The sequence below is a fragment of the Mytilus edulis genome, chromosome 3 (genome assembly GCF_963676685.1).
Source record: "Mytilus edulis chromosome 3, xbMytEdul2.2, whole genome shotgun sequence".
Taxonomy (NCBI): domain Eukaryota; kingdom Metazoa; phylum Mollusca; class Bivalvia; order Mytilida; family Mytilidae; genus Mytilus; species Mytilus edulis.
The window spans coordinates 48015633-48159811 of NC_092346.1; the positions used below are offsets into that span (position 1 = coordinate 48015633).

General features: G+C 31.8%; 5 protein-coding genes across 10 annotated transcripts; 1 reads left to right on the forward strand and 4 right to left on the reverse strand.

Moving 5' to 3' along the window:
* Nucleotides 1-5164: 5164 nt before the first annotated feature.
* On the reverse strand, nt 5165-5599 carry LOC139515284 (E3 ubiquitin-protein ligase TRIM45-like). The gene has a single exon (XM_071304851.1). The coding sequence runs from the start codon at nt 5597-5599 to the stop codon at nt 5165-5167; it is 435 nt and encodes a 144-aa protein (XP_071160952.1).
* A 7361-nt stretch (nt 5600-12960) lies between these two features.
* LOC139515285 (E3 ubiquitin-protein ligase TRIM45-like) lies at nt 12961-14121 on the reverse strand. Its single transcript, XM_071304852.1, has one exon. The coding sequence runs from the start codon at nt 14119-14121 to the stop codon at nt 12961-12963; it is 1161 nt and encodes a 386-aa protein (XP_071160953.1).
* A 7939-nt stretch (nt 14122-22060) lies between these two features.
* LOC139516687 (ras-related protein Rab6) lies at nt 22061-45576 on the reverse strand. 4 transcript variants are annotated; one of them, XM_071306922.1, is made up of 8 exons: nt 45359-45561; nt 41368-41426; nt 39400-39453; nt 38308-38413; nt 33510-33621; nt 31876-31969; nt 31423-31486; nt 22061-22153 (listed from the first exon to the last, which is right to left on the reverse strand). In XM_071306922.1, exons 1-8 carry the CDS (start codon nt 45426-45428, stop codon nt 22086-22088), a joined length of 627 nt encoding a protein of 208 aa, XP_071163023.1. In that variant the 5' UTR covers nt 45429-45561; the 3' UTR covers nt 22061-22085. The 4 variants fall into 4 exon arrangements, with proteins under 4 accessions (XP_071163023.1, XP_071163021.1, XP_071163022.1 ...); XM_071306920.1 differs by lacking the exon at nt 45359-45561 and adding an exon at nt 44794-44960; XM_071306921.1 differs by lacking the exon at nt 22061-22153 and adding an exon at nt 27141-30156 and having other exon boundaries at nt 45359-45576.
* A 5032-nt stretch (nt 45577-50608) lies between these two features.
* Nucleotides 50609-70272, reverse strand: LOC139516688 (uncharacterized protein C11orf24 homolog). 3 transcript variants are annotated; one of them, XM_071306924.1, is made up of 12 exons: nt 70098-70272; nt 64290-64407; nt 63581-63717; nt 62120-62207; nt 58811-58938; nt 56907-56997; nt 55856-56016; nt 54758-54898; nt 53678-53860; nt 52811-52981; nt 52143-52358; nt 50609-50771 (listed from the first exon to the last, which is right to left on the reverse strand). In XM_071306924.1, the coding sequence occupies exons 1-12, from the start codon at nt 70132-70134 to the stop codon at nt 50707-50709; spliced, it is 1536 nt and encodes a 511-aa protein (XP_071163025.1). In that variant the 5' UTR covers nt 70135-70272; the 3' UTR covers nt 50609-50706. The 3 variants fall into 3 exon arrangements, with proteins under 3 accessions (XP_071163025.1, XP_071163026.1, XP_071163027.1); XM_071306925.1 differs by lacking the exon at nt 52811-52981 and having other exon boundaries at nt 70098-70260; XM_071306926.1 differs by lacking the exon at nt 52143-52358 and having other exon boundaries at nt 70098-70260.
* Nucleotides 70273-118807: 48535 nt separating this feature from the next.
* On the forward strand, nt 118808-126945 carry LOC139516689 (uncharacterized). Its single transcript, XM_071306927.1, has 5 exons — nt 118808-118912; nt 119233-119302; nt 120514-120660; nt 121295-121537; nt 126126-126945. The coding sequence occupies exons 2-5, from the start codon at nt 119272-119274 to the stop codon at nt 126149-126151; spliced, it is 447 nt and encodes a 148-aa protein (XP_071163028.1). The 5' UTR covers nt 118808-118912; nt 119233-119271; the 3' UTR covers nt 126152-126945.
* The last annotated feature ends 17234 nt before the right edge of the window (nt 126946-144179 follow it).

Consider the following 144179-nt stretch of genomic DNA (forward strand, 5'->3'; position numbering starts at 1 on the left):
TATTGGGAATCAAAGCGACCTTCTTGTGAATTGGTTCCGATCCAAATGACATAAAACAGGAACATTTTTGTAAAGCAGCATTCACGTTGAATGACATCATTGCTGATGATCAGCATGGTTTTAAGTCGAACATACATAATGCATTTTTATTTGTATTGTAGTCCTGTAATATTTTGTTTTCATTTCAATGTTATATTTAACTGTGCCATTAAAGTGCGAGGTTTGGCATGCCTTAAAACCAGGTTCAACCCACCACTTTTATTCCCCTTTAAAAGTGTCCTGTACCAAGTCAGGAAGATGGCCATTGTTATAATATTGTTCGTTTCTGTGTGTGTGTTGCATTTTAACGTTGAGTCGTTTCTGTTTTCTCTTATTTTTGAGATAAGACGTGGCACGGTACTTGTCTATCCCATATTCATGTATTTTGTTTTGATGTTATATTTGTTATTCTCGTGGTGTATTGTCTGTTGCTTGGTCCGTTTCTGTGTGCTGTTGCGTTTCGGTGTTGTGTCGTTGTTCTCCTCTTATATTTAATGCGTTTCCCTCGGTTTTGGTTTGTTGCCCCGATTTTGTTTTTTGTCCATGGATTTATGAGTTTTGAACAGCGGTATACTACTGTTGCCTTTATTTATACAAATAGTTATACATGAGTCATGATCACAGGAGACCCAGAGAAACATTACATATTACTTCTGATGGTTAGGAAGGACAACATGCATTAACCCACGATAAAAGCTAAACATGGACAGCACATTATAGAACAACATAAAATTCTATCATATTAGTCTTAAATCATTGTACTAGGGTAAATTAATAATACGCGTAAAATGATTCATTGATTGACCTACATCAGAAATGTTCATATCCGAATATTTGAAACTGAAGGATGTAGAACCGAAACAGTTCAAAAGCTATAACCAAATGAATTTCAGACAAGAATTACCTGAGGGAATTATACCTTTTTCTTCTGAATAATTTTAAGATTTAATACTTACAATTTACGAAAGGCTAGTTGTTAATCATGTCAGAACCGAAGTACTGATAACTAAGCTTTTGATACCATTGGGGACTGATCGACCCCTAGCAAATTTGTCGTCCAAGGGCCAAACATGTATAAATAATGAAAACAACTATACACCTTTTTTAAGAGGCAAGCTGAATCCCAACTCCTAGTGTTTGATTTTCTAGATGTGTTGAAGACCCATTTGTGGCTGTTTTCTGTACATAAGTTGGGTTATTATATCTTTGACACATTTCCATTCTCAATTTTAAAGCTTTTGAAATAAATAAACTAATGACTTACTATCAGTAACTGCGAATACTCTCAGTTCTGTACGCTGTGTTTTATGTTAGGGATGTATAAATACCCGGTCTGAGGTTTTCTAAAATGTTTTTCTGCTTTAAAAACAATCTAATTTAAGCCTTTTTCAACTGAAATGAAAAGTGTGTTCATATGTTATACTGTTACACCACTGTCCCAGGTTAAGGGGAGTTTGGCGCCTTCAAATAGTTATTAAAGGTACAGGGATTATATTTTAGTACGCCAGACTCGCGTTCCGTCTACATAAGACTCATCAGTGACGCTCATATCAAAAGATTTATAACGTCAAGCAAGTTAAAAGTTGAAGAGCATTAAGGTTCAAAAATATCTAAAAGGTTTTACCCTGCAACATTGTCTACATGCCTGTCCACGTCCACACGCCTATACTTCAGTGGTTGTCGTTTGTTCATGTCTGTCATATTTGTTTTTCGTAAATTGTTATATTACAAATTAGTCTATTAGTTTCCTAAATAGAGTTGTTTTATATTTTCTCACAATTAAGCTTCCTACCAAGAGTCGCTATTTTGTTGATCGCTATGGAATTTCTGTTTTATAGATAATAATTGCATTCCCTTTTCCCCGAATGTGAATTATTACCGGGCTTGTACTTACATGAGCAACTCGACGTATGTGACATGTAGAGCAGGATTTGCTGACCCCTCTGGAGCACATTAAATCACCCCAGATTTTGGCGGGATTCATATAGCTCCGACTATATTTTTTTGTTTTCTTTATTGTTGTTTGTTTGCCTTTTTCTTTTTTAGCCATGGGGAGATTAGGTTATTTTCGACTTATAAATTTGAATGTTTCTCGGATATCTTTTGCCTATCTTTTTCGTGTCGGGGTCTTTAAAAATTGATTGCTATGCGATATGTTTTTTTCCGCATTTTTGAAGGCAGTACCATTGCTTATTATTGCATTTGACATGAAATTTAATGGATATAATGATATAATTTTTTTCTCATTGTAGATACGATTGCCTTGTATTTCTCACATATACTTCATATGAACATTGACACTCATACCACATCTGTTTATATCTATTTCGAAGATACCTCGCATTGGCAATCAGAAAAAACCTCTTTATTGAATATTTCTTGTTGTGGTTTTATTTCATGTACTTATGATTTTTTGTGATTAAACCTATTCCAATAACATGAATGTATAATTAAAATAAAAAATCATTTTATTTATTTAAGAAGTTTAAAATCAATTATTTCGTTTTAACTGTACTAATCTATCACTTTTACATCACGCAATACGCGATAGGTGTATATCTGAAACACATTCATTAACATTCTGCAATATATACTAGTATCATATACTAAGTCTTTCGTTTTCTATGTTGTATGTTCTGTAATATTGCCTGTTTGTCTTTTTATTTAGCCATGGCGTTCTCAGTTTATTTTCAATTTATGAGTTTTACTGTCCCTCTGGTATCTTTTGTTCCTCTTTCAATTTATTTAACAATTCATTTTCTCTGATTGTTAAGTTTTCTGCCCTGTAATACAATTGTTTACCCCAAACTTTACAAAATCTATTTTAGAACAGTTATCATTAACTATGGTTTTCCAACAGAAATTTTAAATAAGTTTCAAAATGTAAAAGATATTAGAAACAAAATCATTTCATGATAGTAATTTTTTTTAACATTTTAGGTCGATCATTTGTTTTTCAGAGGTAGTGCAACATATTCGTTTAATAAATATTAGATTTAAAATCAAAACGTAGGCTGGTCAGGCAAGTGCGTCCTTTAACCCAATACAGGACGAAAATGATTAGTTGTCCATCATGTCAAATAAAATGCACAACTGTGTATAAAATCGAAAATATAATTTGTCTGCAGGAGATAAATAATTATTTTCTAAGTTATTTCTGTAACTAGCATCAATTTTATTTTAAAAATGTATACAAAATAAATGCAAAATCAAAGACCACGTGGCTATTGGCTATTAAAAGTTTAAATCGTTTGTAGATGTGTGAAGAAAACCAGTAAAATCAATGATTTCATACATTTTGATAACTTTTGCTTGTGACCCTAAATATCCATATCAGTTATTAAAATAGAAAAGATTCAAGATAAAGATAACCAGATTATTATATAATCACTCCTATCATGCACCTAGGTTTTGAAAAAAAGTTTGTCTTTTTCATTTTAAGCCAGGTTGTTGTCAGTTTATTTTTCGATTTATGAATTTGACTGTCACTTTGGTTTATTTTGTCCCTCTTTGAAAACAAACTATGTCTGCAAATCTGCATTAATTTATTAATTCTTTAAAAGTTTACTGAACAATTTGCCGTAATGTTCATTCTTCAACCGATTATTCGTGCTAAATATTTATAAGTAGAATTAGTCAACTACATCATTGTAAAACTAGATGGATTTACAAAAACAAAATGCATGAGAGCGTGAGATATATTTAAAAAAAAATATTGCATTTTTTACTACCTTAAAAGAAAATTGTCAAAAAGATTAACGATAAAGTTATTCAATACTAAATAAGAAAAAAAAACCAACAATATTAATGAGCGTCCTTCAGTCAGGTTATTTCAAATCAGAAAAAAATGTACACTAATTGTAGTTATGCATTGTTTTAACTATATCAACATTTTCAAATTAAAAAACATTATAAAAACTACCAAAGTGTGTACAAGGCGCACCCATTATCTTCACACAAAAGTAACACTTTTTTCTCTTTATTGTAGTGCAATGAACGTGGAATGTCTAAACCATCAGTTGTTGAAAGTAATGTTCCACTTGAGCTCCCGTCATGTTGTATTACTATCAGCGAATTCGATTCTGGATCAATAACAAATACATTTTGATGTTCATCCACAGCGATGCCCCATGGGTTAGATAAGGATTTTTCTTTACGTACTTATATCTCATCACATAACATGGAGATACAATGTACAGCGTTATCGAAGGTGAAATAAAATATATCTTTGGCAGTTTCTATGTATGACCCACAATGAACGGTTAACGTTTTAAGTACTTTTCCTTCAACGTCACTTATTTTAATGCCATCTTGTGTAATAATTATAATTGTGTTGTCCGTGTATAATATTCCATAGCTATCTTCTTCTGATTCAAATTTGTCCTCAATCGTATTGTGTTTCTTTAAAATCTTTATACACCGATCTTGATATGTAACAGCAATACGATCACTGTCTATTACTAATAAATCAAATGGACATCCAAAGCATGGTATGTCACGAATACATTTACCGTCTTCGCTGTACTCCATTAAGACATTCTTATCGACAGGAGCAGCTATTAACACATTTCCGTTTGGTAACATGGTACATCCAGTCAGACCTTTGTGTTCGACACTTAATCTCTATTTCAACTGGAGTCGAATGCTATTAATGCTTTTTGTATCTTGCACTCGAAGATGTAGCTGGGCTTGATCTACATTTATTTCCTTGAACGGTAGACTGACGGTTGTATTTTTAACTAATAAGTTCCCGAGCTGATCTTCTCCATTAATCAACGCCATAATAGAAGGATTTAACTGTAAGTGAACTTCATAGTTCTGTACAGATTTTATTCCATCTTTGATTATTTGTACTTTTTCGAATAATGTTTTTTTTATCTGACGCGTTCCCAGGAAAAGCTGAATATCGGATGCGAATGATTTCAGTTGTGATGTTTGCTCAATCAGACAATTGAAATCTCGTTTTTGCATTTTTAGATTGCTCCAGAAGCATGTGCACTTCTAATTTACAATTTTCATGTTGCTTTTCTAATTCATGAAGTAATGTGTGCTCAAAGTCATCTAACTTTTTCAGTATTTTGGCTCGTGTTTCATTGATTGTATTATTGATGGTTTGCTTATTATCTTAAAAATTTGTCAACGCTGACTCACGATCGGTAATGATTTGTTCAAGATTTTGTAATGTTCCTGTTGATGTGTCCTCCAAATCAGCCAGTGCAGTTGAATGTTTTGCATTTTCAGCAGCTTTATCTAAAGGAATGACGTCAGAGCATGTCCTATGACGAGATGGAACGCACCCTAAACAAACAGCAACATCATGTGTTTTACAGAACAGTTCAAGTCGCTTGTCATGGTCTTTACAGGTAATGCTGATGGAAATATTTTGTATCTGCCGGAAGTCTTCTATGGATATCAGCCAGTGATTTCGTGATATTTTGATAGATTTATGAACCTTCTCGCAATCTGCGCATAATCCCTTTTCAAAAATTGTACACCTTTTTTCTGCGTTTTTATCATTTCCTGCATAACAACAAGGACCACAAAGAATCTTTTCAGCCATGTTGTAATGCCTATTGAAAAATATTTGTTAAAGAAATTATTATGAAAATAATGTAAAATAGTTTTTTTTAAAATTTCACTTTACTTTCATGTCTGCCATTTATTTTTAGGATAGGAAACCGGTTTCCCGGAAAGAACCACCGACTATTGGATTTAAACATGGCAATCCAAGACAAATAAGATTCCTTATCCTATAATAGTGATAGTAGAATAAAAATATTGTCACATAGGTACTCAGCCACGTCCCGTCAGGATGAAGGATGATTAATCCTTGTACTTAATTTAGCCTTGTTTGACTAGATTGACTAGAGGGTCACTGGTGAGTCTATGTAGACGAAACCCGGATCTGGCGTACACAATGTAATCTATGTATATATGATGAACTACCTTTTAATTTCATTTAATACTGAACATGTATGAAACATTTGACACTGGACATTAAGCGAATAACAATCAGTCAATTAAAAATGGAGTTTAACACACGTGCCACATGCGGACTCTAACTGATAACCGTAGCGATACACTTGATGAACTCATTATACCACTCGGCTTTCGAGGCTCTCGTGTCTAATCGAAGTAGTGTAATGATTACATCTTATCAAATATGAATTATTTATATCATTTGCTTAACAATCAATGCTTATGTATTGACATTATCTATATCAAACATGTCTTAAATTGTCTGCTATTAATGAATTAAGAAAGTGATTTAACAAATTCCCCAGGCACAGCTGACGTTGGTTTTATGTGGCTGTTATTATTGGTTCGTTTTGGTTATATAGCTCTTCATGTGTTTCGGTACTAATAAAATCTTGACAATATTTTGGCTCTGAGCGTCCCTTTCAGTTGGATTTATGTGTCGGCCGCGTTAAAATTATAAAGTGAATTTTCATTTATTTTTTGGCTATGCATATTTTGATTAACTTTATGAATATTTTCATTGATGTGGCTATGCGTATTTTTTATTAATTTTTTGAGAAACATGCAATGAAAGGAACTGGAACTTGATACATTTTTTTCCAAGACCCTGAAGTGAAAATTGATATAAATAAAATAAAGCCGAACTAAACTAAAATAAGTATCAATCCTACAACTGGTATTTTTTCTAAACCAAAATCCTGAAACATTTTGTTTTTGTAGCATAGTCAGCGTCATCTGTTATGACATTTTCTCGTGTCGTTATTGTAAGAGTTTCCATGAAATCTCCCAACTTTCACTTATAATTTCTTCTGGTATAATGTCATATATGAGTCTCTAAGAAAACGTTTTGAAAAGCAACTTATTGTGTAGACTGTTCTTGCTAAGTTGCTGTCTTATTAACAATACCTTCATCTACCTTTATTAATAGAAATAAGCATTCAAGTCACAATTTGTAAACAAAGAAAACAATTAAATGTTAAAGTACGGCCTTTAAACGGAGACCTGGCTCACACTGAACAGCAAGATATAAAGAGACACTAAATGACTATTTGAACAAATTAAAAAAGGATAATCAACGGTGAAAAAAGTAAAATCACAAAAAAACTGAACTTAGAGGAAAATCAATTCGGAAAGTCCATAATCACATGGCAAAATCAAATTACAAAACGCATCAAAAACTAATTGACAAGAACTGTCATATTCCTTACTTGGTACAGGCATTTTCAAATGTAGAAAATGGTGGATAAAACCTGGTTCTATAGCGCGAACCCTCTCACTTTAATGACAGCATCATCAAATTCCGTTATATTTACATTGATGCATTAAATAAACAGACACAATAAATAAAATAGTCAAAATATGGGTACAATTTAATTTGCAATTTTAAAAGGAACAATTTATTAGAACACAAAAAATGTCTACTATCTACGAACACATTCATTGATTTAAGTGTCTGACGTCAGAAAATTGTATACGTCCCATTAATTTGTCGTTCAATGTGCATACAAACAATATGTTTAAAAAAATCAGAAACAATTATATACCACATCAACAATAAACAACCACTGAACAACAGCTTAAATGACTGACGTAGGACAGTTGCTAAAAAATGCAGCAGGGGGGGGAACATTTTAAAAGGTGCATATCAATCGAAAATCTTAACTTGACAAAAAAAGTCTTCTCAAACAAGTAAACATACACTGTACGAATAAATTTGATTTATGATATGATTAAAACAAAAAGGGGATGTAAAACAATGTCAAAAAGACATCTGAAACCTGGAAAAAATGAGATTTTGTTTGTTTGGTTAATTCCAGTTGCTGAAAGCAAATGCATATCATTTTGGGAAAAAATTGCAGTAAGATTTTTTTTTGGTTCAGGGTGAGAACAGTTTAATAAAATAGTACTTAAGTTAACAGATATTAAAAAGTGAATCGCAAAATTGAAGGACGCACAAAAACAAAGATATGTTGAGATGCAAAAAAAAAGCATCATATTTTAATAACCACCGACAATTAATGGTAAAATAGAGATGCTAGTTTCGAATCGGTAATGCAGCAACACCAAGACACAAACAAACACACAATGATATCTAGCGATCAGTTGTATTTTTATCTTATCTATCCTACTTTTTTTGTGGGAGTGTTGGTTGTAGGTGCAGGGTATTTGTTTGAAACGAACACGGCGTTCGTATTTGATATCGTTTGCTATTTAACATATGTTATCAAAACCGAATCAAAAGACAATATGATAAAAACTTTAACAAACAAAAATTCAAAATAAAACCAGGAAGAATATCATTCAATGAAATTCCCAGTGGTACTGTGAAAAAATTTAAACATACATCTCGATATACATGGATTTAAACGAATGACTTGTCCTAACCTATTAGCATAATATTTGCTATTCAAATTTATTTTGTTTAAATACCTTTGATATCTTCTGAGAATGGCATCAATTACGTCATTTTGTTGACAGTGATAAGTCACGTGATTACACACAAATTTCGACTTGGTACTTGAAGATCCTTGAACACAAAATGTACTTTAAAAAGCCGGAAATATCAAATGTATGAAAGAATTTAGTTATAAACGATCTATTTGAAGGGTTTTTCCGACCAACAATATATTTTATACAAATAGGCAAAACAAAACATAATACTATCTCAGAAGACATAAAGAAAAGCCTTATTTTGCTTAAAAGAAAATTTAAAAAAAGTACATAGAAATTCAATTCACAAAGGTGTTCAGTAATAACACAACAAAAAAGGAAAAGGATTTAGTGAGATGAGATACAAGACAGAGTTAAAATTGCAAAGATACAATCAGTAACAATCTCGTTTGAACTCATGGATACCTTCAAAAACTTTTTTCAGTTAGAACATTAAATATGATGACGAAAACAATAGTCTTTATTAAAACTATTCTAATCAACTATGTTTTCAAATGATATTGAGCTGAATGTTGATGTAATATTTAGTAACGATTGTTTTACTGCGTGATAATTATACACTCAAATGGATTACCATTTTAGTCTCCAAGGTATCACACTGTCACAAAGATAAATGTATTATAAAAAATAACCAGCGCCTAACCAGGACCTAAGTTTATCTATAAACTCACCATAATTATGCACGATTTTGTTAACGTTTTAGCGTGTTTTTAAGTGTGTAATTTCCTGTTCCAGATGCCTAAAAAATATAAACTTTTGTTAGTTTTCACTGTTATTAATATAAGTTAGATGAGTCATAAAAATCTAATCTTGAATTTCATCCAAATTCTCTTAATTTTCTGAACACGTTTTAGAAATTTATATTTGACGTCACTTTGGGCGTTGCAATGACTATGGCTAACAGGGCCGTGATTTTGTAATGTATTCGTTTTCTATTCTATAGCTAGTCACCACTTCAGTTTAATCATGTTTACCTATTATATAGTCATTTTATAAAATTAACTGTTTGCAAAACTATGTATTATTCTTGATAATGATGATGTTTTTGTCCTAGGCGGATAACCCTGGCCTCATAAACTTTTGGAACTTTTGGTCCCCGGCGATCTTCAACTTGGTATTTGTTATGGCTTTCAAACTTTTAACATCTGTCTGAGCATAGTTTTGTGTGGACGTAGTGTGCGTCTGGTGTATAAAAATATTGTTTAACCTGTTACCTTTGGATGGCTATTATTCGTTTGTTTATCTGTCCTATATTTTCTTCCATTTATCTGTTTATTTATTGTACACCTGTCGTGTAATATTGTCATTTTAATGTTATAACTAACACTGTCATTAAGCGAGAGGTTTGGCATACCACAAAACCAGGTTCAATCCACCATTTTTTCATACAATTCCCTGAACCATGTCAGGAAAATGGCCAATTTTACATTATAGTTCGTTTCTGAGTGTGTTACGTTTCGGTGTTGTGTCGTAGCTCTCTTATATTTGATACATTTCCCTTAGTTTCATTTTGTAACCCGGATTTTTTTTTTTTCTCTATCGATTTATGAATTTTGAACTGCGGTATACTACTGTTGCCTTTATTTGTTAAGCATTATTCACTTCAACAGACATCACAATTATTATTCATCAAGATGTGATTAGTGTTGATGCAAAGTCGAACACATAAATAGTAATAAAGAATGACAGGAGTTTCAGAGGAACATTACATATTAAAGCTGATGGTTTAGAAGGACATCATTTGCTTAATATCTACGACAAAGCAAGACGCTTCAAAAATTATACTCGTTTGATTATAAATATGCGTGATAAGATAATATTTTTCAGACTCAAGGTTTCTTTATTTATCCAGTAAATGTCCCCAAATATCCCGCTTAATACTTTGTCGGGTGTTTTTCAAACATATAACTAATAACATTAACGGTACCAATTTTTCTGCACCAGATGCGCATTTCGACAAATAATGTCTCTTCAGTGATGCTCGTGGCCAAAATATGTAAAATCCAAAGCTTATATAAAAGATGTAGAGCTATAATCCAAAAGTTCCAAAAAAGTATAGCCAAATCCGTGAAAGGAATGATACATATGTGCTGTACTGTAAAATTATAACAGAGACAATGTAATCATTGGCAAAATTACATTAATACTACATTGTTAAAATATCGTATCGACTGTTCTATCTATTTCTATCAACTTTTGACTTATACCAAAAACAAACTCATCATAGATGCCAGTATTTAAATTAATTCTCTGGAAACGTGCGTTTCGTTTGGTAAAACAATTTATCAGTGATGCTCGTATTAAACAAAGTGAAAAAAGAAAAAAAAGTACGAAGTAGAAGAAAGTAAAATAAAACAAAATACTGAACTCCGAGGATAGTACAAAACTGGAAAGTCCCTGATCAAATATCAAAATCAAAAGCTCAAACATATCAAAAGAATGAATAACAACTGTCATATTTTTGACTTGGTACAGGCATTTTTTTAAGTTGAAAATGATGGATAAAATCTGATTTTATAGCTAGCTAAACCTCTTGTATGACAGTTGCATAGAATTCCATTATAATGAAAACGATTGTGCAAATAACACAAACAGACAAAAAAAGTAAAAATGACAAAAAAATAGTGGTGCAGCGGTCAATATTGTGTTATAGAGATGTTAAACAACGTCAGTACCCAGAATCAATAGTTCAAATACATTTGTTGATACAGAATATTTACTTACAATGTCTTGGTACACATCTCTCGATCCTGGTATCGATGATGAGTTTATTTGGTACCTTCGATGAACTTGTTTTAAAAAAACAATCTTTAGAAGAGTATTGGGAACAATAGCACTTAAAGTTTTGTCATAGACAGCTAAGGTAATATATTCCTTGAACACAGGAGTAGTGTCTTTACATTATGTAGAATATTTCGATCGAGTTTGGCTTTCGTAAGCTCGGTTAATCATGATAGATTGATGTAGGATTATTGAGTTTTGAGGTCTGAATTTTGAATTTTTTACTATGAACAAGGAAACAATTACTGCAAGTACGTTGCGATCGGCACTGTGTGTCATTTGTCATTACGTTAGACTATCTATATTTTATGTCTTTTGTTTTACCATAAGTCAAGATTTTTTTTTCTCGCATGAATTGTTTATCATGTCGGTTAAGGACTTTCTTTATTATTTGAAGCAGCAATTATGATATGGATATACGTTTTGATATGTTCTAAATGAAATTTGAGAATTTGAGTCAAATCGGTTAGCATGAATTTGACAGCTAGTGCCGTAAAAAAAGTTTTAAAATTTTATGGATGCTAGAGACAAAACATTCCATGATGGTCATATGTTTTGATTGAGGGGACGACCATTTGCTTTTCAGAGAGAGGGCAATAGGGGTTTTATCAAATGAATACTAGATATAAAATTAAATAGTATGCTGGCCTTGTAATAACTAGAACTAAACAAAAATATAGGTTGAAAACAATTATTTGTTCCACAAAATGCACAACTGTGTACACAATCGAAAATGTTTTTCGTTCCATTTCTACAGGAAATACATAACCGTTTCTAGGAACATATTAAAATGAATATTCTCCTGCCTTCCCAAGGAATCTAAATGATTTTTTTCAACTAGCCAACATTTTCAAGTCCATATTTGGCTATTTCATTAAAACAATCATCATACATTGAATGAATTAATCCATGAAAGGATAGAATATGTCAGTCTTTACAAATAAACCCTAAATCATGATTTCCTATTTCTTAACTTAAAAGAATCAGCAGTGCTACCGACACTGGTATAGAAGAAATGATAGTACTTTGTAATTTGGTTCGTCCGAAGGGTTTTTAATTAATTTAAAAAAAATCATTAACCACAAAACAACAAGGTGTATAACACTCGTAGAGCTACATGAAGAAAAGAACATTAATTGTAGCTATGCGTTGATTTGACTATAGCAGAATTTTTAATTAAAAACTACAAAGACATTATAAAAATCATTCAAGTGCGTACAAGTAACACCCGTTATCATCACACAAAAGTAACACTTTTTTCTCGTTGTTGTAGTGCAATGAACGTGGATTGTCTAAACCATCAGTTTCAGATAGTAATGTTCTATTTGACTTCCCGTCATGTTGTATTACTATCATCGAATTCGAATCTGGATCAACAACAAATACATTTTGATGATCATCCACAGCGATGCCCCATGGGTTAATTAAGAATTCTACTTCACGTACCCATATCTCATCACCTGCCATAGAAATACAATGTACAGCGTCATCGACGGCGAAATAAATTCTATCTTTGGCAGTTTCTATGTATGACCCACAATGAACGTTAAACGTTTTGAGTACCTTTCCTCCAATATCAATTATGTCAATGCCATCTTGTGTAATAACTATAAGTGTGTTGTCTTGATATGATATTCCATAACAAATTTCTTTTAATTTAAATTCTTCCTCAATAGTATTGTTTTTTATATTTAAAATCTCAATGTACTATTATGTATTAATACCATATGTGACAGCAATACGGTCAGTGTCTATGACTGTTAAATCAAACTGGAATCCAGAGAATGGTATATCACGGATATATTTACCATCTTCACTGTACTCCAGGATGACATTCTTTTCAAGAGAAGAACTAGCTACTAACACTTTACCATTTGGTAACATGGTAGATCCATTCAAAATCGTTTTGTGACCTTCATGTTTCACACTAAATCTCTTTTTCAACTGGATACGAATGCTGATAATGCTTTTTGTATTTTGCACTCTTAGTTGTAATTGTGCTTCTCCTGCCTTTGCTTCCTTGAACGGTATACTAGTGGCGATCTTTCTAACTGTTAGGCTCCCGAGCTGCTCTTCTTCATCAAGTAACGATATGATAGTAGTATTTAACTGTAAATGAACTTCAAAGTTATGTACAGACTTGATTCCTTCCTTAACCGATTCTACTTTTTTGAAGACTGCTTCATTGATCTGACGCGTTCCCAGGAAAAGCTGAATTTTGGATGCGAATGATTTCAGCTGTGATGTTTGCTCTCTCAGACAATTAAAATCTCGTTTTGCATTTTTAGATTGGTTTAGAAGCGTGTTTGTTTCGGATTTACAATTGTCATGTATCGTGTCTAATTCATGAAGAAGTTTTTGTTCTAAGTCGTCTATCTTCTTCAGTATTATAGCTCGCGTATCAGTTATTGTATTTTTAATGGTTTGCTTCTGAGTTTCAAAATTGTCTAAAGCTGACTCACGATCGGATATGATATGTTGCAGATTTTGTATTGTTCTGGTTAAAGTGTTCTCTAAATCAGCCAGTGCAGTCGAATGTTTTGCATTTTCAGCAGCTTTGTCTAAAGGAATGACGTCAGAACATGTTATATGACGAGATGGAACGCACGCTAAACAAACTGCAACATCATGTGTTTTACAGTACAGTTCAAGTCGTTTGTCATGGTCTTTACAATTAAGGCTAATAGTAATATTTTGAATCTGCCGGAAGTCTTCAATGGATATCAGCCAGTGATTTCGTGATGTTTTGATAGATTTGTGAACCTTCTCGCAATCTGCACATAATCCCTCCTCACAAACTGTGCACCATTGTTCTGCGTTTTTATTATTTTCTGCATAACCACAAGGACCACAAAGAATCTTTTCAGACATGCTGTAATAACTGTTGAAGTATATTTGTTAAATAATGTATATGCATATTAATTATCAATTAAGAAACAATTCAGAAGCTAATGTAAGAAATTCCCCAGTCACAGTTGACGTTGGCTGAATTTGGCTATTATTCTTGGTCCCTTTAAACAATATAACTCCTTACGTGATTTTGATTACTAGACTAAGTATCAAACATCCTTGACAATGATTTGGCTTTATTCGTTCAGGATGAATATACGTGTTGGCCGCATAAAATTTATAGCGTTATTTTCATAACAAACTTTGAATTAACCCGATAAAGAGTAATTCTCTTTTGACAAAAACTATCTAAAAAATGCATATTTGACATATTTTAGCATGAATCAGAGCGTTTTTAATTACTTTATCAGTCAAAATCGTTCAGCATCGTTACGAAACAAAGACAATAAATTGTGAAATAGGGAACAAACTGATGCTGTTTATGCGTCATTGGTGCAGCAAGATAAAGATACGCAAAAACCTAGATATTCGGAAGTCAGTTATATGTTTGTTTGTATATTATCCAACTTGAATTTGAATTTTGTGTGGAAGTGTAGGTTTTTGGTGAAGGGCATTTGTTTGACATGCACACGGTATTCGTATTTGATTTCGTTTTTATTTTACATGTGTTATCAAACAAAATTGAATGACAATATAATGTATATTTCAACAAAAGATTTCTATAAAAATGATACCCGGAAGTATATCATACAATAAGATTGTCCGTGATATTGTGAAATACTTAAATATACATATATGTATTTAAAAGAATTACTTTTCTTTTTACTAGTAACAGTATCTTTGTTTTTTAAATCTAATTTTACTTAAATACCTTTGATATCGCTTAGAGTTACATCATCTACTTCATCGTGTTGTCAGTGGTAAGTCTTGTGATAAAACAACAAGGTAATTATAGGTATTTAAATAGTTTTGAATAGCGGGAAATTTCAAATCATTTAATGTATGCAGGAATTTACTTATATTTATATGTAGATTTCTCGACCATTAAAATATACTACAATAATACAAATAGTCGCACAGAATAACACAAATTTCTCAGCAGATATGTAAAAAGTGTATAGAAATTTAACATAAGGGACTGTTGTTTGATTTACTGTAAGTATAACGAGGTGTTCACCTTAGGTAAAAAAAAAAAGCGCTTAACTACAAAGAGCTTAACTACAACAATTAAGATGTTTAACTCCATGAAGTCATAAAATTACATATGTAGACGAAAGTCAATAAGTTAAAGGCACTTCCTAGCTTTATTAAAACTATTTAATATGTTTCCAATGAAATTAAGCTGCAGATTTATCTAATATGAAAAACACGCTAATTGTATAATCAAATTAATGTTAAAATTGAATTTTTAAAAAGGTATTATAAATCCGATGAAATAGAAATATTCGACCACTTCTGTTGATTTTGTAACGTCTTATTTGTAAAAAAAAAAGATTAATGTCTTATTAAAAGTCACCAGCACCTTACCTGGACCAATATGCACAGAGCTACGACCCAATATCAAAGTTGAAGTTCCAATTTAAACTGTACAAGTACACTATTTCATTGTAAATTTTGTATTCTTGTCTTTTAATTTTGTTAATGTGCTTTGTCTTTATGCTTTTTTGTGCTTCTTTTTTACACATTTTTATGTTTTATCATGATTAGGATTATAACACAATGTTGACTGTTGTACCCCTATTTGTGACATTTTTACCTATTATGTCTGTTGATTTTGTTCACACATCGTTGTCAATATATTGGAATTCGATGCAACTGCCATACAAGTAAGAGGTTTAGCTAGCTTTAAAACCAGGTATAATACACCATTTTCTACATAACAAAATGGCTGTTCCAAGTCAGGAGTATGACAGTTGTTATCAATTCGTTTGATAAGTTTGACCTGTTCGTTTTGTCATTTGATTAGTAATGAAACAAATCCAAAAATATGAGCATGTTCTTATCAGGTAATACATAATATTATAACTTTCATCGACGATGTTGATTTTTTTGTATGATAAGTAATAAGATACAAGAGCTAGATTTTGATCACATTTAATGCAAAAGTATGTACATACATTAATAAATTATATATATTATAGCTTCTCCTTAGCAAATGCATATATTTTGTAATTTTTAGATTATTTCATCGCACGTACGTACACTTTATACTTTAAAAAATAATGATATATAAGCATGTATATCATGCAAAATACAATTATTCTCATTACAAAAACTTCCATTAAAATTCAATGAAGCATGACAAATGTCCAATTACACAAAAACTATCGAAACAAAACATAAGATTCCTTTATTAAATAATTAAAGAACAAAGTTTTCTGACACAACAATCACGTACGAAATGATGATCTCTCTCCAATTTTCTTGTCTCTCATGTAAAAAGAATCACTATTTTACAATATTTATGTTCACAGTTGTTCTATAGAGTCAACATAATGAAAAGTCATCAAATCTGCTATCATCAAAATCTCCTACATATATATATATTTTAAATTTAATGTAAACAGGTGTGTGTATATTTTAGATTTTGGATTCAAATTATCGAATTAAATTTAAAAAAAAATCATTTCTGAAAAAGGATAGCATTATAGTTTCCAACATAGTTTACCAACATCATAATATTTTGTCTTGCAGATATGTTAAAATACTGGTCATAACATATATGCATATGGAGAGGTTAAGAAAAGCAATGCTTTTAGCTTGGTATTTTGAAATTGTTGTGCATACCTAAATGAAAAAATGCATATATAATATTGTGCAAAGTAAAATTATTTCATATGACATAAGGAGTATAATCGTGTATCATTTAACACTAATATTGTATTTAAAAGCTTCTACGGTAATTCAGTCATGGTTTTGAAATAATCGTCTTTTCAATGAAATCTTTCAGTTTGTGTTGTTATTGCATGAAATAACCAAGGTTCAATGAAATATTGACATAGAAAGTTTGTTATCCTTTCGAATAGTTCATATCACAATCACTGGGGTAAAGCTGATGACCGTAACTGCATTCACGGTCATCCCAAGATGTCGGATGAAAAATTAGGTCAGTATTGTTATTGTCTGTTAAGGTGTTTCTACATCATTTTCTTTACAAAGCATACTTTGATACGATGTAAATATATAAAAGATTCACACGGAAGTCACAAATCTCTACCGAGGAACGTGTATAAAACGGGAATTTGGATTTGAAAAATTCGCGAGGATGACCGTAAATCGAAATCGAGATGACCGTAACAGGATTAGCGATTCATAACAAGGCTGACCGTAATTGGTTAAAAGATGACCGTAAATTGTTAAGGATGACCGTAATTTATAAAGAATGACTAAATTTAAAAGGATGACCGTCAATTGAAAGAACTATCCATATTTGTATACATTGTTTTTTGTTGAGTTTGTCGCAATAGGGGCTCGGTTAATTCTTTTTAACTATTTGGCTTGTAGTTGGATGCTACATATGACGAACCATGTATTTGAAGCACGTCTTATTTTTGTCTACCTTTAGGATAATGTTCTCTTCAAAAATTACACCTTTGTTAAGCCAATTTAGTCTTACTCAAATGATAGATGAACCTATTCATTTTACTGAATCGTCGTCATCATTGTTAGACCTTTTTATAACAAATGATGCTCACATAATAAATTACTGTGGAGTCGGGGCACCTTTATTAGACCAAATACGTTTTCACTGTCCTATAATCAGTCTTTTGAAGTTTCCAAAATGTCGTCAAAAAACTTTTAAGCGGAAAATTTGGCTATATGATCGAGGAGACTATGACAGATATCGTAACATTTTATCTGAAAAAAATTGGGATTCCGTAATTAACTTAAATAACGTTGAACAATTTACAACCGAAATAACAAAAACTATCATAGAAGCTGCTGAAAAATGTATTCCAAATAAAATAATAACTGTTCGTAAAAATGAACCTCCATGGCTAACAAATGATGTTAAAAAAAAAGATAAGGAAAAAAAAATAGAATCCACAGAAAGGCTAAAAAATATAATAACCCATCGGAGTGGTCAAAATTTAAGAAAATACGAAATGAAGTTACTAGTTTAATAAGAAAATCGAAGGATGTTTATAACAACAATTTAATTAAAAAAATCATGAACAGTAACCCGTCCACTACTAACTGGTGGAAAACGGTTAAACAAATATCCGGATTAAAAACAAACGACGCAATTGTACCCCCATTAATGGTTAATAACAACTTAATATTTGATGAAATCGAAAAGGCAAATGAATTTAATCGATTTTTTTCTTCCCAGTCAAATATTGATGATCCAAGTGCTGTGTTACCTGAAGAACTTCATAATATTAGTGATGACACTAGTTATATAGAACTTACTGTTACTGAAGTTGAAGATATATTGAAAATTGTTAATCCCACAAAAGCTTCTGGCCCAGACCTCATTAGTCCCAAATTGTTAAAAGATCTTAAAAGAAGCATCTTCTGTTTTAAAGTATCTACTATGTAAACTATTTAACTTATCGTTAACATGGTTAAGTACGTCTACTTTTCCAGATGAATGGAAAAGAGCAAATGTTACCCCAGTTTATAAAAATAGTAAACCGAATGACGTTAAAAACTATAGACCTATTTCCTTGTTGAGTGTAATATCAAAGTGTATGGAACGATGTGTATATAAACATGTTTACAATCACTTTATGCGCAATAATATTTTAACGAAAAATCAGTCGGGCTTTACACGGGGGGATTCAGCAGTTAATCAATTAATTAACATTTCGAATGATTTTGGGAAGGCTATAGATAGCGGTAAAGAAATAAGGGTAGTATTCTGTGATATAAGTAAAGCGTTTGATCGAGTCTGGCATAAGGGACTGCTTTTTAAACTTCAACAAGCGGGCATACCGGGTTCTTTACTAAGGTGGTTTGAAAATTATCTTACAAATAGAGTCCAGCGGGTGGTTATTAACGGTTCAAGTTCCGAATGGTTACCTGTAAATGCAGGCGTCCCACAAGGGTCCATTCTAGGCCCTCTGTTTTTTTTATATTTATAAATGATATTGTAGAAGACATTCAAGCTCAAATTAAGCTATTCGCAGATGACACTTCATTATATATTATGGTTGACAATCCAACAGAAACAGCTAAAATTTTAATGACGATCTAGATAAGATTTGTCATAATATTGGTAAAAAAAATGGTTTGTTAATTTTAATGCCCAAAAAACTGAAAGTATGATAATTTCAAAAAAAATAAATAGACTCTTTCACCCTCCATTAAATATGAACACCCAAGAGCTACAAACAGTAAGTAAACACAAACATCTGGGTGTCTTTTTTTCTAACAACGGATCCTGGAACGACCATATTGAATATATAGTTTCTAAATCTTACAAAAGAATAAATATAATGAGAAAAATGAAAAATGTTCTTGATAGATTTTGACTTGAAAAAATTTACATATCATTTGTTCGCCCAATTCTTGAATATGCCGATGTCGTTTGGGACTCTCAAAATCAGATTTGATTGCTCAACTTGAAAGTATTCAGCTTGACGCAGCGCGTATCGTCACGGGGGTACTAAACTTACCAGTATAAACAATTTATATGTTGAAACTCGATGGGAAAAATTATCTGAAAGACGACGCAATCACAGACTAATTTTGAATAATAAAACTCCAGAGTATTTAAGAGACTTATTGCCCGATTCAGTAGGCAGTAGGCATGATCATAATACAAGACAGAGAAATAATATTTCACAAGTCAACACACGGACCCGTTTATATTCTGAATATTTCATCCCTGCAACAACAAAACTATGGAACACTCTTAACTTAAACATAAGAAAATGTGAATCTTTATCATTATTCAAAAAACAAATTAGTACACAAAATAGTAAGATCCCAGCGTATTATTATATAGGACATCGTTTTGGTCAAATTCTTCATGCTCGCTTAAGAGTGGATTCAAGCTCATTGAATTCTCACCTTTTCCTTCGTAACTTAGTAGACTCTCCAAATTGTCGTTGTGGTGATGTAGAAACAAATTCTCACTTCCTGTTATCTTGTCCTATATATACTAATTTAAACGGATAGTAGCTACGATTTTCGTTAAAATTACTTTTTTAATCTATATGCCGGATTTTGTACAAAAAGTAAAATAATTATGATTAAAACAATTACTGGTTACGTTCCATTAAGCATTTAGAAGTTTTTTAACGTTTTAACACCTACATTTATTTATTATCTATAGATAATAATTCGATGTTAAGCCCAACCCTTATTCATATGACCTTTACTCGTCAGTTCCCAATGCGCAATCGCACATTGTGCCTCGAAGGGATAATGGTCGAACAGGGGAATGTTATCGCGGAAATGGTACGCGAATTTACAGTTTCAGCGAGAAAAGAAACAAAAAAGAGGTGCAGACAAGTTAATTTAAATTAAAAATACAAAAACGTTGATGAGATCGGTCATTAAAATCACTCGAAACACCTGCAAAGGCAAAGTCAAACAAAAGTAGACGACGGTTTGCGTAATGTTTACATTTCTTAAATTTTCCAGATCACATGAAAAAAAAATCTCAACGTGTTCATAATTGTCAAAAATATGTTTATAAATTTACGGGCAGTAATCTCCCACCTAAGAAGTAATTAGAAATCAACTTCCTAAACTTAAGTATTATTCTTCAAGTGTATCCTTCATGGAGGCCCCGATTTAACACACAAACACGTGTATACATTATCGGCATTGTTTGGTCATACAAATGTAATAACAATTGTATAATATCGCCATTGTTGGAGAATCTTGGGTTGGAATAATATGCCGGTATTTGTTATATTTTTTATTTACATAATTTGATAAATGGCGTCAAATATGTACGTTTAATAAAGAGTAATTATCAAATATGTAAGAAAACAAAAAGCACGTGTTCGTATCTATATATATCTTGGTTAGCTCACTCGCTATGTCGGCAAAGTTCGGGAAGTAAACCCGATGCATAATTAATGAGATGAATAGGCACACAACACGATATGAATTATCAATTATTAACACTTCTGTAGTTTATGAAAACATTTTAGCGATCTTATTGCTTATATTTAGTACATATCTTTGATTTTAGCAGCTTTAAAACTTGTTCATAATTTTGTCAAAATCGTAGCTACTATCCCTTTAAGACAAGAACTATTGGATTCTGTTTCAGTTCTTCCTGTCCAAGTTAACACACAAACTTTGCTCTTTGGATCAACGGTACTCTCAGATGAGCAAAATAGTCTTTTATTTAGTTTGGTGCAGAAATATATTATTAAAAGTAAACGTTTTAACCCTTGATGTCAATGCTTCATCACTAATATTTTTGTAAAGGAGACAGATTTGTAAAAGCAAATTGCTTGTTTCTGAATCCTGAATATTATTTCCTTTGTATAATATCGTATCATGATGAATTATCTGAATAAATATTGTTTAAACTAATGTTGTCTTATAAATACGACTTACACCACCACGATTAATTATTTGATACAAAAAAGATAATACAAATACGGATATTTCTTAGAAATGACGGTTATACTATGAAAGGTACGGTCATCCTTTATAAATTACGGTCATCCTTTCGAAATTACGGTCAACATTTTACCAATCACGGTCATCCTTATTATATGTTACGGTCATCTTGAAAATATTTTAAAGATGATTTACGGTCATCTTAGCGAATTTTTCAAACCCAATTTCCCGTTCTATACATGTTCCTCGGTAGAGATTTGTGACTTCCGTGTGAATCTTTTATAAATTTACATCGTACCAATGTATGCTTTGTAAAGAAAATGATGTAGAAACAACTTAACAGACAATAAAAATACTGACCTAATTTTTCGTCCGACATCTTGGGATGACCGTGAATGCAGTTACGGTCATCAGCTTTACCCCAGTGACAATATTAGTAGACTTTGTTAACGTTAACATGAACAACCACTGTTTTCTTGTTCTGCAGAATCTAACACTTCTTTTGGTCGTAATTCAATATCTGTACAATTGTTAAGGAAAGTTCATACGAAGACACACAGCTATCTACAAAAGACAAAGCAAACCATGCTAAATTGAAAAGATAAGTCAAAAATTTAAATGGTTTGGCTTTCAAGAAATCAGCGATGCATATAAGATATCAAGCAATGTACCCATATTACAGTGAAAACCTAAAGATCCCATCCCTTACATTTCATTTTGTCTGAATTATATTACTATACCTTCATACTATACCGAGATGCAATCTTAAAAAGGAAACAATACGTTATGAAATGCATTCTCCGAAGCGCTTTTCTGGACTTACATTTATCAGGAACGATCAAACTCGGAGATTTGAAGCCAAGGATGTTTAAGCGGCGTTTTGCATTTGCACCGATCTGCATTTCATTTGCGCCGATTTTTTCTTTCGTTTGCGCCGATTTTTTTACAGGTAAATTACAAGTGAATAGATATAAAAAGATGTATGAGTGCCAATGAGACAATTTTCCATCCAAGTCATGTTATTTTTTATTTATCATTTTGACCTCTTCTGTTAGCTAGTTGTACAGAGGAGGGGTGGTGGAAGAAGGCATACCAGATACATCTTCAGAAATTTTCCTTGACCGTACCCACAGTTATTTAGCCTTTGTCTTTCGGCCATCGATCTGCCGCATGGTTATGCTCTTCAAGTCTGTGTTTTGACAATAGCCAGACCATCAGAATCCGTTGTGAGTCTGGCTTTACACGATATTATGGTACATCAGTGAGATAAGTTGTTATGTTTCATGACACTGATCTTCCGATATGTATGACCATCGATATTGAAGGAATAAGCAATTGACTCATCGGCTCATTTCAGTCCATGTCCAATTGTCCATTTTGTTACAACGAAGTTTAAGAACTATATCATATGAATCCAAATTAACTTAAACATAAGTGAACTACATTTATAACCAGATTTTACCAATGGTATAGTGGACAAGTATTAACTTACATGAAAATCTAATTAGGAGCAAATATAAAATCGGCGCAAATGAAAAAAATTAAATCGGCGCAAATGAAAGAATGAAAATTTTAAAAATCGGCGCAAATGACATACGCCCTCTATAAGAACCGAAACATAGCTTCAATAAAAAAAGTACACCAAATTTGTATAAAACCTGACAGGCCAACAAAGCTACTCGGTAAAAAAATAACTTCGGAGTAATGTCACTTTATAACATTAATGTATATAGGTGATTTTTTTTTTACAAAAATACTAAACTACAAAATGGAGTGCATATTATATTTATAATGAATAAAAAACAGACCTAGGACAAGTGCCTGTGAAAAAAAGAAGTGCTTGTACAGCAATTTTGAACTAGTAAATTTATCATTTTTGGAAAGTAAAAAATGTATATGTTAAATTGGACAATCTTAACATAGAGTGCGAACGTTGGCTTTTTATGAGACATGCAATGGCAAAATGTGAGTCTAAGGTATCGACATGCATAACAGTTAATAGAATAAGAAAGTAATGAATAAAGTAGAATAATGTTCAGTCTTATCCATTTTTTCACTGTAAAACATAAAATAATAAACAAAAAATCGAACTCCGAGGAAACTTCCATGATGAAAAATGGTACATTCAAATGCTCAAACATATCAAACAAATTGACAACAACTGTCATATCCTGACTTGGAAAAGCCATTTTCTTATGTAGAAAATGGTAGATTAATCCCTGTTGTGCAGCTAGATGAACCTTTCACTTTTATGACAGTCGAATAGATTTTAGTATATTGTCTTAGATTGACAACTAATTACTACCACTTATTGCTTTTACAAAACTATAGATACTTGATTTCGTGGTTTTGTACAAGTCTCCACACTAGTATATATATAAAATTTAACGCCGAAATAAATGGTTTCATCTTTTCTCAAGAAAATTAGCTCTCGACGAATAATAATAAATCAACACATGAATGCTTAGACTTCAAAGACACAATGTGTCAGAGGGTTCGTATAAATAGTACTAATCATTGTATTTTTTTTTTTATCACATTCCTATAAATAGATCAATGATATGATCCATTTTATCTTTACCTCAATTTCATCAAATTAATTCATAGTTCAATTATGAATTCTCTCGGTTAAAGTTGATCTTATACAATATAAAAAATCCAATGTATCCGAGATTCAAAATTCTTCAGGATACTAGTTTAATAAACATTTCTCATACAAACAACAATCTACAAATGTTGGTTCCTATCGTCATTAGCTGCAATACTATACAATTACTGTCTTTTGATGACAGTAATTGTTTTATTCCATATTCCGAGAAAAAGTATTCAATGACAAACATTTACCAAAACAAATTTAACAAAAATTGCATGTAAAAGCGTGTGACGTTTAGCGCGGTGAATAACACTTTCTCAGGTGAATATGCTTTTTTATTAAAAATATATTTATTCATATAGGGAAACCTACTAAAATAATACAAATATGTAATATACTGCATGTAAAAACCAGTTTTTATGTGTATTATGTGCAAATACATGAGAACCATAGGGAACTATATTTTAGTGTGAATACATTTAGTAACAGTAGGTAACCTGTCCTGTTGTTAGGGAGGGTGGTGCCTAAGTAAAGATTTAGAACAAGTTCTAATCTTTCCAAAAATAAAACTCAACAACCAAAAATGTACCTAATCACTGAAATACTGTACCGTCTGGATTATACATTTACCACTACAATTCTGATGTTTCAGTGTTGAAGACGCTGTAAAAATGACTTCTTAATTAAGTTTGCAATCATTTCTGAAAATATCATATGCAACGGGGAGACTGGGTATAGAAATATATTCATCCTTAGACTAGCCAGTCGTGAGGTAAAACACCTTACTTAATGGGGCTTCTGTTTGTCTGAGCAGGGCATTAGATATTTAACAATGTCCGGGCGGAATGGTGTTCTTTAATTTGATGACTTGAGTATATCGCTTCAAAATATATCTGGCAGGGGGTCTACAGGTGGCTTGTTGTAACGAAAAATCCCTGTCCCTACAAAAAACCACCACACGCTCAAATATATCGCCTGTTTTACACATTTACAAGTATCACATAGACTTAAAATTATCAATAATAGTTTGACACTTAGGTCGAGGTCAGATGAACAATGCCAACCAGACATGTACACCTAACAATCGGTCCATTATCCAAATATATTTGCCCTATTGCTTATAACATCTAATGTTTACAATCAGGAACAGTTTCAAAATATTGACCAAAGAACTATGAAATTGATGTCAAGGTCAGATGAACCCTATCAGACATGTGTCCCTTGCAACCTTTCCAAAAGCAGCAAGTGGCCCTCCACTTTTGAAAAATAAAACGCAAAAAATTATGAAAATATCCCCCCCCCCCATTTTTAACCCCCTTTTAGTAATTACCACCAAACTCAATCCCAGCTTTCCCTTTGTGGTATGGTACCTTGCAGTACAATTTCAAGTAATTGTCTTGAAACTAGAAAATGCTTCATTTTTTACACCTTTTAAGCCCTTAATTCCTGAACGTTTGGAGCAATTACCACCAAACTTGATGACCTCCCTTTATTGTATGATACGTTGTATTACAATTTCAGAGAGATCCTTACGCTTAAACACAAGTTATTGTCTGGAAACTAGAAAAATATGTTTTGCTCCTAATTCCTGAAGGTTTAGGGCAATTACCCCAAAACTAAATCCTCCAGAACACAAACAAAAAGTTTTGTCATAAACCTGTTAACTATGTAAAAGTTTCAGTCAATGAGCTATGATGAGGGGGTGGGGGCTATATAATCTCCATAGAAATGATACTTGCAAATGCCTTAAACTTGCAAAACAAATACCATTGACTTAACATTAGAAGTTCATCTTATACTGATCTAATCACAAACTTATACAGGTAAACTAAGCAAAAGATTTAAAGTCAACAGACCATGACTGGGGGTATGAGCCAAATACTCGCCATAGAAATGAGATGTGCTAATTCTAGTACAACTAAATACCAACATGCATTCTTTGAGTATGGCATGACATTACATAGTCCTCTACCAGTTAAAAATTCAATGTAATGGAACAAAATTCTAACTTGATCTATAACTTTTCCTGATGAAACTTCATAAAATTATTAACAAGCCTACCACTAAATTCTTCAATTAATATTCAATAGAAAAGGTAAAAAAAAAACAATTTTCATTTAGTTTAATATAATGTCTTTTACAAATCTTTTAAATGATGAGGTATTTCCATTTGAACAGAAATCTAGTAATAAATAAGTATTACATTAAAAATTTAATTCGAGGGAAAGGGCTTTAACTGAACAATGAGAAAAGATTAAATCAACAAAATCAACTTGTCATGATAAAACAATACACCAAATATCAAATCAATTTCTTGAAGCATGAAGAAGAAAAGTCTGGAAAACTGATTTGCCAGACTGACGAATGGATAGACAGACTGACAGAGTGCAAACCTAAAGTCCCCTTCGACTTTGTTGATAGAGGATTTACTAATATAAGCCTACCATTATTAGGGACGACATCAAAAGTTCAATGTAAGATAAAAAAACTTAATTCACATAGTTTTATCACTGACCCCCACACCCCCCTCTTAACTTAATTTGGGAAAAATTGATTTACCAATAGGGATATATGTAAAAATCGATTTTAGATATACAAAACTTGCAAAATTACCATGGAAGATACTGTAAACCAACTTATTTTCACTAGCTATTTATTTCCACAACTCGTTTCAGCGCTCCTACTTATGGTAATAGATATATTAACTAAGGTTAACATCAAAACCAAGATAAACTTGAAGGCAAACTTGAACAAAGTCACTGAACTATGAAATATGACTCCAATTTATAGATGTATACTGATATTTGGTTGTGAAGGACTATACACATGTCTATGGGTACACAGTGTAAAACACGTCTTGTGCAAAAGTTAAGGTAGAACTAGTATCCATTTTCACTACATATAAAAACAAAACTTAAATCTCAATTTGTTTTATTAATTTTTTTATATAAAACTTTTGTAATATTTCATAAATATATCATATTTTAACCAAACTGTATATAAATATTCCCACCTCTGCTTTAAAAAAACTGAATTTAAAACAGAGTTGCTTCCCCTATCTGTGCCATAAACAAATTAAACCTCACTAAATAAAAAAAAATATAGTATATATCCTTACAATGATAAATTCCTAGCACAGATCTTTGATTGTAGTAAATAATAACTAACAATATTTTCCTACATGCTCATTTATATAGCATTGATAAAATTCCAATTAATATTTATGGTAAAAATATTCAATAGGCACATCCCATATTTGTGTGGATGCAAATGCAAAAAAAAAGTTAAATTGCCAAATAATTCAACAAGAAAATATATTAAGGGCTCCTAAAAATGTTAGGTGTTATCATGAACATTTATGCATGTATGATCTATGAAAGCAAAGATGTGTCTTTCAGACATGGATGACAGCCATTAATAAAATTTCAAGTAAATGCTACTACTTTGGCTTTAAGGCAACTGTAGCCTGTCAAGCATACATGAACAATGTAGGTCATGATGATCTAAATGTTATAGAATAGTATTACATAAACTATAAAACATTGTAGAAATATGACACTATTATCAACTATGACACATATCTATATTAAGGACCTATTGTGGCACAAGAAAAGTCCCAAAAACAAAAGCTATTAAAATTGACTGGGTAAAGTCATAGATATTGGTACATCAGATATTTATAGCATACTGCAAATTATCTAATGATAATTTTATAATGAAATACTGTCATATGTATGGTATGCTCTGGCAGTTCGAACTTTGCTTTATGAAAATGAATATATATTTAATAAATTTGTTAACCTTGTGGACATAAATTGAACTACAGACAACCAAAATTTCAACAGGACTAAAGATATGTATTTGAATTGAATGTAACTTTAATAACAGCAGAGTGAAATTTTGTTGAAGAATTACTTTGGAGTTGAAATGGTTTGAGACAGTTATTTTTTTTATATATCTGATTGGTTCCAGGCAAATTGAAACTTTAAAACACCTCAAGTCTGAAACGCATGTCAAAATGACCCAGAAGTTGGTCAAGACGAATTCACTGTATAAGAGAAACATAGCCTTTCTATGAACCTTCATGTAAATCACAGAAATATAATCTCATAGACTTGTAAAGAATTATTACTACTTCTACAATGAAAAAAGTCATCTTTGGTGTATTGTAATTCCTATTTTCTTTCTTTCATTCATAATTTTGATTATTTAATTAGATCAGATAAAACAAAGACAATCTATAGCTCTTCAGACTATTTTGTTCAGACTTAATATGAATTTTAAGCTGTGTAATTTATTTTTACTAATTTGAATAACAAATACTTATTAGTAATGAAGATGTATCTCTCACCTATCTTTTTCTCAGAAAATCCATGAAAGAACTGCAAAAACATAGAAAAAATGTATGTAATAATAAATTTTTCATTTTCCTGATTATCAATATTACAGTTAATTTATTCAATGAGAAAATGAAACGTAGAGTTTAGGTAAATGAGTAAGCAAACCAGCGACACAATAAACCAATTGACACCTTCTTCAACAAAATTTATTTTCTTCACATAAAAACAAGTATGAAATTAGTCTAAGACATGGAAAATAGAATCATAAATTGTTGAACTAAATTAGGACTAAAAAAGCAAGTTGATATGATCAAGCAACCACAACTCATCTATATAGCTTCAAAAATTATTTCAAAATTATGATTGATGTCCTGGGATTTAAACAAAACCAAGCCATACAAATGTTTAATCAGTTTCTACATTCTCATTGTCAAATTTGGAGGGTGGGCTTTATTCTGGTATTATAACAAAGGATTTTCTATTTACATGTCATAACTTATGATTAAAAAAAGACTGAGCATGGTCTGGAAAAAATGAGAAAGTTATATATTTCACCTTTTTTTTGCTTTTTCTTTTGAAAAATTAAAGTCAACACTTATCACAAACATAAACAAAGCAATAAGCAACTGAATAACATAATATACAATTCAATTAAAGTTGCACCAATATGTGAATTGGTGTATAACACTAATTACAGAGTCACAGAATGATAAATTAACACTTGGTTCACCATATACAAAGCAACAAAAAAATATCAAAAATCAGATTTAAACAAAAATTTGTTTACATTCATTTTATAGTAAAATAATTTGCATATTTTATATGTTATTTTATTAAATGTTTATTATCTAAAATATTCAAACATTTTTTTGTTCATCAATGTAATTATATGGCTTATAGTTTAATAGCTGCAAAGGGTCATGTTCTTGTAAAATAATAAAATTCCTAAAAAAAAATCTAGATATGTATCTTTGTAATAGACCATGGAAAGAAGAGTAATTTTACCCCAAAATTGTTTTTGAAATTTGTTTTTCTTGCCCTTGTTCTCAATCTTAAATTTCGTAATATATGTTTCAGATATTTGACCAAACATCCAATAAGATAAGATTTCATATTAAAAACTTTTACTGTAATAGCAATGTATTTCAGTTATTTTGAAACCAAGTACATTACCAAATGAAAATGACAACAAACATAAAAATTTCTCCATTTCAAATAGTTCTTCATTTGAAATTGTACACATTTTGATTTTACATAGTAAATACACCATTTACAGAATAAAAACATTAAGTCTGGCAAATAAATAAAAGTAATACATGTTCACAATGCAACCAGCAACAAAAACACATGTAGCTGTCTTATGTCAATAATTGATGCATCCTAAAATTTCCCTTCTGGCATTTTCAATGTCTCATGCAGGAAATTGTAGGTATAAAATCCCAGGTTTTGGTGGTAAAATAATGCACATCGATCATGCAAAATGCAGTAGACAACACGAAAATAAAAAGAGACGGAGTTTGTATTAACATGCACAGCCTCCTTCTTTTGCTTCTGGCTCCGATGGTGTGTCTTTTAATCTAACCTCCGTCACTGAGAAAATAGTTAAGGAAAAAGAAACAAACAAAATTCAAATTTTACAACATTTAAAGCTTTTTTTGTACTAAAAGCAAACAAGTAAATGTAAATGAGTTATACAGATACTTTTACTTAATGGATTTCTGGTTGACAGTGAAAAATCATTTTTTAGATTTTGAATCAAATAATTGCATTTAGAAAAAATATTTTTGGTATTTTTCATTAAATCAAATTCAATAAGCTGAATTGTATTTTGATGCATTTTTAACTTTATGTATATTATTCTATTAAAAGTTAAAAGAAGTTAGGCTGCTGCTACAAGCATTATGTGCCAAAATGCATTTTCATCTAGAGGATTTAGTGTGGGAGTAATATGCCTCTACAACATGCTTCAAATCAGATTTATTTTTCAAAGGTGTTACAGCATGCAGATCAGCTTTTAAAAAAAACACTAAAATAACATTGACAATTTGGTTTTGTTTTTTAAACAATTAAGTGAAATAAATAGTTTACTATACATTTGTTTGAAAACTTTAAGCAACATAAAATAATGCACACGACTGCAGCTAAAAATGCAAATCAAGATACAAATCACTAATAAAATTGACTTTTTTACCTTCATTATCCTCTTCATTGCTAAAGGCCTGAAATTTCTGTTTCAAATATTTTGGGGAATTGTAAATGACAGTATAACATCCACATTGCTAATGGATCTTAGTAATGCACACTATAACTTTCGTAATAAATTATAAAGGTATCGTAATTAAGCATTAAGCTTCCTCCACTGTTTGACTGTTATATTAAATGAGAAACATTCCTTATATTGAGACAATCAGCCACAATAATCTGAGATGTACCTTTATCACTTTAGTACATGTACAGACACACTTACAATAATACTTATCACTCATATAACCTTACTTTTGAGGAACAAATTTGTCTATAAGTAGTGATTTCTAATGTCATTTTTTTCATGAAATTTTCCATGCAACCTGTATATTTTCAAAGAGTCGGCAAAAAAAAACTAATTTTATTTTGTAGACTTGTCTCTAATCTACATGTATATATCTGATGTTTAAGTTGGATAAAAGTGGAGATACACCTTTAACATGTTTAGAATTCTTCCATATACATGTATTGGATTTTTTTTATATCAACCTTTTTGGCAGAAATTTATATCAGTTGAAATTTATCCTTGAAATCTTCAGCTTGCAAAAAAATACCTAAATCCCCATAGATGCTCAACTTTGTATGCGTAAAATTTAAAAAACAAAAGGATACTCTCTCCTTTAGGTTTATCTGTTTGTTCCATTCCAGGTAATGCAGCAGCCACTCGTCTAAATAACTACAAATACAAATATACACAGATTACTTATGCTCAAATGAGTTGATAATTTTTTAAAGTGGACTGCTGATTCTTTGGTAAAACTTATTGAAAATTGAAAGATAAATGTTTGGGTCTTTTTTTGCTGAGAGCTTAGTGACAGTATCTAAGAACCAGAAATTTACATTCATGACATTATATGGCCTTAAAATTTCGTTTATTTGTTTGTTTCTCCCATGTTTGGAAAATATGTTTTTTGCCTGAAATAATTCATGCATGCATGTGTCTTTCAAATATACAACCAGTTAACAGTGAACATTCTTAAGTATTTCCTTCAATAACATCAGAAAAATGCAAACTTTCTCTGAAAAAAAAGCAAAACAAACCAAGATTATATAATGATTACTTACTTGTTTTACATTATAACCAGCTTTAGCACTAGTTTCTATAAACATCACATTTAATTCTTTAGCTTTCCTTTCACCCTCTTCTGATGTTACTTGTCTGTAAAATGCAAAACAAAACAATCAGATAAGGCCATTTAAGATTTTTCTCCAACCAACCAACCTATTTTTTTTTTTTTAGAAATTTACTTTAAACATGTTGAAAGATGAATAAAGCAACCCACTCTCTGAATCAATACTTTTTCAAAGTCCCCAAACTGGTAAGTTTATTAATGTTTAACTTTACATTAGTGAAAATGTTGGGTATTTTTCAGCCACTGAATCACCGTCTAAAACAAATTTGAGAAAGCTCATTAACACAGTAATATATTCCTGCTACATGTATTTCATATCTGTATGGCATTTTGGAAAATCTTTTTGGAAGGACAGACAGTGATAAAATTTTAAATTAGCTAATTTTGACAGACCACCATTTTTTGCTTTTCCCAATAAAACAAAAATAGCTGGAATCTATGTTTTAATTTGAACCTATATAGATCCATTTCAAAATTGATGAAATTTTAAAGGTAAAGACATTACAAATATGATGAAGTCTTAGGTATAATAGGCTTTATAAGAAATTACATCTAAAACGTAAGCTTGCAGTCCTTTGGCTAGTGTAAATGGTAAGTAAATTTGCACAGCATCATGTGACATTTCAAGTAGAGGAATTCAAAAGGACAAGATTTTACTCTTGTTTTTGTCTAAACTTTACAGTTGCATTGAAGTATGCCCCACATGCCCTTTTATTCATATTTTGGGAATTTACAGCTTTTAATGAATGTATTTGATTCATAAACATGATAGAACAGATTGTACTTAGTTATAGGTGGTTGCTTAAAGATTGTTGTTCTCCACTATTGCACATGCTCGATTAAGTAGAGTGGGGTGCTCATTTTCGCCACATCTTTCCATGTTTTCTACAGTTTATGTTCAGGTCTAAATGTTTTTGAAGTATACTGATATTTCTATATGAAGATCACTTCAAATGCAAAATATACTTAAGCTTGAAAACCGGTTTGTTATAAGAAAATCATCTGAAAAGTTAGATTAAAGGGTGTTTGAAATTTCCGGATGTTTTGTCAATGGGGGACACATATTCGCCGTTTTTACACATCTATTTAAAACCAAATAACCGCAGCTTTTAACAATTTTTATCAAATCAATTGCATGATAGATGAATAGCAGACATTCCAAAGGTATAAAGAATTCAAAATTAGGGCATTCAGTCAAATATTTACTTAGAAATACTTCTTTGAAATCGTGTTTTTTATTCAGGAAATTGTCCGAAAATCGTTGTCCGTTTTTCGGTCATTTTCGGTAGGAGACGCAATTTTGTCTCAGTTTAAAAAAATATTATATTTGTTATAAAAATATAATTTACGGGTACATTTCTTCCATTTCAGCCATCCTTTGAAGTTTTTACACCTCAAAATCCTTAAACGGCGAAATTGTGTCCACGGCGAAAATGAGCACCCCACTCTAGGTACCAATTTCTGATATGATGAAAATTTCTCTTCACGTTACTCTAGTGTGTATAAAAGGTATCAATAACCTTTACCCTTTTTTTTAGTAATCAACATACTTCAACACAAGCTTACCTTTTATCCGATAAATCTGTTTTATTTCCTACTAACATAATTATGACATCACTACCTCGTTCTGTTCGTACATCATCAATCCATTTAGATGTCTGTTGAAAAGAATTAGCATCTGAAAAAGATTGATTGCAATGCCAATGTTAAATATATTTACACTGTACTTAAATCGTGGGCCATAAAAAAGAATAGGTTTGTTTGCCCAAATGCTACCTACTCAGAAAAAAGCTGCCTACTCAAATTCTTTTATTGTCCTGATTTGAAGAAGTTTTTTTTTAATCAGATAGGCATGAAGACTAATAAACACCCGATACTTCAATTTCTCTTTTAAAAAAAAAAGAAAAGAAAATGCCTACCTACCTACCCACTATCTCAACCTTTGGGTAGGGTTTGGGCAAACCAAAATATTTTTAATTGTGGCCTTGTAACAAACATTTTACATATCTATTTGTGGTTTATTTTTATTGTTCACAGAAAGAAAATCCCAGAGCTCATTATTTATCTTCTTTGAAAAAAAGTTGAATTTGTCGCTATTTTCTCAAATTTTTGTTGTTGAATATTTTCCATCTCATACTCATAGAGACAATGAGAGAGGTACACAGATTGCCTTTTCTAGTTCAAGCAAAATGAGAATATTTAATGTCAGAAGCCTATATCATTGATGTTGGCCTAGAAAAATAGTGATGAACATTTATTAATAGAGGCTTTCAAACTTTTACATCCTCTCTTTCAAAGAACAACTTCTACTTCATTTTGTCTCTGAATGAATGTTGTCTCATTGGCAACCATACTGTATCTTCATTTTGTTTTTAATCAGTAATCTTTGAGTATTGCAGTATTAAAGGAATAATCTTACATTTTCGCGGACAATGTTTTATTTTGATACTTCCTTTTTCTCTTTGATTATTTGCTTAGTTATGATGTATGAAATAAATTGCATTAAATATATTCATTTATCCATCACATGAAAACTCAACTATATCATGTGTAAGGAAAGAATGTCAGTATAATATGGTAACATGATAGTTTATTCTTAGATGCATGATTTCTTTTATTAGTTATTAGTGGCTTTGAACTAGCTGTCGGATAACTGTGAGTACTCTCAGATCTGTTCCAAGTGTCTTTTTGTTGTCTGGATGTACAAGCACTGTGTCTAAACCACACCGGCAAAATTTGCTCGGACTCGATGGTATCTAACATCCGGCACAATGACGGAACACCAATAAACAAAAGAAAGGTAGGTTTCTCCTTATTTTTTTTTATTTTTTTATGATATCGAAGAATATATATACATATACAACTATTTTCTATTGTGAGATGCAATATTTTCTACAACCGTTCTATATTAACGGAAAAATAAGTCAAAATGCATGTCAAAATGACGAATTGAGTGAACCTTGTCTCGAAATTGTTTAATTTCTCGTTAAATTGTTCACATTGTACGGAAAGAAAGGTACGGGAAGATAGATATTGACACGGAGATTGCAAATTTAGTTATTATGAGCATTTCAATAATTGTATTTCTGTGTATGGAACGAAAGAAAAGGGTCATGTCAAATTAAAATAAACCGGTTTCGTCAATGTTGTTACTACACAATCACCCGGTTTCGTCTATATATATCACCCGTTTTTTTTGGGTTTTTTTAACAAACAATTTATGAAAAGAAACTTTGGCACGGATCTGAACATTGTCTTTCGAGAATTTAAATATATATTTATTGTAAAGTAAACTTGGCGTGTTAAAATCTATTTTAAACGGGCACTTTTGGACATAGTAAATTAAGATAATACACATTTTCCTAATGAAAGACGCATCCCTTATTTCACTTAACTTCAAACTAATTTTAAATGGAATATGAATACTGAATAGCAAACACTGGTATCTAATTATTTTGTAACATTATTATATTTTCTTTGTTTATAATAGTAGTATGTAAAGATGAAAAATAAAAGGATGTGTTTTGATTGTGCCATAATTTTAATTTACTATACTATATTATATACACTTACTTTACAATATTTACTATCAATTATTAATACATTTATGCATTCAATCATTGACGAACAGTCCCAAACCGACTATAGTCTATACTGTTCTGCACAAATTAATCATGCATGCAGTCCTGCCAGATTTTCTGGTACTACAAATGTATATATACTGTGTTACTTGCGCATTAAAGCGAGTTTTCACACTTAAGCATCCATAACATAGCAGTGAGATTTGTAACTTTCTCCCCGTTTCTGGTAGGCACATTTATTTTCATAGGCATGTTTTTCACATTATTTTTACAGTTCAAATTCATTTTTCGTACATTTCAAATTCAATTGAAACTTCAAGATAACTTTCGAAAACAATATCTGACAGTTTTGTATTTTCAATGTGAATAAAAGTTGGTTTGCAAAACATGACCGTCATTTATATCTAGGTCTTATTAAGAAGAAGTGACGGTAACCACTTATCCCATAAACATTGACAATGAGACAACTTTCTTTTAGACACAAAAATTATGTTGAATTAATTAAGTTTAGGTCAGTGTATGCCTTAAACAATGAGAAAAACACACAAACTGCATGAAAGCAAGCTATAACAGGGCCCTAAATTATAAATGTAAAACAATTCAAACAAGAAAACTACCTGCCTATTTTATGTTCAAAACGCATATGGTATAAAGCAACCAAAGACAACCATGGAAGCGTGTGATTCGGGAATGGACTGAGTCAAAGTGTTGTCGCTAACACAAACAGTACAACAAAAGTACAAATAATAAAAAATGATGAAAAAACCTTAACTCGTCCGATGACAGAGCCTGTATAGTAAATGCGCGATGTGTGCCAAAACTTGTATCATAGTTAAAATTATCCCTTAAATATAATAAATATACATGTATTCGCAGTTTACTATGAAGTCCACTATCACTGAACTAGTATAGATATTTATTAAGGGGCCAGCTAAAGGACGCCACCGGATGCGGGAGTTTCTCGCTTCATCGAAGACCCATTGTGGCCTTCGGCTGTTTTCTGCTCTATGGTCAGGTTGTTGTCGCTTGGAATTTGTATGAACTTTTCATGTTGATAGACATACGCTTGGCGGTATGTAAAAGTTGTTCGAATTACGTCCACTTTGAAATAAACTGAATCCGTCTTGTCAAAATATATAGACCAACGTCAGTGTACGATCATCATAACACAACGGCGACAGTACAGACTCTTTTTTTTTTTAGTAATGTTAACAAAATAATTATTATTGAATTTGTTGATGACCTGAGACTATTATACTAATTTGTACATAGCAGTATAGTTACAATAAGGGATAAAAAAAATATTTTAATGCATGGTAGTTGTAATCCTACATTCATTTTCTATGTCGATTATGCATGCATATACAGTTGTCTTATTATCAACGTTTATCCTTAAGAAGATTTATTTTTAACGATTGTAGAAAAGATTACGTACATAGAATGATTAGATTACTTATAAAGGTGTCCATCCTTTTGTGCGAGAAAATCACATATCAATTGTGTGTTTCGATTTTAAGACCGTAAACTTTAATTTCAAGTTTAAACATGTTCAACATATTTTCCCATAACTCATATAGAAAACGCATATTTAGAGAGCTTTAATCTCAATATGCTGTTAAAAAAAATTCGGAATGCAAAGTAAATTAAAATATTTGTGTTCTATAAGAGTAGGAATTCAAGTTTTTGCTTATTATTTATTTGAATCTGAGACTCATATAAATAATAAGCCGTTGTCCGGTGAACGAACTTGTTTACAACGACCCACAAAACTCCTTTTGAACACTGAAGTTAAATAATGTAATGCGATTATGATTTTTTTTATTTGACCAAACCGGGTTATGCATTTTGAAATCTATGACGAAACCGGGTTGTATACAGTGACGAAACCGGCCAGTTCCATTTTGACATGACCCATTTCTTTCGTTCCATACACAGAGGTACAATTATGGAGATGCTCATAATAACTAAATTTGCAATCTCCGTGTCAATATCTATCTTTCTGTACCTTTCTTTCCGTACAATGTGAACAATTTAACGAGAAATTAAACAATTTCGAGGCAAGGTTCACTCAATTCGTCATTTTGACATGCATTTTGACTTATTTCTCCGTTAATATAGAACGGTTGTAGAAAATATTGCATCTCACAATAGAAAATAGTTGTATATGTATATATATTCTTCGATATCATAAAAAAATAAAAAAAATAAGGAGAAACCTACCTTTCTTTTGTCTATTGGTGTTCCGTCATTGTGCCGGATGTTAGATACCATCGAGTCCGAGCAAATTTTGCCGGTGTGGTTTAGACACAGTGTGTACAAGTACCCGGCCACGTCCACTTGTATTTTTGTCTATCTGATGAGTTTAGCCTTTTCAACTGATTTTTATAGTTCGTTCTTATGTTGTACTGTTATACCACTTTCCCAGGTTAGGGGGAGTGTTGGGATCCCTCTAACATGTTTAACACAGCCACATTATTTATGAATGTGTCTGTCCCAAGTCAGGAGCCTGTAATTCAGTGGTTGTTGTTTGTTTATGTATTACATATTTGTTTTTCGTTCATTTTTTTATACAAACAAGGCCATTAGTTTTCTCTTTTGAATTGTTTTACATTGTCATATCGGTGCCTTTTATAGCTGCCTATGCAGTATGGGCTTTGCTCATTGTTAAAGGCCATATGGTGACCTATAGTTGATAATATCTATGTCATTTTGGTCTCTTGTGGACAGTTGTCTCATTGGCAATCATACTACATCTTTTTTATATATAACATGGGTAAACCTACTTGTTATATCATACACAACTACTGCAACAGAAGAATCTCTTATGTAACTAGGAATTAAACTTCGGAACCTCTCTTGACCAGCTGTATCCCACAATTGTAATCTTATCTGAAAAGAAAAACAGTTTCTGTTATAGTATGATTCATATAGACATGCACAAGAAAATAAGCATTTTATCATATATAATGAAAATTCTAACACAGAAATATGAATCACCGATTATGTAACAAAATAAAAATAATCACATTAAAACAGTCATGACTTTACAGTATAAGTTTAATTGAATCGTAAGAGAAGAAAAGGAGGAAATACAATTCGGCTAGATGACTACTGTATACATTTATGCACCATTTTCATTCATAAATATTAATTACACATTTTTTGGTAAACACCAGTACCACATCAGAAAACTTAGCAATATAAAATCAATTTAAAAAAAAGGTTAAAATTCTGACACTCTAGCATGGCAATCTGTATTCATACTATAACCATTAAAATACAGATTATTTAAGAAATTGAATGCAAAAAAAACCCAAACAGTATTCTTTGCAGACTTAATTCTGAAATTAACTGTATCACAAAACTACATTTGATGCAGCACTCCTCAAGCCCTTTTGTCTAGACTTGATCTTTTTTTTATTATGTCTGTATGAATTTCTACAACATTAACAGACCAAACAGAACAATTTTTCCAAAAAATATAAAGTGGTCACAAAATTTTATCATAAAAACTGTGCTAATATATTTCACAAAAAAAGTAATTTCTTTTCCAGATGAATGGTTTTGAAATAAATTTTTTTAAATTAACATTAAACATGCTCCACTTTTAATGGATTACTACTTTTATGTGGAAATTGATTGTTTCTCTCTGGCCATACAAATTACCTTTTGTAATTGACTAAAACTTTTTTGTGTAAATTAATAAATCAGCAGAAAGAAATCTTTCCAAAATGTTGAAAAAAGACCCTACCTAAAATTTGGTCTTTACTGCCAAGGTCCCCTTTCAAATGCTAAGTTTAAATTTAATGTCAGATTGTGCACAAAGTGTATTTAAAAAAAATCAAATCTAATAAGACACATTTTTTTCTACTTACTGTTCTGTCTTCTAGATACATAGTTTTGGACAAGAAATCAATACCAATTGTAGCCTAAAAAACAAATGCAATTATATATGGTTAAGTGCACCTACATTGTGATTGATTGTACATACAAAACTTCAATTAGGTATATGTGGGTTTATAATCAGACATAGAAATCGGGAAATTTGAAAAAATGCGAAAAAAAATATAGCGAAGCGGTTGAGTGGGATAGCGCTGCGGTAAGTGCAATAGGACAGCGGGAAATTGAATGAATGAATTCCAGAATAAGTTAATTGATTAGTTGATTCTCCAAATATTGAGCTGCCATTAATTACACACTTAAGACTGTTGTATCATCGAAGAATCAAGGCTCTAATTTTATGTCAACATTTTATCATTTCAAATTCAGTCTCCGAGCAAAATAATAAATATAACTGGTAGATAGTTGTCTCTTTGGTAATCATACCACATCTTCTTATTTCTATTTTTTGATCTGGTCATTAGTATGGTATTGTACCAGGTTTATTTTTAGAGATTCACACATGCTTCAAATGAACAATGAAGTCAAATGTATTACAAAAAATGTACATATACAAAAAAAAGTAAGATCACAAAAATACTGAACTTAGAAGAAAATCAATTCGGAAAGTCCATAATCACATGGCAAAATCAAATAACAAAACGCATCAAAAACGAATGGACAAGAACTGTCATATTCCAATATAACATGTAAAGTTTTAAAAAAAAATGTGTTTGCTTTTCAGGTATATCATGATTAAATGCAATTAGATTGAAAAAGATGTCATTTGGAAGTACAAAATGTGTAAAAGGGGGAAATCTTTGCATGCAAAATTTGGGGATTTTAGATTCCTTTGAAATATTGGATCTGCAGCTTAAACAATTTCCTAAAGTTTTTGTTCACTATATTTTAAAAATGAATTTCCTCTGATGGATCTTTATAGTGTGATACTACCAGTAATCTGATACATACATGTAATACGGATCCTGTTTTAGATTGGAGTTTCAAGTTGAAAACATTTTGCAGACAACACCTTATTCACAATGTTACATTAGCATTTTCTCAATTTCTCAAACACATTCTGCATTTATATCTGAGCTGACTTCTTGAAGCCAAAGAAATTAAAATAATCACACAAGAATTCATTGATTGCATTTTTGCTGTTAGAATGAATTGATACAGACATGTAAGTATTGATTTTATCTTTTGCATCATCAATTTCTAATAAGAACAGGAGAATTACAATTTCTGCACCTAACGGTCTGCATGTTGATTTATATTATTGACTTTCAATCAGTAGATCTAATGATAAGTGAAAATTCCAGAACAGATATGTACGTGTTGTCTTTTCTCTAAGAATAAAAGAGAGGCAAAAGATACCAAAGGGACATTCTAACTAATAAGTCAAACATGGCAAAAAAAACACAACAAAAAAATACACACACATCTGTACACAAAATATACTACTTAAAAAACTAAAGACTGAGCACCACCAAACCAACCAAAAACCAGGGGTTAACTATAGTGCTCTGGGAGGATAAGCAGATCCTGCTCCACATGTGGCAACTGTTTAAGTTTGAGAATTCTGCTATGATTGCTACATCCTGACAATGTACATGTTTCTTGTGTATAATTTGGAGTTTAGTGAGAATGACGTCCATTATCACAGAACTTGTATACATGTATATATATTTGTTTAGGGACCAGCTGACAGACGCCTCTGGGTGCAGGAGTTTCTCGCTGCATTGAAGATCTTTTGGTGACCATCTGCTGCTGTCTGTTCTATGGTCGGGTTGTTCTCTTTGACACATTCCCCATTTCGAATTTTGTGTAATACATGTACAATGTACTAGAGTGGAAAAGACAGAGTCAATTGAAAGCACACTATCTTTTAGGAAATTCCATGACACGTAAAAGTGTGCTGTCAATTCAAAACATGTTGAAAAGTTTATGGTAAATCTTACTTGATAGGTATTGTCGAAGCTGTCATACATAAATCTCGTTATTAAAGAGGTTTTACCAACTGAAACAGAAAAAAAAACCTTGTAATACATGTAATATATAATTAAACAGGTATAATGTAAATTTATAAAAGCACAAATATACATCATGTAGAAAAGGGTTGACAATATGAATATATAAGACAAAATGAAAATATAAGTGAAACAGGAAATTGGTTATAACATTTAGAACCTATCATCTTAGAAACAAATATTCAATAACGGAAATAACAAATGATTTTTGCATTTTTTTTGCCAGAACTATTTGTGGACTACAGAATGCATTAAAAAGAGTGCAAATTTTTATAGACTATGCCAGCGAAAAATGTACAAAATGTATGTAAATGAGATGTAGTAACCCTGGTCCCATTGACAGTCTTTAACATGTTTAAGGTTCTACTAAGGTCAAAATATAGGACACTTCATAAACATTTAAACTTTGCCTGTTTTTTTCCAACCTATAATGAATAAAGTCATAAACTATGAGAACATATGTTCATTTAAACATATATATATATATATATATATACACTGTGTAAACTGTAAATAAACTTGAAATTGTTATGAAGTGGCCAAACTGGTTCTTAGGGTGAACACTAAAATTTCAAAAAAAAAATCTTTAGGCCTGCGAGACGATTCAATTTGTGGACGAATACTGTTACATGTAATGCAGGGCAAGCTCATGTTGATTTGTCACATATATATGTTTTAATGGCATATTTGTCCAATTCTGTATTGTTCCTTCGATATTTGTTCACCTAGATACATAAAATTAACTGAAACTCGAAAATCAATACATTTTCTGAAAATTCAACATGACCTTGCCATGCATTAGATACATGTATAACAGAAGTCATCCATACCAATTTTAAACAAATTAAGTCTTCTCACAGATTTTTTAGAAAATTTAGTGTTCACCTCAAGAATGGGTTTGGCCACCACATAACAATTTCAAGTTTATTTACAATTTACACAGTGTGTATGTGTTAAGTATGTGTTAAGTATGTTTAAATGAACATATGTTTTCCTAGTTTAGGACTTTATTCATTATATATGTACATGTAGGTTGAACAATACAGGCATTGTTTAGATGTTTATTAAGTGTCCTATATTTTGACTTTAGTGGAACCTTAAGCTTAACCACAAGTTCTACAGCATTGGCTTGTAATAATGCTTTCAGGCTTGTAAAATTCTTCTCTACAAGCCAACTACACATGTACAATTTTCAAAAAATTGAGCTTTGGGCTTGAGAACTCAAAAGTTTAAAGTGAAGGTTGACCCAATAAGAATTACATATATAAGCACAAATAACAAGAACAGGACAGACACCCAGTATTTCTACATTTGTAAGTCTCCCATATCAAGCATCACACACGAGACATAAACCATTTAGACTAAGAGATCAGATATTTTGGTATTCCCCAGGAAACACATGTAGAAAGTTAAGGCCTAAAATATACCTCCATTTCCACAATATACTGACAAATTAGGGTAGGAAGCAATAGCATGAACAGTGCTCCAGCTAGAATTCAAAAGGTGCAGGGTGCCAGTGGAGGGCAGGGCACTTTTTTATGATAGAAGGCACTGCTTGTTTCTAATGTTTATGTCCCTGCGTGTATCACGAGTTCACATATTTTTTTACTGTATATATTGTCAATAAAGATGCATAAGTAGGTGTTATTATTTATTCTATAAAATTTGCATAAGAAAAGTCATTCATACTACATGTTCATATACATTTGTAACATGGCAATACACATTCATACTATTAACCAAAAGAGGAAAAATAAACTAACTATTCTCCCCACCCCCTCTCCTTCCAAAAAGAAAGAACATAAACTAAACATCTCATAGTTTACCATAGTTTACCATACATGTACATGACAGAGTAGTTGTATTTCAAAATTTTCATTGCTTGGCCCTCAAAACTTTTTTTATTGTTTGTGTTTAGGAATATAATATTTCGTGTAGCTTCATCATGTTGATTTGTGATGAGAGTTTAACTACACACTTCCATTTTTGTAAGTTGATAGCTTGACACCATTCAAACAATTAATTCATGCATATTTCTTAATTGAGAATGTATAAAACATGGATTGCCAAAAGTACAGTACATGTATGATTATCAAAAATAAATTGCAATATATTTTTTTTTGTATGTTCAAAGACAGTTAGTATCCTTAAGGTAACATTCTTATATAATTTTGTATTCAATTGGTTATTTTTTCCTATTTTTAGTGCTAGATAATATTTTAGGAGCACAATTTTGTAATAAGCTTTTTCAGGGGAAGTAACTCCAAAATTAATTTCCAACATGTTTACGTCTGCTCGTCGCTCACAAGTTGAGATGGACGATGTTTCTGTGAAGGCAAAGTTGATAACTTCAATTCAATTCTAAATTCATGAAAGTCTTCATTCATACACTCTTCGATTGTGACTTGGAGATCAAAAAGAAAATGCAGACACATTCATCATATTTATGACAAAAAGGTACATTAATTTGTCTTAATTAAATTACCTAGTAATTAACACCTTTGAAGTCTTATCCACAATAATTGATTGTAATGACATGATTAACCTCGTTACCTGGGGGCAATCACCAGGTGTCATATATGTAATTTAACTGCTGATAAGAAATCGATGAAACAAAAGGCAATTTTACCAAAACGGCACAAGGGTTTTTCAGAAAACGGCGTCAGGGCAGAAGGGCGCGGCTGAGGGCACACAGGGCGCGGCGCCCTTCTATTTTGGGCTAACGAGACCACTGATGAAGTAAGGAAATAATTTATGGCAAGTCTTAACAGAGGGAGAAATCAGACTACATGTAGAATACAATTGTTTAAACTGGCTGCATTTGTTTGCACCTGTCCTACATTTTGAAGTTGTCAGGAATCTGATGTTCAGTAGTTGTCAGTAGTTGTCGTTTGTTCATGTGGTTCTTAAGTTTTTCTTGTTTTTTTGTATAGATTAGACCATTGTTTTTCCCATTTTAATGGTTATAAACTAGTTATTTTTTGGGCTCATTGTACATGTACATGTAGCTTGCTGTTTGGTGAGCGCCAAGGCTCCATGTTGAAGGCTGTACTTTACCCTTAAATGGTTTACTTTTATAAAATGTGACTTGGAAGTCAAGTTGTCTCATTTGCACTCATACCACATCTTCTTATATCTAAACAATGTTGTACCTGCTTTAGAATGACAATAATAGTCTTTAACTTTAAGGTATGCACAAAAATGCAAAGATCTATCAAACCCCTCTGTTGACATAAGCATAGAAGGACACAAAAGGGGGTGTTTAAAATAGAAGTCTTGCTGCAAAAAATAAGTTTAAGGCAAGATAGCGAAAAGTATTTTCTATTGAGTATTGGGCCATAGCTCATTTAAACTTACCTGCAGCTTCACCAAGAAAAGCCAACTTAAACTTCAATAACGAGCTCCTGACATAATTATTGTTAGAGATATCCATTGCTTTCTGAGCAAAACTCATTTTAATACAATAATAAGGATGTTCAAATGGATTAAAAGGTCTAAGAACTTTTATCTTGTGTTATATCCTGTTTGTAATTGTTAATTTATGTGTCATTAAATGTGGTCTATAGTCCTAAAATATATGCTATATCATAAGCTCCATGCTGGCAGGTGATTGCCTATGATGAAATTTTATTTCTAGCACTTATAGTAATATTAGTTGCAATTTGTTCATCTAATTATCTTGAATTTATGTCGTGTGTCTGCATTAGTCAATACATTCCAAACAAAACTAGTGCATGCAATTTGCTTTTCCAAATACAATTTCAGTGAACGGTTAGGTCGCCAATTGTATGGAAATTAATATTAAATGAAAAATAATTTATTATTACAAGTGATGACTCAATGTGTGCATGACATGATTGGTTCACAACGAAGTCAAATAGGTAAACACGACCACTTCCGTTACCTCGTCATCGGAACTTACCACTTTGTTCACCTAGAAAAACTAATTTAAACTTCCTCAGCGGGTTCCCGAATTCCCCAGAGGAACTCATTGTGATATCTGATTCCTATGTAGAAATATAAAAGTTAATTTGTAGGTGTGAGTCGAGACTGTACGTTATTATTTAGCTGTCTTCTTTCAACTCGCCACGTTCCGAGTCTTCATAAATTACAGACATGCGTGTTCACACCGGAAATGTCAAATATTTCGTTCTGAAGGAAAGTGTTGCTTTTATTTTTAAACGACAACATATTCGGTCTTCTTCAACATTCCCTTTGTTGATTATTTTTTCTGTTAGTTCATCAATGTAAAATAACGAAAAATAGTCTGGATGCGTAAGTTTCAACATGAAAGTAATTTTTTGGTCTAGTTTCAAAAATAATTTTTTGAAATCAATATATCGAAAAGTTCCGACATAAGCCGGCGGCACCAGTCTGAGGTACATCAACTAGTTTACTAATTTGAGCAAACAGTTCTATCTATTTATTTGAATTATTTGTTCAACTGGGTGCACTTAAAAAAACATAATGGACATACATGTACATATGTTGTGTTTACGTCATTATTTCGTAAGAAACTATTTGGTTTGTTCTCAGTCTTAATTTATAAAATTCAAGCGGAACATATGAGACACAAAGAAACTCATAAGAAACTCGTTCGCCTTCTTTCTTTTTGAGAGTGTTACTGATAAAGGTAAGCATGATGAATTCATGAAAAAGCCAATTTGTCATTAACAATAAAATTGAGAATGGAAATGGGGAATGTGTCAAAGAGACAACAACCCGACCATGCATGGAACAGACAACAGCAGAAGGTCATGTATTGGCATTGTATACATACAGAGGTATACATTCATATCAATTCAAAATTAGAACTATTGGTTTAAAATATCGATTTACGCTGAATGTTAAGTCAGAAATGACATTTCTCTATAACAGTCTGTTTGGTTACATCTTCGTCAAATAAGACTAAAACATCACTTATATTTTATATGCAGTATATATACTCTTATCGGTCCTTAACAATAACTCATTCTAAAAGGTTACCATTTCAACACTGAGTGTATGGGGACATATAGCTGGAACACCCCCCCCCCTTTATCCTGGGTTAGGAATCCCCCCTTTTTAAAATGACTGGATCCGCCACTGAACACTATTGGTATATACATATATGCACGTTTATGGTTCTACTATCAGTTTCGATACCTGTTTCTAGACATTGCACGAGGTCATTTTTTTCTCTGACTCAGTGTTTATGACGTCTTTACACTAAATCCATCGAATGTTGGATGTGCACTGGATGATAAACGAGTCTTCTAAAGATGCATGATTTTTTTAGTTAGTTGTTATTGGCTTTGAACTAGCTGTCTGTAACTGCATGTACTCTCAGATCTGTACTTAGTGTCTTTTTGTTGTTGGGATTACAAATACCCGTCCACGTCCACTCCGTATTTTTGTTAGATGTATGATGAGTTAACCTTTTTTTCAACTGATTATCATAGTTTGTTCTTATGTTGTAAAGCGGAAGTGTTTTCCATAGGTTTATCCTTCTGTTTTAAACATGTGATTGTTTGTAATTGAACGCTATATTCCGGCAACCTACACAACCTGTGAAAAACTACATAAGAATTCATGAAATTGCCCATTTGTGTACCTGGCAATTTGTACTGTTCTACGACGTTTCAGAAATTTATACTTTTTTTCACAAGCGTAATTGAAAACTTCTTACAACTTTAACACTTGTAGCAAGCATTTATTTCTCATTAAAAGCTACGGAAAGGTAAACAGTTCCTGCTCCACATGTCATACGCGTCGTGTGGGTCAAGCAATTTCAAATCCAGTGACATGTCGTTTTCGGTAATGTCACAATTTAGGATAAGGGAATGGAATCGAAGTTCCAAAAAGCTCAACCGTGTCTTAATGGCGTCCGAAAACTTTCTAAGGTGTCATAAATACATTTTACAAAGTTCGCTGGTTGTTTCGCTCCGTCAGCACGTCTTCTTATCCTTATTTAGTTCTATCAAAACCTTAGATTTTCAACTCTTTAAACCCTTATTTTGAACAGAAAAATAATTTAAAAGAAATAATCCACAAAACGTTCAGTATGAAATTATAGCAAACACTATAGCATTAATTGCTTTGGGATACCATCCGACATGTTTGGTTAATAATTAACAAAAACTGAAACATACTACACCGAGGAACAAATGATCAGAATGCTTGATTTTCTAGTTGACAACATATTTGTTGAATTCGGAGGTAGACTTTTTCAACAAATTGTCGGCATTCCTATGGAAACAGGCTGTGTATCTCTCCTTATTTTCATACGAGTCGGAGTTTCTCCAGACACTTGTCAAAACATAGAAGACCAAAAAGCCAGATCATTTAATTCCATACTAAGAATTATTGATGATGTTCTTTCTGATAAAAATCCAAACTTTTTTGATACGGTTTCTTTGATATATCCACCAGAACCAGAAATTAAAGAAACAGCCTACACAACTTCCTCCGGATCACATTGGACATCTCAGTACCAGAAACTATGACATAATTTAAAAATTATAAAATTAATTTCCTCCACCAAAGCAGCAATTTACGAACTTCACCTGTATATGGGATATACATTTTTTTAACTCATTCGATATTCAAGAGCTTGCAGCTCTACTCAGACTTAGTAAAACGGTAATATTGTCTGAGCAGAAGGTTGACGAACTAGGGTTATGTCATAGAACGTCTCGTCCTTTAAAAAAACCCAGAAGATACCAAACCCTTGTTCATAAATATTCCATATCATCTTCACACATAACACACGATGGTCTTGAAGAAGAGATTATAGTTTCTGACGTTGTTTATAATCATAAAATTTTACGTGTTATAGTGTTCTTTTTATTTGTCTTTGTTTATTTTCAATCTTTGCTGTCTTGTCCATTTTTGGGAACGTCCCTTTAGTGTGACTCGGTATTTATACATCCATGCGTTGTGTTATTGTGTTATGGTATTTCTTTTGTATTCTTGTCTTTCATTTTTGCATATGTGCTTTGTTTATAGAGTGTATAAATGTCATTTTATTTTCTATTTTGACAAAATTCATATAGTGGTTAAGATTATATAGCATTGTACTATGTTGTACCCCAATTTTTGACATTTTTACCATTTATGTCTTTTGTATTTTTCTCACACGTTGTTGTCAATATAATGCAATTTTATGCGACTGTCATACAAGTAAGAAATGTCGCTAGCTATGAAATATGGCTTGACCCACCACTTTTTTACATAAATAAATGAATGTGTCAAGTCTGGCATATGATAGTTGTTTTCCAGAAAAGCGCTTCGGACGCAATAAATTACAAAACGTGTTGTTTTCCATTTTTTTTTACATCACTGGGTCGATACCTCTGCTGGTGGACTATCAGTCCCCGAGGGTATCATCAGCTCAGTAGTCAGTGCTTCGGTACTGACATGATTTAACAAACTTGACTAAAATTGTCTGTTTATAAATTTTGAAATTATTATGAAACTTAGGCTTCAACTCCCTCAGGCAAAGTTGGCTTTAGATGAATTTGGCTATTTATTTTAGGTATTTTTGACATAAAGCTCTTCAACGATTTTCGGTACTTATACATCTTCGGATTTCAAATGTTTGGCTTTGAGCGTTCCCGATGAAGGTAAATCCAGAAAAGCGCTTCGGACGCAAAAAATATAAAACGTGTTGTTTTCCATTTTTTACATCACTGGGTCGATACCTCTGCTGGTGGACTATCAGTCCCCGAGGGTATCATCAGTTCAGTAGTCAGTGCTTCGGTACTGACATGATTTAACAAACTTGACTAAAATTGTCTGTTTATAAATTTTGAAATTATTACGAAACTTAGGCTTCAACTACCTCAGGCAAAGTTGGCTTTAGATGAATTTGGCTATTTATTTTAGGTATTTTTGACATAAAGCTCTTCAACGATTTTCGGTACTTATACATCTTCGGATTTCAAATGTTTGGCTTTGAGCGTTCCTGATGAAGGTAAATCCAGAAAAGCGCTTCGGACGCAATAAATTATAAAACGTGTTGTTTTCCATTTTTTACATCACTGGGTCGATACCTCTGCTGGTGGACTATCAGTCCCCGAGGGTATCATCAGCTCAGTAGTCGGTGCTTCGGTACTGACATGATTTAACAAACTTGACTAAAACTGTCTGTTTATAAATTTTGAAATTATTATGAAACTTAGGCTTCAACTCCCTCAGGCAAAGTTGGCTTTAGATGAATTTGGCTATTTATTTTAGGTATTTTTGACATAAAGCTCTTCAACGATTTTCGGTACTTATACATCTTCGGATTTCAAATGTTTGGCTTTGAGCGTTCCTGATGAAGGTAAATCCAGAAAAGCGCTTCGGACGCAATAAATTATAAAACGTGTTGTTTTCCATTTTTTACATCACTGGGTCGATACCTCTACTGGTGGACTATCAGTCCCCGAGGGTATCATCAGCTCAGTAGTCAGTGCTTCGGTACTGACATGATTTAACAAACTTGACTAAAATTGTCTGTTTATAAATTTTGAAATTATTATGAAACTTAGGCTTCAACTCCCTCAGGCAAAGTTGGCTTTAGATGAATTTGGCTATTTATTTTAGGTATTTTTGACACAAAGCTCTTCAACGATTTTCGGTACTTATACATCTTCGGATTTCAAATGTTTGGCTTTGAGCGTTCCTGATGAAGGTAAATCCAGAAAAGCGCTTCGGACGCAATAAATTATAAAACGTGTTGTTTTCCATTTTTTCCATTCGTTTGATGTGTTTGAGCTTTTGATTTTGTCATTTGATAAGGGGCTTTCCGTTTAGAATTTTCCTTGGAGTTCGGTATTTTTGTTATTTTTCTTTGTACTGTTAATTTAATTTCTTTGAATATCAAAATGACTATTTATTCTAAATCTGAAAAATATTGTACCTACTACTCATTCTTTCACATTAATTACTGAAACACCTGCAATGAATTCTACCATGGCATTTTATTGATATCAAAGATCATCAAAAACAGTCATATACATTTAACCTTTTTGCCCATGATGAGATACCTGGAGTTAGTAGCTTCTTAGTATTGCTAAAATAAGGAAATGTCGTACACTATTTATGGCAAAACACATCCTAAGGTTTGTACAACAAAAAGTTGGAACACGCGCCGTTGTAGTTTCGTATATAGACTAGTTGTAGTTTCGTATATAGACTAAACAACCCGTTAAGAAAATATATTTATTTACAAACTAAATAAAAAGATTAAACCAACAAAGTGTTAAATAAATCACAGACAAAGGAACAAATAGAGACTAACAAAGACTAAAACAGTACAAAACACAGCAGTATGGTAATACACAGTGAAGTTGGTCCTGTCTTTATTGCCCCTGAAATAAAAACAAAATATTCTAGTTATTAAGAAAGGCAACAATTAATAAAAAGACAAAAACATGAAGGACCGATTTAAGGTTTCTCGTTACCACTAAATGTTAGGTCAAAGCCAATTCATATTGATTAAGGAATAACCATATTTCCCCCAGATTAAAATATCATGGATTTAAATGAAAGACAACACCAACAGCTTGAGATACACATAACCAAGTAGCGAATAAATTGAAGAACTTTTACCATAAAATAGAATTCCCTTGAAAATCATTAAGATATAACTAAACGCATCCACTGATAAAGTTCCTGATTTTGTGCAATTACATTATCATTTGCCGAGGTTAACTTTTCCTGTAAATTTAGAAACCAAAATGAGTACTTCAGAGAGAATATGTCATCATTAATATCTAGAGGATCTATGCTATGTATTTTGTGAATTCTGCCCATACAATGACATTCATAATAATAAAGAAGCAGATCTGCGAGAGAAAAAAAGAGTACAGTACTCTACGACTATACTTAACTTAATACCTTATATTTGTTTAAAAACACACCTTAATGTATATGATACTTTCTAAAAGAAAAATAACAATTATACAAATGTATATAATCATTGTGTGCTCGAAGCGCAATACTGTGCTTACCTTCATCAGGAACATTCAAACGTGAACGAAACCAGCCAGGGGTGTATAAATACGTAGAAAAATGACATATACAGGGATCCAAAAAGAACATATAAACCCAACCAAACAAAAACAATGTCTCTTATGGTTCATCTGACCAGTAGTCAACACTTCTGTGTTGACTGAATTATTATTGATATTGTCATATCTAGAAAATTAACTGTTTACAAAATCTTTGAATTGTTTGAAATACCAAGGATTTTGTACTGCAGGAAAACATCACCCTTTATATGTATTTGGCAAAACATTTGAAATTTTTGGCACTCAAGGCTCCTCAACTTCGTAACTTATATTTCGGCTTTTAACTTTCCTGGTTCGAGTACGATGATGAGTCTTTTGTGCGTCTGGCACACAAAATAAGCCTAGTATCTTTGATGAGGGTATGTTTTTCTTTATAATTTCTTTGTGTGTTCAATACGTGAATTTATTATATATTACTAAAAATAAATTGTAACAAAAGTAGATGTTAACAAATCTTCGATACGATCATTTTGATATGTTATATACAAAGTTTAAACCTGATGTTAAAGACTTTTAAGGTTTTACTTAGTATTTGACATTTTTTTCGCGCATCTATACTTGTATACGATACCTATGTAACTTTTTTATTCCAAATGTTTTATCGTAGAAAGAAATTGAAGAGTCATAATATTGAAATGAATTTTTGGATCATTGTAGTATTGATTTTACCAGAATATTGTTGATCTTTATTTGCAGATTTGGTACCCACAGATGATCTCTTGGTTGGTAATGGAGTTGGTAATGAAGGAGTTGGGAATGCAGGAGTTGGTAATGGAGTTGGTAATAGATTAGTAGACTCTATTGAATTAGTATTATGATTAAGTGAGTCAGTAGTATCCATAGCTGTTATCTTGTCGTTTGTTATTGAGCTAATAGCTCCATCAACTGAAATAAACAAGTTAATTATAGAGTTAAAATTAATTTACTGGTTATAAGTGACTAACCGTAAACATGTTATCAATTATTAGTAAAAGTTATATTTATATTGTTTATAAAATATCAAATGAGGATGCAAGACATGCAATGATATTTCATGCATATAGCATGTTGGAAAATACTTAGTACTACTGGCAAAAGCGTTTTAATCAAGACCAAACATTCACCACTATAAAAAAAATTCATGCGCATAACAGTTTTAGTAACCAACAGAAGCAACATTTTGCATATTAACGTGATTGTTTGTAAGTGTTTCATCTTGTGTTAAAATATCCCTTTATAAATGTTTTTTTTTTTATTATTATTCCATCTTTTTTAGGTTGTAGATGCCTTGTTTGTTTTTGGATGTTAACAAAGAGCCTCTAAGTTCTGTAAAATAAAGAAGAATCAAATTTGTTGACCTTTACGAATAGATTTTGTAGACTGACTAGTTGAATCTGTCGCCTCCACAGACGATTTCCTGGTTGGAAATGGATTAGTAGTCTCTGATGAAATAGTATTATGATATAGTAAGTCAGTAGTATCCATAGTTATTATTTTGTCTTTTGTTATTGAGTTAGTAGCTTCGTCAACTAAAATAAACAAGACAGATAAAATGTAGTTGAAATAATAGTAATTCGTTTAAATTAATTTCATCTGAATTTTGACGATTAAAGGTACTTTTTATCCTTGTTGTTAAATTTTTATTCTTTTTTCTCTCATTTATTTATGATACCCAGTCACTTAAGATACTTTTGTTTGTAAATATTATTAGCAACAGGAGTTAGACATTCCATAATAATGATTAATTGTTTCACAGATGACAGTTATATTTCAATTGTCTTTTTTTTCATCGACAGTGACATCACTGAATTTGACTAATTACCGTATTTGTACTTGGATGAGCAACTTCACAGGTGTCACATTTGAAATAGGATTTCTTCCCCATCCAGAGCAGATTAGTTTTTGATGGGGTTTGTGTTCCTCAATATTTGGTTTTCTGCGTCACATTTTGTAATTGCTCTTCCAGAGCAAATAAAGCACCCCTGGTTTTTTGTGTGGTTCATGTTGCACAGTCTTAACTTTTCTATTTGTGTTTTGTCTGTTATTTGTCTTAAGTCCTTTCTTCATTTTTAGTCATAGCGCTGTAAGTTTGTCTTCGATTTATGAATTTGAAACCCTTTTTTTTTTACAATTAGAGAAAAATTAAAGAAAATCATGCAAATAAATAAAAGCAACAGTAGTAAATACCGCTTCAATCGTCACAACAGTTTTGATAAAACATTTACCAACAGAAGCAATATTTTGCTTTTTGACGGTGTAAGTGATGGATGGCGTGACTGTTTTTACGTTTTGTGTTTGAATATCCGGAATTGTAGGTGTTTTCAAAATGCTCTTCGTTGTGGAACGGACTCTGAATGTTGTGGACACTTCAATTGTTTTGTGAGTAGACAGAGATCTTTTGGTAACTTCTGCAAAACAAAGAAGATGTAATGAAGTTCTTCTTACTTTCATAAGAGTTATGAAAAACGGAAATCTCGTATTTTTAATTGAAGTACATACTATATGCAATAACCATGATTACAAATACATATAATGTAACAATGAAATAACATTTGTTAGACTCACCAGTATGGAACCATATTGAAGTATGTTTAAGAAACGTAAAGTAAACTGAAAAATTAGCAATTATTTCAATTCAACTGAACCATTAAAATTATTATTTCTAATATGAAAAAGAATATTTTATTGCTTGCAGTTATACTTAAATTACCTAAACAACTTCGTTCTCTATTTGGCCTTTTAAACTTTTTTGGAATCGAGGGTCACTCATGAGTCTTTTGTAGACGAAACGCGCGTATGGCGTATATTAAAATTTAATCCTGGTATCGCTGATGAATTAATACATACTATTCACAAATGGTTAGAATACATGCTCTCGCATTGAAGTAATTTACTTTCCAAAGGGGAAATTATGAAATCAGGTCAATGTTTTAATGAATCAAATATAAAGACAATTTATTATAAAAGACTAAAATAAGTTTAGAGCATACATACCGTGATGTATTTTTTTATTTGGAATTTTAATATTGTCATACGTTTTAATTGTTTTGACTTTCTACAAATTTATTATATTATTTTGTTCTTTAACATTGGTTTCACTGTCTGTAATTTTAAATGTTTATATCTTTGGTTTTGTTTAACATTCTGTAATTTCAAATTTTATATCTTTGGTTTTGTTTAACATTCTGTAATTTTATAATTTAATTTTTGTTTGTTTTGTTTTGGTTTTATTTTCTGCAATTTGTAGATTTATTCCATAAATAATGTTTTAATCAATGAGTATAACATTGATAATTTTGTTTTACCTTTATCATGAGTTGTCGTCCTTGTGAGGTTTCCAGCGTTTCCATCTGTCGTTCCTGTTGTAACAAATTTTGTGACGCTACTGGGCTTTGTTGTACTGGATTGTTTTGGACTTGTTTTAGGAGGTCTAGTGGTCCTATGAACTAGTAATACACACATTCTTATCTTTTGTATCATTTATGTAAGAAATAATACATAAAAGTGAAATACCGCACGTATCAGACATCCTATATTGTTATTACCGACTGTTAGTTAAAAATGTTAGTGCATGCAAATATAAAAAAAAAAGGAAGATGTGGTATGATTGCCAATGAGACAAATCTCTACTAGAGATCAACAATGACACAGAAAGTCTCTCTAGATAATGCATTTAAATTCATGACAAATCGTTAGTTAAGTAAATTGTGTATTTATAACTGTATATATATATACAGAAATGAGAAATGGTTAGTGCGAGCTGTTTACAAGATGTATAATAAAGTATTTTTGTTATTATATATTTGAGTACGTTCAAGTAGAATATATATGGACAATATGAACAACTCTTTTTTGAGTGGTTATACATATAAACATTCATGTCTTATTTGCATTATATGCTTATTCAGGCATTGAATTCTCACCTTCAATGAACTTTATTCAGGATAGATCAAAATCTACAAGTGACTTTGTTTGTTGATCGATGTACATGTATTCGTAATTGTTCAAGCCGTCATCGTCGTCCTTGCCTATGATACCGCTGCTGCTAATTTGATGATGATGATGAAACTGATGAAACTTATAATTACGATAATGACGATGACGATGATACTGATCAATATGATAATGCTGATGATGATGATCGGTGCTGATGTTGCAGATAATGATTTTGATGATTATGATGAAACGAGACATGTTGTTTATAAAAAAAAGTAATCAAAATAGAATGTTATAGAAAAAATATTTCTTAAAGCATGCAGTGGTGAAAGTTCAAGCTGCAAAAGGACTTTAAAACGTTTCGCCAAGCATTGGGTTGTGCTTGGTCAAGACAGAATTTATTTTGCTTAGCATAAATTAGTAAATGTAAAAGAGAGCATCTAAATATTAATGTTTATGTTAATTACCTGTCGTAAGAGCAGCTGCTGTTGATAGAACCTTAGTTGCTGTAGCTGGCTCGCATCTGGCTTGAGCTTCTGATAATGTTGGTTTGGAATATTTTGCAACTTGTCTGAACTGGGGGCAAGGCGATTCTTTCTCAATACAACTTATATACTGCTTGAAGACGCTTAAACAATAATCATTATTGTTTAACAATAAGTCTTTTCAAAACAGGATAAAAAACAACAGAAAAGTGACAAAACATCCACAATAGATTAGGCATAGATCAGTCAATTCGTCTACAAATGTTTCAAAAGAACGCTCGAAACAAAACAATAGATGCCACAAATCAATTAATAAGTTTACTTGGCTACTGTTTGAAGTAGGAACTGATATGTTCCTTCGTATTCATTCATCTGTTGCGTTCAAATGTATAGGTGTGACCTTTCATCATAAAAGGAAACCCAGGATAACGATTAGAACGCACACAAATAATTCAAAAGTATTATTTCATCTGAAGAGTACTGAAAACCAAAAGATTTGGATCAACAAATGTTAAAATCGACAAATAGACAGTTTGTGTCCAATAAATAAAGGCAACAGTAGTATACCGCTATTCAAAACTCATAAATCCATGGACAAAAAACAAATCCAAACGACCCCAAAATTCTCATATTTTACAATTTATCACTATCAAGCTGATGCCAATATACGCTGTAATTTTGTTCCGTAGTACATCAGAAAATCGTGACAAAATATTGGTTTAAAGAACGGACATATAAAAGGACAAAAGAGTGTTGAGGTAAATGCGACTTAGTGCCACTCCTATATAATAGTGGGATGTTATTCATCTAAGCTTAATATATATGTATAGAGAGTGTGTTGTTTTTCAATTGCAACTTCAACTCTAAGATAGAATATTTACCCCAATGATCGCTGATATAAAGTGAAAATACATCATGAAGCATTATACATACATACAATTAAGAAACCATCTATTATTTATGTTAAACCCTAATACTATCCGTCACAAAACGTTCAAATGGCATGCACTAACGTTAACGATCTCAAGCTTACTTGCAGTCAGCAAAATCATTTCCACTTGATGTCGTAAACTTACTGTTGCATGTGTCTATTATTTGTTTTGTCTTGTCAATTGACGAACAACCTGAAACAGTGAAAATAGACTTATGGAATATGTATGTTTATTATGAAATTTTCTACGGTTATCACTATTTCACATGTTTCAACTTAAGGGACCTAAGAATGTTATCCAAAATATTTATAAACAAAATTAACGTGATTATGAACGGATCGACATATTTGCAATTTCAAAAAGTGATTCTTATCATTCTTCCGTTTAATAACAAGTTACATATTGGTTAGAATCTTACTTTTATTTTCATACTTTCAATTTATGATATTTTGTTTAGGTTGAATCATATCTAGTTCTTTCCACTTTTCTGTGGAAAAAACATATTGATTTTTTTCTGAAAACTATTGTTTCTTCCGCTTCATTTTATTTCTTTGCTGTTTAGTTGTTTCGCAAGATGTCGATTTGATATTTTGTATATGATATCGAACAGTTTATGCGCTTCAAAAACTGATCCAGCTTATCCAAATACTTTTATTTGTAAGAGTTACCTCCCCGAACCTTGTTTTTCTTGTGTTTGCTACTCTTTCGTAACCTTTAAAGATAACAACAAAATTATTTTACAGATTTGCTCGTTTCATCCTCAGGATGTTGAGATTAGTTTGTACCGAAGCGTTCCGGGGACTCCATATGAGAGTTATTTCCGCTTATGCATTGGATAATTGATGTGAATTTCTAACTGGTAACCATAAGTGATAGAGACCTAGAGTTTTAATTTGAGGTCCTTGGTTCAAAAAATTAAAATTAGGTCAAGGTCAAAGTCATATTCTTAATTTTGGCTTATTTTCACTTCTTTTCAAAAACCATACAAGATATTGACAATATATTTTTATGAAATTGTCCTTTGGAACATGTCTTAACTCATAGATTTTGGTCGAAAGGGTACGTAAACAATTAATGGGAGTTTTCGCCCCTCTTATATTTAGAATTATGCGTTAAGTGATATCACTAATTAACCATACATATCAAAGTCTAAGGGTCTTTTGATTTGAGGTCCTTGGTTTATCACCTTGAAATTGAGGTTATAGGTTAATTGGACGTTCTAGATTTTGACCTATGCCTTAAATTCATATTTATACATCATAAAGTTATATGACTTTGTGCTTTAGGTTACAAGCCATATGACTTTGAAAAGCAAACCTGATGTGACCTTGTGTAAAGCAAAAGTAGCTTTTTTTTGACTGATTTCATACAAAAATGTATAGAAACCATATCTGTTTGGAAGCATCTAAGAATTGCCTGTCATTTGACACTGGAAATGACATTTGAATCGAATTTTAATATTTTCATATCAAAATCAATTAAAAAAAATGAAAAGACATTTAATTGTTCTCTGAAATTTGAATACTGGAAAGGCCTTGATAAAGGAAAGAAATTACCACTGTTTTTGTTTGATATATGTCATGATGACAGTTTCCTTTCACGAAGTAGCCATTGCCTTTCTTTTTTTAAAACTGTGTAGTAATGACATAATGTCATCGGAGTCTTTTATCGCTTACTATTCGGTATGAGTTTTGCTCATTTTATGAGGCCGTTCGGTAACCTGCAATTGGTCGAATCGTTTCAATTTTATGGTTTAAAACTGTATTTCCTATCCTATAAATTTATAAAAATATTGTTTTAATTCATTTATCTGTACATAACTCTATATGTTTGATCTAGTTTTAAGATGTATATAGTTGCTACGATTATACTCTATGAATAGTGCTTCACAGTACACGAAGGAACATACAAAGAACCGAAGTGAACTGAAGTGCACTGTCCTATACGTTTGGTTGTCTCGTTTGCAATTATACTTCATATGTATTTATGACTTATACTTAGTTACCTGACTGGCAGATTGTTTGAACAATACGTTTTACATCACCAGACAATCCAGACAGGAATAACTCGTCTCGAAAGGAACATGTCTTTAGCTTCGTGTCCACACACGTTGTTTTTATATTGGTGTAATTACTACAATTTTAATAAGTTCATTAAAGTTAATTAATTTTACATTAATGACACAAATATCTAAATATTTTGCATACCAAATTTAACCATTAATCACAGACATTCAGTACAACATAAAGGGAGATAAGTCATTTTTCAGTCTATTCTCGTTTAACTACATTTAAAGGAGAATGCTAATACTATCTACATTTGTCATTGACCCAATATTCATAATTTAGCTTGTAAGATATAATTGATGTCGTATTCCTTTTTGCTTACAGTACTACAATTTAAGACAAAGTATAGGTTAGTTCGCTTTTTATTCATTAAATGTTTCAGACATTAACATTCCCCCAATTAGTAACTTCTATATGAGTTTGAAACAATCGAGTATCTAGTTTTGTCAAGGTTTCAAAATTTGTGTTGAAAACAATAATAGCTCCTGACGACGAATAAAGGCAAGAGTAGTATACCGCTGTTCAAAACTCATAAATCTATGGATAAAAACAAAATCGGGGTAACAAAAAAACGAAGGACGAAAAACGAATAAAATCGACTTACAGTGTGTCTGTGTCTCAACTAACTAGCAATACGTTTTTGCTGTCTTATATCGTTCGATACCATATAGGTCACATGATCTGTAAATGTACTGATTGTGACCTATTCCCGATTGTGACATTTCGACTGAGTGTATTGTTGAATGCATAGCATGAAACACAAACCCGCACGACGCATTCAGTCTCACTTCTTTTGCAGACACAGCTTCAACTGGTATAACCGGATATGCTTCCATTTTAAAACAAGAGGTTTAACTCAGTCTTATCGGGTGTTGTGGCGTGTCGGCGATTATTCTTAGTCAATGAATATTGTTAGTTATCGTGGAAAACAAATTTGACAATCTCTGTATCGATTGACGCCTATCGTGTCATGCACCATTCTCTACATAATGAAATGCATATACCAAGTACTGAATATGACAGTTGTTTTCGTTTGTTTGATATCTTTGAGCAGTTGATTTTGTAATTTAATAAGGGACCTTCCATTTTGAACTTTCCTCGGAGTATTGTATTTTTGTTATTTTACTTTTGACATGCGAATGAAAATAACTTTTATAAAATTGAAGCACCCAAAGCGCCTTTCTATACATTTGCATGAGGAACGACCAAACCCAAACAATTGAAAGCCACAGGTGTACAAATACCTGATAACATGATGGTTTTTACCAAGATTTCATAGTAAAAATGTAAAAGTGCGTAGCGGATACAAATGTTTTGGTTAAATAAGTCATTCTCAAAGTTTAGTTTACATGTTATTGTCAGTTGAATATGAAATATAAGAGCACTAGATAACTCTATATTTTTGCTGTGATATATTCTCATGTATTACAAAACACAATATTACATCGCTGCTCCAACCTTAAAAAAGAGGGACGAAAATACCAGAGGGACAGTCAAACTCATAAATCGAAAATAAACCGACAACGCCATAGCTAAAAATGAAAAGGACAAACAAACAAAAAATAGTACACATGACATAGAAAACTAAAGAATAAACAACACGAACCCCACCAAAAGCTAAGGGTGATCTTAGGTGCTCCGGAAGAGTAAGCAGATCCTGCTCCACATGTGACACCTGTCGTATTGCTTATGAGATAACAAATCCGATAAATAGTCTAATTCTGTAGGTCTCATTTACGAAAGGGAAGGGGATTGTAGTTACGACGTGAGGAAAATACCCGACATCATTTGTGAAACGGTTATTCCATAACGGTCAACCAACTCGTGATGGCGTCCGTAAAATGTTTAAAGAAATGATTTCAACTCCACCATTTGGAACTCTTGATTTAATAGCTTTCTTGTGAAAAACAACCCTGTTCCCAGAAAATCATGATAGGAAATGCAAGCACGGGAATATCGTATCATTTCGGAGATATATACACCATATGCAGGTGCTGCTGGAATGCTGCTACTTAAAATGGAAAGTTCCCAATTGGAAAGCTGAAATCATCTCTTTTGTCGTAATGTTTTGTTTTCAATCGACTCTCATTGTCAATTTCTAGATGTAAGTCCAGATATGAGGCCGACTTAACTGTTAACTTTGTATCCTTTATCTCTAGTTCAATGGGATAGATGCGTTCGACATAGTCACCAAAGAAGTAGGTCCGGTAAGGGCCGATTTTGGCCTCAAATTTCACGTTCATCGAACGAAAGATTTTGGACACTTTTTAAACACTTAAGTGTCTATTTAAATTGGTTCAATGAGTTTCTGTAAAGAATTTTAACTGATTTAGTAATTAAAAACGCTCCGATTCAAGCTTAAATATGAAAAATCTATCAAATATGCCAAAAAACGTCTCTTTTCAGACGGTTTTTGTCAAAAATGAAAGTGGTCGCATCCGTGTTCATCCTCAACCTTTATGTATGTTATGTATTATCATCAAATACAACTTAAATTTTAATATTATGAATGAACACGAATGCGGCCGCTTTCATTTTAGACGGAAACCGTTTAAAATTTAACTAAAATGCGCACATTGTGAAGATTTCAGTAATTTAGCATGACTTAATGATGCTAGTACCCGATATATGTGCATTGTTTTGTCAAAAACAGCACATATTTATGTAGCAGAAGCATTCTACTTTTCAGTAAATAGCTAAAAGATTACATTTTCATACTTTTGTAAAACTACTTTATTTTGGGGCCAAAAAGGGGTCTTACTGAACCTACTCCTTTTGAATTATTTAGTGAAAGAACATCATCTATATAGCGGAAAGTAGAGTTAAAGGATATATCTAGTGATGTAACCATCATGCACGCAGAGGCACACAGACATATACTCACTGATATGTAATATGGTAAGTGCATTAGAGCTTGTGGTTGTTCGAATGTTATTTTGATTGTTCTGGGCAATCTGACAACATTTAATATCAAACCATGCTGGATTTTATTGATCGGTTACGGTCGCATTTACGATGACCCCGCTTTTCTTTTTTTTTTCATATCTTAACTTATTATTTTTCCAAGTTTGTTTATAAAAACTTTAAAATTTAGTATCTTATACAAAGACAGCAATTGAAAGATATAAGAATCTGCTAAAGGTTTAACCAGAATGATAACCTAGGCATACGAGTCTAAATATATATTATACAGCACTATTTGTCTGCCAGAGAAAGTTCTTTCAAAATGTAACTTTAAAATAACTTACCTACAGAATTGAGAATACCCTGACGTTTGTATGGTGTCATACTTGATTAAATCTTGACATATTTTTACATCATCCATTGTTGGACAGTCTACAATAAACATAAATAAATTAGAATTGATTATTTTGTTATAAAATGATTTGTTATTCGCCGTCAAATTGTAATTTCCCCAAGATACAAACAACTTTCAATGACTAAGCACCCTGCAAAAAAAGAAAGAAATATAAAACACAAATAAAAAAGGTTAAAAAACAAACCACAACAATCAAATATTACAATAAATGGCTAAATCGTTTGGTTTGACATTAGTTTTTCTACTGTATTTCGGTTTTATTCTAACTAATTTATAGAAAAGGAGACGTGGTATGACTGCAAATGAGACATTTCTTTACAAGATACAAAATGACACAGAAATTAACAACTATAGGTCACCGTACGGCCTTCAACAGTGAGCAAAGCACATACCTTAAAGTCAGCTATAAAAGGCCCCGAAACAAAAAATATAAAACAATTCAAACGTGAAAAGTAACGGTTTAATTCATGTACAAGAAACTGAACGAAAAACAAATATGCTACATGTGTAACATAGCAACAAACAACCACTGAATTACAAGCTCCTGGGTTGGGACAGTCACATAAATACAGTTTGTGATGGTGTTAAGCATATTAGTAGCAGCTAAGGTCCCCATAACCAGGAACATTGGTGTAACAGTATAACATATGAACAAACTATAAAAAGCGCTGACCAATAAAACAAATTACCATATGGTGTTCCTTAATTTTTATGTTGATACCTTTTGCATGCATTCTGATAAACATAACAGCAGATAACATAAGATATTGAAGGATTAATAAAAAAAAAACATAAATTGAGGATAAACAGTTACCATGAACAGAAAAAGAAGAAAAACCAGAAACAAATAATTGTTTAAAAGTCATTAATCGATTGAAAGAAAACAAATCTTTTATGTCAAGTTCCACAAAAGAAGGAATCAATGTAGTTAACAAACTTTGAATATGTCAATTAGGGGACGTCATCTATATTCTCAGCATATAGTAAAGAAAAATGTTATGTCTTTCATTCTTCCTGGGAAGCTCCTAATTTTTCTATAAGATGTTTACAGAAACGATAAAAAGGTGAATTCGGTGCAGAGAAGGTGACAGTTATGAACAGAAGCCGACTATCTGTTAAATAACAGGTTCGCCAAAAGTATAAATATGTAGTGATTTCATCAAATAACAGGTTCACCAAACGTATAAATATGTAGTGATTTCATCAAATAACAGGCTCACCAAACGTATAAATATGTAGTGATTTCATCAAATAACAGGCTCACCAAAAGTATAAATATGTAGTGATTTCATCAAATCAAGCATCTTGGTGTTGTCATTGTGGATTTTTTTCTTCATCAATTAATATTTCATATTTCATATTTTTATAGTTCAAATGGACTTTTACAAACCTTGAAGACATTTGTTTTTAGCTTTTATTTTTAAAGCTTTATATGCAGAATACTCGGGTTCATGTCCACCAAACATACACTTTACTACAGCGTTATTTTCACACTTTTGTAATTTACTCCTCCTGCCTACTATGTTCCTGTAAAAGAAATATCAAGGATATCTACATATAAGTTATTTGAATCCTGGTATATACTTACAAAGATCAGTGCCCTTTCTCGTCGAGGAAAATTGATAAAGATAAAGAGTAAATAAAATGTGCACTAGTCTCCTATACTAGTAGTACGGATATGCACGAGGTTCTAGAACGAAGGTCGAAATTTAAAGAATAACTGAGTGACGGTTTATTGATTAGGTGAACGTTTTACCACATGTGAATGCTTCTTAGTACTAATAACTCATTAATCCATTTTTTATGAACCAAATAATCCTCCTTCATTTATATATGTATATAAATATATATATATATATGTATCCGTTTCAAGCCAGGATTCTCACTAGTGTTTGTCGTAAGTTGCATGCGATTGTCTTTTGACCTTGTTCTTAGTGTCGATATGTGTTTCTGAAGACTGTTTGTTGACATTAGATTACTTCGTAGTTGGGGGTTGGTATGTCCTTGAATGAAACCCGACATATCAATATGATTTAAAGGCAATTTTTTTCAGAATACATGTCTCGATGTGTAAAAAGCTCATTTTAAGATAAACTCACAGGCAAAGTGGAATCATAACTGAAATATCATTGCTCGCACGTGTGACATTGAAAAATTCCTCCAATTGATGTGTACAGCTATCTAAATGCGAACAAGAGTCAATTCCGGTAAGTGAATCTGAAATAGTATTTAATAATAATGTACAGGGTAAAATATGCATTATTATTATTTTTTTTTTGGTTGAGTTAAGTCATTCTAATTGATATTTTATAGAGCGTCTTTCCTTTTGTTGTTACACTATTGTTTCAGATAAGGGTGAAGGTTTGATACCAATAAAACGTTTAAACTTGCTGCAATTGTTTGCACCTTTCCTAAGGCAGGAATCTGATGTTCAGTAGACGTCGTTTGCTGATGTGGTGCATAAGTGTTTCTCGTTTCTCTCTGGTTTTTTTTTATAAAGATAGGCTCCTTATAGCTTGCTGTTCGGTGTGAGCCAAGGCTCCGTGTTGAAGAAGGTACCTTGTTCTTTAATGGTTTACTTTTATAAATTGTGACTTGGATGGAGAGTTGTTACATTGGCACTCATACCACATATTCCGATATCTATTATATCTTGTAGCGCACAACTTGACAAAACAAGCAAATAATTAACAATGTCACTGGTGGTCTTAACTTAGAATGAAATTCATAACAGTGTAGCTACGGCCATTCATTGACTGGGACAAATTAGGTTAACGTTCGTCTGTAATGCTCACTGCTCACGACGTACTTATTATAGAAATTTAAACTGTGAGATCACCAAAGGTTCTCAACGCCTAAATAAAATAATTAGAAATACTAATCAGGAATTAGCTTTGTGATTTGAATATAAATAAAAATGGTCTTCAACACGGAGCCTTGGCTCACACCGAACAGCAAGCTATAAAGGTTGAATACTTAAACTTCTATACTTGATTTTTTTGTTATGTTTTGACAATCAATTTTCCTAATATGATATCGCACGTTCTTTCAGAAAAAAATGACTTATTTGTCTTTAAAAATTACAATGCATGTTGTTGTTTATGTATTTCATATGTGTTTCTCGTTTTTCGTTTTTATATAGATTGGGCATTTGGTTTTCTCGTTTAAATGGTTTTCCACTAGTAGTTTTTGGGGCCAAGTATAGCTTGCTGTTTGGTGTGAGTCAAGGCTCCGTGTTGAAGGCCGTACCTTGACCTATAGTGGTTTACTTTTATAAATTGTTACTTGGATGAAAAATTGTCTCGTTTGCACTCATACCACATCTTCCTATATCTATGTGTTGATTGATTATCTTTTTGCGGACGCCAAAGAGATTTAACAACTGCGGTTAAACTTTAATCTTTTATATTGTCTTAATTTTTATTTTAGAACGAATGCATAATCCACTTTCAAAAGTTGTGCAAATACACGAAAGTCAAAAAGCTATTTGAATTAAACCTTGTGAAATTTGAAGTTACTTTTAAATGTATTGGTAAAATGTAAAAAAAATATGTATATAAGGAACTTGAAATTATTTTGTTATTTTGTGTCATGAATTTGTATTGATGCCATCTCGTATGTTTTTAAATATGAATGAAGAGGTAGTCAGTTTGTTTTATCTGTCAATGAGACACAAAAAAGAAAAGAAAAAAGAAATATAAAAAGGTGCAATATTAATTCTTAAACAAAAGAATACAGCACAAGAATATAGCTTTTGTAAGAAACGTGAGAAATTGTGTTGGACTTGCAGATAAGGCAAAAAGACAAATATCTGAATGAATGAATCGTTTTATGGTATTAAACAAATTAAATGATTTTTTAATTATCCGGAACTTTTCACAAACACAATCCACGTGTATACGCATGTTGTTGATCATCTTAACAACGTGTTTTATAGTTCTTTCATTTGTCCTTGTTCTATTATTAATATTACTTTTACTGTTTAATGGTTTTATGTGCTATCCGTTTGACTTATACATCTCGTCAATGTGTTTGTATTGTCTTTCATTTTTTGGTGGCGTGCTTTGTATATGCGACTTTTTGTATTTCTTTGGTTCTTATAACGTGACTCTGTACTTTGAAAGATCCCGTCATTATGATATTGTTCTAGTTTATGTCATTATGATATATTTCTATTATGAATTACAAAATACGTTGAACCATAAAAGTCAAAATCATTCAATCGCGTAGTGGAATTAACCATTTGTTGATTCTTATAAATTCTATATATATCTTTTGGACTATTTTCAATCTCGGTCTGTTTCGCCAATTTATTCTTACATACTTTCGATTTTTTAACCCTATATGCTAACATTGCCTATGTAAATTTTAAAATTGTTTGTATGCACATTGAACGACAAATTTATGTGACGTATAAAATTTTCTGACGTCAGACACACAAATCAATGAATGTGTTTGTCGATAGATGATTTGTGTTTTGTTAAATTGTTCCTTTTAAAATTGTTATACGATGATGACTGATGTACCCATATTTTGACTATTTTATTTATTGTGTCTGTTTAGTTAACGCATCAATGTAAATATAACGGAATTTGATGAGACTGTCATCAAAGTGGGAGGGTTAGCGCTATAAAACCAGGTTTAATCCACCATTTTCTACATTTGAAAATGCCTGTGCCAAGTCAAAAATATGACAGTTCTTGTCCATTCGTTTTTGATGCGTTTTGTTATTTGATCTTGGCATTTGATTATGGACTTTCCGACTTGATTTTCCTCTAAGTTTAGTATTTTTGTGATTTTACTTTTTTTAATAAATAGTAAGCCATTCTGAAATGATCACAACGAAGAAGTAATTGTTTTGTTAATCAATGAGGTATTTTGTAAATTGACCCCTTCCACTTAATAGTGTTTTTTTTTATAATGGATAAACCTATTTTATTATTATTATTAAATGATATCAGCTCTGAACATTATTCTTCTTATAAATGACACGGTTGTAAGTGATGATATAACAAATATTTAAAACAAATTCCTTTAAAACTTTGTAAAAAGAAAGTTTCATTTTATGTATAGAAATGTGTAACAAGTGAATGTTTCAGTCCCCTCTGTAAAGCCTCTGAAAGACTTGGTGAGCATAAAATCATAGCCATTGACAAACAAGTTACAACTTACAAACGTTTTACCGTCGATCATACTGTTATGAATTTAATACTATTACATTATATGTTTGTTGTTGATAGAGAAATATATCAAGTCTAGTCAGGTAATTTTATTAGTCACGTTGACAGGGCATCACAGAGAATATACCCTGTGTGAAAAAATAACGATACTATTTAGGGAACTATTTAAGGTGGTACCCAACACTTTCACTAAAATCAATTTTGCTCGTTTAATTTTCACAAAATTTTGACAAAGTATTTACTTTGACCATTTGACAAAAATATAAAAATTTCAAAAAATTTGAACCAACCAATTTATCAGAAAAATTACACTGGTTATATAGCAGTTTGACAAACACTAATTTTGATCATTGAGAAGCCTAATATTCCCTTAACAACACAACGTAATTAAAACGTTTAGCTGATTGCACAGAGTTATCTCCCTGTAGTGTTAGGTACCACCTTAATGAGGGTAATCGAGTATGGTTTCATTGTTAGTTTGGACTTCTTTTATGATATTTCCTTAAACACCCTGTCTGTTCTGTATATCCTCTCAAGGGGTTTAAAACCCTGACAGGAAATATGAGCTTATATCCCATGTGAAGATCTTGAAAAATATATATGCTTTGACGAGTCAATTAGATGTATGCATACATATCGAAAAGGTACACGGTATGTATTTTTTGTTTTTGAATTAACACTTGATCAAAAATCTCCAAAATTTACAATAGAATATTTAAGTTTACGATGACCAAATATCAAAATCAAACGAAATACTATCTATCTATACTGTAGACAAATAAAACCTGTCTTCAACAAACAGCGGAAAGGTGGGAAGAGGATATGAAATGAATAATGATATTTCCTAGATTGACAAAAAAAACCCACAAAAAAAAACGGCATATATATTATGAGTTTCCTGATCTATAACAAGGAAATAGACACATACTATGTCTAGAATAGTCTAGTTTTTTACCATTCCGTCATTTCCTTCTTCAACTGTTATCAGGGAACAAACAAAACAAAAACAATAGGACAAACATTTACATCCTAAGTCACTCATATTTCTGTCACCAAAATGAAATGCAAGAAGACCATAATGCATTAGTAAATCAACGGCATATATTTGATTATATGGTAGTAACTTTTATGTACTGTAGTCGAAGGTTTTCAAAGTACAGTCAAATCCTTACTGTAAGATTTCACCCTCCTTTTTCAACAAAAAATACCTTTTCAAGTCAGGAATATGACACTTATTTTCCACTCGTTTTGTTGGTTTATTACTTTCAATTTTGTCCGTGTTTGTGAGACTCCCTTGTTGAATTTATCTTGGAGTTTGGTATTTTTGTGATATTTTTCTTTCTTTACATTAATCGTTATTCTTCATTTGATGTTGTTGTACACATAATAAGTTGCGTTGCTCTCCTGTAAGTTGCACACACAGACAAATGTGTTGTTATGTTGTCGGTATCGTGCGTCTGGCGTATAAAATATTTAGCCTGGTACCTTGATAACTATATACACCACTGAGTCGATGCCACTGCTGGTGGACGTTTCGTCCCCGAGGGTATCACCAGCCCAGTAGTCAGCACTTCGATGTTGACATGAATATTAATAATATTGTCATTTATATAAATTTCCTGTTTATGAAATTATGAAAGTTTTGAAAAACTAAGGATTTTCTAAAAGGCACAACTTTTTGGAATTGGGGGTCCTCAATGCTATTCAATTTTGTAATTGTTTGGCTTTATAACTATTTTGATTTGAGCGTCACTGATGAGTCATATAAAGAAGAAACGCGCGTCTGGCGTATAAAAATTATACGCCTGGTACCTTTTATAACTAATTATATCAAAATTTGCATTGTAAATATCTGTAATCTAACCACTTTGAAATGTTCATTAAAAATGAAGTTGAGACAATGGGATTTGTAATTTTTGGTTAGAGTCATAGTTTAGAATTTTATAACATAAATTCTAACATGACGTCCTTTTAACGCTTTGAGTACACACCCGTGGTAAAATATGAATATATTGTTTGGGCTGTTCCGATCGTACTTCCACGTCATATGCTTTTTTATGAATGAGGTACCCGACGTCATAGATAGATGACGTAAGAATATAAGCATTTTACGGAAAAATACACGCTTGAGAAACCGATAATCATCACAACAAGGAAACGTAAAGAAACGATGCTAAAATTTGGTATAAGCAAATTCTTTTTATACATATAAGACATAGTAAATTATGATCAAAAACTATCTAAATACGTTATTGTGAATAATCTAAGAATTTCACTACTTCAGTTTGCTCCGTACTTATACGCCAATTTAAAAGTACGTTTATTATTGGGAACGGTAAAATTTGCCTCCACCTAGAGTGCTTCGATCTAAAATAATTGCCTTATTTGTCCTATTAGAATCGAAATAATTCATGAGGGCTTGAATATATCGTGATTTTACCATGGGTTGTCCCTTTATGCCGATATTTTACCCATCGCTATCGCTCAGGGTAAAATATTTGTTATAAAGGGCCAACCCATGGTAAAATCACGATATATTCAAGCCCCCATGAATTATATCTTAAATACTCTACAATACGTAAACAGTAAACTGTACAAATAAAGGAAACATCGATTTCCTTGTTACTTCCGCAAATTGCTGTCGATTCATAATAACAGTTGTTTAAACTTTTCAAAGTTTTACAAACCATCTTTTATGTTAATAAATAAATACTAAAATATACTTACACAATATCAGAGAACATATAATTATAATTGGAACCATCTTTCACAATTGAATATATTTTGAGTAAGTAATTAGCTGAAAAATCACATGTACAACACGTTTCCGTCCTCCTATGCTGTTGAATTAACGGAAACTGATCACTTTAGGAGATAACAAAAAAACTGTACAATCGTGTGAAAGGGTCATTACGGTTAAATCCATCATACACTTGAAGAAGATACAAGTAGTTGTCTGTTAGTGTTAAAATGAATTAATATGGCTGTATGAAGTATGAAATTTCTAGTCTGAAAATGTATTTATCTAGATGAACTTAATATATTTCATAACTATACCGTAAACGCACAGTATGTGAAGTAAGTATATATAATTGAAATTAGAAAAAAATAACATTGAAATACATACCAAATCAACAATTTTTTGAAAGATATTAACACATTGTGCGTCCGACAAACTTTTCTGGATTGACCGTCATCAGGAACGCCCAAACCGAAACAATAGAAATGTAATATGTACTGTAACTTATAAAGTGAACGTAAACAAATATTATAGTAAATTATAAAGTCAAGGATTTTGTTATTACAAATTTATTAAAATCTTGACTGAAATATTCCATTGATACATATATTTGGTTTGCAAATTTGGTTGTACCTGTAGAAAACTTATTTGTAACAGAATAGCAATTCCTATATCATGTATATGTTACAGTGATGTTGTAAACTGAGCCCATAAATTAAGATACGATCCGGATAAACTTATCTATCCTTTAAATGAACTTATTATTAAAGTTTGTCAATTCTTCACTGTAATTAAATTTGTAAATATTGTTTTATTGGTCAAGGTATTGACTTTGTTATCAGTAAACTAAAACCATACTAAATATTACACACATATTCTTTCACGGTACTACAATCTGTTGATAGCTATATTTCGGCATTGTACAAGGTTATGCTTTTCTCTGAGTTTTAATGACGTTTTAACACTAAGTACACTGAATGTTGGATGTGTACTGATTGATGTTTTCGTTTTAGATACATGATTAATGTTATTAGTTGTTATTGGCTTTGAACTAGCTTCCAGTAACTGAGAGTACTCTCAGATCTGTACTTAGTGTATTTTTATGCCCCACCTACGATAGTAGAGGGGCATTATGTTTTCTGGTCTGTGGCTCCGTTCGTTCGTTCGTTCGTTCGTTCGTTCGTCCGTCCGTTCGTTCGTCCCACTTCAGGTTAAAGTTTTTGGTCGAGGTAGTTTTTGATGAAGTTGAAGTCCAATCAACTTGAAACTTAGTATATATGTTCCTTATTATATGATCTTTCTAATTTGAATGTCAAATTAGAGTTCTGACCCCAATTTCACGGTCCACTGAACATAGAAAATGATAGTGCGAGTGGGGCATCCGTGTACTGGGGACACATTCTTGTTTATTTTGGTTAGTGATAAGGATGCACATATATCCTATCTGGGTGTTTGTCATTTTTATAAATTTCCTGTTTACAAAACTTTGAATTTTTTGAAAAACTAAGGATTTTCTTATCCCAGGCATAGATTACCTTAGATGTATTTGGCACAAATGTTTGGAATTTTGGATCCTAAATGCTCTTCAACTTTTTACTTGTTTGGCTTTATAAATATTTTGATATGAGCGTCACTGATGAGTCTTATGTAGACGAAACGCGCGTCTGGCGTACTGAATTATAATCCTGAGAGGATACGAACATGTTTAATTCCGCTTCATTCTTTATGTCCCTGTCCTAGATCAAGAGCCTATTTACATGTCCTACATCAGGCGCCTGTACTTCAGTGGTTGTCGTTGATTCATGTCCGTTATATTTGTTTTTCGTAAATTGTTTTGCTATAAGAGAGACGAAAGATACCAGAGAGACAGTTGAACTCATAGATTGAAAATAAACTGACAACCCCATGGCTAAAAATAAAATGACAAACAGAAAAATAATAGTACAGAAGACACAACATAGAAAACTAAAGACTGAGCAACACTAACTCCACCTAAAACTTGGGGTGATCTTATGTGCTCCGGAAGGGTGGATCCTGGTCCACATGTAGCACCCGTCGTGTTGCTTATGATATTACAAATCCGGTAAAAAGTCTAATTCGGTAGGTCACATTCGTGAAAAAGGAAGGGTATTGTAGTTACGACATAAGGAATATAACCGATATCATCTGTGAAATAGTTATCCCATAACGGTCAACCAACTCGTGATGGTGTCCGTAAAATTTAAAATTTTGTAAAAGGGCTGGGACACACATGAACCATTCAATGATTATTTTTCTGGAAATAATATTTTCTCTCTTTTTTAAAAATCAATGACATTCTAATAAAAACCTAATCTCAATACTTCAAGTTTAAAAAATATAAGGGCTATATAAGAAAATATGTTCTTATGAAGTAAATAGATTACAAGAGGGAAAAAAGGTTGTGTCAAATTACTCCCCAAAATTTAAACATTTATACTTATAAAAGTCTTTACACAGGAATATTATATTTCTGTTGAAATTGTTTTACTGATAAATGACATTGTACATAACACCACTCTGTATTAAATACAGGAAATAAAGAGGAAATAAGATGGTAATAGTTTTCCTTATTGGTTAATCGTATGGGTTAGTTTCCTGTGATAAGATCATGTACATGTGCACACTTAACAAAAGTGGTATAAAGAAACTGTTTTAGCATGTAGGCGCGTGTACAGAGGACGCCCGTTGCGGTCAAATGATCATAGTCTAACTCTGACAAATTTCAATAAGTATGCTTCACATAAGGGATGTTGTCAATACAATTGCTCTATCTGTATTAATCCAATTAGACAACAACTTAAAAAGTGTAGTAAACAGTTGTGACAAGATTATCTTGTAGTTCTGAACCTGTATTCCAATTGTAAATGTGAAATTCAGACTCAAAACAGATTTGTTTTAAAAGTTTGTTGTTGAAATCGAGTATATAACAAATAAAAGTATGACAAAGACATTCCTTACCAAAAATAAACACAATATATGAAGTAAAGTTATATGTATTGTCTTTCAGATACAAATTATTTGATGTAGGTTAAAGATGTTTTTCTCTGCAACATTTTATTGACAACTCCAAAACCATTGTAACCATTCTACTGAAGACATGTAATGCCTTGCATAGTTATTCAGCATATAACAAAGGACTAGGGATACTAATGTACAAGCCTCTCTGGATATTTTTTTCTTTTTATTTGTATTTGCCATGGGAGTCTGTTTTGTAAAACAGTTTACTTATAAAAGTTGTAAACACTGCTCATTCATAGATTGAAGTTGATGTTTTGAAAACAATTTTGAAAGTCAAATATTTGTGACAAATGTACAAACTATAAACTGGTATATCTGAATATTACAAAATGAATATGTTGATGAAAGAAACTGAAAATCAAAATAAATTGTTATCAGAAGGTCGTCGTAAAGGAAAAAAAACCTTCCCAGGAAAGGTCAATAACACGAAAAGATATAATCACAAGTATGAATTTTCTTAATCTTCATTTCATTTTGAAAGTCTTTAAAACGCTCAAAAGTAAAAAAAAAATGTTATTTATACTCTGCTTGATGTTTTCGATAATTGAAAATCAAATGCTCTAGGCGAAGGAATGTCGGGTATAAGTCACACAAACAAAGTTAAACAAGACCATCTGTAAATACTGTAGTATGAATTAATTGTCACAGAAACTATCAAAGATCTACCTTTAAAACAAAACTGTGTATGATAAGAATACCGCTATATGTAGCCCTGTACCATTTGATGGGGGAAATAAGTCATCTTTTTTTTTATACTAAATCGCCACCATCCTTTAGCTTGATCAAGTATATAATATTTTTGTTATTTCTTCCTTTTTTATATAATAATCCTTTATAATTACTTGACTGTTTAAAATTTGCGTTACATGTGTTTGCCACAAATATGACTCATCATCACTGCTTATTGTTGAATTATACTTCTTCTTAGTTGGTACAACATATAAGTAAATGTATGTTGAAGAGTTACAATCAAATCATTTATTATCTTAGAGCAATGATACACTCAATATATATTTCGTAGGTAGAAAGTAAATCATAAACAGTCGAACATTAGATAGAAGAGCGAACTGCAACTAATGTCTTATGTCAGCTTTGTGTTTATGATATTAACAAAAATGTGTGGCGTGTCAATAGGACACGATGCCTAACTTCCTCTATTATATTTCCATGTTGAGCGAACTTGGAAATGAGGATAAAAACCGTTATTTGGCATATAATGAAAAATGATATTCATAATCAAGTTTCAATTTGATGTTAACCCCGCTTTATTGTAAACTTCCTCTTCTTATAACGTTAACATGACAATATATTGCTTATTTCACACTTTTACATTTTCATTTTCGGTAAACCACGAAATCAGGGTAAACACTGTGATTTGATATAGCATTTAAAATAAGTTCAAACCATCATTAACCTGTGTATATTGATGTGATCAAAAATTCATTCCTACCTTGACCAAATTCCTATGTCTTACACTGGACGGGGGAGGCACAGACCTTAAACCAATGTCGTGACGTCAGCATATTAATTTATTTTGGATAAATCAAATAAGGTTCAGATTTACACCGGAAACTTTAAGCTTGTTACAACAGTATTTTTTGAAAGTCCTGTTGGATGAATTTATTATCGATACTTCATATAGACGAATACCACTAGACACAACGATCCTCAAAAAGTGAAGTAATGACCAAACATCTTGACACGTTGACATGTATTTTGCAATCCAATATGAAAAAATTATGTAGTCCTCTGATCCACAACAAAGGTACTTAATGCATGCAGATTCAATAAAAGGGCAGGTAGCATGTAATATTTCAATTCAGTTTTAATAGGATATTCATATTGCATTCCTCTCATAAATATCAAGTTAAGACAACGTTCCAAATAAATTATGAGTGATCAGGTGCGTCATACAAACAAACTAATTGAAACATGTCTGGTTACATATAGATATAAGCAATAGTAGTTTACCGCTGTTCACTACTAAAAAATCGATTTAACTGAATACAATCCGGGTCATAAACATAATCAGAGGGAAACACTGAACTGCTGCCAAAAACAAACGCCAACTGAACATTAATAATAACGGACTACGTATGTGATAACAACTGCCATATTCCTGACTTGGTACATGACATTTTAAGAGAAAGATATGGCTTCAACCAGGTTTTATAGTCAGCAAAACCTCCCGCTTATATGGCAATGTAAACATATCGCTAAAATGACAACATTACGTGATATAAATACAGTATAAATAAATGCAAGAACATTCAGGACTATAAAATACATAAATACATAATATAATAGTTTGTATATGTAATTCCTTTTCACTAATTTAAACAAGTAAGTCGTCATGATTTTTTTACTTAATAAAAAAGAAAAATGTTCAAAGTAGAAACCAATCCTAGAGCGACCGAAATTATAAAAAAAAACCGAAAATGAAACAACGGTTAACAAAACATTACACATGAGAATGAATTAAAGTTATTCGATACATAAACAACTGGAAATTTAAAGTCTGTTTCTTAAATAAAAATGTAATGTCATATATTGACAAAAAAAATCTGGTGAAAATTCTACTTCATAAGATAATATCTTTCTCCATTGGACTGGTTAAAAAGTAACTTAATGTTAATTGGCCTTGTGCAAATAAAACCACAATAATTAAATAGATTGTTGAAATTCTCATTTGAGTTTTTGACGTTTTTAATATTAATAAATTGCATTCAACAGACTGTTTCGATAATTAATCGATGAAACGATGTGAAATTAGTTTACAAAGACGTCCAGGCTAAGTAAAATCAGTCAATATATAGGCAATAACTACTTTATGATAAAGAAAATCGTAGTTTGAGTTTTACCACTCTACAAAAATATCAGCGACTGTTAACTTTTCCAGCCAATTTTATGCATGTTACCAAATGAAATATGTAGGTGTAACAATAACGGTACCATTTTTAGGACCAGATGTGCATTTAGACAAAATCTAAAGCTGATCAAAAATGACAAGAGCTTTTTAGAAACAAATAAAAACGAGTAGAGCCTAAGTTAGGAAAGAAATCACGGCTTTTTATGCAGGAAATATATTCCTTCATTCAAATGAATTCCCAAATTTTGAAACAACAAATTTCAATAACACAGAATCCATATATGGACTAACACTCCACCAGCAGAAGTATTAACACAGTGGTAGTAATGCTATTAACGGTACCATTTTTTCTGCACCATTTGCGCATTTTGAAGTAACTTCTGTGGTATGAGAAACGGGGTCATTTTTTCCCTTATCTTTGGTATTGATTCAAGTTATGGCTCAAGTTGTTGATTCAAATCACCCAATTATTTGATTATTTGTTTTATGTCAAATCTAAAATAGACAGAAACAAAAAAGACTACTAGTTTTGCAAAATATTCTATTGAATAAAGGTTATATCGCCTTTATATTTGGCGTAAAAGGATTAAACAATATCTAAAATATTTCATTTTTCTTGCATTCTTGCATTCTTATTCAAAATATATTTTCGTCGAAATCAATTATTAATTGGTGAAACTTTAGTTGTACTTAGAGTGTCAAAAGTGTTTGTTACGATTGTTGTTATAGAGGTGAATGTGGACTCGGTCTTGTCCGCCGATGAGAATAAGCTTGTGTTCCAATTTTCTGTAGTTGTCATTTCATCTGTCTTGCATAATTCATTTGTGACTGTGAAATTATATATTTTTGTCATTTCTGTTGCAATAAATAGCGTCGTGTCGTTCGATGTCAAAAGTGTGTCGTTAACTATAGAAAATAAACTAAAGCTCGTTGTACCATCAGACCGCACTATTGTTTGAAAAGTTCCAGAAGAATTTATGCTTATGAAGTTCGTTTTAACACACTTTCCACCACAACCATTTTTCTTGTTCTTCACGACATTTTGTATATGCACGTCATTTCCGGTTGAACAAAAGAGGTGCGTGTGGTTAACATATAGTGTAATCAGAAGTGTATATGTTGTCAAACCAAATAGAATACCAATTAGCAGGTATGTCAAAGAACTTTTGAAATGCTCTTTCGCCTTTTTGTAATTTTCTTTTGTCCATTCATTCTTTGATGAAACTGAAAAGAAACAAACCATCAGATGCGTTATTTTGTTTGTTATGTTGATGTCATGTGGTCTAACAAGACCAAACAAGAGGGTGCAGTCATAAACATATCTTTGAGCAAATAGTTCTTTTTTTTTAAGATTGCGTGATTATCAGGAAAAGCAGCGTAATTTATCATGCAATTAGCAAATCAGATAACTATGTCTCCTTCCAAAAACTGTCACAATCTTGTGATTAGATCTGTCTAACGATAGAAATAAGTCTTTTATCCTAATTATTTAACATATATGATATCAAATCATGAAAAGGCAATTAGTGAACTGATGAGTTTTGTACCTTCTTTCTCAATTATGGTTGATCAACTTCCATCACTCATAATCGTTCACCATATCATTATGTAAATATAAAATGATGTTTCTGCATAGGAATTGAAAAAAAAAGTTTTTATGTAAAACTATAGCTTTTATATGCTTCAAAACGTAACAGGAAATATACAGACTATTATAGTACTCAAATCAAGAAAATATCGAGGCAATGGCTTCCGGACACACTTTATCTACCATCAGATTCGCACTTACCCATAGAACAATAATAATGTATGTGCATATAACTATCACATTATTAGTAGAAGTTAATTTGGCCTATATATATCGTAGTGTCGTGTATCTTTTTTGCAGTATTGCAGGTCTAACATCATTATATTGGTAGTCTATAATGCAGTCTATTTGTTCTGTGGCAAAATCTTATTAATACCATAAGCGTTTATTGTAATATGAGCCACTTATGTGAATATCATTAGGAAAGTGTCAAATAGTTGGTGATATCAAGATATGCCCTCTCATCTCTAAACATGCTAAATGATGAATGTGATTCTAGAAAAGCGACCTATTTAATGTAATTATATATGAGTTCTTCGGACGTATGTAATTTATAAATATATTGTTATTACCTGCAAAATGGTAGGCTAAAAATCCAAATATATTATTAAAGATGAAAAGAACAATAACAGACGGCACTCTCAGGTCTGGCAGTTTTTCTCGATGTTTATTCCGTTTTCGAGAAGGAGAATCTGATGTTTCTCTTGGTGAAGGATTAACTTTTGTATGAATTATTTGTAAATCTTTAAAATAGCCATCCTTACTATATGCCATTTCTGGTAACCTGAAAAATATATGTAATTTATTTTCAAAATTGTTTTCAATTTATACACTTTCTAGTTCATTGCTAAGTGCAGTCGATAAACTCCAGTCGATAAACTCCAATTAAAGTAATTTTAGTTTGAAACCTTACGACGATTGTTTACTATTATTTTCTTAAACACATAAATCTTAATGCCTCTTAATTGCAGTGATTTGTATATGTAGAAGTGTTTGAACATGACACGAACGCCATCATCATCATCGCATCATAGTTGACTCGTCGTCATTATAATTATCAGATTAAAATAACTTCAAAAATATGCCTGAAATGGTTTTTTTTTGTTGTTGTTAGATTTTAGGTTTAATTTGTCTCAATTATTAAACAGGGAGTTAAAAACGGTAATATTTTTTAAACTGTATGAACATAATACCTTTTTGTTCAAAATTGTTCCAAAGAAGTTACATTGAAAAGGCAGAACATATATCCTTCTTCTTTCCTCGAATTATTTTTTGCTTTAAAGCAGATGTCCTTACTTTAAAATCATCGAACGATGTCAACCGAAAATATTGACGAAAAGTAAATAAAACACTTTGATTATAAATTTTATGATAAAATCATTTAAATAACATTCAATTTGGGTAATTATTTGTTTGCTAAATATCAAAGTATGTGAAAATATACAATTTATGATTGAAAATGATTTTTATGTCGATAACATGTATTTTAACAATAAAATGGAATTGTTTACTTCAATAAACCATATATCGTTACTTTATTTTATGATTTATGAACCGTTTTATGTGTGTGATTTCAAATATTTTGTTTACTCTTAAAACACTGATTACGTAAAATGTAAACTGCAACTCATTGGTCATTTTCACATTCTTATTAAAATAAGTTCTCATTACTTCCTCCTCGATTTTGTATATGTCGACACACGGCGACATGTAAAAAATCGAGGAGCAAGTGATGATAAATTATTTTAATAAGATTGGCATTTTCATTAAACGGCTCATTTAATGGTTTTTCTCGATAAATGATAAAAGAGATGCATTCCGTTAGATTTTTTTAAGCCCCCTTTATATATATAAAAAATGAAGAAAAAAAGAAACAACTTCAACAAAACAACAGCAAAGCAAAGCAATTATCGTTTTTACCTGTACCTGCAAGTGAATAATTCATCATCAATGTTTCTTTGCTGTTTTTGATAAAATTGAACCAAATTGGCAGCTAAAATCGAATTATTATTTCATTATTTCAATTTAACTAATGATTGAACCAAACTTAAATATATTCTATTTTTTTTTCATCACTCGTAGCTAATGGTCCTTCATAATGTGTAAGTTAAGTGCATTACAGAAACTTTTACAGAAGGAACCGTTCTATGTCCCTCTTATGTTATTAAGCGCATATTGCAGGCATGTTTTAAAGACACTTTATTTCATTTGTAATAAACAACTATGATGTATCTGCAAAGTTACAATTTTTGAGATTAGGAGATTAAGAGGAAAGCTGTGAGAGAGAAAAAGACAGGAATCATCCAATCAAAAACAACACCAATAAAAACAAAACATACGTATGCCAATACAAATAAACAATGCACCAACAAACAGAAACCTAAAATAAAAGAAATAAGAAAAATATATTTGTGATGGAATCATTCCAACGTTTAAATACCGTTTAAATAGAAAAGGTTCAAATATTCCCATATATGGATAGAAAACCTGTCCAGAAATGCACTTCAATCATAAGTGGACATATATATATTACAGTTAATTGGTATTAATAAGTATTGCAATATGCATTTTGTTTAAATGAATTATCAGTATTTAGTTCTAATATAATCTTAAATCAATCCTAATTCTATCTCACTTTAATAGTTTTTCATATGTGACGTCATGCTGTTTCTAAATTTCATAAATTCAAATGTGGCATAACGTTTGTGCCTTTTCGCCATCGTATGTGACGTCACATTTTTTTTAATTACGTTGACGCCTGGACTGATTCGGGTGTGTCTATTCTGTGTTAAACTTTAATAGCATTATGTATTCGGGTTTAGTTTTCTGTAATTAGTTAATACTTCAGTTTCATTATGTATATCTCTTTCATATTCATTTGATAAAATTTACTGTTTGCAATAGCATGAATTGTTCTATATAATAAGGAGGTTCTTATCCCGGGCATAAAAACAATGCCGTATTTGGCAAAACCTTTTCAACTTTTTATCTTCAGTGCTGTACAACTTTGTACCTTTTTCACTTTCGATCTTTTATATCTGGGCGTTATGTATTCGGGTTTAGTTTTCTGTAATTAGTTAATACTTCAGTTTCTTTGTGTATATCTCTTTCATATTCATTTGATAAAATTTACTGTTTGCAATAGCATGAATTGTTCTATATAATAAGAATGTTCTTATCATTGCGATAAGACGTGTCACGGTACTTGTCTATCCCAAATTCATGTATTTGGTTTTGATGTTATATATATTATTCTCAAGGGATTTTGTCTATGTGTGTTACATTTTAGTGTTATGTCGTTGTTCTCCTCTTATATTTAATGCGTTTCCCTCGGTTTTAGTTTGTTATCCCGATTTTGTTTTTTGTCCATGGATTTATGAGTTTAGAACAGCGGTATACTACTGTTGCCTTTACTTATCCCGGGCATAAAAACAATGCCGTATTTGGCGAAACCTTTTCAACTTTTGATCTTCAGTGTTGTACAACTTTGTACTTTTTTCACTTTCGATCTTTTATATCTGGGCGTCACTTGCAAGTCTTGTGTGGACAAGGCGCGTTTTTGGCGTATTGAATTTTAAACCTGATGCTTTTTGTTATCTATTAATCATGTTTTTCTTTGTCTAATATGTTCTATTAATTTGTATTGTAGTCCTGTAATATTATGTTGTCATTTCAATGTTATATTTAACTTTGCCATTAAAGTGCGAGGTTTGGCATGCCACAAAACCAGGTTAAACCCACCACTTTTATTCCCCTTTAAAAGTGTCCTGTACCAAGTCAGGAAGATGGCCATTGTTATATTATTGTTCGTTTCTGTGTGTGTTGCATTTTAACGTTGAGTCGTTTGTGTTTTCTCTTATTTTTGAGAAATTGAGATAAGACGTGGCACGGTACTTGTCTATCCCAAATTCATGTATTTGGTTTTCATGTTATATTTGTTATTCTCGTGGTGTTTTGTCTGATGCTTGGTCCGTTTTTGTGTGTGTTACGTTTCGGTGTTATGTCGTTGTTCTCCTCTTATATTTAATGCGTTTCCCTCGGTTTTAGTTTGTTACCCCGATTTTGTTTTTTGTCCATGGATTTATGAGTTTTGAACAGCGGTATACTACTGTTGCCTTTATAAGGTGTTATATTCATTTACTAACACAGGCGTCTATACCACTGCTGGTGGACAGTAGTCCCATAATGTATTATCAACTATACAACTCAAGGTTCTGTCGGTACTGATAGATTTATAATATATAATTCTTAAACTCTCATTTAATAAAAAAAGATTTTGATAGAAAAGGATTCCAACTTCCTCAGGCAGAGCTGAGCTATTATTAGTATGTCCCATTTGGTCCCAATGTGTTCAAGTACTTCAACATACTTGGTTGTAAACTTTTTTGGATTGTGTACGAATCTGCTGAAATAAATCAAATCAAATGCAGCAAAATTGAACACAAGCACATTAGTTTTTAAAACAAATGGTCCTATGTAACGCACATTTTCCTATTGTGCGAAATTCAATAGACACTGTATTCGACTTTACGATAAAAAAAAACTCTGTATTACTGAAAAACTATTACACCAGGGTTTTCGATGTCACAAGATATATAGTCACATAGTCACGTTACTTTTGTCAAGTCATTTTTTGAAATACTATTTTAAAAGACTCACTCATAGTGTCATTTTCATTGGAAAAACATTCTTAAATCAGCAGTTGTATAGAGACGTGTAATTTTCTGTTCGTATAATTTGTGATGGCACTTTAATAAAAACCTTACGAGAGGTGGTGCAGTTGAATTTCATTTGATGAAAACATCAACTAATGTCAGTATTAAATATAAGTTTTTTGTTAATCTATGCATCAAGTCATTTTGCTTAGTTTCTTCTGTTACCTATTCTAACATCGCACTCATTAAACAGAGTTTTAATGTACGTTTACTGTTAATGTGTGTTTGTTTGATCCACAGAATCTAGAAGTATAAGGAAGGGTTGGGATCTCACAAAATATTTTGATCTCACCCTAGTATTTGCGTCTTTCCTAAGCCAGGAACCCCTTGTCGTTGTTAGTCTTTTGCATTTTGAAATCTTGGATCATTTGTATGTTTCGGAGGTAAGAGTGGCGTCTATTTCGCTGAACCAGTTTACATGTTGATTAGGGGCCAACCGAAAAACACATTAGATATTGGAAATTCTGGCTGCGACGAAGATCCATTGACGGCTTTATGCTGTTTCTGCTCTTTGGTAGAATTGTTGTTGGTTTTTTTTACATACTTCCCGTTTCCATTTACTATTCTATTTGCTCTATTGTCTGTTCAATGAAATTTTGACAACAAAGGTGAAAATATACAGGTGATATAAGTGTTTCTTGATTTTGTTATAAGCTACCGACTCGTACCAATCGTCTTTATATTTTCATAAATATAAGATACAATATAGCCGGGGTTTTTCGCAGGATGTAACTGTTCATTTTTTTTAACCTCCAAAATATTTTGTATACCTTGAAAATCGCGAAAATAACCCGCTAAATGGTATATCACGTTAGAATAATCAAGGAGACTGTTATGTTTTCGATAGTTCTATGTTTGACTTTAAAATGTCAGATGACACTGTCCCAATCAAACAATATTAGAAGATTTAAATGCAAAAAAAAAAGAAACCCAATAAATCTAGACATATGCAATTCTTCAAGAGGAAATACAATAATCGATAAACATTAACTAATTCATGTACTTTCCTTTTAAAGAATAAATTTAACATCTTTTATGACTGCATTGATAATATCACATCACTCTCTTGGAGAATTGTTTTAGTAAAAAAATAAACATGCCATAAAACAAAAACGTAATACTTAAATTCACTTTCATCGTTTGTGTTCAACCAATACTTCTTAATCCTTCTTAACTTTAATACGTTTTATGATTTAGATCTGATGATATAAATGAAGATCAACACTTCTTTACCATCGTTATATTGTAAGACAGACTTTGTAACAAGAGGATAATTCAGTTAAGTAGTACATGATTTCTTTTATTCTTTGATCCTTTGTTTGTTTAAATCAATAGTTCAATTATTTCATTGATCTGCAAATCTTAAAGAAAACGAGGTTACGATTTTAACAATACTTGTCTTGAATCATTCATTTGTGTCCATGGTTTAACAATAACAGTACAAAGTTGACTGCAACATATACTGTGGATACATTTATTTTCATGGGTACCAATTTTCATGGACTAAGGTAAACTTAATGTTCGTGGATATTTAATTTCGTGGTTTTACCGAAGTCTTTAACCAAACCTTATATAAATGTATTATTAGTTGAACATTTAATTTCGTGGTTCAACTATACCAACGAAATCCACGAAAATTAGTATTCAACAAATAATAATGAATCCACTGTATGCATTTCGACAACAAATGTCTTTTAATAATGATAGAGGCCAAAATATTTTAAAATTCAAAATCCAATAAGCCTTAAAACACAAAGTCAAAAAATTAAACAGGAAAAAAAGCCAAAGCCCCGATAAAGCTGCAGAGCTATACACGCGGAAAATAAATTCCTTAATTTGAAATGATTTCTAAAATTTTATAACAACAAATAACGGGTCCGGAAAAGGTTCATTCAAATACAAACGATGAAACGTATAAACAAACAAACGCACGACCAAACTTTAAGGATGAATCATAAACGGAAACGGAAACCGCATATTTTCGAATGATAATGAAATTCGTCTGCCAGAATATCTATCTATGCATATTCAATTTCAAACGTTTCTGTTTCTGTAGTTATAAATGGTGACACATGATATTTTCCTATATCTAAACCAGATTTTTCTTCTTTACAATTCGAAGTACCATTAGGGACTGTGCAATATTTATCTGAGGGTGGGGCCGGTGCACAGCAAATATTTATTAAAAAAAAACTTTATGCCCCGCCAAAATTTATTTAAAAAAAAGTTCCTGCCCCGCTTCAATTAATTACAAAAAAAGTCCTTGCCCCGCTTGAAAAAAATAAAACTCACATATGGAAACATGATATTTTTTAACTCAAATGCACAACATTCAATAACACATGTATATCAGAGTTAATATATCAACTCAAATGCATATATTTCAATATTATAAAGATTTTATAACACATTTTAATTGTGTTTTGAAAATAATATTTTATACTGCCACTAGAATGTTTCTATACATTTTTTTTATATTCATTGATATACATGATATACTTTCCTTGGAATTATGAAATTCAACTTTAATAAGGGTTTACCCAACATTTTTACTAATTTTTATAACCTTTTGAAGAAGTATTTATTTTGAGATATTGACAAAACTATATAAATTTTATATATAATTAGTTTTAATCTGTTTCTCATTTCATCGCCTTGTTAAATGGTCGTTATTATAATCAAAATAAAGTCCCGATTGGAAATCATAATCAAGTTGCTGTTGCTTTTTAAATGCAGTTATGCCTATAAATTGTTCATCTTCACAAAGCTTCTTAAGGATGTCTGCTGCTCTAACTTAAAATAACAAGGATTTCATGTGGTTGCTTAAAATGAAAACAACTTTGATATTTAAACAAAATAAAGTAATAAAATCATTAGTCTCGTGTGTAGTTTTCAAAATACGAGACATTTAGAAAATGGCGGGAAAAGGGTTTTCTTCAGACTTTACTATTTGTTAACATTGGAATTGTTTTTTACCCTTTAAACCAAGAAAAAATAACAAGGATTTCATGCCGCCGGATCACTAAATCTTAAATGATCTATTGAACAGATTTATGAAGACAAAAGTGGGGTGTCGTGTAAAAAAAAAATTTAATACATTTGGATGGATAAAACCTGAGAAAATCGAAAATATGACAAGAATTCAAAAACATGACCAGCAGACATCCTTAAATATTGAAGTCAGAGAAACATAGTCACTATCTAGAATTATGTAACATTTTTGGGTTTTTATATTTGTGTAAATGATACTTCGAATACCATGAATCTGGTGCATTAAATCATCCTTAAGTCTTGTATGTACATCATCCAATCTACATTGTATGGGAATACTAGCAATGTCAGCATATAGTTCTGCAGCAATTTTAAAGTCAAGTATTCCAAATGGGATTAACTGTAGTTCATCATCATTTTTATCTATGTCAGTAGTTTCATAATTTGATGGTAAATTAAGCATTTCAAAGATACATATGAGAGCATCCAATCGTTGACAGAAACTTTTTGAAGAGGATTCATTGCGTAGAGATTGTAAGCGGAGAAGATTGTGTTCGACTTTACAAGTTTGTAGAGATTTATATAATTGATTTTCGATTACCTTGGATGTTTTTCTTAAGTAAGATCGTTTTTCAGAAAAACTTTGTCCTGCATTTTCACTCACAAAGGGTTTTGTTCCAATGTTCATTTTTATCTTTGATGTACATAAATTGACAGTCAATCGTTCATTTATATGTAATATTACACTTAAAGCAATATTTGAATTTAAAAGTTTTTCTTGTACATTTCATTCTTAAATACATCTTGAACTAAAAGAGGATTCTGGAGTCACATTTTGAGAAATAAATACTATATAAAAGTCAAACTTCACCGCTCTTACTGGTGCCGGAAGTAAATAAGAAATATAAAAATTAGTACAAATCTGGAATGGACAAATTTCTTTCCGGAAACGACTGAAAGAACGTCAAAAAGCAAATTGAATTTTTTTATTTAAAGATATATCAAATATTAATATGAAATTCTTTGATAAAATGTACGTACTATAAAAAATCTAGCCACGCACATTTGTAAAAAAAAAAGTATTCCCGATATTATGGACCGGATTTTAGAACCTTTACCGGTATGGACAAAATTTTTAGAATACGACTGGGTTCCTTCGCCCGAATTTTCGTAATGGAATCAGTTTATTATTAATAAAAATGTCAATAGACAAAAGAGGGCAACTTCGAGGTTCATGTCAACTTTGTGACTGTGTCGAATATGAACTGCCAGTAGAAGGGCACAATTGTTCATATTGCGGTGATCCACCAGCAAGACATCAACTTATTGAACCAGAAATTGAGACAGAATCAAATAATAATGCAGAGAAATGTACAGGTATGTACGAAAATCAAAAGGAAAACAGACTGAACATTTAAATATTTTGCTAAATATATGAATAGGGGATAGTATCCTGTCTACAAAGGTGCACGCATTTTCAGTACATGGTACCAAGGCTGTCCAGTTTTCATAAGTATAGCAATGCAATTCAATTGTACATGCTGTCAGATATAAAATTTTCTTGGCAGATGAGAGAAAAGTTTCGCACTCCATATCCCTATTTCAACTAGTCATTCTGTGGCCATTTTATAGCTTTTATATTTTAATTTGAGTGAATGACTGAAGCAAGATTGATTTAATAGGTCACCTCCACTCCTTATAAAAATTTCTTGAACTGGCACTGAAAAAAGACCTCAATGTAAAGCTTTGACTCTCACATTAAAATATAAAAGCTATAAAATGGCCACAGAATGACTAGTTGAAATAGGGATATGGAGTGCCAGTGATTACAGAATGGGTTCAATGTTGTTTGTGCTATTTTATTGTATATAATATAATCAGATTCAAACTTTAATATCAAGTTACAAAATCTACTCTAAAATAACAAACAAGCAATCCAAATGAAATGAAGTGTCATATACTTACATTTATAATGATATTAAAATGCATATATGTACATGTAGGTACAGGCATTTTCAATTTGCACAAGTATTAAAGAATGACAGGTTTATAAACCAGAGGTAATTGATATAGTCAGTCATGTACATGTACACTGGTGGTAAGCGGATGGTCGTAACTAAAAGTTACGACCATCCGGAGATGGGAGACAACTCTAGGGATAAGTTTTTCTTTTCCGATTTTCGTGCAGTAAAAGGTTCATTTGAGCCAAACCGGTTGTCTCATACATACTATTCGGTGGTTCGGTGATATTGAAACCAAATTTGATGAATTAAAACATTCCAATTTTCGTAAAATAGTCATTCAAAAATTCGAGCATGATGGTCGTAACTAAAAAAACAAAAATGTTGAGGATGGTCGTAACGAAAATTTGTGATGGTCGTAACTCTGTTTTAAATAAGACCGAATAAGGCAAGTCAAGAGTTTTTAACGTGTCTTTTATTATATGCATATATTATATGATGTATTTCTGAAGATTTAATTTTTATTTTTACACACAACGTAAAATAAAGCAATTTCAATCCGTATAACACTTTTCAATTCAAAATTTTAAAAAGTTTTCAAATATTAGTTTTGGGGGAATTTTGATTAAAGTTTGATTTAAAATTCCAAATTTTTAAAATGTTTTGGACCGAACAAGGCAAGTCAAGAGTTTTTAACGTGTCTTTTATTATATGAATATATTATATTCATTATATTTGTGAAGTTGTTTTCACCAAATAATAAAAACTAAAAGGGGTGAAGAGAGGGGTACCTGTAAAGTGCGAAACGGAAGAAAAATTGGAACGAATCGTACGAAACAATACAAAATGAAATGAACAGTCATATATACTGAAAATATAATGTATAAAATTAACCAAGAGGCAAATGGTTGAATTAACGTAAGCGGTTAAATTCATTAACAATGTAAATTTCTCAAAAGTGGAGAATTCATTCAAGTTTTAAAACAAGAAACACAGCTCTGGTTATGATAATTCTTAGTTAGAAATAAAAAGCACGAAATGTATCAAATCATTTTATAATTACAAAATAAATGATTTTAAGGAAAGGCATTTTTTAATAAATTGGACATCACATGAAATAACAGTATCCAGGTTTTTTTTCTTCTTTAGATTTTGCATCTATTGAAAAGATAAACTTTTTAAAAACTTTTTGAGGATGTACCTATTAGCTGATTTTTTTTTAAATCTATAATTTCAGATTGATACATTAAGTCGAAAGAGCATTAGTAAAGAGTCAAAATAATCTAAAAATATTGACCATTCACGCGAATTCGCAGGTCCGTACCTGAGTTAAAGAACATACGCTTTATTTTTAGCCTGGATTTTTAGAAGTCATACTGTTGTTTGGTGAAATCAAGCTGATAATAAGGTGCACAGTTATGTCCAATGACGAAGTCCATGAGTAGCGTGTAGCCATTCATACAATATAAACATATAACTACATATAATTTTCAACCTGCATACCGTGGGGTTTGTATGTGATAGTTGCCGCAGTACATTTAGTTCTACATAAGTCCTTGTAATATTATCCTGCCTGCTACAAGCTTAAGCCTGGCTACAAACTAGTATTTTATTTTACTCTTAAATTCAGCGTGTGTAGCAGTGTAAAATATATATCAACAATATTCCTACTTTCGAGGTTAATACAATTTTCATTGCGACACCATGGATTCAGTTTTCATTCCGTACCAATACTTAGAACTAATATCAATGATATACCGCAATATATAATCGTTATGTAATCGATAAAAATAAAGACAACACGTTAAAAAATCCTGGGTTGAGTTCAATATCGTAGCAACTACGTAGCTGCTATCAATATCTATATAGCAACTAGTCTATAGCTATATAATACGTTCAATAGTCAAAATCTACGTGGCACTACGTAGCTGCTACGATATTGAATTCAACCCAGGATTCCAAAGTGTTTTTGTGGATTTAATTTCCTCATCAACGACCAAAAGCCGAATATTTGAAGGCCAATAGTTTATAAGAACTGCAATAGGTGATTAAAAGTTAAAGATGATTGTTCAGAATTGTACGTTTAATAATTTCATCTGCCGACATGATTGCAGATAAAAAAAAAAGGTGGTAAATAAAGCAAAAAAAAAAAACAAATATAAGGGAATACACGTGCATTTAATATCTTTATGCCTTAACGTACAGTAAAACATATATTAATACTCAACCCTAACATACTTTTTGGCTTAATGCGAGTTGATAAGTTTTCACTGTTGCTCCTAAATGGTGAGCGTTTGGAATACATCAGAATAGTGTATGTTTAATAATTCTTTAGCTTAATTTCTGCATACAACTATCAGAGTAACAAATAATGTTGTTTGTAACAAATCATATATGACATCTGAGTATATTACTTTTACTTTTAAAATACATTATTAAAAGTTTGTCTAAATACTCGAGTTACGGTCATCTTTCAAAGTTACGACCATCATCCAAAATACTATAGTTGAATTTACGACCATCACACATTTAAAGTTACGACCATCATGCTCGAACTTTTGAATGACTATTTTACGAAAATTGGAATGATTTTTTCTATCAAATTTGGTTTCAATATCAACGCACTCACGATAAGTGTATATGAGACAAGAGGTTTGGCTCAAATGAACTTTTTACTGCACGAAAATCGGAAAAGAAAAAATTATCCCTAGAGTTGTCTCCCATCTCCGGATGGTCGTAACTTTTAGTTACGACCATCCGCTTACCACCAGTGATGTAGTGCATATACTAAACTGATCAAGATATTTTTATTAAACCAATGAAAATTCCCAAAACTTGAGGGATACAATCTATTAAATGACATTATAATACATTCTACAAAGCACAACATAGATGATTAGAATAATAGAGTGATTTAGGAACCTTTAAACAAGAACATTTTAACAAAGTGTAACAATGTCATTTGATTTTTCCTACTTGCGTATTATACCATTGTGTCATTTTTGTATGTACATGTAAGCAGTGTAAAAATTATTTATATGTTTTTGTTTTCTATTTTAAGATTTAAATGAGGTTTCTGCTTCTTCTATAAAACCCAGATGCAAGCCATGGGAAAACACAGCTTTGGGCTGGATAAATTGCCCAACAAGGCCATCAGGAATTTATTATAATTCGATTCTTCCTGAATTCTATCAGAGCTTTTGGCCATTTTATCCAGACCCAAAGCAATTCAAGAAGGCATTTATAATGGAAAGAAGCCGTCAGTTGAACATAAATGACAAAATTGCATCTATCAGTAAAAAAATCAAGTATATTATTAGTGAAAATCCTGCCTGTGTTGGCAAATTTGTGATATCAGGTGATCATTACACACCAAAACCTGGAGATAGATCTATCATTAAAAACAACAGGGATACCACTGAGAATCTTAAAGTGCTTGTCGAGATGATTGAATCAGAATCAGAAGTCACAAACCATGATTCAAGTCTTTTCATAAATAGTGGCAGAAAATTGAAATCAGGTAGAGATTGCCACCATACCTTTAATAACTACATAAAGAAGGAACTAGCAACTTTAAAGACACAATTAATGGATTTAAACAATAGTTTAGACAAATATGAAAATCCTGCCTGTGTTGGCAAATTTATGATATCAGGTGATCATTACACACCAAAACCTGGAGATAGATCTATCATTAAAAACAACAGGGATACCACTGAGAATCTTAAAGTGCTTGTCGAGATGATTGAATCAGAAGTCCCAAACCATAATTCAAGTCTTTTCATAAATAGTGGCAGAAAATTGAAATCAGGTAGAGATTGCCACCATACCTTTAATAACTACATAAAGAAGGAACTAGCAACTTTAAAGACACAATTAATGGATTTAAACAATAGTTTAGACAAATATGAAAAGAAATATCTAGCAATTTGGGTGCATAAAAATAAGCCATCAAGGATCTCTGATGCGAAAAGAAAAACAAATAAGAAATTCAAATCAGAAAAAGGAGAAAGCAACATATGCTAAATAAAGTTTTAAATGTATTCATATCACTTGGAGGGGATGCAGATGGGGATTATTATAGTCCAACATATGGCATTCCTCAAATTACCAGCTTGGAAATACCACTAGAAGATTTAACACATAGATATTTGACAGATTGTTTAGAATTATTGGTCAAGGATGGTTGCTTTGCCGAATCAGCTTTAGAAGATGTACAGTTGTTCTTGGCAAAGCAAAAAAGGGAAAATTTTAACAGTACTATGGCATAATTGTTATTTAAATTAACCATTTTTTGCTTTGCTTTGCTAAGAACAACTTGCATGTTTCAAAGCTTATTCCAAACTATCAGTCAAATAGCTGTGTGTTTAATCTTCTAGTGGTATTTACACCACACACTCAAATTTAACTTGTTTTATAGTTTAAGAATTTATTTACAATACAACATACTGTAAGTCAAATGTTTAAGAATTTAATTTTAAACACACTGTAAATTTGTTATGTTTAAGATTTATCATGTTTCTTTACAATACAATTATAAAAGTTGTTTTTATGTTTTACCATTTGTTTTGTTATGTTTAATTTATAGTTTTCCTGATATTTTATTTATACAGACAATGCTCAATAATTATGTACATTTATTTGTAAGTAATTTTATATTTTCTTTAATATTAAAAGTGCCAAACATTTATTTTTCATATTTTAGTTTCAAATTTTTCTTGCTCTGCTTTGCTATTAAAGAACAACTGTACATTTTCTGAAGCTAATTCCAAACTATCAGTCAAATAGCTATGTGTTCAATCCTCTAGTGGTATTTACACAACCCAAATTTAAGTTGTAATTCTTTTAATGTTTAAGAATTTAATTTTGTTATTTTATTAAAGTTTAAGCATTTATTTTCCATATGTTATGTTATGTTATGTTTAATTTACAAACCATTGTTAATAGTTTTCCAGATATTTTATTTTTACAGATAATAATAATGTACTATATTAAAAGTAATTTGATATTTTTTTAAAGTGCCAAACATTTATTTTTCTTATTTTACATTGTTTTAGTTTCAACATTCTTTTTTTTTTCATTTTAATACATTTGAGTTTAATGTTTTGATTCTCCTTTACTTTTATAAACAAAAATGTGAGTACAATATACATGTACATGTGTACAAATAGGTTGTATATACATTGTACATGAACATTTTATACATTTATATGTTGGTCAGTATTTCATTTTTTTAAATGATAATTAAAAGCATAAACACACAAAAATATATTGAAGCACTGTATTAGGCTAATTTGTTTTAGATTATATTGTGTTTTTTTTTTTTTTAAGTTATTTTTTTCTCACAGAAATCATAAATATATGTATTGAAAAGAACATTTAGACCTTTAAACATATTGCATTCAGATAATATATAAGTATATGAATTAACATTATCTCAAGCCATCGATATGTTAAATGTGCTGTTATTCAATTTGATTTTAATAAATAGTTTTAATCTTTTTTACTCTGATTTAATTATTTTTTATGCACACGCAAAGGGGTTTTAAAAGTGTGCGCCCCGCCAAATGATTCTTAAAAAAAACTTGTCGCCCCGCTCATAATTTGCATAAAAAAGTATGTGCCCCGTCCATGTTTGCACCGGCCCCACCCTCAGATAAATATTGCACAGTCCCTTAGTCTTTTTCATCTGAAATATAATTAAGCCATATTGCACGTCTTGATATTGATTTTTTTGAAAATTCGATGCCCAAAGTGTTACCTTAGCCGTATTTGGCACAACTTTTTTGGAATTTTTTATCCTCAATGCTCTTCAACTTTGTACTTGTTTGGTTTTATAAATATTTTGATATGAGCGTCACTGATGAGTCTTATGTAGACGAAACGCGCGTCTTGCGTACTAAATTATAATTCTGGTACCATTGATAACTATTTACACCACTGGGTCGATGCCACTGCTGGTGGACGTTTCGTCCCCGAGGGTATCACCAGCCCAGTAGTAAACACTTCGGTGTTAATTGACATAAATATCAGTAATGTGGTCATTTTTATAAATATCCTGTTTACAAAAATTAGAATTTTTCGAAAAACTAAGGATTTTATTATCCCAGGCATAGATAACCTTAGCCGTATTTGGCACAACTTTTTTGGAGTTTTTTATCCTCAATGCTCTTCAACTTTGTACTTATTTGGCTTTATAAATATTTTGATATGAGCGTCACTGATGAGTCTTATGTAGACGAAACGCGCGTCCGGAGTACTAAATTATAGTCTTGGTACCTTTGATATCTATCTTAATGACATATACTAATCCTTAAAGGAAAATTAAAAACTAATTAATGAGAGTGAAAAAACATGCAAAAATGGTATGCAAGGGTAACTGTACTCTCGAATTTCGGAAATTTCAAAACCAAAAGGCTTTCTAGAAATGTTATCAAGTTTTAACATAGAAGAAACTGTTTGATCACCATTATGACGAAAAAGAAATGGAAGAAAATCAAGAAGGTTATGAAGAAGACAAAAACCTATCAATGTTATGTCGACGGTTCACAGGTAAACCTCTCCCTCTCTCTCTTTGTCTATGTGCGTACGCACTGTTATATGATACATACTTAGAAACACAGTAAGTAATAATGTTCTTTATCTTGGATTTTCTGTTTAAACGCTCTTCATCTTTCCGTTTGAATTAGCTTTCTGATGTATGTCGAAACGATCGCTAGTTCAGACTTTTGTTTTATGTTTTGTCATTCAATAACTCTCATTTCAATGGGTTCTTATATCTCATAAATCACATTGAACGTGCGACTAAGAATAAAATCAAATGTAGAAGGTGTGCTTCATATTGCGACCATTTCCTCGATACCGACATAAACGCCAGACTTCAAAAATGAATCTATGACAAACGTGATGATTTCAACTTTCCAATTGATTACTTCCCATTTCTCATTAGTCTATAACACCCTCTGCTCCTTTGTATGTTATTATCATATCTATTTTTTTTTTACGTTACGCTCTCGTATCTTCATACTATTTGGACATCATTAACTGGGGTTTTCAGTTTACTCTAACAGAATTAAGAAGAATAACGACTGCAATCTACATTACATGAGGTTGACGATCACCATAACTAATAATTGATCGATACGGTGTGTTGGTGTCTTGACTCACTAGCGATATGTTTTCGATGTTTTAGATATTCAGATGACAGTGTGGTTGCCAAATCTGTAATTTGCCGATTGTGTCTTATTCCCAATTGGGATATTTTGACAGGGTGTGATTTCGTATGATTGGTGATGCATGTATAACAGCAGACGTTTGCCCTGTCGATGAATAAGGTCTCACTCTGTTTGGAGTTCATATTTTCCCTCTGCTTGCGATTGTCAGCTTGATTTTCCTGCTCCTGGTCGTTATGTTAGATTTGAACGTCGGTTCACTATTTTCGCCTCTTTTTTATTTCGAAAGAATCATCTACCTTTCCATTAAGAGCAATTTTAGTTTCCCAAACATTTGTGCTATAATATCTATATGCCCAAATGTTCTAATTAGTTTTCAAAGGTACCAGGATTATAATTTAGTACGCCAGACGAACGTTTCGTCTTCATAAGACTCATCAGTGACTCTCATATCAAAATATTTATAAAGCCAAACAAGTACAAAGTTTTAAATGTTCAAAAAATAAACTCTTTTTAATCTAGAGTTAAAATTCCCAAAACATCAACGATATCCTATTTATTACAACACCAAACAGTAACAATTTATAAACTATTGATCAATTGCAATAAAAAACAGAAGAAATCCATAGTTTGCTTTGTCTGTCCTATCAAGCTGCATTTTAACGGATAGATAAAAAGCAGTCTTAAAGAACGCATGTTAAATCGAAAATGAATAATTTATGTTTAGAAAAAAAGTATACAATGTTTAAATGTTTACAACCATCTCAGTAAACATCACTTTTGTTTTGACCTAAAATAAAATTGACGTTTATTTTCTGTAAATTCACTTTTTATGAAATAAGTCATTACTCGACTAACTAAGTAGTTTTTGTCCCATGCATGTATTTCCTTAGTCGTATTTAACCCAACCTTGCGGAATGTTTGGTTTTTGATGGCACTCAAATGAGTTGGCCGTCCAGTGTCACAACAGATGAGCCTTATTAAGTCAAAACAACGTTTTTGTCGTACTAAATCTTTGATAAGTTTCTGAGACTGATGCATATATCATTGATTACAAAGAGAAGAATTCAAATTGTATTCTTTGATAAAAGGCAATTACATGTATTTAAATTTAGTCTTGCCATTTCTTGTATCTTCGGGAAAGCTTTTGGTCCTGTCTTAATTCGTTATCATTGATATTCGATTCTGAACATATTTTTTTTCAGCCGATACTTAAATCTCATATATCCAAAACAACCTGAAATTAAGGTTACTACTGATACTAGAAGGACTGCTTCATACCTTGATCTTTTCCTCAATATTGACGCAGATGGACGACTTCACACAAAAATCTACGATAAACGGGACGATTTCAACTTCCCAATTATCAATTTCCCAATTCTCAGCAGTAACATACCCTCTGCTCCTTCGTATGGTGTTTACATATCACTATTGATACGTTATTCTCGTGGCTGTTCACACTATACGGACTTCATATACAGAAGTGTGCTCCTTACACAGAAACTGCTTCAACAAAGTTATGAGGAGGACAGATTAAAATTGACACTCCGTAAATTTAATGGACACCATCACGAATTAGTTGATCCATACAATGTCTTTAACCAAACTAGCTAAGGACATTTTTACCACATGGTAGATTGTGGTTTGTCATTACGTCGTCTAATCTTTTAATTACCGAACGTGACTTATTCCCGATTGTGACTGTTTTGCTGAGTGTGAATTCGCATTACTATAAGACGTGTTACGGTACTTATCTATCACAAATTCATGTATTTAGTTTGATGTTATATTTGTTATATTTGTAACTTTCATCGGATTTTGTCTAATTGATTGACGTCTTTTCTATTATATTCATGTGTTATGGTATAGTAAATTAATCACCGCCTTCATTTATTAGTTTTGATTTTGTTCAACGTAATCTGTACGATATTCTATGATTAAAGTTAGATTCAAAACAAACCGGACATATATATATAATATAGTTAATTGCTATTAATTAGTATTGCAATGTGCATTGTGTTTAAATGTAATATCAATATTTAGTTCTATTATAATCTTAAATCTTTCTATCTTATTTTTGAGATATAGTTTTTTCAAATGTGACGTCATTGTTGTGCTGTTTCAGAAATTCAAATGTCTGCGTGACGTAATTTTTGTGCCTTTTTACTATTTCGTATGTGACGTCATTTTTATGACTTTTTGCATTGAGGCCTGGACCAAGTCGGGTGTGTCTATTTTCTGTGTTGGTCTTCAATGTATTATATATTCGGGTTTTGTTTTCTGTAATTAGATAAGACGTCAGTTTTATCATGTAAATCTTTTATATTCATTTGATATAATTTACTGTTTGCAATAGCATAAATTGTTCTAAATAATAAGGATGTTCTTATCACTAGCAGAAAACCCTAGCCGTATTTGGCACAACCTTTTTCAACTTTTGATCCTCAGAGCTGTACAACTTTATACCTTTTTTTGACCTTCGGACTTGTATATCTTGGCGTCACTGGTAAGTCTTGTGTGGACGATGCGCGTTTTTTGACGTATTGAATTTTCAACCTGATGCCTTTTGTTATCTATTATTCATGTGTTACTTTGCTTTATACGTTCTCCTATTTATTTGTATTGAAGTCCTGTATTATCATGTTGTCATTTTAATGTCATATTTAACAATGCCATTAAAGGTCGAGGTTTACATGCCACAAAACCAGGTTCAACCCACCATTTTTTTCTTTAAAAATGTCCTGTACCAAGTCAGGAAAATGGCCATTGTTATATCATAGTTCCTTTCTGTGTGTGTAACTTTTTTACGTTGTGTTTCCGTTGTGTCGTTTGTTTTCTCCTATATTTGTGAATTCACATTACTATAAGACGTGTCACGGTACTTTTCTATCCCAAATTCATGTATTTGGTTTTGATGTTATATTGGTTATTCTCATCGGATTTTGTCTAATGCTTAGTCCGTTGCTGTGTGTGTTACATTTTAATGTTGTGTCGTTGTTCTCCTCTTATATTTAATGCGTTTCCCTCAGTTTTAGTTTGTTATCCCGATTTTGTTTTTTGTCCATAGATTTACGAGTTTTGAACAGCGGTATACTACTGTGGCCTTTATTAACATATTTATGTCAAACTTCCCCTCTTTATGAATTATTTTATAATGTTTATCCGAACCGGTAAACGCTGCATGGCGACGTGGATCAGTCCATATTTTTCTGATGTAAGTTTCTTTCTGTTTTTTACTCATTTTCAGTAACCCGTTTAAGGGTAACCGACGTTACAAATGTTATACCAATGAATCGCGTATTAAATATATTTTATCGTGTTAATACTCGTTTTATTTTTTGATCTTTTAAAAGAAATCTTGAATGAGAATGTCTCACATATCAAAGAGCTACCTCCAAAAGAAGCAAGGATCATTCCCGTAGGACATAGCGATATATTTTGTTCATAATAAACCTTTAAATTATGCTTGCCCTTGCATTTAGTTTCTATTTCAATTTCGCAGATCATCGTTATACATCATCCATGAATGCGTACTGAAACATTCTATCAAAGAAACAATCTTGGTATTCAATATAATTGGTACCAACGAATTATACCTTACAATATTCTATTTCCTGTGGCGTTATCCCACTGTAATATTTAAATAAAATGAAGTCACTCATACCTACCAAAATGTTGAATGCTGTTTTCTTATAGTACAGGAGTTATTGTCCTTTGAATATACGTTAGATGTATCTTTAGATCTGAACAATTCGCCATTATGTGACCATACAAGGAATCTTCACTATTGATAATTTGACTTTTTACCTTTTTTAAGATTACAAGGTCATATTTTTAATTTGACGAAAATCAATCTAACTCATCATTTTTTTTCAATGCCTACGACGTTGCAAACACCACAAGTTTCTCGCACATTTTTCATGAATCATAAATCGAAATCGCCTGCATACATTAGATTGCTTTCAATTCACTTGAAATGGTTTATTTCTTAGTTTGATTTTTTTTCCTTAAGAAAACACATTTATATCACTTTGCTAACTTTTCTAATTGACAACTTATTAATTTCTCATATACATAGCATCTATCTGTAAACAAAACTAAATAAGAAAACAATTTTAAAAAAGATAAATTTTGACGCTTAGTCTTTCATCACGCTTTCAGTTAAACATAGAAATCCTTGAAACCTATTGCAAATCTGACAAGGTGAGAAATTCCACCACCCGGAATTTTAATTGAATATTCTAAAACAGATATAAAAAATTGCAACTTGACAAACCAGTATCATTAGGGGACGACCATTTCATATTCGGGGGGGGGGGGGGGGGGGGGTTGGGGGGGTTCAGGAGGATTTGTTTTTGATCGGTTATTTATTTTTGTAAACTAAGAGGACAGATTATTCATTTTCTGCACTCACTTTTGAATCAAGATTTTTCATTTTCATGAAAGCAAGGGACTGATTATTCATTTTCACAACTATATTTATGATATTCGAAAACATACAATGTTTAAATGATTTGTTTATTATAAATAATACATGTATAGTCAAGTCATTATGTATTATTTAATCAGAATTAATCATCATCCTCTGCAGAAATGAATCTTTTATATTACCAACTGCATATACATGTATTGCATACATACATAGTATCTAAGTTTGGTTTTAACTGGCCTCTTTTAAAAGTATTGGCATAAATATTTCGCCGAGCGGAGCTAGGGAATTTTTTTAAAGAGTTTTGGAGCCACTAAAGGCCCAAGAAGCTATAGAACAAATAATGCAAACACGTGCTTTCTGGGTGTTCCGAAAACCTTTCCTTAATCTGAAAATGCAAGTTCTGTTTTGATAATTTTTTGGCAATATTTCGGTCTGAAAGCAAAATGTATAGATTCAGTGTAAGACTTAAGTTTCTAGGGATAACATCAAAAGACCAATATGCATGATAAAGCAAAAATGGAATTCACATAGTTAAGTCTGTGGCTGCTGTTGTTTTTTTTAAACTCATAATCAAGTTCATAACAAAATTACTAGATTACAAAAGGAATGCAACACTAGCAAAACACAGAAGGGCAATCAATGAACAAAAGACAAATAAATAAGAAACATTGATCCCAAAAAATCAGGGCTACGTCTGAGGGAAAACAGAACTTGCTTCTTGCAAAGCACTCGCCGTGAACACAATTCGATATGGAGACACGCGTTTTGTTTTGAAATTTCCTACATGAGGCATTTGTCTCAATGTAGTTACGGCCCTGTTAAAATAAAAGTGAGGTAAGGTTTCCTGACACAGTAATACCTCAAGTTAAATGAAACCAATTTGTAGACATTTCAAGTATATTTAAATAATAATTAAAAAAATTGGGAAGTGTTTCCAGATTTTTTTGTTGGGAAAAGGTGAATTTATGAAGAATCTGGTGCCATCTCATACAATCAATTAGACCTGCTGAGTTATTTATTTTCAATACATTGCAAGTTAGGTAATTTATTTTCAAACTACCACAGAACAAACCATTTATTTTTGTGATTATCAATGCTGAGTTATTTATTTTCAAAATCCTCCTCCCCCAGAATATCAAATGGTCGCCCTTTATTCACAATTATACGAATGGTGAGTAGTATTTATATCATACGTTTAATTTTTCATGTTGGAGTATTAATGGTAAAATATTATGACTATTCTTTAGGATAATTTAAACTAGTTTACATGTATATATCTTCTGAAACCGTCTCCATTAATTTGAAATCCTACTTCGCTGATCTCATGATTGCATTCCCTGTCTCGACTGCAGAAAATAGAGGGGGCTGCACCTCAGTTAAGTCGAATAATAAACTTTAAAACTAGTGTTATCCATATCAAAGACTTTTCGATTCGGAGGTTGACTCATGTTTCCAGCCGGGGGACATGTCATCCAGTGTACTGTAATATGTGAGCTAACACTTAAATGAAAATAACATTTTATGAATTCTATGTGTTTGTAGCATTTATATGGATAAACCTTCATTGGGAACGGAGGCAAACAACTAAGCCTTGTGATTTGCCATTTGTTAAGAGAATTTTCCTTTTGAGTGCCTCTTGGAGTTCATAATGATTTACCTTGTATCTTTTCGAAACGCGCGTCTGGCGTACTAAATTATAATCCTGGTATCTTTGATAACTATTTACACCACTGGGTCGATGCCACTGCTGGTGGACGTTTCGTCCCCGAGGGTATCACCAGCCCAGTAGTCAACACTTCGGTGTTGACATGAATATCAATAATGTGGTCATTTTAATAAATTTCCTGTTACTAAACTTTGAATTTTTCGAAAAACTAAGGATTTTCTTATCCCAGGCATAGATTACCTTCGCCGTATTTGGCACAACTTTTTGGAACTTTGGATCCTCAATGCTCTTCAACTTTTTACTTGTTTGGCTTTATAAATATTTTGATATGAGCGTCACTGATGAGTCTTATGTAGACGAAACGCGCGTCTGGCGTACTAAATTATAATCCTGGTATCTTTGATAACTATTTACACCACTGGGTCGATGCCACTGCTGGTGGACGTTTCGTCCCCGAGGGTATCACCAGCCCAGTAGTCAACACTTCGGTGTTGACATGAATATCAATAATGTGGTCATTTTAATAAATTTCCTGTTACTAAACTTTGAATTTTTCGAAAAACTAAGGATTTTCTTATCCCAGGCATAGATTACCTTCGCCGTATTTGGCACAACTTTTTGGAACTTTGGATCCTCAATGCTCTTCAACTTTTTACTTGTTTGGCTTTATAAATATTTTGATATGAGCGTCACTGATGAGTCTTATGTAGACGAAACGCGCGTCTGGCGTACTAAATTATAATCCTGGTATCTTTGATAACTATTATAAGTTTTATTTGTATATTTTACTAATTTAATAAAAAAAAAAAACCGACATAACTGCAGTTATTTAATGTGTGTTATCCTGTCTTTTCTTTTTAAGCCGTTGTGTCAATCCGTTTCATATCCAATGTTAACATAGCTACAATCAAGTTTGTAACGCTGCTGGTGAACAGTAAGTCCTGACTTTCAATCTACCAATTGCCAGTACTTTAGTTGAGTGAGGATTAAGTAATCAATCTTGTTATTGGAGTTGTAAATAAGAAATTTTTCGACTGTTATCTTTAGCAATTCTTTTGACCTTAATACTCATTTTTAGCTCACCTGTCACGAAGGGACAAGTGAGCTTATGCCATCACTTGGCGTCCGTCGTCGTCCGTCGTCTGTCGTCGTCTGTCGTCGTCTGTCGTCGTAAACTATTTCAAGAATCTTCTCCTCTGAAACTACTGGGCCAAATACTTTCAAACTTTAACTGAATGTTCCTTAGGGTATCTAATTTATAAATTGTATCCGAAGTTTTGATCTATCAACAAACATGGTCGCCATTGCTAAAAATAGAACATAGGGGTCAAATGCAGTTTTTGGCTTATAACTCAAAAACCAAAGCATTTAGAGCAAATCTGAAAGGGGTAATATTGTTTATCAGGTCAAGATCTATCTGCCCTGAAATTTTCAGATGAATCAGACAACCCGTTGTTGGGTTGCTGCCCCTGAATTGGTAATTTTAAGGACATTTTGCTGTTTTTGGTTATTATCTTGAATATTATTATAGATAGAGATAAACTGTAAACAGGAATAATGTTCAGCAAAGTAAGATTTACAAATAAGTCAACATGACGGAAATGGTCAGTTGACCCCTTTAGGAGTTATTGCCCTTTATGGTCAATTTTTAACCATTTTTCGTAAATCTTAGTAATCTTTTACAAAAATCTTCTCCTCTGAAACTACTGGGCCAAATACTTCCAAACTTTAACTGAATGTTCCTTAGGGTATCTAGTTTGTAAATTGTATCCGAAGTTATGATCTATCAACAAACATGGTCGCCATTGCTAAAAATAGAACATAGGGGTCAAATGCAGTTTTTGGCTTATAACTCAAAAACCAAAGCATTTAGAGCAAATCTGACGTGGGTAATATTGTTTATCAGGTCAAGATCTATCTGCCCTGAAATTTTCAGATGAATCAGACAACCTGTTGTTGGGTTGCTGCCCTTGAATTGATAATTTTAAGGAAATTTTGCTGTTTTTGTTTATTATCTTGAATATAATTATAGATAGAAATAAACTGTAAACAGCAATAATGTTCAGCAAAGTAAGATCTTCAATTAAGTCAATTTGACCAAAATTGTCAATTGACCCCTTAAGGAGTTATTGCCCTTTAAAGACTTTTTTTCACAATTTGTTCATCATGTTGACTTACTTTAAAAAAATCTTCTCCTTTGAAACTGCTGTATCAATTTCAGCCAAACTTAGGCTAAATGAGTTTCAGAGTATCTAGTATAAATTTTATATTTTATTTCCTTGTATGTCAAGAAACATAGCTCCTATGGCTAAAATAGAACATAGGAGAAAATGATTATTTTGTTTTGGCTTTTGAAGAAAATAGGACGATCCAAAAAACATTTAAATAAATTGAAAAGCCAAAATAATCATTGATGAGAGATTTAACCAAAAGAATTAAGGTGAGCGATTCAGGCTCTTGAGAGCCTCTTGTTTTTTAACGTTATGTGACATTTGTACCATGCCTATCAGGACGGTAACATGCTAATATGACGTGAATATTAACCATACTTTGTACTATAGTTTGACAGGCGAATAGCGTCTAATTTCAATGCTCTTCAACTTTGTACTTGTTTTGGTTTATAACTATTTTGATATGAGCGTCACAGACGAGTTTTATGTAGACGACACTCGCGTCTGGCGTACTAAATTATAATCCTGGTACTTTTGATAACTATATATTTAACGCTAGTTCACAAACCAAAAGTCCATTAGACGATATGTCACCAGACCGAATAACATATTCCGACTCCAAACATCAAGATAATATTTTTTGCTCTTACTCCCGATGTTTACATGTTTAGGGGATTATCATCGAATATGACTTCGGTGTTGAAATGCATATCAACTATAAGGTATTTTATAAATTTCTTGTTTGCAAAAGCATAAATTTTCAAAAAAAACCTTAGTATTTTCATATCCCATGCATATATTGACTGAGTCGTATTTGGCACAACTTTTTTCCATGGGAATTTTGGGTCATCCATGCTCTTTAACTTTGCACTAGTTTGGCTTTGAAACTTTATTGATTTGAGCGTCACTGGTGAGTCTGATGTAGACGAAACGCACGTCTTGCGTATCAAATCATGATACCTTTGATTACTAGTTATAAGTTATTGGTTTGACCCGGTCGGACCATGACAAACTTACAGCTATAAGTTCGGATATTGCAAGTCAGAAAATTTTCAAGCCAGTCCGCATTGGAAAAGATGAAAAAGAGAAAAGATCTTTCCTTTATCTTTCCTTTGCCAACAAAGGTCTTGATGGCGTCAACTTTGGCAAATCTTACATCATAAATTAGTTCAATCGAAAATACCTCCTTATGTCAAAGACCAGTCTGTACCAATCATTTCTTATACCTATACAAAACCTATTGCAACTAAAATTTTAAATTACAAACACGTTTTGCAGGATCTCAGTATTGACGGCTTCAAGTCTAAACCTGCTGATCGCACTTGTGCTAGTCCCCAGTTCACATATAATCCGGCTGGCCACGTTATTACCGGTGACCCCAGCATTGTTAATAACATTTCCCTACGAAATGTGTTATCGAAAGGTTCAAAATATCGTGAGCCGAAATTCATCAATTGGATATACAACTTTAAAATGTTGATGGATTCAGTCGTGGATTATGCAAGGCAATGGGATAAGCGCGAGAAGGAAGACGTAGACACTCTTTCTGAATTGATTAAGGCAGTGAGGTCGTTGATACAAATCAGAATTAAGAAACTAAATGTGTCTATCAATGCCCATGCTACGTCAATCTTTACAGACCCTAATGTTTCAAAATACTTATCCTACCTTAATGACAAATTTGTTGTTGTCCCCGCAGATAAAGCCCCAAACAACATCGTGTTTGTGTGTAAAACTCATTACATTAACTGCTTGATAAAAGAATTAGGTATTGACTATTCACTTGGAAACACAACATATACCCTCACGACACTTACGAAAGAGGAAATCCTGGATAATCATAGGTCTGTTCTATGTTCCTTTGGAATGTCAACCAAAGATGATAAAGTGGATCTTCCATCCCTGTATTGGATACCTAAACTGCATAAGTGTCCTTACAAACAACGGTATATTGCTGGGTCTTCCAAGTGCTCTGGGAAACCTCTTTCTAAATTATTAACATTTTCTTTATCAGCAATCAAAGACGGGCTTCAAAGTTATTGTGAAACTGCCTATTCTAGAGGTGGCGTGAATCAGATGTGGATACTTAAAAATTCCAAAGATCTTTTAGAGGTCATACAATACAACTCTCTTTCATCTTGTAATACTAGTATTAAAACATTTAACTTTTCTACACTTTATACAGTTAAGTCGGCCTCATATCTCTAGAAATTGACAATGAGGGTCGATTGAAAACAAAACTTTACGACAAAAGAGATGATTGCAGCTATCCAATTGTGAACTTTCCATTTCTAAGTAGCAACATTCCAGCAGCACCTGCATACGATGTATATATCTCCCAATTGATACGATATTCCCGTGCTTGCATTTCATATCATGATTTTCTTGATAAAGAGTTGCTGCTCACAAGGAAGCTATACAATCTAGAGTTACAAATGGTGAAGTTGAAATCATCTCTTCGTAAATTTTACGGACGCCATCACGAGTTGGTTGACCGTTATGGAATAACCATTTCACAAATGATATCGCATTTGTTCCTTACGTCGTAACTACAATCCCCTTCCCTTTCATAAATCTTAAATGTGACCTACCGAATTAAACTATTTACCGGATTTGTTATCTCATAAGCAACACGACGGGTACAACATGTGGAGCAGGATCTGCTTACCCTTCCGGAGCACCTGAGATCACCGCCAGTTTTTGGTTTGGTTCGTGTTGTTTATTCTATAGTTTTCTCTGTTGTGTCATGTGTACTATTGTTTTTCTGTTTGTCCTTTTCATTTTTAGCCATGGCGTTGACAGTTTATTTTCGATGTATGAGTTTGACTGTCCCTCTGGTATCTTTCGTCCCTCTCTTATTTTCTATACTCGATGTTATCATTCTACTACGGGCTACCAGGTCATCATTTTGATAAAGATTGCTTTCCAACTGAATTGGATTGTGTATACTCTATAAAGGTATTTCAAACTTTATGACGTATATGTATAGAATTGATACACATAACTTTATATTCGAAATTTGCTTTTGTATGTTTTTGTTGATCCTAAATCCTCTTCAATTATAATTTATTTTTTTCTACTATTCTTATTCAGTATTTTGTTTTAAATATCTATGCTCACAATCATCAATATACTGTTGGGGTATCCCCACTTTCACATCTGTGGAGGCTGATCCCAAATAAAGTTCGTAAAAGGTTACAAATTAACAAGGACGTGAAATAAAACGCCGATGAATGCTAGATCCAAAAAAAGAAATCGACGTCCACAAACTACAGTATACAAAATAAATTCATCATAGAAACCAGGATTGTATGTATTAGTGCCAAACACGCGTTTCGTCTCCAAAAGACTTATCAGTGACGCTCGTATAAAAACGTTTAAAGGGACAAATAAAGTACGAAGTATAAAAATAAAAACGAACAAAAAAAGAAACATTGCCTCTAAATATATTTTAATTAAAGCTATTATTAGTGCATTCTATTTTAAATTCGTGTCATAGTGATAGTTTGATGTCATTCAGATTATATTGGAATGATAATTATACAATTCTTAGATTTATTTTTACACATCTGACTCATCGATCAAAGTATTAATTCCTTGCATTATTGTTTGAAGTTACTGACATGAATCAGAAAATAAAATCTTTTGCATAATTTAGATTGCTTTATTATTTATTTATGAGTTGGTTTCAATTACCACAAACTATCAAGTTATTTACTCTGATACTTTGGATATTGTCAAACTTAAAGCATCTATGTGCTGAGCATCTTTACATATGACTTAATTAGAGAAAAATAAATAATACTGAAATAATTTACCAATGAAATATGAATATATCGACTTTCAACGATTCCGTTAAGTTTTCAATAAACATGCCAACGCTCTTATAGCTTATTGCAAAATTTGGTGATGCGAGAAATTCTACATGGCTTAGTTATTAAATATTCTGAAATAGAACTAAACACTATTCGGTAGCATTGACATTGACAAGTGGTATTTGACAAGCAAGAATAATATTGAGAAATGGTATGTAGTTTTCATTTTTTTGTTTATCATATTAAATTCCACTATGTGCTGTAATCAAAATAATCATTTGTTTTTACTTTTTTTTAATTTCTGTGAATGTGTATTAATATTAATAGAAACTTTGATGTTATATAATTTAATTAAATAGGATATGTATATATACATTTTTTATTATTATTTGGTGTTATATTATAATTTTTAAGTTTTTTAAAATGAAATAAGAAAAGCACCAAAAAAAACTTGTAAACAATGACCCAAATGATTTGGACACACAAATCAGCCACTAGTTGAAAACAAATAGAGTTTATAAACGAATTCATTCGATATATTTAGAAAAAAATATACATTTTGTAATTCAATTCATTACCATATTTACCATACTAATTATGTTAGACTTTTGCGATGCATCGATGTGGTGCATTTTTTTACTTAGTGCAAATCTTTTAACAGGTTTTCGGTACATTTATTTAAATCTGCATTTTAATATTTGACATTAAACATGGATGTTTGTATTTTGAATGCATTTGAATTTATTTCCAATTTGATCAGGTGTGTATGTCAGGTCACGAATCATTACACCATTGATAATGTCATTCCGTCAATTATTTTATTAATATATTTATATTTGTAGAGCTATGTGCTTTAGCGTATGAAATTAAATAGTAATGAATAAGGTATGAGATGAAATTAAACGTAACAAATAGTTTGAGTAAGGCCCTACCAAATGAATCTGTTTAGGCCAATCTAATAATTGCAGAAACTTTTTAAAAACTAATACCATGTTTACCGAACTTGTAATAAAAAAGAAGGTAGGGTAAGGCTCAATGCTCCTCAACTTTGTACTTGTTTGGCTTTATGACTATTTTTATCATAGCGTCACTGATGAGTCTTATGTAGACAAAATGCGCGAATGGCGTATTGAAATATAAGCCTGGTACCTTTGATGACTATTGAATAAAATTACTATAATGATTTTTTGGCAATTTTATTGTAATAATCTTTCTCTTTTGTTAATTCTCGTGATTTTTTTTTCATATATCTTTTTTCACGTAATTTCAAATATAATTTTAAGATATCAAAAATTAAAGCAATATCTTCTGTGTTGACTTGAGTTATCATTGATATGTTCATAATTATAAATTAACTGTTACTAAGGCTTTTTTGCCTCAGGAATAGATTACCTTAGCTGTATTTGGCAAAAAAAGGACAAATTTGTAGGATCATTTACTATATTTGTAGGATCATTAACTATAGATAATTTAGCTGATCTGTAACAAAAACATCTCCATGTCTTATATATCATGTACTGTAGTACAACGCTAGATTAAAACTGACGTAGAAAGGTAACACCCGGCCACTAAAAGCTTCATTCTAATGAAGCCCAGGTGGTCGTGTGGTCTAGCAGGACGGCTACAGTGCAGGCGATATGGTGTCACGATATCTCAGTAGCATGGGTTCGAATCCCGGCGAGGGAAGAACAAATAATTTACGAAAGCAAATTTACAGATCTAACATTGTTGGGTCGATGTTTAGACGAGTTGTATATACATAATGTACACAGCCATGTATCATCATCACTGCTGGTGATCCGATGGAGAAATTTGTTGTAGAGTTGTCACTGGCTCAGACGAACTTATATATATAAATTAAATAAGTTTATTGTCAGACCTCAGTCCTACTTCATTTAATCTCAGAATGTGTACTCACAAAAACAACACGAAACATACAATAAAAAGCAATACAGGACAAGCAATTTGACTTATATTTTTTTATAAAGGGTTGCTGCATATCTTGAGATATTAGATCGTGGCTTTCAAATGGCGGAGTTGCAGTCTACTTCTTGAAAATTTTACAGACATCATGTAACAGGCTGGTTGACCGTTATGTTCCAATGGTCGTAACCACTATCCATTCTCTTTCCCCTCGAATATGACAACCCCAAATGAGACTTATGTTGACCAGGATCTGCCTACCCTTCCGGGGCTTCTGAGATCACCCCGTTCGAGTTGTCAGTCACTTAGTTTTCTATGTTGTGTTTTGTTCGTTTACTTTTCATAGTATTTTGGGTTTGTTTTGAATTTGTTTTGAGTTTGTTTTAGCTTATGAGTTCGAATATTCCTTTGGTACTTATAACCCTCTCTCATGTTCTAATAGTCAACCCATTCAAAAACAAGTTTATTAATTCCATTTCCAGAAATACCGAAGACAAAGCACGATTTAGTCCAGATTATGCAAGAGTAATCAAATATACCTCGACAATTTAATGTGATTGTAAATAGCAAGTAAAAGAAAATCCATTAATATCTTAAGAGATTTACAAACGCTATGGGAAATGCTATGGGAAATGCAGTTTATGGTACTTAAAACGAGTAGTGGAACGTTTCAGATAACATGATTCTCTTCACGTCTGCCATTTATTTGTTAACTTAAAAATTCTATGATATATGAATCTGAGATCATCCTCATATGTTTGGTGTGGTTTGTGTTGCCCAGTGTATCATGTCATGTACGTATTGACTTCAACTTACTTTTGTAAACAATGATATATATTTGAACATGTTTTGTCCAAACACAACTAATATACAGTAAATGCGATATTCCCGACCATTATCTATTATTTCGCAAAGCAGTGCTGCTTTTAAGTATTTCTATTTGCTTTTAGAAAAAATTATAAAGTTCGAAATTTCGAACACTTGACATTTGAACATTATTCAGAAAAACCTTTTAGTGACGAACAATATAAAATTGGAAAATTGTCAGGATATTAGAAAAAGACAGGTTATCGGCAATAAATTCCAATATCAGGATATATATTTTATACAAATTGTACTTACATATATATGTATTTCATCACAAGGTAAGGAAATTGTTTTCCTCTCTGTTTTTTCATACCTACATATTAATTCTTCCTGTAGATTTTTATCAATTAAACAAATCTAAAAAAAAAACAACCTTTTCCTTACAATTTAATGAAAATTTTCATAATCTTAACCATAATTGTCCATTTGTATATATTGTTTTTGATGTGCATCATATTGAGGTTTAATAAAAAAAAATCTTGGTATTTTGTACATCCAACATTTATGTATTTATTTTTATGTTTCTGTTATGGTTTCGGTTAAATAATGAGTTATGATGTTCGTTTGTTGTTTAAATAAATTTATCTTTCAATATGATCATTGTCACATTCCCGAATATGGCTGTTATACCGAGTGTGAGTTTGCATTACTATACGACGTGTCTCTGTATTTTGTACATCTAACATTCATGTATTTGTTTATGCTGTTTCTGTTTGTTTGTAGTCAAAAGAATTATAAAATTGCATTTCCATAACGCTATTGTTACGTAATTTCTTTGGACGAGTATTGTGAAAATAATTGTTGAAATTTTGAGATTGCATGTTAGTCAGTTTTTTTTTATATCCTGTGGTGTTTGTCGTTGATGAATTATGTTCTTTGTAGTTACTTTATTTGGCCTTTTTAACTTTTTTGGATTCGAGTGTCACTGATGAGTCTTTTGTAGACGAAACGCGCGTCTGGCGTATATATAAAATTTACTCCTGGTATCTATGATGAGTTTATTTGCATGTTGTGTCGACTATTATATTTTGTGCGTTTCTCTGTGATGAGTGTTCTAGTGTGTGTATGTCACGTAGTGTTGTCATCTAAGCCATATTTTTAAAAGCTATTAAACAAGGTCTAACCCATATTTTTTTCTTTAAATGTCCTGTACCAAGTCAGGAATATGACAGTTGTTATCAAATAGTTCGTTTTTATGTTTGTTAGTGGGGTTTTTGTTCACTTTAGTGTTCCTGTTGTTCGTTTGTTTTTATAATAGGTGATGTTTTCCTCTCGGTTTTAGTATGTAACACGGATTTGGTTTTTTTTCGAAACCGATTCAAAGCCTTTGAACACCGGTATACTACTGTTGTCTTTATTTAAGGGTTAAAGTATAACCACATTTTTTAACTGAACAGTGTGCTGATCATTGACATTAGTCTTTATAAACGGGAAAACGGACAGTTAATGGTTAGTTTAATTAAGTTCACTGCATAACAAATATGTTTGGATATTCCTGTTATCCTCTTGAAGTATTTCATAGGTTTCGTATGTTTCGTTTCGGATTTCAAACTTTTAAGAAATCATGGAGTCTTTTCGGAATTTTGGGTCCTCAATGCTCTTTAACTTCGCACTTTATTTGGCCTCTTTAACATTTTGTGATTCGAGCGTCACTGATGAGTCTTTTGTAGACGAATGTCGTGTCTGGCGTAAATATAAAATATCAATCCTGGTATCTATGATGAGTTTATTAACTGTCTTTCTGTAAACGTGTGCATTCTTTTTATCTCGTATCTATAGATTTGTGTATTCATTAGCAATAATGGTTGGTAATGTGATTCATAAGTTCTGTTCGTCTGTGATTATATAAAAACTTGTTTTAAAATGTTTCTCTACTTAAACTAACAATAATTACAATATAAATAGAACAGTATCAACTTTACTAAATACTATTTCTAGGCATATCAATAAATACTAAAATACTATATATAGCCGATAGCCCAGCAATACTGGTGGACCCCATATTTTATTAATATAAATATAATAGATATATATATACACAATATACATCAAGCATAAGTATCAATGCACTATAAATAAACTTACATAAGGAATTCTTTAGAAAAAACGAGTAAATTGTGTTCAAAAATATGGGCTCTGTCATAAACGATCCCGCCGGCCAGGAAAAACCAACAAAAACGAGTTACCTCGGTTCAAACTCCATTTAAACTGCAGTCAAAAGACTACATTTTAAATAAAGTGGAAAATTTTGGAAACCTGTGTCCAAACCCAAATGCTCGGAAGACCGTCTCGAGAGGTACACTTGGACTGTGTATAACTGAATAAATATACTATATGGAATACATAATAAATCAAGTAACTTTATAAATCCCTACTAAATACAAATTAGAATAACAATTCAATTGAAAATGAAATTTATTTCACTGTTGTCCAGTCTGATGCTTGGCTAGAAGTGACCAACAAGGGAAAATATTCCCGCTAAATATCAGTATCACGTGATACATGTATGTATATACGTGTACATAAGAAGTACCCGTATCAATAGTATTCACTAGTACCGTTATTACAATAATTTCCCACTATACTATCGAACCGTTGGAAATTATAAGTATCAACTTTACTAAATACTATTTCTAGGCATATCAATAAATACTAAAATACTATATATAGCCGATAGCCCAGCAATACTAGAACCACAAAGAAAGGGCGGGCAAAGTTCAGTTTACAACCCAAGTGTTTTTGAAACTGACATTCTCTTTTCAAATGTATCATCTATGTACCCGTCCTTACTTGTGTCGGACTTCCACCTCCCGTGTCTCTTAATGCACCTTTCGTTCACATCAGACTGGGCAGCAGCGGTAGCACCGCCTGAACGAAGAGAATGTAAACCTAAATTAAGATTAGGGGCGACAATTCTAATTCTTTTTACAATATTCTCTTTAGCTGATGTGTAACTCATCTTCTTATTCTTATGTATCAATTTTGCTATACCCTTAGATCTAAATATAGGTCTAAAAACAAATAAATCAGATTTCTCATCTAGACTAGCTAACTTAATATATCTACAGTACATTTTGAATGGACAAGCTAAAGTGCTACCTTTTGAAATCAAAATTTTATTACCCTGTCGGTATTGATCAGTTTTACTACGTGAAATGTGTATCTCTAAATAATCATCGAAAACTGTGATATCTTTACATTTTAAAGAGCTAAGCTCATCGTAACGCAAAAAACCTGAATAACCTATCAAAATCATGGTCAAATCACGAACTATCAATAAATCTTCTGAACTTTCGTACAATGAACATAAATCAATAAGAATAGTATTGTTAATCGGATCCTTTTTGACTACTGGTCTACCGTTCAAACGTTTTACAGATTCAGTCAGTGATTTAACATACGAATTGTTAGTAGGATCATTGAAACCATTAAGCTCATGGGCCCATTTGATAGAATATACGGCGGAGTCTATTACACTGGGAGAACAATGTTTGTCAATAAGGTATGTCAAATAAAGTGCAACATGAACTGGGTTAGCAGGTAATTCTGACATGTTGTGTTCATTAATAAAAGTTTTCCATCGTTTGAAACCATAAAAGTACTTTTTACTGGTATTTTCGGCTTTGGATTCCACAATAAAGCTGGACATCTTGTTGGCTAAATTCCTAAGTTTGTTGTCCGGGGATATACCACTGTTGTCTATGGCAGCCTGGACGTTTTCTTCCAATCTTAAGCCTGCAAATAATACTGATTACATTAAAATTCTAGTTTGATTGCTAACATATGAAATCTCAGAATACGTTCACCAAATACGCCATTTTTACCACAACCTTTAACGACTGAGTGCTCTTTTGGTAAAAACTTTGTACCTTTAATAAATTTGGTGAGATTGTTAGATGCGAAAAGCAACGGCCAGAATGGAGCTGATTTCCATTCCGGTATAACAAGCGTGCTGTTGGCTTTGTCGTTTTCTACTTTACGTACGACCATGGAAATGAGTGATGGTGGTGGAACTAACCAATTTGTTTCTGTGTTCCAGTTTTGACTAAATGCGTCAACTGCTTCAGTACCGGGATACCATATTTTAGAGTTAAATCGTTCACACTGTGTATTATAGTGTGTGGCGAATCTGTCTATTGTATATGGACCCCATAAGCTATTGATTTCATCAAATATATCAGAATGAATAGCCCAATCATCGTGATCAGTGTGTCTACTGAGCTTGTCTGCGTGTGTGTTGTTCTCTCTCGGAACCCATTGTGTAATAATGTTTATATTGCTATCAACACAAGTTTGTTTAATGTCGATAGCTATATCTTGTAATTTCTGTTTCTTACTTCCTACTTTCAATATGTGAGGTACGTTCTGATTGTCTGTATAAATTTTGACGGTTTTGTCACTAAATGTATTATCAAAAGTTTGTACAAACCTATTGACGCATTCTAATTCGCGCCATGTGGAACTTTCGTTCCTTTCTCGTAATGTCCAGTTACCGGACATTTCCTTGCAAAAAAGTTTTGCATTCAAATCTGAGGTTAAATAACCACCAAAGCCTACATCTGAGGCGTCACAAAACATTTCTATATCAACAATATCAAACTGATCGACTTTACAAATGTCGACTCCAGCATCATTGAGGTTTTGCAATGAAATAGACCAAAAATGTATTTCATTAATTGCCTTTTTGCAAATTTTGACTGGTGCATCCCAACTTGCTCTACCCATGATACAATCATAAAGGTATCTAGTGTTCAATCTAACTAAGTCACCAATGACTATCTGCATAGATATCAACTGACCTACAATGCTAGCTAAAAATCTAGATCCAAAAAATTCTACCCCTTCGTTTGTATCTTCTATTAAAAATCTAATCTTTTTCTCAGTTTTCATAATTCTATCTTCATTAACAAATATTTTACCTATATTTGTATCCCAAGTATACCCTAGCCATTTTAATCTCTGGCTTGGTAACCAAAAACACTTCTCATGTGCTATCAAAAATCCTAAATTTTCTAGTTTAAATTTAACTATTTGACTGCTCTCAATGCATCTTTCAAAATTGCTATCTCCACCCAACCCATCGTCTAGAAACATTATTATCCTTTTGCCTTCTGATCGCAAATGCTTAACTACTTCTCTAAGTACTTTTGTAAATATGTACCCTGCAGTAGATATACCGAAAGGAAGAACATTGAAAACGAAATATCTCGTATTCCCATCAAAATTCCAAGCAAAATCTAAGAAAGTTCTGTGTATATCTGAGATTTCCAAATGATGATAAGCAGATCGAATATCGAAACTAAATAAATAATCTCCTTTTTGAAAGAGATCTCTTGCTATCTTAGTATCCTCGTACTTGTACCTAAATTTAAACAGATGTGGATTCAAATGCCTACAATCTAGTACTAATCTTGGTTTATTTTTATTAAATGCTACTGTTAGTGGATTTACTACAGTTGGTTTAGAATAAACCTCAGAAATGCACCTTTTTTGAAGAAGTTTGTAAATCTCTTCAACAACAAATTCTGCATTGTTTAAAGATGATCTGTTATTTTTCAAATGTTTAAACTCTGGTTCCGTTTTTAACGGTAACTTATACCCGTTTTCAATAACATCAATAATATGTGTACTAGTAGTAATAGCTTTCCATTCATGTAATTTTGACCTCAATTTACCTACAGGTGAGACAGGTATATCAACTTCTAGTAAAAAATGATCACCAATGACACTTGGTTTCGATTGAGTAATTTCTATCGTATGTTTATCTTCTGCTTTGTTTACATTTGAACTGAATGAATTTTCAGCTTGACCAATATAACATTCTTTCATATTATTATACAAATTAGTACATTCAAAATTTTTAAATATACTTATCTTATCTTTCTTTTCAGGACAATCATTCGCCCAATGGCCCTTGTTGCCACAATTAAAACATCTCCCTGTTCTCCAAGTAGGGGTTGGATCTCTCTCTTTGGTGGAATAGGGCACTTTTCTGACCGTCTTCGTTGACTTTTTTAGCTTGTCTGACTTGCTCCTACGTTCAGCTCTATTTTGCGCTCTTATCATCTTCTTTTCATCTTCGGAGTCGTCGGCAATTGGATTAGTTGTGTACTCCTTCACGACTCTCCAACCCAATTCGGATGAATCAGCGAGTTTAATGAGTTTCTGTCTGTCTCTAACAATTGCCATACCTTCAACAATCTTGTCTCTAGCTTGATGAATGGAGTCTACGGATAAATCTGGTCCGTCTAACTGTGCTTTTGCTTCCGTTAACTTCGTCAGGACTTTAACCTCATGCTTGTACTGGTTTTCGTTCCCCTTCCGTTGGAAAGTATAGTTCTCCGACAAAGTTTCCTCAATCTTGGACATCTGGGATTGACTGATATCTCGCTGAGACTGCTGGATATTTCCCTGGAATGTGGATAGTCTGTTATCTATCAAAGCTGTGATTTGGTTAAGGGTATCTTGTTGTGAAGCAGATACTGCATTTTGTACTTCTTGGACAATTACTTGCTTTACGGAATTATCTAAACCGGGGTCCGTCATATTTCACTGTTGTCCAGTCTGATGCTTGGCTAGAAGTGACCAACAAGGGAAAATATTCCCGCTAAATATCAGTATCACGTGATACATGTATGTATATACGTGTACATAAGAAGTACCCGTATCAATAGTATTCACTAGTACCGTTATTACAATAATTTCCCACTATACTATCGAACCGTTGGAAATTATAATTATTTGCTGTATGTTTAATGATGATCAATAATAAGTAATATTTGATCAAGGGAACGCTGACAAAATTACCAATAGTTTAAAAGTTCAGTAGATATGTTAGTTATAAATATACAAAATAAATAACAAATCTATCGCTTACAAAAATGATTGGTTATTCCTAAATTTGCATTAGGATTTTGGACAATTAAACATGTAATTTAAGCAACAAAATCAATTATTTTAAACGCATTTTATATATCCAATGATAGTTCTAATTGTGTGTTTTTCAAAAGAATATTTGTTTTCCAAAAACTATGCATATTAAATTATCATTTATTTATTCTAGATATATTTAGAGAGAGAAAAAAAAAACTTATTATGCCATTAGTCAACATCATTTTGAAAATACATGATCATTTTTTTTAATGTTTATTTATACTTCGGTTTTTAGAATAGGGAATAATGACTGTACTTTAAACTTAAATGTACCGGTAAAGTAAATCTTTGGAAGCATTGGTAGTTGCAATCTTTTTTTGTATTTTTATATGAAACTCTGCATTGTACAAATTCATTTAAAATGGTAATTTGTGCATGGGTTTGTGTTGTTCATTCTTTAATTTTTATTATTTTTTGTGTACTAGAACTGTTGTTTGTCTTGTCAAAAATACATAATTTACTTTTCTACATTGGCTAGAGGTATAGGGGGAGGATTTAGATATCAACAATCATGTTTAACCCCACCGCATTTTTACGCCTGCCCAATGTCAGGAGACTCTGGCCTTTGTAAGTCTTGTATGATTATTAATTTTAGTTTCTAGTGTATAATTCGGAGTTTAGTATGACGTCCATTATCATGGAATTAGTATAAATATTTGTTTAGGGGGCAGCTAAGGACGCCTCTGGGTGTGGGGGTTTCTCGTTGCATTGAAGACCTATTGGTGACCTTCTGTTGTACGTTGTCTGTTCTATAGCCAGCCATTCTCAATTTTATCGGATTAGCAATGGAAACAGAATTACTTAATTATTGAGTTAAAGAAGCAAGAAAGTACTAAAGGACGTGGGATTAAACACCATTAATAAAAGATGGTGAGACATAACAAAAAAAAAAAAGAGGACAAATGAAACTTACTATTTTTTGTGAGAAAAACCAGTTAACCATTCTCCTAATTAATATTTAATAACCAGTTAAAACGCTCAATGAAAGAGAATAGTCATGTACTTTTTCATTTTACTGGACTATCATCTCTCACTTTATCCTTTTTAATCGATTGCTTGCTGTCTCTAATTTTTTATTATGTAATTGTAGTTTTGAATGATATAGTTTAAGTGCAAATATCCACAATTAGAACAGCAGAATGCCAGTAAATTGATTTGCTTCTGTCTGTGTTCAACTGTAGTAAATGTATTTTCTCAACTACAAATGGTATAATATGATGAATTACAAGATTCTGTCTTCGGTGTTTACAGAAACATTTTGAACTCCACTAGTCATCAAAAGGTATCATACAAATGCACATTGATTTCCCATTTCTGTTGTAATTACTTTTTATTTCTTCGTTTGATACTCTGTTTCTCGTTATGAAACTGTTTTGTGAACAGTATAACCTTGTTAGTGAGGGGATTGACTGTTTTGATTATACTTTTATTAATTTCGTATAAATGTTCATTTTAAATTATATCATCCGAACATGAGTATTTCATGTAAAAGAACTTGAACAAAATGGCTTTCATGAACGGTATTTCAGCAGTGAAGAAAAGAGTGGTATTTACGAGCGTTTACAGCCGATTGCATTGAGTGTGTATGCAAATGTAATATCTTTGGTTAGCTTCCTTTTTGACTGAACCGTGATGTCATTTTTATGTCAAGTATACTTATACATAAGTATATATATATACTGTCGGACTAGTCTACTCTTAAAGGAGGATAATTTACCTAACCTAATAACGACTTCACGGTTCAGCTAGCAAGTAAGCTGACCAAAGATATTACCTATATGTCTACAAATTCAATGCAATCGGCTGTAAGTATGTATTGCACACTACAGCTAGTACATATTGCGAAACAAACATTTATCGCAAGACATAATAATCAGAACAAATACAATAGGTCTTTCCACAGAAAAGTGGACAGACCTAAAAATATACATGTGGTTCTTAATTTTTAACCCTTAACTAACTAATATTTACGTATAATATAGTGAGAATGTCGTATTTTGGTCTGTAGATCTCTAAATCTTTATACGGGACTTATAGAAAAGGTGTAAACATTTGAATTAGTAAGTAGCGTTCTTGTCACACATACAGACTGAAGCGCAAAACGAAGAATCTTATGGTAAGGGAAATAAAATATATGATGTTGGGAATGAAGGTTGAACGCATATATACGTATTGTAGATGCAAAAATAGGTAATCGTTATCTTCAAAATTAAATAAATTATATCTACTGACTTCAATGAAAATTAAAATCGCATTTTACTTTCGAAGTAATTTGTTGGTCAATTGCCCTACAAAATAAATTGAGTTATCAGTTATAACGAAGTATAAGACGTCATACGACACAATTTAATAGTCTTTCTGACATATTCCCCATATTAAAAACAAATTTGACTTAAAGGTGTTTCGATTCATAACGGTTTCTTTAATAAGAATTTTACACAGGTGATATGATAGGTAAATTATCGGATTAAAAGCAAGTGATTGCCCATGACTTTTATTACAACAAAAGGACCGTTATCCATGTTATTCAAATTTTAGAACGGTAGTCATTTTAGTTATCCAGTAGTCGATCATGTTGCGAAGGTACTATATATATCATATATATATATATACAAACAGTTGATATTACAGTTATAGAAAAGGATCTGTCTTCATTAAAGGTAAAAATTTAATTTGAGAAATTTTGATGTGGAATATTTTGCAATACTTCCTTTTCCTTTATGTATGTCTATGGTTATTCCGTAAAAGAGAGTTTAAAAAAATTTGTTTATGTATTTTCAGATTTTTTGCTTGAAAAATGAAAGTCTAAGATTGATACTTTTGTAGGTTTGCAACGAAAAAGCTATGTTGCTTTGAAATGCAAATAACTAAAAAATTGTGTTAGTAGTTTTTTCGCTCGTCTCATCATTAACAGTGTTTTCTATGTAGAAATGTTTAAATTTCTGTAATATTTCAAAACTGTCCTTTATTTTCATTTCAGGCAGGCAGTTTAAACAAGTACGTCAGATTTTCAAAAACAATGAATTCGTTAACGCAAGTGGAAATAGAATGTGAGTAATATATTTTTATCAGAGACTGGTATCAATTTTCTTTAATGATGTTCCACACTCACATATATATATAGTAACCATTTTCAATAAATATTTTAATCTTCCTTTTTATCTACATAACTAAATCTCCATGATATTTTTACTTAAAGATTCTAAAAAGATTATGGCTTCATACTAAACATATCACCAAATTTTAGACGCAGGGAAATAGCAATAGGGCCATTTCCCCAACATCTTTTACCTTTACGAATCTTCTTGGTAGAGATTATGTAATTGGTTAGCAGTAATGTGACTTTCTTAAATTCATGATATTTTTCTATATATATACACGAATGGAGATGCAGGGTATGCGTCAGTGAGACAGCAAAAAAAAAAACATTATTATTTATTTTTTATATTACAAGTGTGGACACAGATCAGTGTGGATAGTATGACATAGTTTTCTGACAAAGAAACTTCTCTGGTGTTTTTTTTTTTTTTTTATATAAATACTATCACTTTTATATAAATGAGTGACACCGTCTTACTTATCAATACACATTTTCTCAGATTACATTCACATTGATTTCAATCATAACCCTGTTACAAGACTCAGTCACTTACTAAGTTAATATCATAACATCATTTAAACAATCTAAACGTATTTAAAAGATCATGTAATCTTATTTTTTAAATGTCTTTTTAAAAAACATAAAATAGCCATTAATCCTAAGCCAATGGCGATAAAACAAGGAAATTATTGAATTATGTTTAATAACATAGCTATGTAAGTGTGAATATTGTCTATGTTTTTACAATGTAATGGATCGGCGGGACATGTCATATTAAATTGAACGTAACACGACTTCAGAGCTCACGGTTGTAAAATATATTGAAAAACCTCAATTTTCTTAGGTCAAACGAGAGGGTTATTTTTACATAAGTGGTGACTACCATTAAAAGTTTGTTTTATGAATCCAGAAAGATATGTGTGTATGTATTTGAAATCAATTTCTTTCTTTCCATTCCTTTGTTTTTCTTTATAATAATACATAAAAAGGATATAGGGAAACCCAATTATATTAAAAAGTACAATAAGTCAATTTGTTTGAGAAATATACATAAATCAATCTCCGAGAAAAAGCATGTTTTATTAACAGAAAACTGTTTTATAGAAAATATTAGAAAATTACTATGTTATGGTACAAGAAGGAAACACACGTTTTTTTCAGATTACAGAGACGCTTTTAAGTTCTTTGACAGAGACAAGAAAGGCTACATTACCGCCGAGGACTTTGATAAAGCTCTGAGACGCATGGGTAACACCATTCCAACGGAAGAGGAAGTTCAAAATTTGTTAAAGGAATACGATATAAATGGTAGGTTGTGCTATTATTTCAATGTTCACCAATTACTAGAAAGAAAAAAGACAACGACTCATTTGTTCATTTATTCCTATTATGAAACAAATTGTATAGAAAAAGCAACAAGGAAAACGCTTTGAAAGAGTGTACCTTTTACTCGGTCATAAAAAAAAACAAGTGCTAATTACAAAAAGAAAAAAAACTACTATAGTGTTTTCACAAAACCTCCCTCTAGTGTTGAATTACTTTATTGTATTTAGATAACTAATTATTTACCATGCATGTGGTGGTATTGTGTCCTTTTTCGCGGAACAAAAAATATTTTTCATATTTTGTAATAAAAACTTGTTTATCAATTACATACAGGAACAACCTTTTTATAATTAATTTTTTCTTTTTTGCTTTCTTTCGATTTTGTGTGTAAAATTACTTTTTTAAGAAATTTGGAATCCAGCAAATCAGTTCCTAAATTTAGGATAAATAATTAATTTGGTAAAGTCAATTTAGAATCAGATGCCACGGTCAATTACATCTTTATTGCAACTATTTTGTATGATTTAAAAAAAAAAGTTTTGTGGTGATTATGATTATCTGGAAGGTGTTATTAAAATCTTTCTAGTTTTTGATTTCATACATTTGATTTTAAAAGGTGATGGGAAGGTCACATTCGAGGAAATGGTTGTTATGACTGTCAAACGGAAACAAAATGAGGATGAAGACCCAGAAAGCAGGAAACTATTCGATAAATTTGATAGCAATAAAGATGGTTATTTAAACAGAGAAGAACTTGTTGAAGTTTTAGCTCAGTTAGGACCCAGATTATCATCTACAGATGTGGAAGAGATTTTACGAGATTATGACGAGAATCATGACGGTCTAATACAATTTTCAGGTAGTACTTACCAAACAAATCAAATATCTGAAAGTTTTTAGTACTTAAGGTTGTTCATCGGTATATATTTCCTCTGATAGAATTTTCTTATACATTATCAAAATGCAGATTTTATCATGCTTTTTTCCCAAAATACAATGAATAATATGATATTTTTCAAGCTTCAAGTCGTGCAAAAATGTCAAATTTTGAATAGATTATTGAACAGATATATCATGTTAAGGAGGGGTATTTGCGAAAAATACCAGTCGAGAGAATGTTAAATTTCGCGAGCCGTAAGGCGAGGGAAATTCATTCTCAAGACTGTTATTTTCGCAAATAACCCTCAAGAACATGCTTTATCTGTTCAATTTCACCGAATGTTCATGTTCAAAAACGCAAAGATGATTGTGACTTTACAAGCGTCTAGTCGGATAGAGTATTTTTTTGCAAATACCACGGCAGAGAGGGTAAAAAAGTCATATCCTTTTTGCATATACCCCGGCGGCGTTAAAAAATGAACGATATTCATTTGGTAACAGTGAATTGGTGAAAAATACACTGGCTATCAACCAATCAAAACCTAGGATTCTTACATAAAGGCCATTTTAAAAAAATGAGGCAAAAGTGTGACATGGGGGGTCCAATTTCAAACCCCAATATTTTGTATTTCTTTTTGTCTTACCCTATTACCGATACTTTAAATTTTATAATTCCAAAGTTTCAGGCAGAATGAAACAGACACATTGAATAATCTTAAATTTTAATAACATACATCTCAAAATATTTGAACAGAAACCATACTACTTATTAACAAGTTTGGTAATAAAACAGTTAAGAAAACATTGCTCAAACCTTTTCCAAATGAAAGTCAATAGAAAAAGAAAAATTTTAAAACCAAACTTTCCATCTTTTCTGCTAAATCAAATAATAACAATCAAATTGAATAGCTTAATTTGAAAAAAATAATAATAACTGGTGATTGAAGTTTTTGCCAATAAAAAGAATCTTAATATATTTCAGTTAAAATAGTAAACTTTGAAAGCCCTGAGTTTTTGTGATCATTTGCAAAAAAAAATGTCATTTCATTGTACCGTTTTTATGTAATTGTATGTAGAAAAAGCCTTCTATTTTCAGTATTTTGTCACACTCCTGACATATGTTACAAAGATTGAGAAATGCTTTAAACTTTCACAAAAATTCACTTAACACATTGCTATATCATTGATTTCAATTACTGATATCTTTTGCCATAGAACAGGAATTTGTTTTAGTGCCATTTAAAAAAATACAAAGAGAGGCACCCAAAAATGTCAGGAGTGTGACAACTGTCTTTAAACATCAACCAAAGAATACATAGGACTTAAATGTTTTCTTCTTCTTTATTTTTCAGAAGTGGCTATTCCAAAGAGAAGAAGATAGTGCATTATATATGTCAGGAGTGTGACGCTTTTTTTAAGATATTTTCTGTCAATTCATAATTTCACAAGGACAAGTCCCACAAGTTTCTTTGTGTTAGAAATGTTGAAACCAAGTTATATTCCTATCATTTACCTCTTAAATGTCTTATTTATCATGATTGTTTTGGCACAATGAGTTTTAATTAGTAATTTTTCTATTTTTTGTGCACAGTAATGCAAATTTATCAAAGGAAATAAGTGTGTACAACTTTAATATCATATAGGAAAGTGAGGAAATGAATTTTGTACAAAATAGAACAATTATTTTGATTTAAAATAGTGTATTTAAAGATGTTTTAAGGATTAACCATTCATTTGTAATTTGTCACACTCCTGACATGAATTTAACAATTTAAGAAAAATATGAAAATTAGCTTTATTTTTAGGACAGATAATTGAAAGACAGCTAGTAAAATGAAGAAACTTTTGGTAAAACTTCCATTCCTTAAAACATCTATTAGATTTGCTGAAATAAGCAGGGCAAAATTCTCTAGAAGAAATCAATCAAAGAAAGAGACTTCGAAAGAGAGAACCCGCAAATACTGGCTAAATCTGAAACTAAAAGATGATCAGAGGAAGTTGGACCATCTTTAACAAAATAAAAACCTATAAAACCAAGCTAACAAAAAAAAAGCTTAAAGAAAGAAGAACTTTGAACTGCCACAAAACCCAAATGCTTATGAATGATCTCGTCTAGAAGGCCCTTTCTTCTTGGTGTAGCATTTTTTATGGTGTGTTTCAAAGTACTCGTCCAAGCATTTGGGTTTTGTGGCAGTTGTTTTCTTGTGTGTTGTGCAGGTTTTCTCACTGTAGATCTGGAATCTGACACAGTCACAGATCTGTTCTTATTTGAATTTTTTAGCTGTTTTTGTTCGATTCTAAGTCCTTATTCAACCCAACTTCTTTTTTTATCTTTCTTCCTTTTTTCTACTGTTTCTCTGCCACTGCCTTTGTTTTTCTTTGTATTGTTTATAAAATTTGGAATTCAAAGTTCTTCTTTCTTTAAGCCTTTTTTTGTTAGCTTGGTTTTGTAGTTTTTTATTTTGTTTAAGATTGTCCAACTTCCTCTGATCATTTTTCAATTTTATATTCAGCCAGTATTAGCGGGTTCTCTCTTTCCAAGTCTCTTTCTTTGAATCATTTCTTCTAGAGAATTTCGCCTGGCTTATGTCAGCAAGTCTAGTGGATGTTTTAAGGAATGGAAGATTTACCAAAAGTTTCTTCATTTTACTTGCTATCTGTCCTAAAAATAAAGCTAATTTTCATATTTTTCTTAAATTGTTAAATTCATGTCAGGAGTGTGACGAATTACATCTAAATGGTTAATCCTTGAAACATCTTTAAATATACCATTTTAAATCAAAATAATTGTTCTATTTTGTACAAAATTCATTTCCTCACTTTCCTATATGATATTATAGTTGTACACACTTATTTCCTTTGATAAATTTGCATTACTGTGCACAAAAAATAGAAAAATGACTAATTAAAACTTATTGTGCCAAAACAATCATGATAAATAACACATTTAAGAGGTAAATGATAGGAATATAACTTGGTTTTAACATTTCTAACACAAAGAAACTTGTGGAACTTGTCCTTGTGAAATTATGAATTGACAGAAAATGCCTTAAAAAAAGCGTCACACTCCTGACATATATAATGCACTCCCACATCTATGATATAAACATATCACAGTTGTAATAATTTTTTTTCTTCTTTTTGGAATAGCCACTTCTGAAAAATAAAGAAGAAGAAAATATTTAAGTCCTATGTATTCTCTGGTAGATGTTTAAAGACAGTTGTCACACTCCTGACGTTTTTGGGTGCCTCTCTTTGGTGTCCATTAAAACAATGAAATATGTGATTTAGAGCACCAACATACCCTTAATTATAGTGCTAATATACCAATACAAACTTATTTCACATACTGACATTATTGGACTTTAAAACATGGTTACAAGGAAGCTTTAATTTTAAAAGTGTCATTTTTTGAAAGATTTTATTTTTTGTACATACCTTCACAATAAAGGTCAGTGTTTACTTATTTTAAAATTTTATTGAACAAAATTACAAAAATATTTTAGACTAATAATGTAGCAACTACCAGAAATATTTCAGTATAGCATAAAAACGATCCACTTTTTTCAATACTACTTTGAAAATTTCTAATTTTTTAAATGTCACGCTTTTACTCCTGACAAAAATGGCCTGTTTTTAAAACATTTATCTGAAGTGGTTTGAGATATCTTCATGAAACTTGGCAGCAAGCTAGCCCTGACTATCCTGCATTTTATAACACCTGTGTTATAATTCTAAACTTAACTAATATAAAAATATACCACAAAAAGTAAAAATCCTCATTGTTTTTGAAATGGCCCATAATTTTTATTTTTAGTGTAATTATTTGGCAAATACCACGGCAGAGAGGGTAAAAAAGGCATATCCTTTTTGCATATACCCCGGCAGTGTTAAAAAATGAACGATATTCATTTGATTATAGTAAATTGGTGAAAAATACACTGGCTATCAACCAATCAAAACCCAGGCTTCTTACATAAGGTGTAATTATCATGAAAACACTCTGTGTGGAATAAAATATTGCAATAAAATATGAGAAGACACATGAAATAATCTCCTTTATGAAAATAAAATAAAAGTGGTGCACCGAAGCTGTATTTCTTGCCTCAAGTAAAAAATGAAAGTTTCTCGAACGTTCCTTTGTAAATCTTTTACTGTCAGGATTATCTCCCATGAAAAAGCTAAGTTGAAACATAGCTTCGTATAAAATCAAATATTTGTTATTTGTTAAAACGGTTCGTATAATGCAATAAACAATAACTAATTATTCTTTATTCAAACAAAAATAATAACACATTTATTGCCAATCTTTCTCATTTGCAGATTTAAGCCAATAACTAGACCGATTGTGTACTGCTATTTTGCATTCCAAGATTGGGGTAAACATTTAATGTACCTTAAATATATTATAAAACTGGACTGCTGCCGACTTGATTCTTACAGATTGCAATATCAAACATATAGCAACTTGCCACAAAAGAAGTATACAGCATTGAACACTGATAACAATTTAAATGTCTAACTCCTTCGTGCCGATGATTTTAATTATTGTTCTATTGTTTTTGCAGAATTTGAGAAGATGCTGATACAATGATGTCCCTTTAAAAGCAGTGTCTACCCAAAAATCAGTGATTTGGTTGTAAAAACAAATGACCTTGAGATGAGGATTATAAAATTGTACAATTGTGTAGACACTTTAAATGTGATATCTTCTCAACTATTTTAGCTTTAATTTCATGCAGGTATTTCAATTTTCAATGGGTATATTCTTCAAGTGTTGCAAATCATCTAATCACTACATACTAGCACCATTTTCAATTAAGTTAACAGAAAGTATTTCGTTATCACTGACTGTTTTAAGCGCGGTTTCCTCATTGTTCTACATGTTGATTTCAAAGTTAGACTACGTATTAAAGAAATTTCCCTATCCTAAAACAGTTTACCCCTTCAGTATTTATAGTTTCACAGTAACGTGATTGCCAGTTTTTCAGCTGCTAAAATTTGTTTCAATTTCAAAAGAAGAAACAAGAGAAAATAACTATCTGTTATTATCGCATTGTGTGTAATTATTTATCCAGGGGAGCTAATTATGACATCACATTCTTAATCATGTTTCATAAGAGACATAACACCTACCAGTGAGGTGTCAACAACGTATCATTTTATATTTAGCATAAATTATGCATTGCAACGTCACATATTAGGAATTTTTTTTTTATTAAATCATACTTTCATATTGTTGAATTTAAATGTTGATATATATGTTAAAAGTTGTACTCTAGTGTACAAATAATTCTTGTAGTGCAATTAAATTTTGTCGAAATGTATATTTTATTCTTATATGTCAGATGTTTTCTAAAATTTCGAATAAATAATATGTTTATGTTGCTTGGTTGGGTTCGTGTTGTTGTTGCATCCCTATTGATGACACTTTGTTCATGCATCTACGTCAATATTAGAGAATTTGAAGCTACTGTCGTATACAAGTGAGAGGTTTAGCGCTATACAACCCACCAGGTTCAATCTACAATTTTCTACATTTGAAAATGCCTGTACCAAGTCAGGAATATGACTGTCCATTCGTTTGATGTGTTTTGTCATTTGCTTTTGCCATTTGATAAGGGACTTTCCGTTTTGAATTTTCCTCGGAGTTCAGTATTTTTGTTATTTTACTTTATTTTCCCAATAGATAAACCTGAATGTTCATGTGTTTAAAGATCATGAAGCAATTTGACTATATTGAACTATAAGATGTGTGTTGTTCAGAAAACATTAGTTTTATAATATCGTGAAAGCCTCTGTTTAAACGTTGGAATAAATACTTCGTCTGGTAATCCAATGTTTAACATGCATACCTTACCAAGTATGATATTTGAGAAAAATATGGTAAATCTAAGTTTTACTTTTGCTGTAAAAATCAAAGAAGACTGGACGTAGAAAGGGACGTAGAAAGTCCTAAGTGTTTCGTGTAGCCTGTTTTATAATTACTATACTATATATAAAAATATTAATTTTCGCGAACCATTTAGGTCACGGAAATTCCAAAATATGGCATCAGTAAGGAGAGTTGTACAAACAATGTAAATACACAGAACCCCATCCAAACTTGCTTTAGCTAATAGTATTCATCTTTTTCTATTTTATATGTACAAACAACATTCCATTTTTCTATAATTTCGATTAAAAAATTCCAAAATCTGAGTTAAAATAGGTCGAATGCCCCAAATAAACGTTGTCTGATTGGTTGAAGTACTGTGGCGTCGATGATAAGCATAGAAAGCCTCGATGTAAAGCACACGCTTCACAGGAATAAGGAGAGTTTTACAAATAATGTGAATACACAGATCCTCCATCCTATTTATGTTTTGCTGAAAATGTTGCAGTGTTCATCATTTCTGTTTTGATTCTGCTAACAACATTCCATTTTTTCTATAATTCCGATTTAAAGATGTGGAAACCCGTAATAAAAATAGATGGCCTCAATGATTTAAAAGCAACGCAAAAAATTCCGTTAATACGACCTTGAGTTCAACCGGGGTTATATAAACCAATTCACAAAATAGATCTCCTTGCGCTCAAATGTAATTCTTAGTGATCGAAGTATACGGGTAAATTCGTTTACGGAAATTTATACACACTTTATCATTAATATATTACCAGGCTTTTGCATATTCACGTTTTTTTTTATGCTCAACTTTAGTCAAATTCAATTCTATACATTTTTTTTTGCGTAAAGCAATAGGAGTAAGAATATTTTTCGCGCCAATTTAACCAGCATCACCACCATCATCAAAATTATTTACCGTTATCTTTGTGAAATTTCTATTATATAGTTTATTAATTAGAGAAATTTTGGTAAGTATTACTTATTAATGTTAAGGTTCTACTGATGTGCTTCTCTAGACCTTTTTGACGGTCAGTTTTATCCCATTTATCTCAATATTATTATCCCCGATGACAAAAATGTCAACCCGACCTATTCGTGTCAAAAGTAAAAATCGATTTATTTGATGAACTAATTTCTTCATAAACTGTACATGCATTATTTGATAACCAATCACATTCACGTTGCATGTTTGCATACTAATGGATTATGTATTAGTGGATTATAAGGGCGATGCAACATGTGAGGTCTGCGCGATCACGTGACATTATTATTTGTAAACAAACATGCTCTCCGTGTAACACGTGTCTGAATTATCCTTTCAAAGTGTTATGAATCTTTCAATCACTATTTTATGATATATATTTTTGTTTTTAGGTTTACATATCAGTAGTCAAAGTGAATTAGACATAGTTCAAGTATTGTGTTTTTTTTGTTTTTTTTTAAATTAGAAGGTAAGTCTACGTCGTCGTCGTCGTCGTCCGAATACTTTTAGTTTTCGCACTCTAACTTTAGTAAAAGTGAATGGAAATCTTTGAAATTTTAACACAAGGTTTATGACCACAAAAGGAAGGTTGGTATTGATTTTGGGAGTTTTGGTCCCAACATTTTAGGAATTAGGGGCCAAAAAGGGCCCAAATAAACATTTTCTTGGTTTTCGCACTATAACTTTAGTTTAAGTTAATAGAAATCTATGAAATTTTGACACAAGGTTTATGACCACAAAAGAACGGTTGTGATTGATTTTGGGAGTTTTTGTTTCAACAGTTTAGGAATTAGGGGCCAAAAAAGGGCCCAAATAAGCATTATTCTTGGTTTTCGCACAATAACTTTAGTTTAAGTAAATAGAAATCAATGAAATTTAAACACAATGTTAATGACTACTAAAGGAAGGTTGGTATTGATTTTGGGAGTTTAGGTCCCAACAGTTTAGGAATTAGGGGCCAAAAAGGGACCCAAATAAGCATTTTTCTTGGTTTTCGCACCATAACGTTAGTATAAGTAAATAGAAATCTATGAAATTTAAACACAAGGTTTATGACCATAAAAGGAAGGTTGGTATTGATTTTGGAAGTTTTGGTCCAAACAGAATAAGGGGCCCAAAGGGTCCAAAATTAAACTTTGTTTGATTTCATCCAAATTGAATAATTGGGTTTCTTTGATATGCCGAATCTAACTGTCATGACTGTGTATGTAGATTCTTAACTTTTAGTCCCGGTTTCAAATTGGTCTACATTAAGGTCCAAAGGGTCCAAAATTAAACTTAGTTTGATTTTGACAAAAAATGAATCAGTTAGGTTCTTTGATATGCTGAATCTAAAAATGTACTTAGATTCTTGATTAATGGCCCAGTTTTCAAGTTGGTCCAAATCGGGGTCCAAAATTAAACTTTGTTTGATTTCATCAAAAATTGAATAAATTGGGTTCTTTGATATACCAAATCTAACTGTGTATGTAGATTCTTCATTTTTGGTCCTGTTTTCAAATTGGTCTACACTAAAGTCCAAAGGGTCCAAAATTAAACTTAGTCTGATTTTAACAAAAATTGAAATCTTGGGGTTCTTTGATATGCTGAATTCAAAAATGTACTTAGATTTTTTATTATGGGCCCAGTTTTCAAGTTGGTCCAAATCAGGATCTAAAATTATTATATTAAGTATTGTGCAATAGCAAGTCTTTTCAATTGCACAGTATTGCGCAATGGCAAGAAATATCTAATTGCACAATATTGTGAAATAGCAAATTTTTTTTTAATTAGAGTTATCTTTCTTTGTCCAGAATAGTAAGCAAGAAATATCTAATTGCAAAATATTGTGCAATAGCAAAATTTTTTTTTAATTGGAGTTATCTTTCTTTGTCCAGAATCAACTTAAATCTTTGTTATATTCACTTTTTACTACCAACTGATAAATTAAAATAATCTTTACCATTCAGTGATAACAAGCAGTTTTTTTACATCTTAATATTTTATGATGTATTTAAATGAGTAGTTATTGTTGCAAACTCCATTAGAAATTTTAATTGAGATTAGTTTTGGAATAAGGGAAAGGGGGATGTGATTAAATAATTGGGTTCAATTTTTCTCATTTGAAATTTCATAAATAAAAAAGAAAATTTCTTCAAACATTTTTTTGAGAGGATTAATATTCAACAGCATAGTGAATTGCTCTAAGAGAAAACAAAAATTTTAAGTTCATTAGAACACATTCATTCTGTGTCAGAAACCTATGCTGTGTCAACTATTTAATCACAATCCAAATTTAGAGCTGAATCCAGCTTGAATGTCCATACTTGCCCCAACCGTTCAGGGTTCAACCTCTGCGGTCGTATAAAGCTACGCCCTGCGGAGCATCTGGTTTCCATTATAATAGGTGGATTTTCAAGTTAATGAGAAAAATGCTTTGTTCACTAATTCAGCAATGCTTTAACTGTTGTGAATGTGAGCTCCCTTCGGCTATTATTAGAATCTAGATTTTCATCATTCATTTTCAATGTAAGAGTTCTCCTTTCATTCAAAAGGTAGATTTCCATGTTTGCTGGTCACTTGACTAGAAACTGCATTCAGTGATATTGTTTGTCTCAATTTACGCCTGAATTTCAGATTTTTCCTAATTACCAATCACTAAAATAAATGTCATTTAATACGTATTAAATACATGTAGCATTGTATGTAACTATCATATTCATGTTTTTATTTGACATTATGAAAGTACTATTGAGATCCAGGATTCTGACTTGAATAAACAGTGTTTGTAACACACATGGTTTTATCCGTTTCTTTCCCTTCCCTTAAAAGTATCTTTCAGTTTGAAACTACCTGACCTCCAGACCTGACAATCATACTGAGTTCACACCTAATTTGAATTGGATTGCATTGACATTAACTAATTTGAATTAGTTTAATTCACATTTGAAACGGTTTACATTAACAAACACATAGTTCAAATGCGAATCGAATGCAAGTGAATTGTTTGTCTATCTATGGTCAACATGTTGGGGTATGACTATACCACTTTTACCAATTTTAAGAAACATTTTTGAATTTTATTTATGGAAGCTTACTTTTCATTTATATAAATTTAAGATTAATATTTCTGAGGTTATGGATTGTCTCTACTTATAAAGGGGGAGGATTCCCAGTTATTTAATATATTTAATTAAATTGTATTCAGGCGCATAGCTCCCTATATGCCAACACGCAACTGCGTGCATATCAATTCAGCATGCAAAAAAAATATCAAAATAAAAATTTATAGCATTCCGCATGCAAAAAAAAAATGACAAAATAAAAATTTATAGCATTTGGTACGCAAAAAAAAATAATGTCAAAATAAAAATTTAAAGGAAACACAAATATGTTGTTTATAATAAACAAATCATTTAAAAAATTGTATGTTTTTCGAATATCATAAATACAGTTGTGAAAATGAATAATCAGTCCCTTGCTTTAATGAAAATGAAAAATCTTGCTTCACTAGTGCAGAAAATGAATAATTAGTCCTCTTAGATTACAAAAATAAATAACCAATCAAAAACAAATCCTCCTGCACCCTCCCCCAGAATATCAAATGGTCGACCCCTAAGTCTATATATAGGATTTTTTTCTGCGACAAGTGCCTCAAACCATGTATTAAGATTTTGGATAAAGGACCACAATAGGTAAAAGTCCAATTTAATATTAAATGTTTTAAGTTCTTAGACTACATTCATTCTGTGTCAGAAACCTATTCTGTTTTGACTATTTGATCACAATCCAAATTCAGAGCTGTATCAGGCTTTAATGTTGTGTCCATACTTGCCCCAACTGTTCAGGGTTCGGCCTCTGCTGTAGTATCAAGCTGCGCCCTGTGGAGCATCTGGTTTATTTGAAGGGTAGATGTTCCCGACCTGTTTATTAGTGGAATTGTGAATCAGGCCATTACTCTTCTCAATTGTATTAATGCATACTTTTCATGTTCGGACAGTTTCCCTCATTTTTGAAGGCTGTATGGTTGCCTATAATTGCTTTGTCATTTGAACATTTGTGGGTAGTTGTCTTATTGGCAATCTTATTACATATTTTAATTTTTATACGTATCCATCTTTCAGAAAAGTTGTTCCAAATGTAATGAATCCCCTCCAGGCTTACCTTTATCTTTATTGGAACAATTTTTGGGATACGATTGCTTTCAAGCAATCTGTAGACTTATACTGGTGGCTCAGAGCATTGCCCTCACGTCAATCGTTTTATTCTAAACAATAAGGAACATCTCAGATTCTTATCATTGTCTTGCTTTAAAAGGTAAAAACAAACAAAGGGATTGAACTTTAACAACTTTCCTATAATGTTCTTTTCATAATCTTCATGTTTGATAATTCCCTTGACTTATATGCATGTTTTTAACAACAAGGAAAATCAGAATTCAGCAGTATTTATATTTAGTGTTTTTATAAATTTAGAAACACGTTAGAGGGAATTCCAAGTTTTGATCAAATACGTGAGTTCTCTGAATTCTGATAAATCTATTTCTGTCATATAAGAACTGAAGTGGAGTTTTTCTTATATTTTACCTTTATGAAGGTACCTTTTGAGATTGTACTTCCATAAAGAAATAGAGAACTATCTAGATCGTTTAATAAACATTTAATATACGTTCTTGCTCCAGGTTTTTTTTGGAAATTATGCGCATGGGTATAGTTTTCTTGACTTCGAGGGGTTTTCGATTGAATGGTTGCTCTGGATTCCCCACTCAATTAATTAATTTTTAACTCATGGGATCTTTTCTATGTATGTCTGCTATTGAAGGTTATTATTGTTGCATAATTTTAAATCATATGCATCATTTAAATTAAAATAAATATAGTCCACATCGTAGAACACCCCTTCAGGCGAAATGGAGTCTTCTATATTATTGTTTCGAGTTGTCTCCCTTCTGGAAGTAACTTCCGTTAATTCTGAATCAAAACAATACGTTGAGTATTAGCTCGTTCTGTCAATAAAGTGTATTATATTAAAAACGATCGCAATTTAAACCGATAAATGTGTACAGAAAGGAGTCATGATCACTAACCGAAAGGAAATTAAATATTTAAAGAGTTAGGAATTGGGTTCCTCCTAGAATTAACGTAGGAAAATAGGTGATAAGATACTAAGTGAAATACCTTCTCTCACTCTGAGTCTCAGTGACTGCTGTGGAAAGTAAACTTGGAATTGATAGTACAAAAATAAAACACAATAGGCCTAATTGCATTGTTCATACACTTTTATCCGGGATTGGCTATTTTGTAACTATTTTACATGTGCAGTTGAATTAGTTTTGAAAATAATATTATCCAGCTACATGTATACATGTACATGTGTCAACAAAACAACGGCAATCGTATCCCTCAGAGCAATCTGCTCTTTGATTTTTTTGGGGGGAGGGTTCCAAACCAGTTGTTTATAAGTTGCAAATCAGGCCATTACTTTTCTTAATTTAATTGTTGCTTACTTAACATGTCTAGACTGTTTTTTTCTCACTTTTTAAGGCTGTATGGTTGCTTATAATTACTTTGTTATTTTAACCTCTGGAAAGCTGTCTCATTGGAAATTAATAGAGAATATCATATGGCTTTTTCAATATCGCATCCGTATCAACCCGAGACACCAATATAATCCCAAGAGCTCTGCTCGAGGGATTATATTGGTTGAGGGTTGATATGGTGTGTAATATTGAAAAAGCCATATCATATACACTTTATTATATACATATACCTCAAGTAGACGTTTTTTATGTAACATGACGTCTTACAAATTAGGGATTTGAAAGCCTTTGCAACAGTGACTGCAATTGATGACGTGACGTCCTACAGATTAAAGTGTGATAAAGCTTTTGCAACCGTGCTGATATCGATATCATCACGGGTGGCTGATACAGCACGCTTGCCATTGATTGTATTACACATACAATTTATCTGTATTTACTACTAAGTATATAATAATACCACATATATACAGATTTTTATATGGATTGTAGACCTGAAAAAGATTTTCAAAGTTGAATATAACAACCTACTACTTATTTACCATGCATGTCTATCATGAAATTTTTGATCAGAACTATATATAAGTGATTTCACCATTTCTTCATATGTGTACCACTATCAATCAACAGAACAAATGCAAATTATTTTTTTAATATTTGCATATGGTTTCCTTTAATTTCTCACATCTATTTTATTTGAATTTAGGGAAATAAGTATTATGTATATAAACAAATCTCATGTCGATATATAACATTTACAACAATCAAACATCAACCCACACCAAACTGGCTGTAGTTGAAAAACATCAAAAGGGAAAATACAGTGAAATTTGGAGAATATATATTATCACATGTACATGCATTTGAAATATATTTAATATATTTTTTTCAAATTTTTTAGTTTTAGGTTCCACCTAGCTACCATATTAGAAAACTGGGATTTAAACGCTAGTCTATTAGAGGGATATTTCCAGTGGCGAATCCAAACATCAACCCACACCAAACTGGCTGTAGTTGAAAAACATCAAAAGGGAAAATACAGTGAAATTTGGAGAATTTATATTATCACATGTACATGCATTTGAAATATATTTAAAATGTTTTTTCAAATTTTTTAGTTTTAGGTTCAACCTAGCTACCATATTAGAAAACTGGGATTTAAAAGCTAGTCTATTAGAGGAATATTTCCAGTGGCGAATCCAGAAATTTTCATAAGTGGGGGCCCACTGATTGCCTAAGAGAGGGCCCACTCTGATCATGCTCCAGTGGTTCTCTAAATAATCAACCATTTTTTTTCCAGACAAGGAGGAGGGGGGGGGGCTCTTAATTCGCCTTTGATTTCATTGGTTGTAATTTTTATTTTATCATGAATCAGATTTGAACAGGACTTGGGGAATGAAGGTAAAGACCGAATGTCAGTTTTGTCTTATATATGTACTTTAATTTTAGTCTTGCATGTATTTATGTGTACATATATCACTGATTCAGTGGCTATGGTGAATAGCTATATATAGACACTGACAAGTCTTAGATAACATTTTATAGTTTTGAATGTTTCTTCATCAGTTGACTAAAATTAGGTGGAGGTATGTTTTTATTTCCAACAGAGGGGCACTCATGCTCAACCTATATCAGTTTGTGCATGAAGCGATTGATAGTTGCCAGACACTGAATGATTATACCACAAATTTGTGAAAGTTTTAACCTATGCATATATACTTTAAATACGATAAAAAAAAAATCATGTCTTTTTCAGGACTTCTGATCCAACCATGTAGAATGGCATGTTATTGAGATATGGTTCTGGTTGATGGATGTTCATGAAGGACCTGTAGTACAAAGTATATCACTGGATTGAGCTCTCTGTCAAAGTGTATTATTAAAGTGCTTTGCTTCCTGTACGAACTGTGACGCCCGTATATGACACGGAAACCAGGCATAAAAATCATACTTTATCCTGGCGGCATTGCAGTGTTTACTGAATGCATGTCCAGGCGTCAACCAGGCGTAAACCAGGCGTAAATTAGGCGTAACTAAGGCGTAAACCAGGCGTAAAATTAGGCGTAATATTTAAATGAGTACGCCTGGTTCACAAAAAAATAGGCGTAATATGCAAATGAGTACGCCTGGTCAATAAATAAACCAGGCGTAATATCCTTACATAATACTACACTTATTTTAGTTCAGTGTATTAACCCTAAGCTGTGTACTTTTGTGTATTGATACAAACTTCTGTACTGTTGCTTTTATTTCTTATTGTTTGACAAAAAACTTGAAATATTAACCATTGAAGAAGCTAATATAGAAATAAATACATTTTATGCAGACAATGGCTCAAATAAGTTTAAGTTTAAATCAGAATTATAACAACTATTTTTTCTTGAAATAGCATTTTAACTAAGTTGTTTTTGAAAATTATTGTCTTTTGAACTAATTTATAAATGATAATACTGCAATTTAACTTAAAGTAAAAGATTTTAATGTTATTATCCAAGGATAAAGGTTTTGGGATTTCAAAAATTCTGATAGAACATAATACTTTTAAATAACTTAGTTATACTCACATTATTATTATTTACATGATGTATAACTACTTTCCTTTTATTTCACAATTTTCATTTATTTATTAGATTCAGTATTTCCAATTTCAGATTCTTCCAAAAAGCACAAAACAAGCAAATTATCCCTGAATATATGAAGCTGCCATGTGTCCAACCTTTACAAACTAAAACCAAAGAGCCAAATTTTGAAAAAAAAATCCCATGATCCTTTAAACAAAGCATTATGGGTATTTCTATTTACGCCATACCAACAGTTTTACGCCCGTAAGAAAATTTACGTCTTGCCTATTTCAATTTACGCCCGTAAGAAAACTTACGCCTTGCTTATTTCAATTTACGCCAGGTTAACTGCTTTTTTCTACGCCCGTAAGGACTACAAATTTACGTTTCCTGCTCCCTTACGCTTGGATCTAGACACGTAACTACCACTTACGCCTGGTTTACGCCTTATTTCCAGGCGTAATACGCCTTATAATTTCGTACGGGTTTGAGCTCGGTTCATTGTTATGCAATTCATTCTTTGTGAAATAAAGATTTTACAGACAACTCTCATGTACAAGGATGTCTCCAAGTATTATCATTTCTATGTACAATGTAAGTAACAGGGAGGTAAAAGCATTTTTTGTTTGTTTGAACCAAACATTATTTGTCCATTGACCAAATTTGTTTTGCTTTCACCAGCTTTGAAGGAGATATTATCAAAGAATTGATAGAAAACAGCACAGAAGCTTACTTTCTAGCTCATCAGGCCCAAGCATCATGTTAGGCATTGTCATTACTTAAAACCAATAAATGTCTTCTAATCTGAGGATCAATTCAACATTTTAAAGTGTTTTACTAATGATACTGACAAGCCACCACAAAGATATACTGAGTGCCAATGAAAACGCAACACTTTTGTTTTTCAAAAAAGTCTGATAATTTTTATTTATTTTATATTTGAACTTTGTAAAGTTGGTTGAAAATGACTTTAAAGACAATTGTCGACAACTTTATGGTTGGGTGATTTTTGGAACAAATGCGAAGTAAGGGTTATTTTGAACGGACATAAACCGAGTTCACCGCTTTGCAACATACGCATCATTTTCACGATTTTGTCATTTAAAGCTTGGCTAATGTCATGAATTTTCCCGCCCTTATTGTAAGGAAACGGCAATAAACATCTGAGTAAATGCCAGGACTTTCTGACAACCAGCGACATGCAATTTCGGGCATGATCCAATGAAGCCTTTCACAGCATACAATAACCCAAATCATCCACAAATTCAACAAAAATGGATCAGTTAATGATAAGCCACATAAAAAGCAAGAAACTCTCAGCAAAACTGATACATTTGGTCTTTAACATATCCGATATCGACTCTGATGGATGTCCAAAGGTCACGTGAGTTCAATGGTGGTCACGGTAGATCCTATGGAGCAATTTCAGTAAAGCACCATTTGCATAGAAATTCAACGGTTAAAGAGGACCACAGCCGACATCTAAACGGCCGTCTGGTGTAAACATCGAATTCTGTAGACCAAAAATCATTCATTATGTACCAAAAATCGTCAGTGGTGGTTACATAGACGTTTGGCACCCGCCTTGGCCAAAAGTCGTACGTTTCGCCAGATTTAGGTCCGATAGAGCAAATTTTGCATCAGATTTGACATGGTTTAGACGATGAAAACCACCACCAATATCATAAAGTCAGCTTGAGTTTGCTTTACAGGACAAGTGGAATAACAATCCTCGAGATCACATTAAAAGTCCAGGATGATCAATTCCACAGCGCTGTTGAGATTGCGCTGCACTACGGGGTTGTAACATTTTTAGTTAGGACTGTGATTTGATAATTCGACATTGGATGTTTCGTTTATCTATTGGGCCCGAAAGATGACAATGAAACATTTTTGTTTGATATCGATCTATTGTTAGAATTGTTAATTTTCAAGAACAATTCATTTTGAAAGATTATGATTTCTAATATAAATTTTATTTTTAAAAAACCAAGTGTTGCGTTTTCATTGGCACTCAGTATATATAAATAGAACCATACAAATAGTTAGCAAATACATATAAAAAAGATGTGATATGATTGCCAATGAGACAATTCTCCACAACAGACCAAAATGACATAGAAATTAACAATTACAGGTCGCCGCACAACCTTCAACAATGAGCAAAGCTAATGCAGCATCAGTGGCGGATCCAGAAATTTTCATAAGTGGGGGCCCACTGACTGACCTAAGAGGGGGCCCGCTCCAGTCACGCTTCAGTGATTCCCTATATAAGCAACCAAATTTTTTCCCAAAAAGGGGGGGCCCGGCCCCCCCCCCCCCCTAAATCCGCCTATGAGCATAGTCAGCTACAAAAGGTCTCGAAATGACAATGTGAAACAATTCAAAGGAGAAAAATAACAGGCTTATTTATGTACAAAAAATAAAGAAAAAACGAATATGTAACACATAAACAAACGACAACCACTGAATTACAGGCTCCTTATATCATGTTCTCAGATATCATCTCCCAATTAAAAAAAATCACGAAAAATTGAACCTATTATGTGTTGCTCTCCTAGCTATAAAATGTATCCAAAATCAAAGATGTGGAACATATTCTATCATAATCATTTGGTAACTAATGCAATTAGTGTCTCTTCCATGCCTGTCTTGAACATAAAAACTAAACTAAATATAAAATAAACAATACTCCTAATGCTCCGGTTGGTTGTCATCGTGCAACACAGTTAATAACACATATAGGAAAATCATAAAACTACATTTATCATAAAACACTGTCAAACATCCAAACATACTATCCACACTCATCTGTGTCCACACTTGTTAATACACAATAAATTACAATACATTACCACATGATTCATATATCATTTTAGTACAGGAGTGTTGCATTCATACGAATAACATTTAATAGAAGATATGCTAGACCTTGTTGTCATATTACGGTATACCTTAAATTTAACTCGAAACCAAACTCGAACATTGTTGTGAATAAAAACGACTGACTTTATCAATTGACAAGTTCTGCAGTCGCCACCATGAGTCGGTTGATCGTTACTGACATAAACTATATCCATTCATCCGGCATACTTCAGTTATCGGTCTCGGTCATCACAACTGAACGGACGTGCTGGGTCAGCTCTCTTTATCCACTATTTACGATGTTGGTTTACTGAATGATAATTGGATAACCAACCGACTTTCTACTTTCGATGACAGAAACTAATCCAACACGGTACAGTCCGGGGGTACGGTAATTTCAAAAACGTGTTGTTTTCGTAAATACCCGCGTTTACATATACTCAAAAAACATTATGGATGGTGGAGAATGTATGCCGATTGACGTCCGAGGGTCTGTATGCTAGGTGTTAGATACTGGACCACAAAGACATCGAACTTAATTCATTTTCAAACAAAATCATCAGAAAAGATCGTAATAATTTTGGCGGCGGCCTCCTCATTTATGTTAAAGACGATATTGGTATTCTCCGTAGAAATGATCTTGAAAATCAATCAGATGAAACTCTCTGGGTTGAAATCCGTACGAAAGGTCAAACATTCTTACTCTGCAATACCTATCGACCTCCCGAATCGAACGACGGTCATTATTGGACACGCTTAAATCATGCAATAGGATTGGCTTATCAATTCAATGAAAATATTGTAATTACGTGTGATTTGAACTGTGATTTATTCAAGGCGCAAAACAACAAATTAATTGAAATCTTAAATATATTTAATTTACGAAATGTTATTGATAAACCAACTCGAGTGACAAATCACAGTAGCACACTACTTGACCCAATTATTTTAAGTGACACTTTGTCGTACTTTATCTCAGATGTTTTACCAACGCCTTCTAATATAAGTGACCACGATGCGCCAGTAATTTTTCTCGAGTGTCCGACAACTATTACACGTTCGTATAAAAGAGAAATTTGGATTTATGAAAAAGTTGACAAAGTTAAATTCTCTGAAAAAATGGACGACGTAGACTGGAATGCACTGCTTCCTGATAATAAAGACGTGGACGAACTCATCTGGAATATTTACTGAAACATTCTTAAATATCGCGAGGGAGTGCATTCCCACTAAATTAGTTACTATACGTAGTTCTGATAAACCATGGTTTAATGGTGAATTAAAAAGAGAAATTCGAAAACGAGACCGTTTTAGAAAATATGCCCTGAAACTTAAAAGAGAATCGGATATTGCGAAGTATAAGAAACAGAGAAACAGAGTTAACAATTTAAAAAAACTTGCTAAGGAAAGATTTGAAACTAATTTAGATAACCTTATATTGAGTAATGCTCCAAATTCAAAAAACTATTGGAAAATAATGAAAATGCTGATAAAGTCGAATAAGAGTTCAAATAATATTCCTCCTCTACAAAACATAATGAAAGATGGGGAGTTTAGTGACATAGTTTATGAGGATAGCGAGAAGTGCGACTTATTGAACAAATACTTTGGTTTGATATCTAAACTCGAGGAAGAAAATGTTCCTATTCCAGAGTTTGAAGAAAAAACTAATACTTATATTCAAGATATATACATAAATCAAAATGAAATAATTGATATTATCAAAACTATTGATCCGAATAAGGCATCAGGACCAGATTTGATTAGTCACAGAATGCTGAAAATTTGCCCTAATAAAGTGGCGGTTCCTTTACAAATAATATTAAATAAATCCCTCCAACAATGTAAGTATCCTTCTAGCTGGAAGATTGCAAATGTTATTGCTATTTTTAAAAAAGGTGATTCGTCATTACCTTCAAACTATAGACCAATTTCGTTAATAAGCTGTGTAGGTAAAATCATGGAACGAATTGTCTTTAAACATGTATATAATCATTTACATATGAATAAACTAATTTATGAATATCAGTCTGGATTTTTGCCAAAAAATTCAACTGTACATCAGCTATTAGAAATGTATAATTGTATTCTTAACTCACTAGAAAAGAAGGAAATAAATTGTTTTGTCTTTTGTGATTTTTCGAGAGCTTTTGACAAGGTTTGGCATAGAGGACTCTTGCATAAAATGAAAGCTTACGGAATACATGGTAATCTACTTAACTGGTTTGAGAGTTATCTTTGTGATAGGCAACAAAAAGTTGTGATTAATACATCATCATCCTCATTTTGCAGTCTTTCAGCTGGAGTACCTCAAGGCTCAGTACTTGGTCCCTTATTATTCATAATATATATAAATGACATTGCAGAGAAACTCCCATCTCTAACTAGACTCTATGCGGATGACACTTCGTTTAATTACTCGGGGAACGACCAAGAGCAAATAAAAACTGTTATTGATCGTGACCTCGAAGAGCTAAACGAATGGTCACGGAGATGGCTAATGTCTTTTAATCCAGACAAAACAGAAATAATGATTTTTTCAAATAAAGATGCACCCGTTTTAAAATTCTGCTTAAATGATAAAGAAATCCCTATAACAAAATGTCACAAACACCTTGGGGTAACGTTTTGCTCTGATGCTCGGTGGAACAGTCATATAGACAATCTGATTATCAGTGTTACGAAACATTTAAATATCCTGAGAAAACTCAAGTATCAGCTTTGTAGGAAAAACTTAGAAAAACTCTATTTAGTATTTATAAGACCAATCTTTGAATATGCAACTGAAGTTTGGGATAATTGCGGGATAGGATATGTTAATAAACTTGAAAGTTTGCAGCTAGAAGCTGCTAGAATAGTTACTGGTTTGCCTATATTTACAAAATCTGAAATTCTGTATGAGGAAATTGGGTGGGAAACTTTAGCTGACAGGAGGAAAAGACCAAAATTACAAATGTTTTATAACATTCAACATAACCAAGCTCCGGATTATCTATTCAAACTTGTTCCACCTAGTGTACAGAGCACAACTACATATCCCTTGAGAAATGGCAATGACATCATTGTTCCTTTTTGTAGATTATCTCTTACTAAAGAATCTTTTATACCATCAACTATTAACCTATGGAATCATACCGATTTGTCCCGTCGAAAATCAGACTCTATAGCAAAGTTTAAAATCCATTTAAAAAGGTTAAATACCACAAATAAAGATGTACCAAAGCACTTTATATATATGGACCGAGGAAACTAAATATGATTTTAACACAATTCAGATGCTACTCATCTTTCTTGAACTATGACTTGTTTAGAGTCAATATAATTGCTGATCCATCTTGCTTTTGTGGATGTAACATTGAGACTGTACACCATTTCCTTTTCGACTGCTCTTTATATATACACCAGAGAGAAATTCTGATGAATAATCTAAGATGGCTTCCTGATGACCTTATATTAAATGTTAAGTTACTTACATCTGGTAATCCGAATCTCTCGTATGAACAAAATGTGAATATATTCAAACACGTATTCGAATTTATCAAAAGGTCTGAGAGATTTCTTGTTATGTAGAAAATGTATTTACGGTACATCCACGTCATCAACATCATCATCATCATCATCATCAACGTTTTCAATGTTTACATCTATTTCTGTTTCATTTTTTTTTTCTCAATTGATAGACTCGTAAAATATTGTTTATTTTGATATTGCATGCTCATATTAATATTGTATTGTAAATTATTGTCATTCGGAGCGGACTTCATAAGTATGGCTTACTTGTGTCCAATCCATTTTACTTTGAGTAAATAAAATATGTTTAAACTAAACTGGACCACTATTTCTCTGTCTACTTACGACTTTGGTTCTGATAATGCTTCTGGTAATCGTTATTACTTTGTCCGCGACACATCGATAAGGCCTTGAAGTTATAAAACTTTCGAGTCAGGTTTTATTACTAGTACTCCAAAATCAAACAATCAAAATGTTGGATTTCATGTTTTAAGCATGATTTTGATGCTCCAAGCACTGAGCAAAAGTTTTAAGACTTCAACCCAAGCACTTCAACATCGTGGTTAGCGGACTGCCAAGCTGACCAATCTGACCCTGAAAGCAGCCGTTGTAGAGTACAGACTGCAAAGAAAACAGCAAAATAGTAAAACAAAACATCACAATTCAGTCTCAACTCACGTAAACCATGATGGCACCTGTTTCTGACTGACTATAGAAAATATTTAAATGCTCAACGTGCACGAGACGACCATGCGAGGGCTGTAAAACCAGTTAGGATCGTTAAACACTTCCATCATCATCAATATGGCGAACCGACCATGCGAGGGCTGTATAGCCAGTCAAGGTCGTTAAAAAAACACCCATCATCAATATGACGAATAGCTGCCGTTGCGGGTAAATTGAAAATACCAGATATTATAGAATTATTAATATTTGCAAGAAGAAAAAAAAAAACTCAGTAGAGGTATGAATATTTATTATAATCGTTATACCATTTCTTACTCAGCACATGAACGTACAGAATTTAAATAGAAAATAAGGATAAGAAACGGATATCAGTTCCTACCGGCTTGTCCAGTTGCCCTAGAGGGTTTCATAATGTAACAATGCAGTTATCCCCTATCACATCGACCTTTTAACCCAGGATTATTCAACAAGCTAAGGGACTATTGATTAGAATTTCACTAAAGACAAACCGTTAGTTTCGGTCTGACATAAGTAAGTTATATGGATATGTTAATTGTTTGGTATTTGAATATTCCATTCCCAATTTGAATGTGCCATCACAATCTTAAATAT

What these genes read in the sequence shown, in the direction of transcription:
- LOC139515284 (XM_071304851.1), bottom strand. Translation starts at nt 5,599, where the DNA reads ATGGCTGAAAAGATTCTTTGTGGTCCTTGTTGTTATGCAGGAAATGAT.
- LOC139515285 (XM_071304852.1), bottom strand. Translation starts at nt 14,121, where the DNA reads ATGTCTGAAAAGATTCTTTGTGGTCCTTGTGGTTATGCAGAAAATAAT.
- LOC139516687 (XM_071306920.1), bottom strand. Translation starts at nt 44,890, where the DNA reads ATGAGTTTTGCTCAGAAAGCAATGGATATCTCTAACAATAATTATGTC. An exon ending in CTGGTTATAATGTAAAACAA is followed by an intron (nt 31,487 to 31,875) that starts GTAAGTAATCAT and finishes TTGTATTTGTAG; the next exon opens with TTATTTAGACGAGTGGCTGC. An exon ending in AGATAAACCTAAAGGAGAGA is followed by an intron (nt 22,154 to 31,422) that starts GTATCCTTTTGT and finishes ACAATTGTACAG; the next exon opens with ATATTGAATTACGACCAAAA.
- LOC139516688 (XM_071306924.1), bottom strand. Translation starts at nt 70,134, where the DNA reads ATGGTTCCAATTATAATTATATGTTCTCTGATATTGT. An exon ending in GGGTATTCTCAATTCTGTAG is followed by an intron (nt 58,939 to 62,119) that starts GTAAGTTATTTT and finishes TTAAAATTGTAG; the next exon opens with TAATTACACCAATATAAAAA. An exon ending in GACGACAACTCATGATAAAG is followed by an intron (nt 53,861 to 54,757) that starts GTAAAACAAAAT and finishes TTTGTTTTGCAG; the next exon opens with AAGTTACCAAAAGATCTCTG.
- LOC139516689 (XM_071306927.1), top strand. Translation starts at nt 119,272, where the DNA reads ATGAATTCGTTAACGCAAGTGGAAATAGAAT. An exon ending in AACGCAAGTGGAAATAGAAT is followed by an intron (nt 119,303 to 120,513) that starts GTGAGTAATATA and finishes CGTTTTTTTCAG; the next exon opens with ATTACAGAGACGCTTTTAAG. An exon ending in AAAGGAATACGATATAAATG is followed by an intron (nt 120,661 to 121,294) that starts GTAGGTTGTGCT and finishes TGATTTTAAAAG; the next exon opens with GTGATGGGAAGGTCACATTC.